Here is a 140586-nt window from a genome sequence, read left to right as displayed (position 1 = left end):
GTTCGCTTTTCCTGTTTGACGTTTTAGGTATTAATTTCCGAAGGCGGAAGACGGCGTTCGTAACAACCTCGCCCACGCCCACAGCCACCCCGTGAGTCCTATCGCCGAGAATGAAATCAAACTTCACTGCGTATACATCGCTCGGATGGTCAGTTATGAGGCGACGCGCCCCTGGCTTGTGTGGACTGGAATGGGAACTTTCTACCACACGGCTAGGAAGGTTGTACGAAATGGGAGGTTCCTTTTAAATGATTAGCTAAACATAGCAGGAAGGAAAGGACCAGACTCTCCAGAGGCTAATAGAGACATGAAGACCAGCACCGTCCCCTACGAGGGGGCTTGGGCCGAACGTCTCAGGGGCAGGACGTAAGGCCTGGAGCTATGGCCGCACCTGACCCCCTTGAAGGGCCCCTGAGGAAACACACCCACCTAAGGCATATCTGTCTCAGCCTGTGCCCCAGATGGAAAGCAATTCCCCTTGAGAATTTTGTCTTGTTGGGTCTGTCCCTTTCCCGGCCCTAAAATCCCCATAAGAGTGATCACAGGGCGACCCCGAGCCTTACAAACACGAATCTCTTACAAACACGTCCTCGGCCCAGGCACATACGTTTCCCACAGGCACGGCCCTGCCGAACATGAGCTCACAATCCAAAATTATGACACACGAGGAGACGGTCGACCGGCAGGCCTGATAAACAGAGAGATGAGATTCCTGAGACCCTCAGGCAACAAGATGATCAGATAACGGCTTTAAGTAAACACATTTCAAATGATGACAGGTGTAAAGCTAAGACCTGAACACGGGACACGTGCTGAACAACGCAAGGCAGATTTGGAAGGAATGAAGTCGAGCTCCTGGAAATGAAACACAGTGAGTGAAAGCAAAATGCCCATGGACGGCTCACTACGGAACAGACTTATCTTGAAGTCAGCTCCACTCTGCAGCTAGAAGGTTCGGCTCCCGCGTGGTAGTGGGCGGTGCAGAGAGCAGCGCAGGGGGAAGGGAGCTCGGAACGTGGGCGGGACGCTGAGGCTTAAAGGAGAAAGTTAGGGCACTTGCCTCAGAATGTTGCCGGCACTGTTTGGCTTCTGGCTTCTGCTTTGTTGTCTAGAAGCCTGATGCTGTGGGTTTAAGTCCCGCCCCGGGGAGCTGCGGGAGGGCCTCTGAGCGCCCTCCTGCTGTTCCAGGGCGTGGCGCCAGTGCTGTGCGTGCTATCCGGCCAGGGATGCTCTGCGCACCTGCCACCTCCACGTGACCGCCCTGTCCTGTAGCCTGGGGGCGTTTCCTCTCCGTCCCGGCCCTCCTGTCACAGGGATGCTGGAATGATTCTGACTTTCCCTTCCTGAAGAGTCTTCTCTCATCACATTTACAAATTTTTCAACTTCTGTCCTCTAAATGTGTGTGCACGCACACATTCCCGTCCTGCTTTCCATCTACTTAAAATGTCCTGTTTTGGGGGCACCTGGGTGACTCAGTCGGTTAAGCGTCCGACTTGGGCTCAGGTCATGATCTCGCGGTCCGTGAGTTCGGGCCCCGCCTCGGGCTCTGTGCTGACAGCTCGGAGCCTGGAGCCTGCTTCCGATTCTGTGTCTCCCTCTCTCTCTGCCCCTCCTCTACTCACACTTTGTCTCTCTCTCTCTCTCTCTCTCTCAAAAATAAACATTAAAAAAATGTTTTTAATTTTTTTTTAACGTTTATTTACTTTTGAGGCAGAGAGAGACCAGAGCATGAACAGCGGAGGGTCAGAGAGAGGGAGACACAGAATCGGAAACAGGCTCCAGGCTCTGAGCTGTCAGCCCAGAGCCCGACGCGGGGCTCGAACTCACGGACCGCGAGATCATGACCTGAGCCGAAGTCGATCGCTTAACCGACTGAGCCACTCAGGCGCCCCCTCAAAATTTTTTTAAATGTCCTGTTTTCTCTCTGAAATGCTTATAGATTTTACAAATTTCTCTTCTGATCCATGCTTTGTCTCCATTTTCTTCCCCCCTCAGCCCCCCCACCCCACCCCCGGCTTGGTTGGTGGCTTGGGGTGGTGTCTTTGTCTCCCCGCGAGGGGCATTCTTTGCGTCTAGTGGGTTCCCCGCTTATTTCCCAGACATGAGTTAGTAACCGATGTTTGGAGACCCTGTGTGCACAGGTGGGCCCATCCATCTGGGCGGCTCTGCGGGATGATGGGGGCGTGGCCTCTGCCCGCCTGGGCTGGAGGGCTCCTCCCCCCTGCAGGAGCTGGGTGCTGACAGAGGGGTGAAGGCTGGAGAGCCAGCTGGCCCGGTTCTCCCCTTCACGGAATCCACCTGATTTCCTCCACTGAGCCCCTTCCCCAGCCCCCCTCCAGATGTGCCAGAGTCGTTGGGTCAGGCGCATCCAGATTCAAGCCGGTCCCGTCCTTGCAGTGGGGCAGGGAGAGAGCCGGCAGCGGCGCAGGGCAGGGTGGGGAGAGGCCTGGTCTAACTGCTCCCCGAAAGGCGGCCAGCAGTCCCCACCTCTGCCCCGGGCGTCTCCTCGGCCTTCACCCCGAAAGTATTCCTGCCAGATCCAGGGGTCAAACAGTCACTCTGTCGGGTGGCTAGACATTTTCCGCATGCTTGTTCTCAGGCTCTGGGCTTCTCATCGCGGACGAGAAGGAAGAGTCCGCAGACCGCACAGCCGGCTGACGGACCCATGCCGTCTCCCGCGTGCTGTCCCCCAGGCCCAGGGCCGTCCACAGGTGACAACATCCAGACACAGGCTGGGATCCGCCTCACCAGCTGGACCAGGCAGGCCCCTCCGCGTCCGGCTGGAGGGAAATACAGCGTATCTTCCGCCATTTCCGTGAAAGGGTGTTTCCAAGCTCCCACCTTGGGATGCGTCCGTCGGTGCCCTCCCTCCCCCAGATCTGCTCCCCTCTCCCCCCTTCCCATCCACCCTGGAAAGACCAGCTCCAGCTGGCCCCTGTCTCCCCTCTCTGAGCTCGCAGAGCCAGGATGTGGGAGCCGCCTGTCCTCCACCCCGCTGGCATCATCCCACGTCACTCGCCTCTCCTTCCCCCCAACTAAAGCGTCACCACCCCGAAGGCGCGGACGGGGTCTCACACGGCCCTGCGCCCTCCCCAGGGACAGCCGTCACGAGGCAAGTCCCTCCCCATCTGGCTTCATCCCTGGGAGGCACAGGAGAGGCAGAGGCGGGGAAGGTTCTCTCCTGGGAAGCTGGTCGGCCTTCATCAAGGAGCAGGGCCTTCACTGTGTGTCGCCTCTTTCCCCCAGCTGCCCAGGGAGGACAGGAAGAAAAACGAGGTCCCGTGGCCGCAGCCCCGGAGGGGACAGCTGCCACCGCCGAGGTCTCCTTTCTGCCCACAGGCCACCTCCCCCCCAACCCCCAGCCCCTCCTGGTCCTCCCAGTGGGACGGCTGGGCCAGGCAGTGAGGGGGAAGGAAGACACCCGCAGGGAGACGGAGTTCTGTTTGGCTGTCACAGAGGGACGGAGGCTTGACGAACCCGCCCGGCTCCCTGGGGCAGCACCACTCACGCTTTGGGAGGAACCACGCACGACTATATTTCCTCTTTTAACTGAACATACCCCGGCGTGGAAACCGGTAAGCAAGAGCATCTCCTGTCCGGCGGCCGGCTTGCTTTTGTCTCTTCCTAGCGCATCACAGAGCCCGAGGAGGGGCTCGAACTCCCGAACCACGAGATCATGACCTGAGCCCAAGTCGCTCGACCGAATGAGCCCCCCAGGCGCCCCGAGGCAGACATTTTAAATGTAGAGTTTAGCACTTTCCGTTAACCGGGGAGACAACTTAGTCTTTGTTAGTCTCTTCGTCCCCATGGCCCGCAGCAGCTGCCTCCCTAGGAGGCTCCAGAATGTTCTTCCCCTCCTGTGCTCAGCAGAGTGGCTACCTGAGCCAGGGGACTGTTCCTGCAGGCCTTTCCCTCTTATCCGGTGGCTTCTTCCCTTCGATTAGGAGGGCGGCCTTGCGGGTCCCGCTGGGGTGAGGAGCACTGTCCCCAACCCGTCCCCTCAGCAGGGAGCCCGGCCGGTGCTGGGATGCTGGCTCTTTGCCTCCCCTTCCGGGCACTGGCACCTGGGGCCTGTCCCCCACCTCTGATGCATCTAGCAGGTGGCCCCCAGATTGTCTCTGTGACCCACCTGCTGCGGCTTCAAAGCCATCGGGCAGCGACTGCCTTATTGGGCTTCTAGCCAACACCTTTCCAGAACACTCAGTCCCCTTCTCCCAGGGTTCTGAGAGGGGCTCTCTGGATCGGGGAGCCTACTATCTGTTTCCCTGAGAAAAGGCAAAGGCACACACCCCACACGGCTCCAAATCACTCACAGCTGGCTGCGGGTGTTCTGTGGACGCTCCACAGAGGGCCCCCCGTGTGGGGACACCGGTGGCTGTCACCACCCAGCCTCTAGCCCACCTTTTCCAGTAGGAGCATCTCGACCTTCCTTTGGGAAACTACCAACCCCACGTTCGGGGATGAGATCAACCAGGCTGGGCCAGAACATCCTCTTCCCCTGCCTGCCATGATTGCTGTTGAGGGTGGACACAGCCAGGGAGCCGGGCCGCCATATTGCGAACGTCCTGAGATACCATGAACTGCAAGATGCCCCATTATCTTAAACACCTCCAAAGGAGAAAATATGCTGCCAGTTTCAATTGTACAACGCCATCAACTCTCACAGCTGTTAAAACGCAGGGGTGGTGGGGGAAGGGCGTCTAAGAATCTATGAATGATGCTTGGGGATTGGGAAAGGAAAACTATTGGGAGAAAAAGCTCTTCTACTGGGATCCTTGAGCCAAGACTGTTTAGGCTTGGAGATTTCGGGCCATTTTTGGCCCAGCGGTAAAGCCAACATCAAGGGGAGGTAACACTGTGAACGCCTGGGTCCAGCCATTCCTGACCCTGGGTTTTCATGAGGTAGTACGCTTTCTTTGCCCGTGTGGCCCACATCCGTGACTAGTACCGTTCCGTGGAACAGACTGCCCATCCGGTGCCTCTCTTCACGTAAGAGACAACAGTGCCGCTGTCCGCCTGATCTCAGATGTTAGAGCGCAGCCACAGGAGACGGGCCCGGAGGCCTCACACAGAGCGTCCAGTGCAGGGCCCGTATGGGGACGTTCTGAACTCCTGATTCCCATGATAATTGAGAATAAAGGAAGGGAGGGAGGGAGGGAGGGAGGAAGGAAGGGAGGAAGGAAAGAAGGAAGGAAGGAAGGGAGGGAGGGAGGGAGGGAGGAAGGAAGGGAGGGAAGGGAGGGAGGGAGGGAGGGAGGGAGGAGGGAGGGAGGGACGGAGGGAAGGGAGGAAGGGAGGAAGGGAGGGAGGGAGGGAGGAAGGAAGGGAGGGAAGGGAGGGAGGGAGGGAGGGAGGGAGGAGGGAGGAAGGAAAGAAGGAAGGAAGGGAGGGAGGGAGGGAGGGAGGGAAGGGAGGGAGGGAGGGAGGGAGGAGGGAGGAAGGAAAGAAGGAAGGAAGGAAGGGAGGGAGGGAGGGAGGGAGGGAGGGAGGAAGGGAGGGAAGGGAGGGAGGGAGGGAGGGAAGAGGGAGGGAGGGACAGAGGGAAGGGAGGAAGGGAGGAAGGGAGGGAGGGAGGGAGGGAGGAAGGAAGGGAGGAAGGAAAGAAGGAAGGAAGGAAGGGAGGGAGGGAGGGAGGGAGGGAGGGAGGAGGGAGGGAGGGAGGGAGGAAGGAAGGAAGGAAGGAAGGAAGGGGAGGAAGGAAGGAAGGAAGGGGAGGAAGGAAGGAAGGAAGGAGAGGAAGGAAGGAAGGAAGGAAGGGGAGGAAGGAAGGAAGGAAGGAAGGAAGGAAGGAAGGAAGGAAGGGGAGGAAGGAAGGAAGGAAGGAAGGAAGGGAGGAAGGAAAGAAGGAAGGAAGGGAGGGAGGGAGGGAGGGAGGAAGGAAGGGAGGGAGGGAGGGAGGGAGGGAGGGAAGGGAGGGGGGGAGGGAGGAGGGAGGGAGGGAGGAGGGAAGGAAGGAAGGAAGGAAGGGAGGGAGGAGGGAGGGAGGGAGGGGAGGAAGGAAGGAAGGAAGGAAGGGAGGGAGGAAGGGAGGGAGGGAGGGGAGGAAGGAAGGAAGGGAGGAAGGGAGGGGAGGAAAACTTGTCCAGGGTTAAGAGTCTATGTTTCCAAGAACACGGCCACCCAAGCGTAAGCTCGGGGCAAGGATCCTCTCTCCTCCGATGTCAACGTCTACAAAGCCCGCCCGCTCCCTTTCTGCTCCCTTTCTGCTGAGGTGTCAACAAGAAGCCTTAATAACACCGCCCGCCCCGCCCACGCTTTTGTGATCAGCAGCCAGTGAAATGCCTCTGGCAAACAGAGTCCTGGAGAACTGGATTCAGGTTCAGTGACCTGGATAAAGAGGGTGACTTGGCTAATCAGCGCTGGGGGTGGGGCAGTCAAGTGCCAAACCAGTTGTTTGCTAAGGAAGCCAGGTGTCCAACCCCTCTGTGGCTTCAGGCGTGTGTCGAGAAAGGAGATGTGCTGGCAACGAAGTCACAGTGCACCTGAGCCCAGGGGCCCGCGCCTCTCACTTGGCCGGGGGTGAGCGGGGACGGGCATAGGAAGGAACCCAGCACTCACACTCGGGTCCTCCGTGCCCGGCTCTGTGGAGTGTGAACCGTGGCAGATCTTAACGAGAGGCTGGGGCCGAGACCTTTGCTTGCCAGGTGGTCCCCAACCTGAATATCCTGGTCGATCACCAGAGTGTGTTTGGTGCCGTGTCCCCCCGCCCTGCCCCCTGGTTTTGACATCATCCCAGGCTGCGGTGAGCGGGACAGTCTGTGAACTTTAAGGTCAGTGCACGACGGTGCTGCTCTGTGCCTGCTCATGGCTTCTCTTCTCGAACCTACCGTCTCCCCCTCTCAGAGCTGCCGAAGAAAGGCTGGTATGCCTTTCTGATGCTGCTCAGGGCTGGGGCCCGGGAGGGACTAGCCCCAGGGCAACAGCAGGGCACTTGAACTATAAGACCCACCCCTTTGTTTCCTTCCGGGGAACGAAGGCGCAGCTTTTTCTTAAAGTAGAGGGTCTAAGAGAAAAGTTCATGGCGCCCTGAAACCCGAAGATGCTCCTAAATGAAACAGCATGGAATAGAGATCAGAGGGGAAGCGCGGGGGGGGGGGGGAATGCCCAAATTCTCGGAGACAGGAAGGAGGAAAAATGTAACGTTAAGCCAAGTAGCAGAGTCTTCAGAAAAAAACTTCCTTAAGTCTTGATTCCGGGCATAAAACTCTGTAAAAGGAATCCTCATTCTGTGGGGCTGGGGAACGTGGCCGGTGCACTAGGGGGCAAGAGAACCCTGGCCGGCTCAGCCCGTGTGAAGGGACAGAGGCTGAGGCAGCAGCCAGCGTGGCAGGAAGGGGTATCACACACGCGGGGGCTGAGCAAACGTGCACGTATGCTCAGGACCACGAGGACTAACCTCCTCACCATCAGAGGAAATAGACCCAAATATGGATAAGCTGGAAGAAACCCTGGGGTGTTAGATTGTAGTTGAAGGCACTGATGTGAAATTATGCTTCTCAATAAGATACATGGATCTGAGGAGGCCTGGGTGGCTCAGTTGGTTAGGTGTCCGACTTCGGCTCAAGTTATGATCTCCCGGTTTGTGGGTTCAAATCCCACATCAGGCTCGCTGCTGTCAGCACAGATCCCGCTTTAGATCCTGTGTCCCCCTCTCTCTACTCCTCCCCCGCTCATTCTCTCTCTCCCCGCCCCCCACAAAATAAATAAACTTGAAGGAAAAAAAAGACACACAGATCTCACACACTCTTTCCCAGATCTGTCTGCCAAGCCTGGAGGGAATGGCAGTCCTGGAACAATGAACGCATCCAACCCCTGGATCTTGGTATCCAAACTCTCGTGTCAGAAAGCGAGAGGGGCTCAAACAACGACCGGGATGCATCAAAGGGACACAACAGCTGGCACGGGGCACTCGAATTGGCCAAACTGGGGGTCGTTTGAACACGCAAATAAATGACAATAATGAAGTAGAACCCCCTGATTAAATGGGAATCCATGACTGCATACCGAAGCAAAAAATTAAGAAGGGAGAAGGGAAAGATCTGCTTTATACCCAGTATCCCTCCCATCTGTGGTATTTGCACCAAAAATACATCACTAAAAAAATCCTGAGAATTAAGACAAACCCATATTGAGGACTTTCTACAAAATAACTGTACTTCCCCCCAAAAGGAAAAACTATAAAAGAGAAGACTGAGGAACAGAGGACCGAAGACTCAACAGTCAGGATAATAAAATTGGGGGGAAGGGGGTGGTTCCTGAGCCAGAAAGAGGGAAGGAGGATTCGCTTGTTGCTCCCAGTGGTAGTTTTTTTCTGTAAAGAACATTTTTGAGACAGTCAACGAAATTTGGGGATTTGTGGATTAGATGGTAGTATTGTATCAATATTAATTTCCTAGTTTTGATTGGTACAATGTGGTTATATAGAAAGTCCTTATTTAGGGGGAATACATATTGAAGTATTTAGGGGTCATGGGACACACTGTCTGCAATGTATTCAGACAGATGGGTGGATGGAGAGGTATATGGACAGATGGATGGATGGACGGATGGAGGGAGGGAGGGGTGGGCAGGTGGGTGGCCAGGCAGATGGATGGATGGATGGATAGGTGGGTGGATGGATGGATGGATGGACAGAGGGAGGGAGGGAGGGATGGGCAGGTGGGTGGCCAGGCAGATGGATGGATGGATGGATGGATGGATGGATGGATGGATGGATGGATGGAAGGATGGATGGCTGAATGGCTGGCTGGCTGGATGGAAGGATGGATGGGTGGATAGATGGATGGATGGTGGGTGGGTGGATGGATGGATGATGGGTGGGTGGATGGTAAGTGGATGGATGGATGGATGGATGGATGGACGGATGGAGGGATGGGCAGGTGGGTGGCCAGGCAGATGGATAGATGGATGGATGGATGGATGGATGGATGGATGGATGGATGGAGGGGCAGGTGGGTGGCCAGGCAGATGGATGGATGGATAGATGGACGGAGGGAGGGAGGGAGGGATGGGCAGGTGGGTGGCCAGGCAGATGGATGGATGGATGGATAAAATGGGCAGGTGAATGCATGGGTATGTGGGCAGATGGATGAGAAAGAAAAGAGAATGATCAAGCTAATGAGGTAAATGTAGGTGAATGGGGACCCTGGGTAACAGGTACACCAGAGTGCTACGTATTATAACTTTCCTATAACTTGAAACGATGTCAAAATGTAAGTTTAACAAATAAAGATAAGAATTATAAACACTTAAAAACACATAAAAACACTGGCGTGAGGAACTTGTTCTACCAAGGTGAGATCATCTCTCTGCTGGTTCACACATGCAGAAGGGCCGAGCTAAGGAGGCAGGAAGCCTGGGGCCACCCTCCACTTCCTTTCTCCCCTCATGCCACAGGTTAATTCAGAGCACCCAGACTACCCTTCTAGAAGGGCATCTCCAACCACATGACTGCCTGAACTGAATTCTCTGGTTTTCCCAAATCAGATTGCTTGCACTCATTTATAAGAAAAAGTCGTCTCGCGGACTCCAAGAGTAGAAGAGGACTTCGTTTTATTGACATTGAACAGAACTGTCTTCCACACATTCTATACAACGGTAGCATATTGGAGGGAACGCAGGAGGCATATTAAAACATAGCCAGTTCTAAGCGGTACGGATATTTCCTGTCATAGAAAAGAAGTATCCTGCCCACAGATTCACATTAACATACACGGTACATTAACATCAATCTCGGTATCGCGCACCAGGCCACAGCACATGTCTGCACACAGGCTCACGCCCTGCGGCAAACCTAGTCCACAGTGTTCAGGGGGCACCACGGGGGGCACCACAGGGGACACGGGAGACACGGAAGGAACACGGCTAGGATCGCGTCTTTTACATCCAAGAGCGTGCCGCCTCGGGGGTGACATCGTAAGGCCAAGGCTCCCGCACAACGCAGGCGTTTGTCCGGCAGGTCAGAGAACTCCTAAGACCCCAGGACACTAGCATTCCGCACGGATAACCACCGCAGCACACATCAGAGTGGGAAAGAAACCCCCGGCTGAGCGGGGCTCGTCTAGCTAAATAACACTGACGTCCCGAACCGAAACGATGAAGTATGAACGTTGTCTTGACACAGTTCGCGCCAGGGTTCCAAACGCCTCTCGGGCAACAAGGAACGACGGCCAGTAGCACCGTCGGGGTGCGCGTGCGGCCCCCGCGACCGCTGAGCGGAGGGCAAACTCGGATGTGAAAGGGCCGGTCGGATTTGCTGTCCGTTCGCTTTTCAAAACCAACTCTTCACAAACCGGACGACCCGCCGACGCGGACTTTTTTAACAGGTTTAAAGCAACAGGCGATTCCGCGTTCGTCTATTGAAGGTAGCCTACGAGACAAGAATTCCACTAAAACTTCCGGAAACAGGCTCTTCCGCCTGCCGCTGGGTACGCAGATAAAAGGACACGGCGCCTCCCGCTCCCGCCTCCCCAGAAGCTGCGCTCCGAGCGGCCCCAGGTGGCTCGGCTGAGGCCGGGGTGAACTGCGCCCCACCCACGGCTTTGCCACCGACGGACCCACAGTAGGAGCAAGACACGCAACGAAATGATTCCGACCCGTCTCCCCCCCCCCCCCCCCCCCCCCCCCCCCGCGGAAGGCGGGGCCGCCGATCGGCGGACGACGGGTCGACAGCCAAGCGCATTCTCGCCAGCCGCCTCCGGAGGGAAACGCGGCCGAGCGGATGCCCCGGACGAATCAAGAGTCGGCGGTCGCCGGCCGCTCGCCGGCCGCCCGGTCGACGCCCCGCCGGGCCGCGGACGAGGCGCGCGGCGCCGGCCGGCCCGGCGTCACTCTGTCCCCGCGGCGGAACGCGACGGGCCAGGGACCCCGCACGGGGTCCCCAGGCTAGGTCTTGCTCCGCCGGAGCAGCGTGGCGTCGGGGACGGGGCCGCCCTGGAACTTGAGGCTCTGCAGGTTGACGTGGGCCCCGTGTCGAAGCAGCGTCTCCACCGTCTTGGCGTGCCGGCCCCGGGCGGCCAGGTGCAGCGCGCTGAGCCCCTGCGCGTCGGCCAGGTCGAGCGCGTCGGCACTGGCCAGCTCCTCCACCACCTCCGCGTGCCCGCCGGCGGCGGCCAGGTGCAGGGCCGTCTGGCCCCGGGGCCCCCGGGCCAGCACGTCGGCCTTCTCCTCCACCAGCAGCCTGACGGTCGCCAGGTGCCCGTTCCGCGACGCCAGGTGCAAGGCGGTGCAGCCCTCGGCGGTCACCGCCTCCTTGCTGGCGCCCCGGTGCAGCAGCAGCCTGGCGGTGCTCGTGTGCCCCGTCTCCGCGGCCACGTGCAGGGGCGTCTGCGAGAGCAGGTTGCAGACGTTGACGTCCGAGCGCAGGTCGATGAGCACGCGGGCCACGCGGTAGTGCCCCCGCTGGGCGGCCAGGTGCAGCGGCGTCCTCCCGTCCAGCGTCTGCGCGTCCACGCTCACGCCCGGCTGCTTGGCCAGCAGCCTGACGACGGGCAGGTGGCCCTGCCAGGCGGCGTAGTGCAGCGGCCCCCAGGCGTCCTTGCCCCGCAGCCCCACGTCGCCGCCCCGGCGGAGCAGGATCCGCACGATGCTCTCCTGGCCGTGCTGGCAGGCCACGTGCATGGGGGTGCGGCCCTCGCAGTCCGCCTCGTTCGCGGAGGCGCTCTTGTCCAGCAGCAGCCGCGTGCTGAACTCGTCCCCGTTCTGGGCCGCAAAGTGCAGGGCCGTCCAGCGGTCCTCGTCCGCGGCGTTGACGCTGATCTTGCGGGCCAGCAGGAGCTCCACGACGCCCCGCACCCTCTTCTCCACGGCCACGTGGAGGGGGGTGGAGCCCTTCCGGTTGGTCAGGTTGGGGTTGGCGTTATTGAGCAGCAGCCACTTGACGCACTCCTCCTGCCCGGCCTCCACGGCCACGTGCAGCAGGCTGGAGCCGCCGTCCACGACCAGGTCGACGTCCTGGGGCTGGAGGATCTTCATCAGCCTGCTGGTGTCCCCGTTCACGATGGCATCCACGAGCTTCTTCTTCTGGACGTCTGTCGTGCCGAGATCTGGGGGAGAGAGATACGAGGTTCGGGCTGCGGGCCGCTCGCTCCCAAGGCCTGGCGGGCGCCCTAACGCGGCCCGCGCCTCCCCAGCGGCCTCCGGGTCGCCGCGTGCCCGAAACCACTCAGGAGTCACCCCCGCCGTGTTATTAGATTTCTGGTGCAGGGGGAAGACCTCGGGCAGGCCAAGGGGCTCCCGTGAACTCGCAAAGTCATTCTAGCTGTCCCGTAGGGTCGTCATCGGATAAGGGCGCAGAACTCGGCCCGTCTGTGCTCAGAAAATGGCGGTGATGGCTAACGTTGCTTCGTTAAGAAAATAAAAATGGGGCGCCTGGGTGGCTCGGTCGTTTGAGCGTCCCCCTTTGGCTCAGGTCACGATCTCACGGTTCGTGAGTTCGAGCCCCGCATCGGGCTCTGTGCTGACAGCCGGGAGCCTGGAGCCTGCTTCGGATTCTGTCTCCCCCCGCCCATCCCTCCCCTGTTCGCGCGCTGTCTTTCTCGCTCTCAAAAGTAAAATAAACATTTAAAAAAAAAAGGAAACAGAATGAAAGGCACAGACCAGGGAGGCGTCCCAGTCCACTTGAGAGCTGACAGTTCCCACAGCAGGGACACCCTTCCAGGGCCACTGGCTGCTCCCCGCCCCAGCCTCCACATGCAGCCTCGGCTCTATTTAACGTAAAACTCCCACCACGGTGTCTGGCCTCCGATTTGCGTGAAAGAAGGCCCGCCCCTCCCTCACATGAAACATTCTCAAGGGGACTTGCACGGGAGGGTGGGGGTATAGGGTGGAATTCGAGAAGACACAAGCCACCCAGACGACATCTGTGTCTTTACGGGAACCGACCGCGCGTGAGCACGAAGATGCCATTTGAGAGCATCAGACCCAGAGAGAGTCGTATAGCATACTTCTCTCCCAGAGACGGGGTATTTCCTTCCTGTGCAACCCCATCACCCACCGCTTACCTCCAGTCAAGCCGCCCGGCTGGGCCTTGCCCACCCCTGTGTCTTCGTAAGGTGTTTTCTCAACCCCAAATGCCCTCTTTTGCCCCAAATATTCCACTCTGAAAATCCCAGGAGGCTCAGTGCATCCAGGAAAAGCACTTCCTTCCAGAAGGAGTTCCCTGATCTGCCAGGAAAAACAAACTGCCCCTCCTGCTGGGGTCCGTGTTCTTTCCACGACCCTGGGGCACTTGGCCCCCCTATACCATTGTCACCCTGAGCATGAAAACCCGTGTTTTCCTCATGGCGCTGCAGCACTCAGAGGGCAGGACAGGACATCTTAGCCTCCCCGGGGGCAGCAAGGGAGCTACAGTGTAGGGCCGGCCCCAGGACCCGGGGACTGGCATTTAGGGCAGGGGCACAGAAAAGGCCCCTTCCAAGAGGGAAACCCATCGAAATCAACATAAACAGATAAGGTCACCTAACTGAGAAGAACCCCACGCCAACAGGGAGAATACAGACGGGACCAAGGTGTCATAACGTCCAGGGACAACTCAGCCATCACAATGCATGGCTGAAACAAGCAGAGAGCTCACAGACAAGAAAGTAAAGGGGTATCAGAGAAAGGGGGTACGGGGCTGGCCTCTACACGGGAGAGGTCTGCAGGGCGTGGGGTTAGAATCATCTGGACTCCCTCGATACAGGTCAGGGTTCTCAGTCCGCAAACCTGACGCCAGCCCCTACACCTGGTGTCGGCACAGGTGAGAGCTGGCGGCCTGGCCCGTCCCCCTTACGCTTAAGTGATGCCCCCGGAGCCGCTCGGCCGGCCGCTCGGCCAGCACCCACCTCCAGATATGGGCCCGGTGAGCCAGCTGTGCCGCTGACTCCCCAGGCCGATTAGCTACGGGAGGCAGAAAGTAAAGAACTGGGTCTGGAAGCTGGATGCCTGCTTCTCCGAGCTGCTCGCGGGCTCCTACGGCCCCTTAGCCAGGCTCACGATTTCCCAGGATACGGCGTCCTCGCTTACCGCCCGTGGAAGGCTCCCGCTCGAAAGACAAGGACAGCGACCCTCTGGAGGAGAAGGCAGAGTCGACAGAGGACACCCCCGAGAGCCTCTTGCTGCTGCTGGCCGACTGCAGCCTGGATTCGGAGCAGCTGCGGCTGAGCTCCTCCGGGCCCGCGAGGGTCTGCGAGGTGCCCGAGTCCAGCTGGGACAGGAGCTCGGAGAGGCTGTAGTTGCTGTCGAAGGTCGGGGCGGAGGCCCGCTTGAGAGGCGAGCACACGGGCTTCTGCGAACCAGGCAGAGGGAGGTGGGTGAGACCCAGCCAGGAGGACGGAGGCGGGGACGGCGGAGGGCGAGGGGACGCTCGGTCCCCAGACAGCCACACAGGGCGCTCAGGCCGTCCCGCCACACGCAGACGCAGGGGAGCCCAGGGACACCGCGCCGGGCCCGCCAGGCAGAGAGGCACCGCTCTGGGGAGAGGCGGGGAGAGACGGCTCCATGAAAACAGGAAGCCCGGCGGCGTGGCCCCCAGCCTGTCACCGCAGTGGCGTACGCGCAGTGCCACCTGGACGACGGGTGGACCGTGACCGCGCTGGGAGAATGTGACGCCTGAATGCCGGCCGCGCCCACCTGGCAGGTCAGCACCAGCAAGCAGCGGAGGGAGGAGATGGGACCGGGGCTGGGGGTCCCTGCGCGCCTGCGCCCCTCCCTCCGCGCCGCCTGAGTCCGGCTGGGGGACCGCGTGGGGGCGGGTGCAGGGACGGGCCCAGCCACAGCGTCACCGGTGCGCCCCAATCCAACACGTACCAACGGGGCCTTTGCAAGGGTCTCCCTGACGGGCTTCCAGAAAGGTAGGTCTCTGGAGCGCGATTAAACCCGAGGGTGACTCACGACTCCTCGGGACTCACGCCCGCTTGTCCCCGGTCCCCCCTCTGCTTGGGAACTGCCATCCGCTCGGACTTGGTGGCTCCGTGCCCCGAGTCGCACCCGCGAACCGGGTGCCTTGCTCTCCCTTGTCGGTGGGCAGGCCGCCTCCCCCAGACACCTTTGCTCCCCCCCCTCACGCACACGCCCCTTGACGCTCAGACTGCGGGCACACCTCAAGCGTGGACTCATCTCCCGGCCTCACGCGGATGCCTGGGGTGAGTGGCCTCCCGCCACACGGCACGTTAGGAAGTTCGTCAGGCCTCCCTTTGCGAGTCCGCTACGGACACTGAGTTACCCGTAGCCTCGGGGTCTCTCATCACACCTCACGTGACCTATGTGGGTGCCCCCGGCGGTAACCGTTTACGAGCGGCGGTGACAAAGTGGCCAGGTTTCCAAGTCAGGGGCGCGGAGACAGCCAGACCACAGGAGCCCAGAACCCCCCGCCCCGCAACAGGGCCCACACGGCCCTTCTGTTCCCCTGGTTCAAAGAGCATCCGACCAGCAGCTCCTCGAGGTCGAATGCGGGCCCACACTGTTCGCTCTTAACCGCGGACAGGAGGTGGGGACAGGATGCGGCTGGGCGGGAAAGGAGCCTGGGGCCACCAGAGCCGGCCACGCGACCTGCCACCGGCTCCTGAACACAGGACCCTGTGGCTGCTCGCACAGGACAGGGCTCCGCCCGCCGGGTGAGCCGAGGGGCCCATCCAGGCAGCAGGGGAATGTGCAGAAAGGGAGGACTCGAGGGTGAAAACACGAGCCCCCCCCCCCAAATGACACCTCCGGGAAGGTCCCCATTACCGGGCTCTTGGGTTCTAGGGGCTGCTTCGCGTCTAGATCTTGAGCTGTCTCCTTCACATCACCATCGGGTTTCTCACACAGGTCCTCGGTTTCAGACGTAATTTCTTTTGGGGAGAAAACAGAAAAGGGCATGTCACTTGGACAATGACTTCCACATTCGCGGCTTACAAGTGCGACTCGGGCGGGGACAGAAGAGGCCGCACCCCAGGGGACCGGTCGGTGCTGCAGCTGCGCAGGCCGCCGGCTGGGCTGAGCTCCCAGGTTAACCCCATGGAACCTCCGCGGGGGCCACGCGGGGGGCCTACCGTTTGCGACCTGGCAGGGTCGTGCCAGGTGCCAAGGAGGAGTCACGGTGTCCCGGTTTCCCAAAGAAGCCCTCCCCAGGGGGAGTCCCGTCTGCAAGAGCCACCAGACCGTGTCCCCACACTGGCCAGGGTGGCCGGCACCCGGCAGGGGACACTCTATCGCTTCCCCCCACGTGCTTTCAACGCTACAATCACTTCTCATTTTATTGAAGTCACTTTGCTAACCCAAGGACGCACCCATTCAAGGCGGGGGCGGGGGCAAGACCCCAAAAGAAATGCAGAGAAAGCCGCAGGTGAGCGGTCTCCTCCGTCCCCTGCAGACGTAGCCCCGGTCCGAACCCGTAGCACCGAGCACGGCTCCACCGGGCTGCAGCTGGGGCGGCCGGCAGTGACCGCCCCACCCCGACCCCGCGTGCTGGGGGACCACAGGCGAGCGGCCAACCCGTCCAGGCGGGGCCCGCCCCGCTGCGCCTGTCTGCACGGCCTCCCCCACCCGGGCCTGCTCGTCGACCCCAGCTCCCGTGCCACGGCAGAGCGATCGCGCCGCGAGCCCCGGGGGCCCCCCGGACTCACCCTGGAAGCTGGGCCGCTCTCGCGGCTCCCCGTGCCAGCACCTCTGCATGAGGCGCACGAGGTTCCCACAGGCCCGCGGCCGGGCTCTGCACACGGGCGGCAGCTCGGGGCGGTGGCCCTTCACCACCTTCACCATGATGCGCAGGATGTTCTTCTCATCTGCAGAGGGAAGGCACCCGGTCAGGGCGGCTCCGCGGGGCTGGGGGCCGTGCTCCGCGCCTTCAGGAGGAAAGGAGCGTGGGGCCGGTGGCAGCCACTTCCCGCGCAAAGCCCACGGCTCCCTCTGGTCCTGATCCTTACGGAGCACGTCTGTTCTCCCGTTTCCAGGCCGCAGAGACTCCCTGCGAGGCACCCAACAGAGCCTGTGCGTTGTATCACAGGGCACATCTTTCTGGGCATCAAACTCCAAGGCGACCAGGGTTCAGAGGAGAAAGTATCAGACGAGACATGTTCCAAAGCGGCCCGCGCGCGCACCAAAGGGAGGCAACACTTAAAAATCACGAAGTCACGTGGGCCAGCCTCCAAGCGAACCCGTATCGCCCTGTGATGACGCAAGAGCCTTCCGAAATTCTGATCTCTACACCGAAACGCAGGCCCCGGGTGCCCCGTGCAGTGAGCCAGCCACAGCGATGGTGTCCCGCGACGCCTGCCCCCTCAGAGCACGCTCAGACCTGGGCTGTATAAACAGGGGGCCTCTCCTCCTGCAAGTCATAATGTGGGGCTCCCCCTGCCCTCTGCTCCGACCTTTATAAGCACAACAAACTCGTTCCTATCACCCAAACCTTGGTCACAGACCAAGGGGCCCAAGGTGACCTTCAGCGGGCCAGACTTTTCTCTCTGCTCAGCCCAAAACCACAACGTCCATCAAGCTGGACTCCGAGTTCCTTGTTCCCAGCAGCCCAGCCCCACCCCCTCCCCGCCCCAGACCCCACAGTTCCCAGCACGCCCACGGCCGGGAGCCCTGCAGGGGCACCACACGCATGTCAGCAGGCGTGGAAAATTGGCCCCAAGTCACCGGCGCCTGCCAGGCTCCTGGTGCGATGCCGTGTCCCGCCTTCCCGTTAAATCTTGTGCAACAGCTATTGTGGGTATCTACGCGCTATTTCCAGCACACTGGCTTCCAGATCCCTGGAGGCCCTCCGAATGATGGGAAAGCGACGCCCGCGGCGTTTTCTGCTGCCAAACAGATGGGAGAAGATCAAGAAACACCTTTTGCTTCTCTGCCTTGAACTCCCCACGTCCCAGGCAGTAAAACACGCGGGCCCTGGCTCCCGACGTTTGTATCCCGTACCCGCCTTGGGTGTCGTGTCTGTGGGACAGTCTGGGGTCAGAGCGGACACTGCCACACCAGCACGGATCTGGACCACGGCCTCCACGGAGGGGGAGGAGTCAGGGAGACAGATGGACAGACAACAGACACCAACCCGCACCGGCTCCCAGACCCGAGGCCCCCGCGTTGAGTCTGCTCTGCATTTTTGGATATTTTTGGTCAAACCACAAAACAGCGTGAATAACCCACGCGCCCGTGGAGGAAAATGACGAGGCTGAAGAAGCGCTCGATTTTTATAACAAGTCAAGGTATCGGCGCCGGGAGGACAGACCCCAGAACAGCGGCTGCCTGAAGGGAAAGAAATGTCACAGCCCTCGAGGGGAAGGGAGGTGACCCGGGTGTACACGTTTGTGCAAAATCCACTCAACTGTTCTGGAGACGGGCTGCACAGCGGTGTGAAGGTGCTTCCTGCCACTGAAGTGCACGCTTAAAACCGGGTAAGATGGTAAATTTTGTATGTATTTTACCATATGTTTATAAATCCAAAAACAGAATCAGCTGGAAATAAGCGCAGCTGGCAAATCCACAGAGAAAGCAAGCAGGTGGTTCTCGGGGGGGCAGGGGGGGGATGGGCTGGATGGGCACGGGGTTTCCCTTTGCGGGGATGAGAACGTTCTGGTGCTACAGGCAGAACAGCAGCTAACGTACTCGATGTCACCGTATTATACACTTTAAACGGATGAAAGGATGGATTTTATGTCACGTGCATTACATCACACACACACACACACGAATGAGCTGGCACCTAAATAAAGAAATCCCCTGAACAGACCCCTTCAGATTGCAGCCTTTGCTGAAATGTGAATTATGCCGCAAGACTGCTTGTCTGCATGCAGAGAGGCCGCGGGGCTCCAGGAGGACATGCTGGGCAGCACAGGGCAGTGTCCCCGCTGCCCCACAGGATGGCCCCACCAGCTTCGTGGCCCAGAGCAACCCCCGCACCACCCCTGTGGGAAGGCGGGCCGCAGGCACAGCTCAAACAGGACCACGGAGAGCGCCCTCCCGTGTCCCCGGACAGACAGAGGGATGCACTTTCCCCAAAGACAAGCCCACTCACCTGCGAACGGTTTCTTCTGCGTGAGCACACCCAGATCACAATGGCAAAGCTGCAAGGAAAATCGGCCGGTTAGTATCTGTGAGCAGGACCCTCAAACAAAGTCAAAAGCTCTCCCAACAGCAACTAGCTTGAGGAAGACCACTCCAGAGTCTTCAAAGGAAACAGAGAGAGAGAGAGAGAGAGAGAGAGAGAGAGAGAGAGAGACAGGGAGAGGGAGAGGGGGAGGGGGAAAGGAGAGGGGGAGGGGGAAAGGAGAGGGGGAGGGGGAAAGGAGAGGGGAGGGGAAAGGAGAGGGGGAGGGGGAAAGGAGGGGGGGGGAAGGAGAGGGGAGGGGGAAAGGAGAGGGGAGGGGGAAAGGAGAGGGGAGGGGGAAAGGAGAGGGGGAGGGGGAAAGGAGAGGGGGAGGGGGAAAGGAGAGGGGGAGGGGGGAAAGGAGAGGGGGAGGGGGAAAGGAGAGGGGGAGGGGGAAAGGACAGGGGGAGGGGGAAAGGACAGGGGGAGGGGGGAAAGGACAGGGGGAGGGGGGAAAGGACAGGGGGAAAGGAGAGGGGGGAGGGGGAGGGGGAGGACACTAAGATATTTTCCATGGATGCTTTACACAGGCGCCCATACTGTGGAGCGCATCATGATGGCGGCTCGGATGTGACACCACAGACACGACCACACCAGCTGGGCTTCCAGCTCAGACAGCACGGGCAGGACGGGGCGGAACGGGGCGGGTGGGGACAGGGGGTGGCAGGGGGGAGGGAGGGGAGGAAAAGGACCACTGCTCTGTTGCTGGAACATCAGCTCGTGGGGAGAAGGGCCTGTGTCTGCCTAAGTCACCCCCATCTCGTGGCAGGTGCAGGGCACCAAGACGCCGACTCCGGCCCCGGGGGGGGGGGGGGGCATGGCGAGCGGCCTGCTCACTGAGACTTCGCAGAAGGCTGTGGAGACAGTAGACGGAGAACACAGGGGGCGGTCCGGCTCACCGTCCTGGGCCCTTTTTTGGTTGTTGGAAAGTATATTTTCCCTCTCTATCTATGTCGTATATATAGCTACTCTGAATATACCCCAAAAAGCACAACCTAACCAATTTTTTTTTTTTTTAATTTAAAAAATTTTTTAAACAACAAAACCAGGAGTCCAAACCTGCAGCTGCCACCCTGCACGGAGCTGAGAGCGGCTGCTGACAGAGATGCGGGAATTCTCCTTTGAAAATGAACGCAAGTCTGCAAGTCCAAGAGCTGAAGCTCTCAACTCCAAAGTAAACACAGAACCTCGTTCTCCCCAAACTCTACAAGCCGTGACTAGCCCCCGACGTGCCATTCGCCAGCGGACGGACGGCTCAGAGCCCAGCTAGGCAGGCGCCCAATGGTCACCGTGAAACCAGTCTGCCAGGACTCCGGATGCCGATCATGTCAAGAAGGCACAGCTCAGGGCTCTGGGGCTTAGGGTCCCAGTCACCACGCGTGAGACAAGAGCCACAGTGAGGGGCTTAGGCACACGCTCCCTCCTCTCTTCTCCTCCGACTGGTCTGAGTGAGTAAGACCTTCGCAATTTGGAAAAGGAAGGCGCCAACGACTTGGGGATTATTCTCAAGCACATAAACCCCACCGACGCTGGTTTGCGAACAGCCCCCGATGTGTCTGCATTCCTCTGTCAAAGGTAAGTGACGTGAGAAGCATAAGCCACTCACTGGGCCAGAGGGAACTGGGTTCCAGGAGTGCAAATCCGCACACGTACAGACACACAGATCACTTCGAGCAGCAGGCTCCCCCAGCAGATGAGCTATAAAACCCGTTTCATAAAAACACCAGAGCGTTTACAGTGTGGGGGCTGGCCACAGAACTGTCTCTAGCTGGCACCAGCCGTGACATTCTCCACCCTTGGCTCAGCACTCGCAGGGGACAAGGGTCTCTTGTACACCTGGGGTACGTGGACCGACAAACTACACACCCCAAGCCCTTTCACGTGGTCTCAACCTCACGTCCGATGGCCTCTGGGAATCGAGGTGCAGAGCCCCCGCTTGGGCCCCCACGCACACCCGTCCCACCCTGTCCCACACCCATCCCACAGCCGTCGCACACCTGCCCCCACCTGCTGTACGCCTGTCACACACCTGTACACGTCGTGCTTGGTGTCGAAGAGCCGGCTCTTCTCCCGGATGCGCTCTGGAGGGAGGTAGGCGATGGTGCCGAACAGGCCGTCCATGCTGAGGTCATGGGAGTGGGACAGCCCGTTGCACTTGGCCAGCCCAAAATCGGAAATCTGTAACACAGCAGTCAGACGAGGCTCAGTGGGCTTCGCTGGGGCCTCGCCGAGGGAGGCAAGAGGCTCCATCCCCACCTCTGTGGGGACGTGTGGCACGGTCCCCCGATGCGGCCGTGCAGGCACAGTGGGGAATCCACACCCGAGAGCCACGTCCTGTGCTCCTCTGGGGAGGACAGGAAGGCACGGCCGGCTTGGGAGAAACAAGCCCCAGCTGTTAGAGGCTGGACGGACAGGGACCAGATTCCGCTCTAAGGAAGGGACTCGCTGGGAGACTGAACTCAGGCACGTTTAGCATCTTCGACAGCATCACATCTGCCCCTGGGGACGGCCCAAGTCGGCCTAGAGGGGAAAGCGACTCTCAGAGTTGTCAGGTTTTCAGGTAACACACGAAAAGCAAGGCCTGGCCCTAAGGCCATAGGCTGTGCAAGGGCCCTGCTGGGGAGGCGGGCAGGATGCAGTCTGTTCCTTGAAGGGAAATGTGCCTTCAGAAGCCCTTTAAAATTTGTTTTTGTTGTTGTTAATGTTTATTTGCTTTTGAGAGAGAGACAGAGCAGTAGCAGGGGAGGGGCAGAGAGAGAGGGAGACACAGAATCCGAACCGGGCTCCAAGCTCTGAGCTGTCAGCACAGAGCCTGACGTGGGGCTCGACCCCATGAACCGTGAGATCATGACCTGAGCCGAAGTCAGACGTTTACCCAACTGAGCCATCCAGGCACCCCGAAAAGAATGTTTTAACGTTTATTTATTTTTGAGAGAGAGCTAGACAGTGTGCGAGTGGGTGAGGGGCAGAGAGAGAGGGAGACACAGACTCTGAGCTGTCAGCACAGAGCCCGATGCGGGGCTCGAACCCACGAGCTGTGAGGTCATGACCTGAGCCGAATGCTTCCCCAGGCATCCCCAGATGCCCTTTAAAGCAAACAAAACGCACACCACGCAGCCTGGAGGGGGCATTCTGCCCTCTGCCTGGACCTGGAACAATTTGTGACCAATAGGTTCTCACTGGCTCCTTCACCAAATGCAAGGCCCCCAAATAAAAGGTGTGATACGGGGCGCCTGGGTGGCTCAGTTGGTTGGGTGTCCGACTTCGGCTCAGGTCATGGTCTCGCGGTTTATGAGTTTGAGCCCCGTGTCGGGCTCTGTGCTGACAGCTCGGAGCCTGGAGCCTGCTTCGATTCTGTGTCTCCCTCTCTCTCCGCCCCTCCCCGCTCATGCTCTGTCTCTGTCAAAAATAAACAAACATTAAAAAAAGATTAAAAAAAAAGTAAAAGGTGTGATACACCTGCGGGAGCCCACCCACCTGAGGGCACACCTGGACCACCGCTGTGCAGGCCCCACACCTCCACCCCCTTTTCTCCTTAGGGCAAAGGCGTCTGGAAAGCTCACGGGACCCCACAGTGAGGGCGACAACACCATTGCACACTCCCTGTGGGGCGCCAGCCTCCCCAGCTCCTGTGTAAGTCGAGCCCTTGGAAGCTGGCGGGAGCGAGGTGTGCGTGGGATTAGGTCACACTGACTGGCATAAAGGGACTCGGGATCCACGAGGAAAACTGCCCCTTTGTATCCCCCTTCGAGGCTTAGGAGTGAATCTGAAGCCTTCTGATGACCTCCAGAGCCCCTCTTCAAACGCACCCATGGAGTGATAGGAAACGGGGCTCGGTCAGGCTTCACTGCTGGGCTCACCGTGCCCTCGGGGTGAGCCCACAGCCCGGTGTCATCACTGAGCACAGGGAGAATTTACGAGTGGTGACCCGGTCCTTCAAGGGATCTCTGGCCCCGCCGGCAGGTAGCTGGTGGAGAAAAGCCTGCAGGACTGGGCCCAGCCCTCTGTTCCCATGACCAGGACGGAGTGGGGCCACGCGAGCAGAGCCAGCCGGGGCATTTCTGGGCGCCTGGCTGCTTGCTGTCATTGCCTGGCCTTCAAGAAACGCCCCCAGTCATCACCTCGCCTGCAGACCCACAAAGCAGCTCAGGGCCAACACAGGGCCACACGTGGCAATCTCGAACAAGTCGGTGAGAGCAAATGTTTCAGTTCAAACTCTCAGCTGCTTCGACCTTTTAATCTCAGAAACGGAGCCCGACTGGGGTGCAAGGGTCTCACCCCGTGCCCCCTACCCTGCTCACAGATTTCTGTTTGTTTCTGCTGTTTGCAGGGAGAGCCAGCCACTTCAAAATATCTGTGGTTCAAGAAAAGAAGCATAAATTCGACATAAAAACAATGGCATCAAAATGCACATCAGAAATCATAAGTCTCTGAGGGCCGCTGACCCTCCCCCCGCCCCGGGTTCTCCGCCCCCCCCCCCCCCACCCTCAGGGCCCTGGCAATCCCAGGGTACACAGAGTATACAGCAAACGGCCTACAAGTTGCTCATACATCTTCACATTCGGCACAGGTCTCAGGGCCGCTCGGAGCTCAGTGTTCACAGGCACCCACAGGTGTCACGGGGACATGGGCCCTTCTCCTTCCAGGCCCAGCTGGACGAGACCAAAGAAGGGCACGATCAGGGCTGTGCTGGCTACAGAGACAGGCCGTTCAGACCACAGGAGAACAGGGCCCTCAGGGTCCCTCTGGATGTGGTCTGGGCAAACTGGACCAGAAGTAGCCTGAGATTTTAAACTGAGCTATTTCGGCAGGCACCCAGCTGGCTCAGTCAGTGGAACATGCGATTCTTGATCTCAGGGTTGTGAGTTCAAGCCCCACATTGGGTATGGAGACTATTAAAAAATATATATATATGGGGCGCCCGGGTGGCTCAGTCGGTTGAGCATCATGGTCATGACCTTGCGGTCTGTGGGTTCAAGCCCCGTGTTGGGCTCTGTGCTGACGGCTCAGAGCCTGGAGCCTGCTTCGGATTCTGTGTCTCCCTCTCTCTCTGCCCTCCCCCGCTCATGTTCTGTCTCTCTCTCTCTCTCTCTCTGTCAAAAATAAATAAACATTTAAAAACATTTTTTTAAATACATCAACAATAAACTAAGCTATTTCATTTTCAACGTGAAATGGGTTCACTCCATTTGCATTTAGTTACTATTAACCTCAGTATTAATTTAACATTAAGTCTCTTTAACACACTTTGCAAGCAAAGTAGGCAGTTGCTGTGAAACCTTCAGCTCTAATCATCCTCTCCGTGTCTGGAGGGGCACAAGGGGACTGGCCAAGCTCACAACTTATGATCTCATCTCAAGATTCCAGATTAAAGTTTTATAAAGCGTGCAGAAAGCAGGCGGCCAATCACTGCAGAGCTCCCGGCCGACTGGAAAGCTCCAACAGCACCCTCCACGCTGTATTTCTGGGAATGAAGAAATGTGCTACGTAAATATGTCATCTGTTTGTCTGGGGCTGAGCCTGGCCCTTGCAGGGAGCTGCGGAAGGGGCCGGTCTGTGCAGAGGCCCAGAGCCCCGCCCGGAAGTGACAACGTCAGCCGTCAGCGTCAGCGAGGCGGGGCCTAAGCTTTCCATCAGCGCCCTCCTGGGTCGCCCCAGGCTCCTTAGGACCCACTCAGCTCTTCAAGGAATCTTCACCATTTACTAAAACCTTCGCAAGCAGCAGGGCTCCCGAGTCAGGGGTTCACAAGGAGAGGGAGAGAAGAGCGTTCAAGTGGAGGGAGCTCAGAGCCAAAGCAGAAGTGACCGACCAGGAAGGCAGGCCCCCAGCGTGTCACAGAGAGGACGGCACTCCTCTCCCCACTGAGCCAGTATCGAGCGCCTACTGTGGACCCGGCACCGGAGACGCTCCCTGGACGGAAGCCACCATCCACGGTGTGCAAAAAAATGACTCTACGGCCACGGAACACCAACCCCGACGGCCCCAACCCCCACCGAGCACGTCCACGGGCCAGGCACTGAGCCATCAGCACTCGGTCATCCTTGACCTCTCACGGCAACACAGAGGTGTGACCCCCACCCACCAGGTGACAGAGCTGGGGGCGGGGGCCGTGCCCACAAGGAGAGCCACTTGCTCCCCTAAGGGACACTCACATGCCCCAAGCATCCCACATGACCTGCTGAAGAGCGGAGGGGAGAGCGGAAAGCAGGCGGTGGAGATAAAAGCCAGCCAGGCCAAGCACCAGCCCGACCCTGCAGGCGTCTCAGGGACACAGCCACGCACACACCTGTCTGCGTGCCCCGCGCGCACCCAACAGCCGCCTGAGACAAGCACCTTCCCGGCAGCCTCCGTCACGACAGCATTTCAGAACCCCTACCCTGATCTAACTCGGCCTCCTGCTTCCCCTCCCCCTACACAACCTAGAATTTTCCATGACTCTTCTGCCTGTGCCCCCCTCCCCGACTCCTGATAGCAGCAAAGGCCGATGCTCTCTGAAGACCCGGTCTCTCCCAGTAACACCCCCCCCTCCCAGCCGGAGTTCTGGAAGGAACTCCTCCTCCAGCCCACAGGCTACCTGTGGGACACCTACTGCAGGACACCTATTCCGCCCTCGTGTGATGCCCACGGGCCGCAGGCTGGGTACCTCTCACATGCAGCAGCGGGCGGGGAGGGACAGCAGGACTCCAGAGACCGCTGAACCTGACCGTGGCCTCAGCTGGATGACCAGAGCCCGGGAGACCCTGGTTATGGTTTAACCCCTCTGGGCCTCAGCCTGGCAGGTGGCCAGGCCACCGTCCAGAGTATCTCCTGCCAGCGAGGTCCCTGGCACACGACAGAGGTCTGTCGCTGCTTCCTCTTTCTCGTGTATATTCGAGCCTGAGATCAAAAGCTTCATTCTTGGGGTGCCTGGGTGGCTCGGCAGTCAGGTAAGCATCCGTCCCTCGGTCTCAGCTCAGGTCATGATCTCACGGTTTGTGGGTTCGAGCCCACGTCAGGCTCTGTGCTGGCAAGTGCGGGGAGCCTGCTTGGGATTCTCTCTCCCTCCGTCTCTGCCCCTCCCCCACTTGCACTCTCTCTCAAAATAAATAAACTTTAAAAAGAAAAGAAAAGAAAAAAAAAAAAAAAGGCTTCATCCTTCGCTTGGTGCCCACAGGAGCACCCTCCTTGATAAACCCTGGAATGTCAGCGGGGGCAGAGGCTCCACACCGGAAGCCAGTGCACCAGCCAGAAAGAAACTTGGCTCTAGCAAAGACAGAACCCCCGTGGCACCCATTCGAACCAGGAGAGCTCGTCCCTCTGGCGGCGACAATCTCATTTTGGAGCGACTCCTAATCAAGGGACAGTCTGCAGTCACTGTCCAACGTGGACATGAGTCTCCCCATCGGCCTCAGGCTGGCCAGGTGCGCCGCAAAGGTGGGGTGCCTGTGCCCCCTGGTCCCACCTCTCCTTCCAGACAGAGCCCACGGGCATGGCTGGGCTGAACTCAGGTCCCTCCTACCCTCAGACCAGCAAGGGAGGGGCTCCTGCAAGCTCCCTGTGACCAGCCAGGAGAGTGTACAGGCGAGTCCCTTCCCGGTTCCCGCAGGGCCCAGGAAAGGGTTCAGGCCACCGCTCGCGGGTCCTTCTCACTAGCTCACAAGCCGGGCACAGGGAAGGGAGGCGGCAAGTGCATCCTGCGGGCCAGCGCACGACCCCGGGCCTCCTGAACCACGCAGGGAAGGCCCGTGACCTGCGTCCCCCCTGGTGGCAACGACAGAACCCGGGACAGAGGAGAGACAAAGAAATACAAACCGGACAGCGTTACTAGCTACAGGCCCAGGTGGCTGGTACCTGGTATTTAGTTCCACCGTCCCTCGTACTTCTCTGTGTTTTATAAACTTACCCAAAAAAGAGTAATAATGATAGCAGACCTCAGAGGCCTCACACGACGAGAAGAGGATGAGGCCCTCCGGAGCCTCGTTCCAGGGAGCGCCCCACGCCCCCCCACCGCCATCCCTGAGACCACAGATGGGGGTGCAGCGGTCTCCGCCCCCCCCCCCCCCCGGTCGGATCCCTAACCGGCCTTCACGAGACGTCCAGTGAGACCGGAAGCCACAAACCCACGAGCTCTTTTCTTCCAGAGTGCTCAGGATTTAGGCCCATGCTCCAGGATCCGCGGGGGGTGGGGGGTAACCGTGTGCGTAAGGGTCCATTTTCCAGCTACACGTTTCGTGGAGACTGGGGGTGCTGAGTCCTTACGTCCTCCCCCGGCCCCACTCAGAGCCTTCCCCCCCCTCCAGCCGCCTGGGGCCTGGAGCCGGGCGGGTCCTACCTTGACGTGGTAGTGGGCGTCCAGCAAGATGTTTGCGGGCTTGAGGTCCAGGTGGAGGAGAGGCGGGGACATGCAGTGCAGGAAGTTCATGCCCACGGCCGTCTCGTGGACGATACGGAAGCGCAGGTCCCACGGCAACGGCTCGGAGGCCAGCAGCTTCTCCAGCGAGCCGGTCTCCATGTACTCCATGACCAGGCCGGCGGGCTCCCGGCATATGCCGTACACGGGCAGGATGTAGCGGAACTTAGCCATCTCCATCTTCTTGGCTTCTTCCAGAAGCTCCACGCGCTCCCTGGAAGAGTTGGCAGACGTGAGACGTGGGAGGCGCTCGCCCAGGCCCCGACACGTGGCGCCAGGTCCGCGGGCCGAGCAGGTGACCCGGGTGCACGGGGCTCCCCGCGATGCCGCAGAACCACACTCGGGACGTCCCGGGGCCATCGGCCCGACGGCCACTCAAACGCTTCTGCGCATCGCAGGTCACCGTACGCGAGGAGGACGGACATCCCATCCCGATGAGCATCTGGGAACGCGCAGTCAGCACCCCGGGGCCACCGAGCCAGGGGGGCCGATGCTGCCACCCCTCCTCCCGGGCTGAGGGGACACACGATGCCATGTGACTGAAGCCGCAACAAAGTGTCCGTCCAAAGAACCCAACTCATCTAGTTCAACACGTAGCCGGCCCGGTGGGCCCTCCTTCGGGCCCCACACTGGTGCTTGTGGGGCATCAGCCGGTGGAGCCAGGTCTGCAGGCTGCGGCCCGAGAGCCCCCTTTATTCCAACCACGTTTTCAGTCGTGGTAAAGACACGTAAGTCACATTTTCACCATTCCCAAGGGTACAGTTCGCAGGCATCACGTGCACACACGCCCGACACCCAAGCCTCGTCCGTCGTCCCAGCAGACACCCTGTACCCTTTCCGCAGGAACCCCTTCCTCCCGGCCCCGCCCACCCCTCGTCCACTTCCTGTCTCCGTGAACCACTCCACGCACCTGACCTAAGCGGAATCACACAGGATCTGTCCTTCTGCGCCTGGCTTCCTTCGCTCAGTACCTCAGCGTAATGTGATCGTGGTTCAGCCGCGTTGTGGCAGGTGTCAAAACCTCACCCCTTTTCACGGCTGTATGACGCTCCATTGCACGAACACGTTTTACGTATCCAGTCGCCCGCTGATGGGCGCTTGGGCTGCCGTGAATAACGCCGTGTGTCTGTGTGCACAGGTGCACAAACACCCGCTCGCTTTCAGCATTCTGGGCTACACACACACCCAGGAACGGGGTGACTCGGGCCATGTGATAATCCGATGCCTAACCTTTTCAGAAACCACCAACCACCGCGCACAGCCTGCCTCCGGTTCTGTAAAGAACTTCCTGGAAGACGGTCTCACCCGTTCACGCCACGTGGGCTGTGGCCACTTTCTCGCTCAAGGCAGAGACCAGCAGTCTGCAGACCTCGACACGTTTACTCCCTGGCCCTCCATGGAAAGTGCACCAGCCCCGGGTCTAAGGTCACTTCCGGGTGCAGCCCACGGACTCAGATTAGAATCCCCGTATCCTGCTCTGTGTTAGCCTCATGGGGCAAAAGTCCCAGAGCGCATCCAGGAAAAGGGGCTGAATCGCATAAGGACAGGGCTCGGCCATGCACCATCTAGGTCGGCGGCTGTTAGAACTCGACACGGCAGAAAGCAACCCGAAAACTGGCTGAGCTGGGCTCCGTTCCCACGTGGACACCAGGTGCCCCGACGGGATCTCAGCCCCTCTGACTCCCCATCCCGGCCCCTGCATTTGGGAGCCTCATGTGAGCATATGGCCAGAAGCTGTACAGTGGGTGTCTCGGGGGGAGAACCCCTGAGGGTAGACCAGTGATTCTCGTGGAGGGACAGCTTTGCCCGCCGGGGACACCGAGCGCTGTCTGGGACATTTTGGGTGTCACAACTCGGGGCTATGGCCGGCATCCAGTGGGTAGAGGCCAGGGATGCTGCTTAACAACCCACAATGCATAAGGCAGCTCCCAAGACCAAGAATTACCCAGCTCCTATGCAAACAGTGCCAAGCCTAAGAACCCGGCATGTAGACAAAGCCAAGTGCATCTCGGCCAAATTTAAACTAAACCACTACAGTCTGGAATTGCCCACTATGTACTCTCAGCATTTATTTTAATTTTCGCCTGCTTCTGTGGTCAACTAATATTCAACAAGGGAGCCACGAACACCCAATAAGGAAAGGCTGGTCTTCCCGACAAATGGCGCCCGGAAAACTGGAGAAACACACGCAGGATGATGAACTTGGGACCCTAGTTCACAACACACACAAAAATTAACTCACAATGGATCAAAGTCTTAAAAATAAGACCTGATACCATAAAACTGGAAGAAAGCATTGGAAAAAGCTCATTAATACCCATCTTGGCAATGACCTTTTGGACACGACACCTAAAGCACAAACAGCAGAAGCAAAAATCAGCAAATGGAACTCCATCAAACCCAGAAGCTTCTGCACAGCAAGGGAAACAGGGAACAAAATGAAAAGGCAGCCTACAACATGGGAGAAAAATTTTGCAAACCACACACTGGATAAGACGTTAACATCCGAAATAGATAACAAATACGACTTAATTAAAGAAGAAAACATCGGATTTAAAAACGGGCAAAGAACGAAACAGACGTTTGTCCAAAGAGGACGTCACAATGGCCAACAGGCACGTGAGAAGATTCTGAATATCACTAACCATCAGGGAAACGTGAACCAAAACCACAAAGACGTATCAGCTCACACCTCAAGAAAGTTAAAGCAGAACTACGATACAATGCAGTAACTCTGCTTCTGGGGATATACCCAAAGGCAGTGAGAACAAGACTTCTGCAAGATCTCTGCAAGGCCATGTTTATCGCGACAGCCAAGCTGTGGAAACAACCCCAATCAATGCCCATCAACGGATGAATGGATTAAAAGGAAAAAAAACCCAACAAGGTGTGGCACATAGACATAACGGACTATTATTCAGCCATGAGAAAGGAGGATATCCACGGGGCACCTGGGTGGCTCAGTCGGTTGAGCGTCCAACTCTTGACTTCAGCGCAGGTCACGATCTCACGGTTCGGGAGATCGGGCCCTGCGTCGGGCTCTGCACTGTCAGTGTGGAGTCTACTTGGGGTTCTCTCTCTCTCCCTGCCCCTCTCCCATGCACTCTCGCCCTCTCTCAAAATAAATAAAACATTTAAAAAAAAAAAAAAAAAAGGAGGCTATCCTGCCATTTGCAACAACCAGATAGACCTTGAGCACATCATGCTAAGCAAGATACACCAGAGAACATACTGATATCACCTATATGTGGAATCTAGAAAAGAGAAGAAAGGGTGGTTACCAGGGGCAAGACGGTGGGCAGATAAGACTGATGGCGTTTAAAGGTAGAAACTTGTAACAAGGGCTAAATGGCCATAAACATACAGTTTATTCAACATACACAATAAGTATGTAATATGACAAATATGACTCCAGTGGCAACCATATCACAATACACACACACACACATCAAAGTAACACAGTATTCACCTTAAATTTACGCAATGTTACGCATCAAATGTATCCAATAAAAAAATATTTAACCTGAAAAAACAAAAAAGTTCATCTGTTTTCCCTGCAGAACAGGTGCCAGGTGCCAGGCGTGTGTTGGAGAACAAGCTTTCTAATAAACTCCTGAAGGAAAAGTCTAGAATCACATGCCAGACATGCCCTACTGCAGCCGGGAACCGAGCAGACCCAGCATCTGCGTACCACCAGTGCAGGCTGGGGTGGCCTCAGGGACTCCCCCTGAAATGCCGGTTCCGGCACAAGCAGCCCTGCCCGTAACCCACCAGAGGGGCTCTTCTGGAGCCTGGATGCACCCGCTCCTGACCTCCCCGCCCACACCTGCTCCCATTTGCTAGTCTGATGCAGAGTTCCAACACTGTACCCACCAAACAAATTCATTTCTTATTCCTTTGACCTCCTCTCTGAGACTGCATGCTGCCAGGCTTCCCATACGTGTGTGAAAACATTTGCCAGGGAGGAAGGCCCGCCGGCAAGGAGGAGCCGGGATTACAGGTCATCGGAGGCTGCAGCAACCCAAGCTCTGCCTGCGTTGAGCACCTGTGCCTAAGGTGGTCGTCCCAGCTCCAGGCGGAGAGAGAGAACGGGGCAGACACAGGGCACATTTTGGAGGAGAATCAATGAGACTTGACGACTGATGGGTATGGAGGAGAGAGCGGTAGCAAGGGCACCCCCCGCACCCCGATCTCTACCAGGAGTCACCGGGCAGGTCCTCCTCTCTGCGAGGGGAAGCATCCCGGAGAAGGGAGAGAAGTCGGTGTTGGGCACACTCGTGGAGGCAAAGAATCCCCACTGGCCTTCGGAACAAGTGGGCCACATTAGGACACACCAGGATTGAAGTATTAGACCACTATGACACAGAACTGAGTTCAGCACGGCTTGCTTGCTTAGCTCTCTGGTTAAACGGCCAATTAATGGAAAGCACAGCGTCCACAAGAGCGCAGTGCTGCGTGTGGGGGTCCCTGGGCCGGGCTGAGAGTGGCTCCGTCCCCTCTGGGTCCGGGCTCGGCTGGCTCTGGCCACACAGAGGCAGACCCCCCGCCCTGTGCCTGGTCTCCACGGGTGTCTAAACGCAGGAAAGGCTAGATGTCAGCAGCAGGCATCGTTAGAAAGCCCGTCATCTAAAGAGAGAGAAAACGGCATCCCTGGGCCCATCTCTTCCGTCCTCCTCCCGGAAGACCTGCTTATTACACTGAACCAGGACAGCTACCACTCCTAACATGACTTAGTACCAGGGGCTACCTCTCCTCCCTATTTTGCTAAGAATCACGGTTATAGGGGACGCCTGGGTGGCTCAGTCGGTTGAGCGTCCGACTTCGGCTCAGGTCATGATCTCAGTTTGTGGCTTCCAGCCCTGCGTCGGGCTCTGTGCTGACAGCTCGGAGCCTGGAGCCTGGAGCCTGCTTCGGATTCTGTGCCTCCTTCTCTCTCTGCCCCTCCCCGGCTCACACTCTGTCTCTCTCTCTCTCTCTCAAAAATAAAAACATACAAAAAAAAATTAAAATAAATGTGCTCATATTGGGGGGAAAAAAGAGTCAGTGTTTTAACTTGTCTGTTCCTGTTGCTTTTTTCTTTTAAACTGGCTGCCTGGCCACCCCTCCCTGACCCATGTGTGTCCTTGGGTGCCACTGTGCCCACATGGCACTGGCCTGCGTCCTGCCCTCCCCCCAACCCCGGGGATGAATAGAGACCCTCCCCCCCCACCTTGCAGCGTGAACCCGCGTGAGGCTGTCCTCCTGGCCTGCAGGTTTTGAAGAGCCGATCAACGGCTCAGGTATTTACAGGCTGGACAGTAACGAGGGTCATCTTCGGGCTGGAGACACCCTCCATCTGGGTGGAGATGAGCCTCCGCCCAAGCCTGACTGATAACAAAACGTATTCTGGGAACAAAGTCAATTACATCAAGGCCGAACTTCTCATTAAATGCAGGCTCTGAGCTACCCTGCAAATAAAGCGTTTTCTTCCATTTGCCCAAAGGGCATAATACATAAACCAGGGTGACTTCTGATTGTCGGGCTCATTAGCGCCTTAAGAGCCTCCTTAAGAGCCTCGCTGGCAGATCAGTCACTCTCGCTCCCCGCTCCCCACCCCCCCTCCGCCCAGGCAGCTGCCCCAGTTCAGCAAGTTCACTGCTCCCCCTGCCCCAGGCCCTTTCCACTGTACGAGGCCATGCACCTCAGTTTAAAAAAATCAAAAAGGGCCCCGCGGTGCTGGTTTGCTCCCAAATGCTGATCACAGCTTGAATGTTCGAAGAACCCTCTTTGGAAGAATGTCAAGCAGGACAACTGACCACACATGTAAGGGCCTCTCACCAAGGAAAACCAGGCAGTGTCCAAGGACAAATGTTTTTCCGACAACTCTATCAGAATGCCTTAGAGCAGAGAGGATCCCACCCATCACCACGCCTCCCTGGGGCAAGGAAGGGGGGGGGGGGGTCCCAGGACAGCCTCGGGGAGGTCTCAGGGGACAAGGAGACCCTTCACACAGGCCTGGGGAGCGGGGTTCCCCAGGGCCCCCCAAGCGCTAGCACTGGTTTTGTTGAGAAGGCTCTGCACCATTTTGCACCCCGTTCCCTCCCTGGTAATCCAAATCCAAGTGTCCCCAACCTCTTGGCTTTCCCTTAATTGCTCCAGGGACAATCCTCCCCCCCCCACACACACACACCTACGCCCCAGCAAGAGCCACAGGCTTAGGGAAGCTACACCCCAGCCCAGGTGGATAACCCGGGTGGCATCTGCAATTCAATGAGCCTGAAATAAGCCTTAGTAGGGAGCCCGGGTCAGGACTGAAACATGCCCCTCAAACCGCACCCCCCCCCCGACTGTTTTTCGTTTGTTTGTTTGTTTTGTTTTGTCAACAGCAATTATTTATTTTAAATATACTTTCCCTCCAAGCAGTGTTTCTGGCTCATGTTGGTGACAACACAGAAGAAACTACTGACCCAGTACTGTGAGCACTATCACCACTAGGGGACCTGAGGGTCCCGGTGCGGTTGGCGCCGGAGCCACGGAACTTCAGGCTCTGTCTCCGTCCGGGTCCACACCATCAAATCCCCAAATTCTTCGCCGTTAGGAGCAGAGTTCGAGGCCACCTGGATCCACAGACATCAGTCTTAGCGCAACCTAAACACTGTGACGTCCTCCCTGCAATTAGGCAAATTCGGCAGGACTGGTGTCACATTTCTCTTCTGTAATCCTTTCAAAACAGGCTCCTTTTCTTCACCATTTGGGGAAAGGTTATTAATTCCGTTTCCGGGCAGGAATGCACAAAGCACCCCCACCCCCAGGACCTCCGAGATGGAAAACCTCTGGACGTTCACAGGACTAAGCTGGGGTTCAATTTGTCCAATACTTTCTCAATAGCACTTAGATTAACCCAATTTTTTTTCCCTCATTTAGGACAGGTCTCAGCATGTCTTTCCCACCCCAGGGAGGGCATCGGGGTAGGGGAAAATATCAGAAATATCATCAGACAGACCGTTTCTAAAAGACAGTTTCTAAGAAGCCAGAGGCTCCCCCCTCCCCTCAGAAATTCCAAAGATGGGCCGATGGTGAAGGAGGGACGAGGCTTCCCTTTCCGGAAGCACTGACGGCGGAAAAGGGGAAAGTAGAAAGTAGGGGACGAAAGGGTGGCGGTCTCTGGACGTCAGGGGAGTAACACACCGTGGGAGGAGAGAAGGGGGGACCAGCCCCGAAGAGCTCCTAGAGGGAACCAGCTTTGGGGAAGGCAGCAGGAAACATGGTTTAATCCTCGGTTAGCGGATGCCTCCAGGCCAGGCCTACTCGAGCACCAAGCCGGGGATGCTCCCAGGGAGCCTCCGAGGGTTCCCACACTGCTATTTTTAAAACTGACAAGAAGCAGGCTTGTCAGATCATCAGCTCTGCCGTTGCAGACTGGGGGTTTGCTCGGGCTCGTCCGGACTAGCCAGTGCGGATGGCGCCTTCGCTGCGGGCCGGCGCCCAGGCCAGGCACTCTGTTATTCAGGGCTTCGTCTTAGCCCAAGGGAGGGGCGGGAGGCTGGAGGACGGGGGCCTCTGGGGTCACTTGTGCTCTCTACACCGTAACCTGCCCAGCCCTAGACCTCACCCTAGCGCTCACGATCCCCCCCATCAGGGTTAGCCAGGGAGGCCACGTGTCTCCCCCAAGCCACCAGCCATGCCCATAAGGAGTGGGAAACGCAGATCAGTAGGGTGTCACTTGTGAAATTCCAAGAAGGTCCCCTTGGAAGCTCCTATGGCAGGTGCTTCGGTGGCCCCTGCCTCCCCCCCCCCACCCCTTCCTCAAGGTGGCCCCTGATCTTCCCTGCACAGAACTCTGTGCTCACAGGCTTGAGGCAGCCTGCTGCTCCCAGGAGCCTGGGGCACCTGCTTGGGTGGGGTGGGGGGGGGGGGGGGGCGTGGATAAAGTCTGCGGCCAGGGCAGCAGTAGGGCTGGAGGCTTCACCCAGAACCCCAAGAAAACCCTGTTCCCCACTCCACTTCAGGGAACACATTGCGGGGTGGGGATGGGGGGCAGCACAACCACCATTTCAAAGTCTAGATGCGACTGTGCAAGGCACCCAGCCCCTCCTGCACGACACAACCCCACCCCCGAACCTGGAGCTGAATTCAGTCAATCATTAACTTCTGGCTTCACACACAAAGAGCAGGGGGTTAACCATCATCTCAAGCAGAGAAATCAGCCACTGCTGCAAATACAGAACCCCGGCCTGCCCTACCGGGCCGGCAAAGTGCGAGAGGTGACTCTCTTCCTGTTGGGCGATGCTGACCTCCACGGGGCCGCCCGCTAACATGCCACCACCTGCCTGGCTCGGGCAGGGCAGGAAAGGCTTCCAGTTAAAGGACAAAACACTTTTCAACCAGGCTATGCAATATCCTAAGTGATCCGCGTCAAGTAGAGAAACCCTACCTCCTCCTGGGCCACCCAAGAAAGAAGGGCCTGGTGGCTGGAAATAACAGATTCTGAGGGTGCCGGCTGGTGAGTCAGCCTGGGTGCATCCTTGGTTACTTTGTTTGCTCCTCCAAGAAACCCGTGTGAAAAACGTTGCTGGTGAATAAAACTCGCTTTGACCAGAAGACTCTGTCAGACCAAGGTCCCCAGAGCATAAAAATGTCGCTATGGCGAGGGTCTCGCCTTTCAGGATCTGACCGCTGGCTGGTATTCAACGCGGGTCGGATTTCATCAAAATAACCACAGCGCCCCTCCCTCCCGGCCTGAGAAGTTCCCAGGATCCACAGCATAGAGGGGGAGGGATGGCTTGCACAGCCCCCCACCTCTGTGATGTTTCTATGACACTTGTCACCACTCTACTGCCAGTTTCCAAGTAACACTGCGTTTGAGGCTCACGGCAAGAGGTCACCCAGAGCTCTCCTGCCCAATCTCCTAGGCCAGGATGAAAATACGAGGGCAGCGAATGCGCGGGGCCTAGTACCTCACGCTGCAGCAGAAAACACTGCAATCCGTTTACCTTAGTCCTGGGGACTCAAACAGCCCCGGGGAGGGGACGTCACCACCAGCGAGAAGCTGGGGTTTGGAGGCCCCATCGCTCAATCAGCCGAGGATTCAAACCCAGGCGCTGGAGACAGCAAAGGCTATGAGAGGTTTCACAGGAGCTGTTTTCCTTTGTGTGTTCGGTAGGGACTCCCTAAGGGGGATCTCCGCACGGAATACAAACCCAACTTCCACCTAGAAGGCACACTTTCACCACATAATTTAAGTGCGGTCCACTGAAGTTTACATATCAACTAAGTTTACCTATCAACTACTACAATGCAAACGTAAAAGGCGGCATTAAAACCAGAACTGCTTCTCAAGACCCTCTCCCCCCCCACCCCCCCTCCAACTCCACCCCCTTCCCCCCAAATTAAGCACAGACTACAATCCACCGGCCCTGTTTCACAGGGGTGGCTTCGCGTCCTTTCCAATCGTGGTTAACTGAGTCCCCGTGTTAGGCCGGGACAGGCAGGTTCTTGGACTGGGGCGCTGGGGTGCAGGAGGGCGCTATGGCTCGACCACAAAGCGGGTTAATGTAAAGCCCTCCCCCCACCCCCCACCAGGGGCTCGGCCTGGAAATCAAGTCGGCCAAAGCTAGAGCGCGAGGTCAGGGAGCGCTGGGCGCAACCCCCCGCCCCCCACCCCCGGGGCCGCCTGCCGGACCCCAAGGCCAAGCCCGAGTTCCGTGGCTGCGGAAGCCCGGCCAAGCCAAGCCCAGTGCTTCCGACCGAAATAATTACCGTCTTATACCAATTTGTGCTCCAGCGTAAATTACTAAGTAAGTCGAAGGGAGTCTAACTAACTCACAAAGCCCAGATCCCCACACGGCAATTTTTCTAAGCCGGGCGCAGACCGCAGCGCCCAGGCGGGTCGCGGGCGGGCCGGACGCGGGGCGCGGGTCCAAAGCCCGGAAAACCCGAGGCTTCACGCGAAGCTCGCTAGCACCGGGGTGGCCCCACCGGGCACCTCGCAACGTTTCGACCAAACGCGGCCCCTCGAAGCGGGAGCCGCAGCCGGGGACCCGGAGCAGCTAGCTCGCCGCCCCGGCCTCCGCGTCCCTCGGGCCGGGCAAGCGGCGCGGACACCGCTATCCCTCCGAGGGCTCCCGAGGCGACCCAGGTGGAGAGGAGCCCCCCCCGCCCACCCCGAAATCCAAGCGCCCGGACCCCCGCCCGCCGCGGCGCGCAGCAGCCAGGCCCGGCCGCGTCGCCCGCCCCAGCGCCCCCGCCCGGGCCGCTGACCTGTCGTCGACGTGCAGGCTGGGCGAGCACTTGATGGCGAGCCACGTCTTCCAGTGGACATGGCGCACCTTGTACACCTGCCCGAAGCCGCCCGAGCCGACCTTCTCCCAGCCGGCGAACTCGCCCGCGTCGAAGGTGCGCAGCAGCCCCAGGGCCCACGGGCTCCCGCTCTCGCCCTCCATCGCGCGCGTCTCGCCGCCGCCCCGCGCCGCCGCGGCCGCCCAGGTGCCCAGGTGTGCGCCCCGCCCCGCTGACGTCACTTCCGCCGCTCGCCGGCCCCGCCCCTCCCCGGGCGCCAGGTCCCTGCAGCCCCACCGAGGGACGCGTGGGGTCACTGCGTCCCCCGCCCCGGGCGGCGGCGCGCGCAGGTGCCGGCCTGGGTGCGTGCGTGTGTGCAGATCCCAGTAGGGTCCCGCGCAGGTGTGAGAGACAAGTCACGGCCGCGTTTCCCCCGGTGCTATCGCTTGGCAGAAGTTGGCCAAAAAAGGGGGAAAAAAAAGTACCGCAACGACCAGGATGTCGACTGTCGTGCGGCCCACCGATCTGATTCGGATTTCCCCGATTTTACTTGGCCTCGTTGGCGCGCGTTGAGTTCTGAACCATGGTGGTATCACCTGTGTAAGTTCGTGCATCTACTACTGCCGTCAAGATCTAGAACATTCCATCAGGAAATGACCCCCCCCCCCCGCCCCTCCTGAGCCCCTTCTGGTACCCGAAACCCCAAACCCTGGCCATCACTAATCTTTCCTCTGTTTCTAAAATTGCGTTATTTTCAAATACGTTGTGTTTGCACACAGGAATTGTAGAGGGTGGGATCTTTGGGAATTTCCCCCCCCCCCCCCCCCCCCCCCCACTAAGCATAATTCCCTGGAAATTAGCGGCTCGCTTTTTGACCCTGAAGTTTCCACTTTGGAAGTAACCCTTTTTTTAATCACCCCAACAGCAGATCTAAAGTGGAGTTTTAGGGGCACCTGGGTGGCTCAGCCGGTTGAGCGGCCCACTTCGGTTCAGGTTATGTTCTCCTGGTCCTGGAGTTCGAGCCCGGGGATGGGCTCTGAGCTCCGTTGACAGCTCAGAGCCTGAACCCTGCTTCAGATTTGGTGTCTCCCTCTCTCTCTGCCCCTCCCCCCGCTCACACTCTGTCTCTCTAACATAAATAAACGTTAAAAAAAATTTTTTTAAGTGGGGTTTTAAAGACAACGGGGTTCCTCCACCCTTTCCTGGAGAACAGTATCTTTTTTACACCTTGAACACACTGGAAAGGAAAGATGTTTTTCTACCTTTGGGAGGAAAAAAAAATTCCCAGCTTTGAATGAGCTCGGATCTCGGAAAGACATCTGAGTCAGAGGTCGAGAAATGTGATTGCAAGCGTCCACACCTAAAAACCACTCACTCCTGCACACGGTACCGTGAGCGAAGGTTTATTCTTGGCCCAGTGAGATGAATAATGGAGGCAGGATTGGGGGGGAGGTATTAAGCAGGGAGCGTTTTAATGACACTGTGTTTGTGTTACCCCCAAAGGAGGGGCCGGTCCTCGCTGGCGCCTGGAAGCGGCAGACTTACCCTCTGCAGGCTTTACCCTCCACTGGGCTTATGATCTTATTTTACAGCCAGTAATGGAGCCCTCCTGCTGTTTTGGAAACAGCCCACTGCCCCTCCCCCACGGGGTCTCTTTGAAGAATGCTCACACTTCCGGCCCACAGTGGGCCTCTTGGGAAAGAAGGCCAGGCAGCCGCGTCCTCTTCCACACCATCTTGAACTCCTGAGACCTTAGCAGCAAATGGCTACTGATTGTAACTAACTGATTGTAACTAACATGGACACTAACCTGTTTAGAAGCCTTGTGCCTTTAAGGATGTAAAGGTAACTTGAAAGTAAGCATAGTGGTTATTTTGGTGGAGAAAACCAACAAATCGGCTAGAAAATGAGTCACTTGTGTGTGCTGTTTCCGGGACTCGGCTGGAGGCATCTTTCTGCAGACTTTCTAACCTCCGGAATCTCACTGCCGGGGCTTCGTTCAGCAGCCTAAGTGACTAACAGCCCACACCAGTCTCGTAATAAAATACACTGTTTTCATTTATTTAATCATCTGGCGCTTCACTCGACAAATATTTATGGAGTGTCTGCTGCAGGCTCAGCTCTGGGCTCCTGGGCCCACAACCAGAGCTCACAGAGGCCTGGATAGCCAGTCCCCCACTGCCAACTGATGGGGACAAAGATCAAGGCCACGGTTGGGCAGCCTGCCCCTGGCGCCCCCTTGGGGTTTGCTGTGCTCTTCATGCAAGCCACTCAATGCACTCTGAAGGTCAATTTTTTAATCCGTAGAAGGAAAACAGAGTCCGTTGCAGGAACTGTGAGGAGAGCCCAGGTTCTAGACGCTGTGGGATTACAGGAGAGTAACTGTTCATGCTAATGGTCACCAGTCCTACGTGGGTAAGGTTGACATTTCTAAGTATAAAAATAATTTACAGTGTTGGGGTGCCTGGGTGGCTCAGTCAGTTGAGCGTCCGACTTCGGCTCAGGTCATGATGTCGCCGTCTGTGGGTTCAAGCCCCGCGTCAGGCTCTGTGCTGACAGCCTGGAACCTGGAGCCCGCTTCAGATTCTGTGTCTCCCTCTCTCACTGCCCCTCCCCCACTCACACTCCGTCTCTCTCTCCTTCAAAAATAAATAAATACTAAAAACAATTTTTTAAAATAACTTACAGTGTCAATAATTTAGTGATTATTTTACCATTGTTTATTGTATAAGGTGAGGGGATAAGCCTTTGTGGTTACTCTGTGGCCATCCAGGAAACCCTGAAGAGAGTGAGATACAGAAGATATCTTACCATTTTTGACAGAGAAACCTTGGTGTCCCATTGAGGTATGATGACACCGGAGTGCCTAACGAGAATAAAATAGTTACGGCGTTATTTTGTTGTGCAAATATTTAACATAGATGCATAGCAAATACAAGTGACAGGTGAAGAGGTTTAAAAGGGACACAAGAAATCAGTTTGTTGAAATGATTTCAATCACTGATAGGGCACAAAACCTAAAGATCCATCCTTTTTGAACTAGAGATGTTTTATCACCTGTAAGCTTTCAAAAAAATCGCTACTAACATATTTTATGTGTGAGATTGAGCATATACACATTGGAATTTAAAGCTTTTAATGTCAGCTTTAAACTATACTAGGCTATCGGAATAGTAAAGAAGACGAAATGTATATTAAATTGAATTTCCCATCTTAATGGGCTGTGGCAATTTTCTTAATAAACAGAGAAGCCTTACCCGTGATTATGTAAACACATTCTCTGAAATGATTGAACGCTACACTGTCAACCATTTATACCAATGAAAACCTTTGATCGAAGCATAAAGTTTCACTCTGACTACATTTTGGGTCAAAATGAAAGTGGACTGACTTAAAACTAGTTATGCAAGTTTGCATCTCAGACTTGGGAAGCGGCCGTCGTGAGGATTCGTGCGACCGCCGCGCTCCAGGAACTCCGCGCACACAGCGCCCCCCTCCCCCACCCTCCCCCGCGCAGGGCAGCGCCGGGCACCCCGAGGGGCGCGAGGCGGGAGCAGTCGGGAGAGGCGCGCCCCGAGGGCAAGACGCTCGGGGAAGTGGGGGAAGTGACAGCCGGCCTGTCCGGGAGCTCAGGGGCAGCGGGGCCGGCTGGGCAAGCCCGCGGGGACTCTGCCGCCCTTCCCCCGAGGAGGTGCCTCGTCCGCGTTCTCCTACCTCGGGTGCCCCGCCAGCGCAGCTCGCCCGACGGCACCCCCTAGTCCAGGGGCCCCGGGGTGGCCGGCTCGGCGGGGATGTCCCCTTCTGCGCGCGCAGCCCGCGCGTCCCGCCGCGGGGAGCCCACCGACCCTGCGGCCCGCGAGCAGGCAGGTGCAGGGCTCTCCTGCGGCAGGGTCCCGTGGGGACTTGGCCGGCCCTTGAACCCGGGGAGAGGGGTCCCTGCCTGAGGATGGCCGTGGGGCCCCAGGGACGCAGGGGGCACGGCGTGGACCAGGTGCCGGAGGAACAGTGCCGGGTGTCTGTCACCTGCGCTGTGGGTGCCTGCTCCGTGAGCTTGTCCCCCTCCGGGGGCCGGAGCAGCGCGCCGCCCGCACACGGCCCTCCCAGGCGGACGGAGCCGGCCAGGGGCCACCGAGCCCGGGCCCGGGATCGGGACGAACTCGGCTTGAGCCGCCCGCAGGGGCGGGGCCGCTGGCTCCTCCCCTTCCCCCTCCTCCCGCCTCCCCGCCGGTCCCTCCCCCTTCGCCGGGCTCCTCCCCTCTCCCCGCCCCCGCCCCGGGGGCTCCTCCGGGTCCAGCCCCTTCCGGCCCCGCAGGCTCCGCCCCAGGTAGGTGACTCTGCTCTCTCCCGAGGGCAGCTCCTGCAGCAACTCGCTGGGCTGTTTCTGAGACTTCCCTGCACGATTTGAATGTTATTTGCTAAAGAACATAACTTGTTCACCGTCGCCTTTCCGTGTCCCTTCGAGCCGAAGGGCGCCCGGAGCAAGAGTCCGCGGCCCGGATTGCCACGGCCCCCCTCCCAGGGTTTGGGAAGGGGGAGAGAAGGGGAGAGCGGCTGCCTTCCAACGTCTAGCTTTTATGGAGCACGTGTTTTCCTTTCTTTGACCTAAAGTGTAGGGACACACAAGGTGATGTCCGCTTCAGGTGTCCGACGCAGTGATTCACCGTCTCTGTCCGTCGTGCCGGGCTCACCAGGGCAGCCCCCAGCCGTCGCCGGGCACGCGGTTACAGTGCCATGAGCTGTCTTCCCCAGGCTGTGCCTTTCGGGGCCCTGACTTACTCATTCCATAACTGGAGGCCTGGGCTTCCCTCTCTGGTCACCATTTTGCCCATCCCCCCCCCCCCCCCGCCCCCCGCCCCTTCCTTCTGGCAACCCCCCAGCTGTTCTTGGTATTTAGGGGTCTCTTTTTCTGCTTTTTGTTTGCTCGTTTGTTCATTCGTTTTGTGTTTTTTTGGTCCCCCACGTAAGTAAGTCCTGTGGTATTTGTCCTTCTCCGTCCGACTTAATACTCTCTAGGTCCACCCGTGTCATTGCCAATGGCAAGCTTCCGTTCTTTTTCATGGCTGAGTAATATTTCATTGACCGCTTAGGTTGCCCCCACAGTTTGGCTATTGTAAATATTGTAAATAATGCTGCTGTAAACACAAGGGTGCATGTACCCCTCTGAATTAGTATTTTCGTATTCCTTGGGTAAATACCCAGGAATGGAATTATTGGATCGTACGATCATTGTACTTTTAATTTTTTGAAGGACCTCCATACTGTTTTCCAGAGTGGCTGCACCAGTCTGCATTCCCACCAATGGGTCGTGAGTGTTCCTTTTTCTCCACATCCTTGCCAACACCTGTTGTTTCTTGTGTTGTTGATTTTAGCCATTCTGACAGGTGTGAGGCGGTATCTATCACATTGTGGTTTTTGATTTGTATATCCCTGACGATGAGCGATGTTGAACATCTTTTCATGTGTCTGTTGGCCGTCTGGATGTCTTCTATGGAGAAATGTCTGTTCATGCCTTCTGCCCATGTTTTAATTGGATTATTTGGTTTTGGGGGTGTTGGGTTCTGTCAGTTCTTTATATATTTTGGATAGTATCCCTTTATCAGGTATGTCATTTGCACGTATCTTCTCCCATTCTGTAGGTTCCCTTTTCGTTTTGTTGATTGTCTCCTTTGTGGTGCAGAAGCTTTTACTTTGACGTAGTCGCAAGAGTTTATTTTTGCTTTTGTTTCCCTTGCCTCTGGAGACGTATCTAGAGAAAATGGGACTATGACCAATGTCTGAGACATTACTGCTCGTGCTCTCCTCTAGGATCTTGAGGGTTTCGAGGTTTTGTGATTCCATACACACTTCAGTATCTTGTAAATGTTACTATTTAGCAAACGTTTTCTTCTACACAAACCTCCCTTTCCAGAGTTGTCCTCTTTGACTCCAGCGACCCCACGCCTGCCCTCCCCAAGTGTAAGATCCGTGCCCTGGGGACACATCACGAGCTTATGCATGAAGACAGCATTAAGCACATGCTTCTGGAATCACCCATAATATCTCTCTACATCCCCTGGGCACCCTCGCCCTCACTCCCTGGCCTTTAAGTGTTGGGGCTTCTCAAAGCCCATCCCAGGCCTCTCCTCCCTCGCTGGACGCTCTCCTCTTTATCCCCAGGTGAGCGCCTCCAGGCCCACCGCCTCAGTGTTCATCTATTCGACAGACTCCGACATTTGTCCGTCCAGGCCAGACTTCTCCCTCTGTGCACGAGAGCCCCAAATTCAACATGGCACCCATATCTCTAAGGCACCTCCACACGTCTGGGATGAGCCTCCCAAATGGACACCCCCAAACTGGTTCTTTCCAGAGTGCCCCATCCCTGTGAAGAGACTGCCTTCTTTTCTGAAGGCCAGGAGCCAAAAGGTGTCTGCAGACCCTCACGTACCCTCTGTCCAACAAGATCCAGCCCATCATCAACTGCCCCACCCTACACGTGGACAAGAGGCCTGGCCTCCACGGCAAAGGGCCGAGGTCTGGCCCTCCCTGGGCCTGCCCTTCCGTCCACCCTCCTAGGCCAAACTAGATACCTGTGACCCCAGCCCAAATGTCCCCAAGACCACCCCCAAACTCTGCACGACTCCATCCTCTGGAGGGTGACCTCACCGCTGGTGTGAGCGCCCTGGTGTCCAAGGCCAGAGGAAGCTGTTTGCAGGGGACGGCAGTGGGCGGGGCTACGGCCCGGGTTGGGATGTCCCCACCGTGGGCCCTGGAGGCCTCTCTCTGTTTGCTGCGAAGCTGGGGGTGGACAGAGAGAGGGTCTGCGATCTGCCGGTTCAAATGTGGCCTTCTGAGTTGTGAGGGTGGATTTGTCAAAGCAGGACAGGACACATGTTACGTAACACTCTGTCTGCTGGCTTTCTAACTTTCAACAGTTTAGACACGGCACGCTGGCCTCGTTCGCGCCCTTCCCCGGCAGCAGCGCCATCGTGGTCTGATCACCAAAACGCCAGCTCTTCCTTCCTGAGCGTCTCCTGGCGGATCGCTGGCTCCCACGCCAGCCCCTGGCCCCGTCCTGGTCATTTCCTGCCGGGGTCATCGGCCGCCCTCTCCAGTCGTTCTTCAGCAGCGATGGTTTGAACGTGCAAACCATCCGAGGTCAGTGTTTGAGGATGGAAACGGGCCCAACGGGCCTCCCTCTCTAGCCTCGTCCCCCACCCCCCCTCCCTGTCTCTGCCGCCCTCGGTCGTCCAGCCGCCCCTCCACCCCCATTCCTCTGGCTCAGACTCCACCCGGCCTTTGCACAAGCTGTCCTGTTGGGAAAGTTCCGCCGATGCCTGGTTTCCTCCCGCTCAGCCCCCCTCTCTGTCTTGCCCCGAGTCCCAGAGTCACTCAGATTCCTCTGTTACAAGGTCCTGGGGTATGGAGCTGGGTACGTGGCCGTGTTTAGTAGGCACTGCTGATGAGGGCCTGGCTCCTCCATTCTGGACCGCAAGGGGGCGCCTCCGCTGCCCTCGCGTGACCGGCCTGCCCCCCCCCACCCCCCACCCCATCCAGGCTCGTCACTGACCCCCGCCCTTCTCTGTCCCGGCCGCACGGGCCTTTTTGTTCCTCCACCCACGACGTGACACACGCCTTCCTTCCTCAGAGCCTCTGCAGGAGCAGCTCCTCTCCTGGCAGGCCCCAGGGGGCCTCACCTGTGTTCACCTCTTTTGTTCTATGTCACGCCTCCCTGAGGCCTTCCCAGATGACCCGTCTAACACAGCACCGATCCAGCCCAACTCAGTGCCACCCCCCGGGAGCCACTCCGGAGGCTGGGGAGTTATTATCTCTCTTGCTGACGTGCATCGCAAAATGCGTGCTGGCCCGGGTACTCAGGTGAGTCCTGCGGGGTCACTGTGAGAGCGCCCCCTGGTGCCCGGGCCGGGCAGGACGTGCTCCTGGGCCCCAGGCTCTCCCAAGCTTCCTCTGCACACGGCACCCTCCTACCTCCTGATCCTTCTACGCTGGCCCCGGGACGGAGACACGCCCGGCACTTCCGTTTATTAAGTAGTTACGATCACACAATTTGAAAAGTATTTATGGGACGACAGTGCAGCGGTCCCTTGAAAAGTTAAGCATAGGGGCGCCTGGATGGCTCAGTCCGTGAAGCCTCCCACTCTTGATTTCAGCTCAGGTCAGGATCTCACGGTTTGTGAGATCGAGCCCCGCGTCGGGCTCTGCGCCTGTCGGTGCGGAGCCTGCTTGGGATGCTCTCTCTCTCCCTCTCTCTGCCCCTCCCCTGCTCATGCTCTCTCTCTCCCTCCCTCTCTCTCTCTCTCTCTCAAAATAAACAAGTACACATTTTTGTAAATTAAAAAGAACTGTTAAGCATAGAATTAGCACATGACCCAGCGATTTCACCTAAGTGTCTACCCAACAGAACTGAAAACAGGAATTCAAACGAAACTTTGTGCACAGTGTTCTGGCACCATTATTCACAAGAGCAAGAGGTTGTAACACCCCAAGTGTCCGTCGGTGGGCGAGCGAATAACAGAACGTGGTAAAGACGGGCAGTGGGAGGAAGGGGCCTTGGTCCTCACGCTCGCGGGCCTGGCCTGCAAGGCGTTTCATTTCCCAGGGCGAGCGCGGGCCTGGAGCTGGTGGCTGCCGATAGGGCTGTCTGCTCTGGGCGCAAAGATCGGGACCAGATCTCCCGTCAATCATGGTGATCTTAGCGGCAAAGCGGGGACTGGCCCCATCTCATCTACGGCCAGAGAGAGGCCCAGGGGGGTCCAGAAACACAGCCAAACGGTCCTTTCAAGCAGACGATGCCTACTTCAGGGAGTTTCCCCAAAGCAGAGCTGGCGTCCGAAAGCAGGTCAGCAGATCCCAACAACGGAGTGGGACCAGGAGGCAACCCGTAGTCTCCGGTTTGTTTTTACTGGACACGCGGGGCAGCTCTGCCCGGCTGGCCGGGTAGCTGGCGAGCCTCCCTCACCTGTGTGCTCACGGCCTTGGTGGGCAGGTGCCCACGGATGACGAGGAACCGGGCGGAACTGTAGGGCAGGGCCTGCACGTGGGGCCGGGGGGGCGGGGGGCTGCGGGAGGGATGGTCCAAGGCCGTGGACATCGCAGACTGGTAAGGCCTTGGTGAGCCAGGGCCTCCAGACTGCTTCCCGGGCCCAAGGGAGAGCAAGCTTCCAAAACAGCCGTGTCCGGCGGATGGCCAGAAACCGAGACTCTCCCGAAACCCCCAGGGGGGCTAGGGAGGAACTTAGGGGCTGGGGGCCTAGGGGACCCGGTGAGACTCACTGTTTGGGGCTGAGCTGTGTCCCCGCAAAGAAACACTGTCCTCCTAAAATCCAGTGCCTGTGGAGGTGACATTATTTTTATTTTTAACATTACTAATTTCTTGTTGTTTTAATATTTATTTATGTGTGTGTGTGTGAGAGAGAGAGCGAGCAAGCATGTGACACGAGCGGCGGGGGCGGGGGGGGGTGGACAGAAAGAGAGGGAGAGAGAGAATCCCAAGCAGGCTCTGCACCATCAGCGTAGAACCTGACTCGGGCCTCGAACTTACAAACTGTGAGATCTCGACCTGAGCTGAAATCAACAGTTGGAGGCTTAACCGACTGAGCCACCCAGGTGCCGCGAGGTGACGGCGTTTTTAAACGGTCTTTGCAGATGATCAAGTTAAAATGAGGTCATCAGGGGGAGCCCTGCTCCAATGTGGCTGGTGGCCTTATAAAAAGGGGAAATTTAGAGGCGCCCGGATGGACGATGTCAGCTAAGTGTCCAACTCTTTATTTCAGCTCAGGTCATGATCTCATGATCGGTGAGTTCAAGCCCCGCACTGTCACTGCAGAGCCTGCGTGGGACTCTCTCCTTCTCTCTCTGCCCCCCCCCACTCATGGGCACTCACACACTCTCTCGCGCGCTCCCGCTCTCTCCCTCTCCCTCTCGCTCTCCCTGCCTCAAATTAAATCAGCTTTAAAGAAAAAAGGCAGGGTGCTGTAGGTAGATGTGTACAAGGAAAATGACACAATGACAGAGGGAGAAGGTGGCCATGTGACTGGAGGACACGTCTACAAGCCGACAGCCGCTGGCAGGTGCCAGGGGCTGGAAGGGGCAGGGAAGGACACTCCCCTGGAGCCTTCACAGGGAGCCTGGCCCTGGGGACACTGGGTTTCAGACGTCTGGCCTCCAGACTGTGAGAGAGCACATTTCTGTTGGTTTATGCCCCCCACTTGCAGTATTTCAACACAGAAGCCACAGGAAGCTGATATCACCAGCTGGATTGATATCTCTGTCACAGTTCTGTGGATCCGTGTTCTGGCAAAAACAAGAGATACTCAATTTCTGGGTTCACCGCTGGGCTTACCGGCCGGCTGACTGTAGCTGGTCAAAACACTCATCTGAAGGGTCTGTAACAGCTAATTTTACAGATCAATTTGACCGGCCCACAGGGTGCCCAGATATTTGGTCAAACATTCTGGGTGTGTCGAAGTAAGACTAACATTTGAATCAGTGGACCAAGCAAAACAGATGACTGCCGCCACTAATGTGGGTGAGCCTCGTGCAATCAGTTGAAGGCCTGAGAGGAAGTAAGAGAATTCCTCCTGGCCGGGGGCCTTTGAACTGAAACAGCAGCTTGTCCTGGGTCTCCAGCTTACGGAACCACCTGCAGATCTCGGGGCTCGTGAACCTTCAAAATCACGTGAGCCACTTCCTTATAATAAATCTCTGTCTATATAAAACGGAACCTACTGCGGCACCTGGGTGGCTCAGTCAGTTAAGCGTCCGACTTCGGCTCAGGTCATGATCTCACGGTCCGTGAGTTCGAGCCCCACGTCAGACTCTGTGCTGACAGCTCAGCGCCTGGAGCTGCTTCGGATTCTGTGTCTCCCCCTCTGTCTCTGCCCCTTCATCGCTCGCATTCTGTCCCCTTCTCTCAAAAATCAAATAAATATTTTAAAAAACATTAAAACAGAACCTATGGGTTCTGTTTCTCTGAAGAACCCTGACTGATGCAGACCCGTAAGCTTTCCTATTTAACTTCAACCCTATTTCGTACAGCCAGGCCAGTCCTCTTTTTGGCAAAAATAGTAGACTCACATTTTTGCAGGCTGTTCTGTATTTTCTATTGTATTTTGTGTTTTTCAAAGCCATTTCTTTTTTTTTTTTTTTTTTTTTTTGTATGGGCTTATTTCTTTATTTTGAGAGTGAGAGAGAAAGCATGAGCAGGGGAGGGGCAGAGAGAGAGAGAGAGAGAGAGAGAGAGAGAGAGAATCCCAAACAGGCTTTGCACCTTCAGCACAGAGCGTGATGGGGGGCTCGAACCCCCCAAAACAGATCATAACCTGAGCCGAAATCAAGAGTCGGACGCTTCACCGACCGAGCCGCCCAGGCGCCTCTGAAACAGCCATTGCTGAGCCCCTACAGCGCAGCCCCGATGCTACAGTTCAAGGTCAGTGAAACGAGCAGTCGGGGCATGAGACCTCGCGTGTCTGGACAGGCCCTCTGACACGAAGAGGCAGGGAAGTCAGGTGCGCGCTTTCTGAAGCTCAAGTAAAAGGATCCTACAACAAGGCGTCTGAAGGTCGGCGGCCTCCGGGCCCTGCTCTGCCCGTGAGACGAGAGGTTGAGCTTTCCCACCGAAGGCCCAGGGGACTGCCCCACCCCCACGGTGACTCACGCCCACCCCGGGGCCGAGAGCCCCGCACCCGCCTCCTCCGCCAGCCGGGTCTCTCCTATCGCGGCCCCCGATCAGACCTCACCCGCCAAGACTCCTCTCCCCAAGACATCTATTTGGAAAGGAACGTGCCCCGGGTACTGTTTCTCACACACGCCCTGGGGTCCTTCCAAATTCTCAAGGGAGGGTTTCCACCAGGTGGCCGCCTGCCATCTGCGGACGGAGCGTGGGCACTGCAGCCGCGGCCCTGGCGTCAGGCTGGCCCCGCAGACGAGCCTCCCGACCAAACGGTGCTTCGCTCGCTCCGCAAATACGCGGGGTGCACCCCGGGGCGGGCCGGGCACGGCTGCCGGCCCCGAGGACCGTGGCCCGGCTCTGCCCTCCTGGGTCTCTCGGTGAAATCCAGGCACCCAGCCCGGCGGAAGCAGGCGGGGTGAGCTGCCGATGGCCTTCCGGCTCCCTCTGCCACCTCCCGGCGGCTCTTGCCTCAGTTTCTCCCCCTGTAGAATGAGGAAGGAGAAACTAAGGGTGCCCACTTCACAGAACTGTGGGTATCAAGAAACTCACGCGGGCCCAGAACGGCGTCTGCGTGTCCCGTGCCTGGCACGAGCCTTGGCTCTGACCGTCTTCCCCCTTTGATGGGCTTTCAGTGGTGCACTGAACCCACCTAATCTCCCATTAATCCCATGAAAGTGGACAAATACAATAATATCAAAGTATAGTCAACGAAAGAGCGAGTTGCAGCCGTTTCCACAACGAGACCCAATTCTGTTAAAACGCCATATAATTTGTATAAGCAAGAGCTGAGACGCAACCCTCATGGGGTTGCCACCAACGGGGCCAGGGCTGAATGGCCCCTTCGCTCTTCCGCTCGGAGAGGTACTGCGCGGTCATGAGAAGGGAAGAAGGGCACTGTCTGCACACGGCTCTGGAGTGACCGCAGAGATCTCTGTGAACGGAGCAAGACGGAGGAAAGCGTGAGATGGGCATTACTGTTTATCCAGGACCGGCCGGAAATGGAAGACCAGCCAGCTATCTAGCACCTGTCCATCTATGAGCTATTTGTCTATCAACTACAAATTAACTTTTAAAAAGCAAAACGACATGAGATATGTCAAAAACGTATCAAAGTATATCAAAAGTAATGTAAGGTGAACCCCGGGTATATCCATGCGGTGACCTGCCCCACTGCTCCCAGTGGATTGACAAGGTGGAGATTAGAAAGTTCTTCCAGGGGAAAAAAAAAAAAAAAACGTGATAAGGACAAAAGAACAACCTTGGACCTGTGGGCGTTATCACACCGGGACCGGTACGTGTGTTGAAGGAGGAAGCAAACGTGACGCCCCAATTCTGTCATCGCCTGTGTCACGGCGGATGGAGATCTTCGGTGTGAGAGGTTTGGGGGTAAGGAGCCCTGAATTTGCAAGGGAAATGTCAGCACAGAATAATAAGCAAAATTAATGAACACTGATTTCATCGGGGGGTGGGGGGAGTAGTTTCTCTGGACAGCACTGTTCTCTCCTCCTCAGCACCGCCTGCCAACGAATTTCAGGTAAGCGGGAAACTCCCGTGTCTACCAAAACGAGGTGAGCCGTGTTTATGGCAGTGAACCTTCCCAGAACAAAAGGGGAACGAGATTATCCAGAGTTCACTTCCCCCTTCTCCCCACCTGCTCAGGGACTCCTACCCGTCAGCAACGGTGAGACTTTCGTATTTTATTTTTCACTATTAATTTGAGAGGTCAGAGGAACACATTCACTCTTCTACAGTAATCTGTCACTTACAGGTCAGGAAACAACAGCGGGCCCAAGTTACACGTGCCGCGACGCAAAATGGGCTCCGCGGAAACCATGGTTGGCATGCCCTCCGGAACCGATTCCCGTTCTGACTCCTGATCCAAAGGTCTGGACGGCGCGGGTGGTAAAACCACACCCAGCCTGGCCGAGACGGGTCCCGAGACGTTCCCACCTGCCCTCTCACGTAAGCGTGCGGGGTTCTACAGCTGGAGGGGACTCGGATGAAAACGACTTTATGTGATCTTCAAATTACTTCCAAACCCAGCCCGGCTTTAGGACGACTGGTTTCCTGCGTGCTTTAAAGCTTTAGCAAATGGCGCGTTATTTAAATGCTCATTTTCAATTTGTTGAGAGAAAAGGCAACGCTGATTTTTCGAGAATGTGGCTCAAATGTAAAGCCTATCTAGTGGGAAGCAGGAAGAGATCGAAGGAACGGCTTTTGAATACATGAAAAAATGACTAACTTTTACAAAACTTTATCTGTAGACGGCTTCCCTCCTAAGGTCAGATGGACTTTTCTTTACCCCGTGCATATGCATGAGTGCATGTGTATACACGTGTATACGTGCACGTGTGTGCACCTGTATGCATGTGTGTGTGCAGGTGTGTGCATGTGTGCGCATGAGAGTGTGTGCATGTTGTGTAGGAGTGTGTGCGTGTGTGTGTGTGCACGTGTGTGTGTGCATATGAGTGTGTGCATGTGTGCACATGCACGCACCTGAGCCAGACTCTCCCCATCGGGTGCACAGACCCCCAGCCCAGAACACAGGCAGGAGAATCCCACACCGACCGCCCACCACACCTAAGCCCCGAATGGTCTACACGGCATCTGGGGGCGGCCTGGGGAGTGATTGCGGAACTCATGGGTCCGCTGGCTTACCCATCCCCAAAGAAGCTTCAGGACTGCCAGGGATTTGGGGAGCGCCTCCAGTGCGAGAGGAAGGAAAGGATCGGGGAAGTGGAAAATGGAAGACGCAGACAATGCGGAGGTGAGGCTGGGGGGGGGGGGGTTCCGAGTACAACAGACGTGTGACCTCAGAGGAGGGGCTGTCCCACCTGTGAGGTTAGAACAGAGCGGTGGGAAGACAGAGGACTCGAAAACCGGAAAGAACTTTTATTATTTTTAAGTTTATTTATTTATTTTGAGAGAGAGAGAGTGTGTGTGTGTGTGTGTGTGAGCCGGGGAGGGGCAGAGAGAGAGAGAGAGAGAGAAAGAGAGAGAGCATGCACGAGGAGTGCAGAAGCATGGGGGAGGGAGAGCGAGGGAATCCTAAGCAGGCTCTGCACTGCCAGCACAGAGCCCAACACGGGGCTCGAACTCGCAAACCGTGAGATCATGACCCGAGCTGAAACCAAGAGTGAGACACCCAGCCGAGTCCCCAGAAAGAACTTTCGGAAATTGACACGCGACAGTGAAAACTAAAAAACACGTTTAAAGCCAAGAGATTAGAATCCAGAGATGCAAGAGGCAAAGAGATAGGACATGGAAGGAAATGCAGAGATCCACAGAAGTCCAGGATCAACTAAGAGGAGCTGCCGGGGTGGGAAGTGGGGGGGGAACAGATGGGGGGCAGGAGAGGAGCTCCAGAAAGGCGGGGAGAGCAGATGGGGGGCAGGAGTTATCAGGGAAGAGCACTAGGCGTTTCCCGGCTGACGGTGGCAGGAGGGACCGAGCCCTCTGGGACCCGCGGTGTGCAGACCGTGTCCACAAAGGGAGAGTCGGTAAGAGGAAATGGAGAACACAAGGCAGCGCGGCGCCCCTCCCCCCCACGCCCTCACCTCCCACCCGCCCTGGGGCACCCACCTTCAAGCCCCCCCATGATGTGCTCTCATCCCCCCTGGGCAAACACGTAGCCGTGGCCCTCAACTGCAGGGGACATGGGTGTATGTGTCACCTAAAGACACTGACGAACAGTCACGGGAGCACAGCCGTCCTGATCTCCCACTGAGGCTGGCACACATGTGGTCATACGCACACGTTTATACACACACACACACACACACACACACCATAAATGCATGCCCACATGTACATACATATACACACGTGCATGTATATATAAAATAATTGCCTTTAAAGAAATTAATAAGACTATTTTCAGAGCGGTTTTAGATTTGGGGTTTTATGTTTTAGAAAAATCACACAGAAAGCACAGAATTCCCATGCACCCTCTCTCCCTGCGTCCGTAAGCCTACGCCACCCAGTTTCCTTTCTTACTGGCCTCTTGCATTAGTGTGATACTTTGCTATGACTTATCAAGCAATGTCAGCAAATGATTATTGAATTACTAATTTTAGTTAACATCTGAATTAGCTAACTATTTTAACTATGCACGTGACTTTCAAAAGGCTCTCATTTTCCATACTTTTAGAACAATGTTTGAAAAACTTTCACTTTCTGCGGAGAGATTTTTTTTTTTTTTCCTGCAACGAAGCAGAATTTCCCTGCAACTTCCGTGCAGGCAAGTGTGGGAAAGGGCAGAGGCGTGCATGGGAGAGGGAGCCCTGGTAAACACCGCCAGGGCGGACGCCTGGGAGCTGGGCGGGGAGGTGGCCCGGGAGCTAGCACGCAGCCCCGAGGGAGAGGCCCAGGACACGAGCCCCGTCCTCAGGCCCCCCTCGGAGATTCTTGGGACTCTGTTGCATAAAACACCACCTATGCGCCTTCCTGCAAGACAGGAAGAAGATTCTTACTACAGTTAAGTACGTGACACGTCCCGGGTGGACATTTTTCATCCTCGCCGCTGGTGTTTCCTGCTTTCCAGTTACCCTGTCCTCTGACCTGCCCTTGATCACAGAAACCACAACTGCAGGGCCATTCATCTCAGAGCCACACAGACCACGTGGCACGGTGGGCAACGTGCTCGGATGACTGAGGAAAAAGAGATCCGTAGAACCACGAAAACAGCCCGGTTCTTATAATCCAAGATTTCGACTCCTGGATTTGCAGGCAACCCCCGTGAAATGTGTATTACTCATTAAAGAGTGTACTTCAGCGTCGAAGGTTTCTAGAGTAACGGCTACTGTCTTGAACAAACGTAGATACATACCGTTTCCGGTTGACTCCAGCAACTTGCAGGCTACTTCTGGCAAATTTGAAGGCAGTCGTCGTAAATATTTTCACCTATAGTCCAAAGGGGCTTGTCTTTCCGGGATCGTCTCTTCAGCAGCACGCAGGGGTGAGTGCAGTGGCCCCTCGGGCATGGGTTCCTGCCGCGGGGGAGTAAGGGAAGCAGAATTGGAGGGGCTCTCTGGGCGGGTCATGGCCAAAGGGAGAACGGACACCCACACAGCAGACGGGCACAAAAAATTGCAAACGGCCACTGGGCAGACGTAGGAATTGAAAGAGAGAAAGAGTACTGTGTCAGCCATACATTTTTTTTTTTAAGTTTATTTACTTATTTTGAGAGAGACAGAGAGAGGGAGAGAAGAGAGAGGCATATAGAGAAGGAGAGAGAATCCCACGCAGGCTCCGTGCCATCAGTGGGGAGCCCGACACGGGGCCGGAACCCACGAACCGTGAGGTCATGACCTGAGCCAAAATCAAGAGTCGGACACTCAACCGACTGAGCCACCCGGGCGCCCCAACCATACATTTTTCAACGCCACACTATTCAACGTCAAATCACGGGTCACGTGCCAAGGATGAAAAGCACCACAAAGCCCCCCGTTACAGGGAAATTCAGGACCTCTCCAGAGTGGACCTACTCTCATCGGATAGTGACGGGTCTTACTGTACCGAAGTCTAAAAATCTCCACAAAGTCATCCGTGCTTCTAGGAAAAGTACAAAGAACCCTGTCTTACTTGCGTTCGGTCCCGGGTCCTCGGAATTCCTTCGCCGGCAAAATCTTTGCTGCAAGACTCACGTAGAGATGCTCTAAAATTGATCCTGAACTCACCACTAAAGTATAATTTAATAAAAGATTTTAGAAGGATATAATTCATATTTTTCCCCCCAAAATCTACATGAGACAGAAGTGTCAGTGAGGCCCATTTTCTAGCACAGATAGAAATAATTTAAGTAACGTTTCAGGGGCTCCTGGCTGGCTCAATTGGGGGGCAGTTCGACTCTTGATCTCGGGGTCATGCGTTTTAGCCCCTGCTGTGTGTGGAGATTAGTTAAATAAGTAAATAAACTCTAAAAAATAATAATAATAATAATAACTAAGCCAACAAACTTAAACTAGCATAAAAAAATAAATTACAATACAAAATTACAATTAAAAATTTGCTTGAATATAAAATTGCAATTAAAGGGCGCCTGGGTGGCTCAGTCACCCAGGTTGAGCGTCCGACTCTTGATTTCTGCTCAGGTCATGGTCCCAGCCCCGCGTCGGGCTCCATGCTGAGCATATGCTGAGCATAGAGCCTGCTTAAGATTCTCTCTCTCCCTCTGCCCCTCTCCCCCACTCACACACTCTCTCTCTCTCTCTCTCTAAAACAATAACAGAAAAAACTGCAATAAGAAATCAGCAAATCTAAATATTTCAGAAGACATTTCTACCTATACTCTAATTTACTCATGCTTAACACTCATTTGCAAAAGACAAACTAAATGTGTATTTAAAAATCTATTCTAGGGGCGCCTGGGGGCTCAGTCGGTTAAGCATCTGACTTCGGCTCAGGTCATGATCTCGCAGTTCGTGAGTTCAAGCCCCGCATCGGGCTCTGTGCTGACACCTCAGAGCCTGGAGCCTGCTTCGGATTCTGTCTCCCTCTCTCTCTCTGCCCCTCCCCCACTCACACTCCGTCTTTTTCTCAAAAATAAATAAACATTTAAAGCAAAATTTTTTTAAATCTATTCTAAAATGCTAACCGAGGGACACCTGGCTGGCTCAGTCCATACAGCATGGGACGCTTGATCTCTGGGTCATGAGTTCAAGCCCCACATTGGACCTAAAGATTACATAAATGAAATGAAATGAAATGAAATGAAATGAAATGAAATGAAATGAAATAAAATGAAATAAATAAAATAAAATGAAATGAAATAAAATAAAATGAAATAAAATAAAATGAAATAAAATAAAATAAAATTTGAAAAAAAATGCTAACCAAATATCTTGGAACTTGAGTTGAATTTGTGAATGTGTGTGTGTGTGCTTTGAGAGAATGTGTGAAAGAAAATATTTTATTTCCACTGACATGTCCCATGAGAAAAGCTTCTGTGAAAAGGACCTCGAATTTGAAAAGCATCACGAGACCAACAGCAGATTTTATTATGGGTCACGTGAGCCCAGCCATCCACTGCCTGGTCTTAAAACGTGCTGACGTGCATGCTTCCCATTCGCAGGTGGAGCCATCAGGGACCTTCTGGCCCATTCTAATTCATCAGAGATGCTCAGGACCTAAGCAAATAAGGCAGGGGTCTCCAGGTCCCCCACGTCAGTGCAAAATTAGGGAGGTTCTAAGAGGAAGGAAGCTAAATTCTTCCTTAGCTGCTCTATCTGGACAGCCCAGGGTCGCCCTGGTTCCTTGCACGGTTTGAGGCTATCCCAAAGTTGTCAAGCCGAAAAAAAAGCCCGTGTCACCCCAAGTTGTCAGGTGTGAAGAAAAATACCTTTGAAGGCACTTTAGATTTTTGGTAAACGGCTCTCGTTAACCTTACATCCAGGAACAGTTCTGCAGTAACATGAAGATATCAAGGAACCTCTAAGCGAGGACGAAGCTATTCGTTGGATGGGTATCCAAAACGAGATGCATTTGACTGCTGGACAAAATAAAAACGAAGCAAAAAAGACTGGTTGCTTTAAATGAATGCAGACGATAACTATAATAAAATATGCCGTTCTCTTTGAAACATTCTAAGCCTTTCTAAGACCTCCAATTTCTGAGCTTCTGTTCTGTCAACCCCCATCTTACCAGTAATCATGCACTTTCTAGGCCTTTCTTAAGAAGACTTCAAATCGAAATATAATTAACGTGAAAAAACTCCTACCAAACCCTCACGCAGTGTTTCCCCAGTGGCAGCTGCGGGGGGGGGGGGGGGGTAGGGGGGGGGCGGGGGGAGCCGGGCTGTGAGCGTGAATGTGGCCCGTGAGGGCAAGGGCACCAGCCCCCCTCCCCAGCCCTTCCGACACTGGTGCTCGCCCTGTAGTCTGACACTTCCCTGTAGAACAATGACTCGTGATGCTGATGTCACGGTCTTGCCAGCTCAGCTCTGGAAGAAGTTACCCAAGGCCCCACTGCACAGCCACGATTAATTAGGAACGACTGCCAATGTGCCCAGAACAGCTGTGCGTCCTGTATACACAGTCACCCCCTGCCTTCAGATTCAAAAGGAAGTACCAATTTAAAGCATAGCACTGTGGTTCAGAAACCTTCAAAACCGCATACTTTGAACGTCCTAATTAAATCCGGACCACGGGAAAAAATATATATATATTTTGCAGGGGTATTTCATTGGTCAACTAGAAAAAAAAAAAGCAATTGACTTACGGTGTTCTGGAAACTATTGTTTCTCGAGATCAAAAACTTAACCATTTTGGAGAACATACCTGGACAAGAAGGACAAGCCAGAACGTTTTCCTGAGGGTGTGTTCCCCACCCTGCGGGCATGTGTTGTGGATAATAAAAAGGGCTCCTTCAACTGGGTGATGATATCCTGGCTGTGATTAAGGTACCATTACTCTTTGTAAGGCGTTCTAAAAAGTGAAAGATTATGTGCTTAAGCAACATTTACAGCCTTTGTCTAGTGGAGCCTTCCATGTACATCATACGCCAAGGTCAAAGGGAAGACAAGTCTAAAGCGTCTGAGCAATAGAGCGCGACATAAGCTACAGAAGCCGGAGAGCTTCATTTCCCATCCGGTCCCGATGGGACAGTAATGAACTTGAATATCTTTCCAAGCTTGCTACCTGAAGTTTGTGAAACACACTCAGATTCGATGTAACCACGATGCTTTGGACGCTGCATTGGCCAAACGTTTAAATATCCCTGGAAAACTGATCGCCAAAGAAACGCAAAGTGGTTTGGAGTAACGTGCCGGCATAGAAAATAAAACCGCAGAAATGCACAGTGAGGAACCGTTTCTTTGCAAGAGCGAGAGACGGCGTTCAGGCTGCATACAAACGAGCTTATTCTTCGTGTATGTTAAAAAATAGAACCTATGATGAGCAACGGGTAGTTTCCCCTCAGCTTTGCCATTACATCTGGTATTAAGGCGTGGGCAAGGACTCGTCTGAGCGATGTTCTTTGTACGGATGCTTCAGGGGACGTCCTGCACCAAACTCGTGCCCCCACAGCGGTTCACGCACGTCCAGTCTCCCTTTGTCAGATCGCAGGGAGCTGGTGCAGACTCATTCTTATTTTGTCACTCCCGGGAAAGTGAGGATTTTAAAAACACCACCTCGGGGATGACCCGTGAGCTTTATTGTCAAAGACAGGACAACAGTCAATAAATTCTAGAGACTCTCTGTGCACTTGTCACGTTTAACGTAAGTGAAACGATTCAGAGTCTCTAAGTCACCGGACTTTCCACAACACGCCCAGCCCTTAATTAGAGCAAGACCCTTAATTAGAATAAGCAGAATAACCATTTAGAGTCTACAGTCAACATTTGGAACCACTGAAGGTTCGGAGGAGAGTCAGAGCGGAGAACACATTTGGAGAAAATGCATCAGGACGAGGGCTGGTTAAGGAGTCAGTTGGTGGGTTTACAAAGTGGGAGGTTAGGAGCCACGGGCTATAATCAGCTCCCCTTGACCTTGAGCACGGACAGAACAAGAAGAAACACCTCGAAGTACCCGGCGTGAGGATGCTTTGGGACGGGAGCACTCACACGATGGTGCGACATTGTGAAATCTTCTTCCCCTTGCTTCATTAATAAAATAAATCACGTCCCGGGTAGTTTAGCCACATTTCTGTTCTCGGTTTCAAATAATGGTGCCAGATTGCAGCTAAGGGCTGTAAAACCTGAGCTGGTCCCAAGGTGAAGAAAAAGACGCCCAGCTCAGCCCTGAGTCACTGGAGCTGTCCACCAAATAGAAGTTCTCACAGCAATTTACTTTGTAAACTAGAGGTGGGGGCAAGCCCTAGAGAGTCAGAAGTCTGGCTGTGGCTGGCGAGGAATCAGTTGAAATATTTAGGCTTTGACTTCACTCGGAGGCAGGGGTGACGTGGGAGGTTAATTATAGCCACAGTGAGCCAGCTCGCTTATGGGAGCCATGTATGACCAACAGAAGCCAGGAAAGTCATTTAATTTTTTTGTTGTAGCCTTTTAAATTAAAAGAGGGGGAAAAAAATCGGTCTCTAGTTAAAAAAAAAAAAAAAAGTCTCTAGTATTAGGTGTCCTATGCAGATGCTGGTTATTTCCGGAACGTTCTGATCAATCCCGGTGGGATACTCCTAATCAGGAGCCGAAGAACGTCAGCCTCGTGGGGGCTGTCTACAAAAACATTGTTCTTTTAAAAGGAATTATCTGGCGCAAGTAGGGGGCTAGCAGCTTCTCAAAATACAAGGTCTCCGAAAGTACTGACATCGTTCTAAATACGAGGGAAGAAACCCAGTGCCGCAAATCGGACATTACAGACACATTAAGAAAACGTTCTAATGATGTTTTACTGGCAAGGAGGTATATTTTGGTTGAGAAACCCCACATCATCTCATGAGATGGCCGCCATCTCAGAACGTCATGGGAGGGGGAGGGGGGAATTAACTGAGCTAATAATGTTAATAGAGTCCCTGCTCAGGGGCGCCTGGGTGGTTCAGTCGGTTAAGTGTCCCACTTCAACTCAGGTCACGATCTCGCGGTCGGTGAGTTCGAGCCCCACATCAGGCTCTGGGCTGATGGCTCAGAGCCTGGAGCCCGCTTCGGATTCTGTGTCTCCCTCTCTCTCTGCCCCTCCCCCATTCATGCCCTGTCTCTCTCTGTCTCAAAAATAAATAAATGTTAAAAAAAATTAAAAAAAAAAAAAAAAAAAAACAGAGTCCCTGCCCAAACAGGAGTCAGTACAATAGGCTGTTACTTTTCTTGTCCTAAACTGATATGCTGGATGTTTAAATACAATTCATTTCATATTTTTACTGATACTTACAAGATGTACATAAAACCTAAAAACCTAGTGACACACATTTCACCTCTCTGTTTGTAAAGGAGTAGAAAAATCAGCACCCAGCCTTCCAAAGAGACAAGAGAAAGACACCAAGAGACTAAGAACATGAGGTATGGGTATTTTTTTTCACTGTGGTATTTATTGGAAACTTCTATTATTCTTTCATTTTCCCCATCAAGAGTCTCCAATAGCCCATTCCAGGGAGGATACTAGAAAGCTATAGAGCAGTGATTGGGGTGTGGGAGGCAGTCCAGAGAATATAATGTTTTGAAACCAAATAGGGTACGGTAATGTTTCTCCAGTTGGTATATTTGAACACTGATATGTACCTCAGGGTTTTCAGAAATGTACTGCAACTTGAGGTGCCTCGGTGGCTCGTTGGTTAAGTGTCCAATTTCAGCTCAGGTCGTGATCTCGCGGTTCATGAGTTCAAGTCCCGCCTCAGGCTCTGTGCTGACAGCTCGAGGCCTGGAGCCTGCTTTGGATTCTGTCTCCATCTCTCTGCCCCTCCCTGCTCATGCTCTGTCTCTCTCTTTCTCTGTCAAATATAAAATAAAACCCAAAAAATTATTTAAAAAATGTACTGCGACTTTAGGCATCAGGCTTACTTGATTGTGTCACATAAATTTCTTTTCCGTTTGCATTTCCGTTAAGTGGTCATTTAACATAATGAAGATTTCTTGTCCACTGGTGTCTTCCTGCTGCCTGAAGGGCTTCCTTTAGGATTGCTGTCGTGCCGTGGTGCCTAATTCTTTCAGCCTCTCTGTGTTTGAAAAAGTCTTTCTTCAGCCACCTTTTTTTAGGAAGATATTTTTGCTGGGTATAGAATTTATGTTGACTGTTTCCTTCAATACTTCAAGGATGCGTCTTCCCAGCTTCTGGCTGGCACCATGTGGATGAGTTGTCTGTCAACATTGTCTTTGTTCCCCTGTATACCATGTGTCTTTTTCCTCTGGATGCTCTTAGCTCCTTTTCCTTGCCACTGTTTTTAAGCAATCTGGTTATCATATGCCTTGATGTGGTTTTCTTCATAGTCTTGTGCTTGGGATTCATTGAATTTCTTGAATATGTAGGTTTATCGTTTTCCTCCAAGCTGGAAGAATTAGGATCATGATTTCTTCAGATATCTTTTCAGTCTCTCCTCTTCCCCCTCTGAGGACTCTTCAAGGACTCGAATACCACATACATAAGGCTGCTTGAAGTTGTCCCACAGCTCACTGATGCTTTGTTCAGTTTTTCCCCTCAGGTGCCTTTTCTGCACATTTCATTTTGGATAGATTTTATTGCTGTAAATTCACTGATGCTTTCTTCTGCCGAATCTGACCTTCTGTTAATACTATCCAATGTATTTTTCATGTCATCACTGAAGCTTCACCTGTAGGAGTTCAATTAGATCTGATTTAAAAAACACACCTTCCATGGGGTGCCTGGGTGGCTCAGTCGGTTGAGCATCTGACTCTTGATTTCGGCTCAGGTCAGGATCCCAACATTGTGGGATCCAGCCCCATGTGCGATCCCAATCCTGCTTGGATTCTCTCTCTCCCTCAACCCCTCTCCCCCTGCTCCTGCTCTAAAATAAATTTTAAAAATGAAAAAAAAAAACCCACCCCAAACCCCACATCTTCTGTGCCTCTAACACAATCAGTTCTCCCTCTGGCTTTTTGAACATATGGAAAACAGTTAAATTCACTCTTTTAATGCCCCTGTCTAGTAATTCTATCATTTCTGAGCTGGGTTTTATTAGTTAACTTTGCTTCTCATTGCGGGTCATGTTTTCCTGATTCGTCAAGGCCTGGTAACTTTTGATCAGCTGCCCTCATGAATGTTACACTGCTGGTGGCTGGATATTTTTGTGTTCCTATAAAATAGGCTTCAGCTTTGTTCTGGGAGCCAGTCAAGGATCTTGGAAACAGTTGATCCTTTCATGTTTTATTTTTAAGCTTTGTTAGATGGGACCAGGGCTGAGCTTAGGGCTGACCTCCCATGACATTGACACACAATGTTTCTGAGAATTCCGCGCCACGTTCCCCAAATAATGAGGTTTCTCGTTCTACGCGGTGGTAGATGCTGTGCTGTCAGTGCTCAGCTAAAGATGCACAAGGGAGGCTCTGCTGGTCTCTGGAGGTTTCTCTCTGTACAGCTCCCGGACCCACAGGTCCACCTCATCAATTCAGAGACAGCTGTCCTCTGCCTGGGCTCCAGGCTGCACACGGGAGTCTTGCAACAGCAAGACTTGCCTTGCTGGGTTTTGGTCCCTCGTGACCACTGTCCTTCACTCTGGTGCCATGGCTTCAGTACCCTTGTGTCATGTGCTTCCTTGACTTTCTTATTTCCATATTGGAGGGTAAACCCATCCCTAGCCCCCCTTGGCCAGAAGCAGGAGTGTCAGATCAGAGAACGGCGGGTGTGACACTCTCCAGGGTTCTTCTTTCCCTTTGCCATGACAACCAGCGACACAGGGGATTGGGGGGGGGGGCGGGGTGTCCTCTGGTGCCAGAGGAAGGAGCCTGCAGGACCCACACAGCTTTAGCAGCAAGGAGATTCGCTGTTTTAGCCGCTAAGACTTTAGGTTTGTTACTACAGCAGAAAACAGCCCATTCTGACCAAATGGGGTTTCCTAAGTGTTACATGAGACAGAGTCTCATCATCTATGAGAACATCGTACTTGAAGAGAACATACAGAAGCGCTCGGTCCACAGCAAAGAGACCACACAAACCACACGTTAGACGACACTGGCCAGGGACAACTGTGACGCCACGGCTGTGATTAATCTTGATTGTGCACCAGGCTTCACTGTGCTGGGTGCACTCAGGGGAAATGGACAGAATGATGACGAAAACAGCACAGCCCCTCCTTCTGGAGCTCACCGAATAGCGACAAAGAAAGCATGCAGCTTGCAGCCGAAAGCATGCAGCTTGCTACCAGCGTGGGGAATGCTAGCTTCTGGAGGATGCGGGAAGGCTTCTTTGAGGAAGTGACATATGAGCCACGATCTGAAGCACACGCAGGCATGAACCAGGTGCAGAGAACCCCCGGAGGGGAGAGGCTGGACCGAGGCAGGACAGGCCCCTGCAGGCCTCGAGCCACAGAAAGGATCGGGTTGGGGGCGCCAGGGTGTCTCAGTCAGTTAGGCGTCTGACTCCGGCTCAGGTCATGATCTCACAGTTCGTAGGTTCGAGCCCCACAACGGGCTCTGTGCTGACAGCTCGGAGGCTGGAGCCCGCTTCGGATTGTGTCTCCTTCTCTCTCTGCCTCTCCCCTGCTCATGCTCTGTCTCTCTCTCTCTCAAAAATAAACATTAAAAAACATTAGGGGTGCCTGGGTGGCTCAGTTAAGTGTCGGACTTTGGCTCAGGTCATGATCTTGCGGTTCGTGGGTTCAAGCCCCACGTCAGGCTCTGTGCTCTGTGCGGATAGTTCAGAGCCCAGGGCCTGCTTTGGATTCGGTGTCTCTGCCCCTCTCCCACTTGCGCTCTTTCTCAGAAATAAACATTAAAAATAATTAAAAAAAAAAAAAAAGGATCAGATTGTGTCCAGACAGCACTTAGAACCGCTGGAGGACTCTGGACTTGGTGCACGGATGGCACAACGGAAAAGCACCCTTACAAGGGCCATTGAGGTGGCGCGGAGAACGGACTCCCGGGAATGGGGGTGGGGTGGAGGGGCTGGGCGGCCCCTAGGGGGTTGTCAGCTGGAGAGCTGGAGTGGGGAACAGTTTCAGATATGGCGAATCCTGACAGGTCCCTAACCGCTCAGATGTAAACGTGGGACGCAGGGACACGTCCAGGTTGGCTCTGGCTGATTAGACGGACAGGGCTGTCAGCTGTGAGTGGGCACGGTGGGAGAGGGCCAGCTTTGGGGCTGGGGGGTCACAAGCCCCACGGGTTGGACGAGCTGGGACATCCAGGTGGATAAGCTGGGGCGCTTTGTTTCAGCGAAGGATGCAGCCAGCACCCGCCCCCCGCACCTCCCACCCCTGCCAGCATCGTGTGGGATAAGCAAAGAGTCAGCCTCGCTGATCTAGACAGTTCCCCCCCTTCCCCCACTATGCTGCGGCTCCATTTTGTGGCTCACACTCAGGAGAGGAGGGGAGCTGGGGGCTTCCGGCCAAGCTCTGGACTGTCACGCAAGTCGGGAGGTACCAGCCCTCGGGAGGGGAGCACCCCATCGTGCAACAGGCAGTATTCGGCAGGCTCCTCCTCGCTCTTCCCCGGCTAGCGTGCTGGGCTGGGCTCCCTGTAAAGACACACACACGCTGGGTCTATGTCCCACCGACGGGACCCCTTCCCCCGTGGGGCTCCCTCCTCACGGAAGGAGAAACCCCGTCAATGGGGAAGGAGCAGGCTGCTTGGTTCGAAGGCAGCAGGATGTGGACCTCCGTGCTCTGGCGGGGGTTGTCTGCAAACGTCACCTGCCCGCACCTGGGGACCGTGGGGAGCAGGGCTGGTCCCGGCTCTTCGTCCGAGCCACTTCTGGATTATTCTGCCCACGGCACCACCGCACATACAAGCATTCATCCCTGTCATTCCAGAACCAGGATCCCTTTGGTGTCGGTGCCCTCGAGTCCCCCCTTTCTGTGGGAATTTGTTTTCAGGGCGCGAGGAGGGACTATTCACAGATGGATGCTTGGTTTCCAGCACATCATGTGGCCGTCAGCAGAGCAAATCGCTTCTCAGTGTCCCTACGCCACAAAGCAGCACAGGAGCAGTGATGAGCCAGATGTGTCTGCACAGCAACGAACCCGCCTCCACTGAAGTGCGCTGAAAGGCTGCCTTTGTGTGAAAGAGAACCGTGTCGGTCCGGCCCCTACAGGAAGGTCAAATGAACCAACTCTATTCACTGGCAGAATTAGCTGCTACCAGAAACCACCTAAAAGTGGACAACAGTATCTAAGACAGGCTCTCGTAGTTCAATCCCTAAGGACTGGATGGGACTTACGGTGTTTTATAACTTTAAAATGACGATCCTAACAGACGGGAACATATAATTTAACGTTTGACCAATGAAATAAGGGACCGTTCCGGGCCACCTGTCCAAAGAAATGCCTTAAGTTTTCCCCTCTCTGGCTACTTCTCTTTTTCACATCCATTTTCTCCCGATCTAAGCTTTGCCAAAGATACGACACACACCTTCTTTGCTGTTTTTCAGATCCCCGTGAAAGCTTCTGATACACCTCAGTGTCTCCGACAATGTGTCAAATGGCCTAGACATCAAGTGGGTTTTGGGCTGGACAGGAATCAAGACGCGGTCGACGGCAGGAACTACAACTATTCTCCAAAGACGCCGTGGGAGGGGGGCCGCCCGGAACGGGTGGTCGGAGAGCAGGGCCAGCGATTGAAAAACACAGGTCACCGCACCTTTTATTTGTTATTATACAAACCGAGGGGACACGACAATTACTCGACTCCTCAAAATAGTCTTCGTGCCTTTCAAAACCCAACGGGAAGTCACGGAGGCCACCTGGCGCTGAGAAGCCTCGAGCTTCGCGCATTCGGATGATGCCGTGGCTGGAAAGGACGCGTAAGGTCTGTGACCCTCCCTCCCGCACCCGGGATTCTCCGAGGCGGTTTCCTGTCGGACCGAGTGACGTGGCACCTGGCGCAGGGGGCACGTCCACGGAAGTGCCGTTCCGGGGGCCCAGACTCTTCCTCGCCACAGAGCACGCGATTCACGGGAAGCGGCGGCGGCCTGGGATCCAGCTCTGCGAGAGTCGCACCGTGAACGTGGCACAGGACCCCGCACCCTTACAAATCCACGGGTCCAAGGTAAGTTCTCGCGACTGCTTAATCTAGGACACCCAGCACGGACTCACGGAGCCGGGCGGCCACAACGGCCTGATCCAATGTCCTCCCATGGGCACAGCTGCGCACCTGGCGTCAGTTAAAACATGAAATACTTCCCGTCAGTAAACAGTGATGCACGCGCAGAACAATCTATGGTCGGGGACTCTTTTGGTTGAGTGGTTTTTTTGTTTTGTTTTGTTTTTCTGCTCCCCAGCTCTTGCGAACGCAAATTCACAGCAACTGTTTTAAGACAACACGAACCTATCTGGCCTCAGGTAGTGACCCTCGTAAGACTAAAGGCAAGAAAGACGAAGCATGTCTACAGGAAGCTCAGGAGTGGTGATTTTTATCTGGAGTTCTAACCGATTATCACACAGGGGATCGTCCCACATCTGTGTGTGTAAATGAACAACAAGCGGGCACCGGGGCCACGCGGCCTACACCGGGATCTTGAGGAGCATCCGATGCGTCCTTACTCGAGGCACAAAAACGTCTTTGAAAAAAATAAAACTGTGATTTAAAAGGCCTTTATTTCATAGGGAAGCGGAACAGGAGATAAAGGCTAAAAGAGGTTTCATCCTGTTTGTATTTTCACTTGGTCAAAAAAAAAAAACAAACTGTGATTTTTTTTTTTTTTAAATACATTAGGAACCTCGGTACTCTTGATGACCCCATGGGGCCCGGACCGCTTACATTTGGAGGATGAGGACAGGATTTGAGAAAATATATCACTCCTAGCCCAAGTTCGTTTGATGGAATTATTGTGTATAAAGCAGTTAATTATATACATAAATAACATAAAAATAATTATCATAAATTAAAGGGTCAAATAATCTCCCACTATTAATTCAACTGCAGGCAGGAGACGGGAGTGTGACTGAGCGGTGTCCACGGTGCGGACTCTGGGACGCTCTCACGTGCCGCGTGGGTGACGGGAGGTCCTTAGTTCTGAAGACGGGTATTGCACGATACGAATTCGAGCCCCGTCCTCAAGATCTCATGACTCGGAATCAAGGGAAATGCTGAGGACACTGCATTTTGCAGAAGGAGTGGCCCTTGGCCTCCCTGGCGGCCCGAGACGCCTCCCGCCTCACGGGTCCACTACTGACGTGTCACTCTTTCTTCAAGGTGGTCTCCCAAATAACACGGGATGCGTGACAAAGAGCGATCAAGGCCGCAGCAAGGCAGACGTATCATTTCATTTTGGACAGCATTAAGAAGTCTCAGGAGGCTAAACCTGCGCCTCTGGTTCCCCGGCTGAGCAGCGGGCACGCGTGAGCCTGGCCCACCACCTCCGACACACCGGGGACGCGGCGTGTGACAGCGTGTGCGCCGGGGACGCGGGGATGGCGCTTACTCGGCACGTGCGAGCACGAAGGCCATTAATGCTCCTACTGACGAACGGACCGCCTCTGCTTTCACGACCGCCCGGCAGCAAACGGCCGTATCTGTGTGCTTCAGAAAAACCTACACTTTTCCATTGTAAAGAGCCAAAGCTCCTTCAATATTTTCATCGGAAGTTGGTCTTGAAGCAGATTAACCTTTGGACTGAAGTTGCCACAGAAAGAAAACGTGACTTTCCTCCCTGCTCTTCGGTGGCTCTGGCTGAGCCTCGGCCGTAATAAATATATCTGGATGGCGGCGGATCCCGACACGGCTCTGCGGGAGCCACCAGAGGGGACGGCACGGGGCCGACTCGTCCCACACAGTGGGGTGTCCCCTGTGTTCGGGCACCGGCGCAGAACTGGACGTGGACCGACACTCCTACAGTGCAAACGACTTTAGCGTGTCAAAGTCAAGAACAACGTGGCCACGACGGCGTCCCGGATACGTGATATGTGCTTGAGATAAAGTGAAAATTAAAAAAAACGAAAACTGAGACTAAAAGTGAATCCACGCGTTATGTTACAAAGAGGCCTTTCGGGCCCGAGTCAGTGACCTCCGGGGACCCCTCACCCATCGTAAGGCCAGAGGGGGGTCGTCCGCAGCCACGGAACACCTCCTCACGGGTCTTCGGCCCCAAGTGGCGTGCATCGAATGGGACTCAACTCAGATCTCCAAGAAGAAGACAAACGTTACTTTAACTTCCTTCTGCTCATTCGCCAGAAACAGCCGGAAGGGAGGCGAAAATGGCGTTTCCTTGCAGCCGGTGGCCCCGTGGGAACCCGTTCTCTGTGCTGACGCAGCGAGTGAGGCCCGAAAGGACACCAGCGGGCCACTCTGCTCCTCGTAACGTATCACTCACCTCTCGGCCCCTGCTCGCCTCGCTGGCCCGGACCCCGTGTCCACCAACCAAGTTCTGTTAGGGGAGGCGGGTGACACGCGGCCTTGCCGGGCACAGGCTGAGCCGCTCACACATGCTGCCACCTGCCAGGAGTCACCCCCCAGGCAGGCTATCAGATGGCAGTGCTAGCCGGGGGGGCGGGGGGTGGGGAGGGGTCTGGAGACAATTCCGCAAAGCTCAGTCAACCTTACTTACACCTCAAGGACGATGTTTTTCTCTCGGTTTGGTATCCAGCAGACAAATCTCAAAAATAAGCAAGAACACCTGTGGGCAGGGCTCCTCGTGAGTTCTCGGCGCTTTGACTCAGTAGCTGTACATGTGCTGCTGGGGCTCGGCCGGCACCTGGGGCTGGGGCGCGGGCGGCTGGGGCGCGGGCGGCTGGGGCGCGGGCAGGACGTCCGTCTGGGGCACCGCCCGCCACGTGAGCGGGTGCTGGTCGCTGAGCTGGTTCCCCAGGGGCGTGATGGAGTTGACCAGGGTAGTCAGGTTGATGAAGTGCGCCACGGACTGCGGGTTCGAAGCTTCCGGCTGCGGGTGGATCTGGATGTCGTTCTGGCGGTTGTGCAACATGGCAGAGCCGCTCACGGTGTCGAAGGTCACGGTCAGGATCGAGTTGTCCAGCTGTAGCTGGCGCTCCGGGGTGGTCAGGTGCCCGACAGCCACGGGCTGGAGGTTGGTGAACTGAGTCCCGGCTGCAGTGGTGATGGGGGTCACGGTGATGTTGGTCAAGCCCACGGAGCTCGATGGAGTGGTCACGTTTGGGTCCCCCAGCGTCACTACCACCTGCAAGAGTCACACACGACACAAAGGCGTCAGTAGCGTCTGCAAAACGGACGACCACCCAACTTTATGTTGTGCTTTAGGCGGGAGCCATCTTAGCACGTGGGGTGACCCCACATCCGGCCCAGACGAAGAGGAAACACCGGGCAGTGGAAGATTAAACCGAGTTAATCTTGTCCCAGAAAAAGGATTCTAGTGACAAAGGGCAGTAAGACACAGACACAGACACAAACGGCGTCCCAGGCTGGAGAAGGTCGGGGCGAAGTGGTAACGAAAAAGACAGACGTGCGCCCTCCCATTCTCTCCAGCCCTGCGCCTGGCTGCTGGTTAACGGAAATGCCAACCCCGAAGCACCGTACAGATGTGCGGCCCAGGAGCGCACCAGTTCAAGAGAAAGGACAGGAATGAGCTGCCAAAGAAACTCAAGAAACGTGTGCGACTGCGATTAGTGTCCAAGACCGAGGACCAGCACACGTTGATGACAGATTTGGGAGCCTTCGAACCAAAGTACTGATGTTGAGCAAACTGGAGACGCCCACGAACAGCAGCACACAGGCCGGCCCCAAGCATCCCTCCCGGGGCTGGGGGGTCCTTGCATCCCTCCCTCGGGGCTGGGGGGTCCCTGCATCCCTCCCTCGGGGGCGGGGGGTCCCTGCATCCCTCCCGGGGCCGGGGGGGTCCCTGCATCCCTCCCGGGGCGGGGGGGGGGTCCCTGCATCCCTCCCGGGGCCGGGGGGGGGGGGGGGTCCCTGCATCCCTCCCGGGGCCGGGGGGGGGGGTCCCTGCATCCCTCCCGGGGCCGGGGGGGGGGTCCCTGCATCCCTCCCGGGGCCGGGGGGGGGGGGTCCCTGCATCTCTCCCGGGGCCGGGGGGGGTCCCTGCATCCCTCCCGGGGCCGGGGGTCCCTGCATCCCTCCCGGGGCGGGGGGTCCCTGCATCCCTCCCCCAGGGCTAGGGGTCCCTGCATCCCTCCTGGGGCAGGGGGGGGTCCCTGCATCCCTCCTGGGGCGGGAGGTCGGCCCACTTCCTTGACGAAGGAACACACGGAGGCCACTTCTAACCTCCCAGAAACAACCCGATCCCCAACCAGGCGGGGCCGGCTGTCCCTCGCGCGCTCTACAGTCACACCACTGTTCACGACGACAGGTGCGACGTCTAGCTCTAAGCTGGGACACGCGCAGCTGGCACGAGCTCCCGGGATTAACGCTACGTGGGCCGCGGGCCGCCAAGGGGCCGCCCCCGAGTCAGGCGTGTGTGCAGGAACACGTGCGGCACGCGGCGGAAAGGGGGCCACCTGCTGGATGCTCTGCACCGCAGAGTCGGTCTCGTCACCCACGCCGGACAGCACGGGCTCCTTCTCCGAGTACTCGCTGAAGGTGGCCTCCTCGGGCACCGGGGCGCCTGCCGCCTCCGCCTCCGGCTTCTGCTTCCTCTTGTGGGCCCTCCTGGCAGCTTTCGCGTGCTTGCCCTCGGCCAGCTCCTCCTGCTCCAGACTCAGCTCGGGCTGCGGGGACAGAAGGCTCATCAACGTCAGGGTCACTGGGGCGTGTCCCCACACTGGCCACGGGGGTCCCAGCACCGTCCCGGCCACCTCCCTAGGCCACCACGCTGCTGCAGGGAACAGTGACCGCGGTGTGTCTGCTCCTTTGCGCCTCCAGGGGTTGGGGCGTGTTCCTGCCGGGTTCACTTTGTTTTCAGTGAAGAAAATCACACAGAAGTCGTACTTCTAAGAGCCGCGTCTCGCGCTGGCACGCGGACAAGCGTTTCGGCCTGGTGAGCTCAGCCCGAGGCTGCAATGCCTCTCGTGTCCACGCTTCCACCCCCAGGCTGAAGCGAATGCACGAGACAAACGATCCTGGATCGTCAGCATGGCTCTGACCCCAAGAACTTTACGGTCACCTCCTCTGGGGACAGCAATGGTGGCCAGCCATAATGGCGACCCCACAGAGGTGCCCTGCGCACTTCTCTGGGCCCGTCCAGGGCGCACTGCCACACTGTGACCGACCTCCTGAACCCGGCTGATGCCACGACTGAGCTCAGCATCGCAGAGGCCACTGGGCAGCGGTGGCCGGCAAGGCTCTCCAGACTAGTCCCCGACCACGCCTCCTGGGCCCCTGATGCCATCCCAGGTGACAGGATCCCACCCAGTGACAGACCCAGAGGAAGCCTGCCAGGGCCAGGCCATCGTGGGGCTGCCCTCACAGGGGCTGGACGCGGGTCGTGGGCCCCTGGTGCACCCTAGGCCTTCCTGTGCTCACTCACGATGGCCCAGCACCTGAGCACCGTGCTCAAAGCGCCGTTTCCAGTACAGGGATGTGAACGTGATTTTAAAGGAATCAAGAGCATGGCATATTCCCTTTACAAGAAAAAACCATTTTTATGAAGACATTGGCTAAAAGTTCATTTAATAAAGTTATTTTGGTTACCACAATCTAATTACGCTAAGCTCTTATGGAAACCCTGATAGTTAATTTTATGCGTCACGGAGGCTGGGCTAGGGCGCCTGGGTGTTTGGTTGCCCAGCAAAGATGCTGTGAAGGTGTTTTTTAGAGGAGCTTGACATTAAATCAGTGGACTCCCAGTAAAGCAGATGACCCCCTATGGTACGTGTGGGCCTCACCCAATCAGTCGAAGGCCTTAAGAGGAAAACCTGAGGTCCCTGGGGAAGAGGGACCTGCGCCTCGAGGCAGCCGTCAGACTCCAGCTGCAGCGTGAACTCTTCCCTGGGTCTCAGCCCACCCACCCGCCCTGCAGATTTAGGACTTACCAGCTTCCATGATCACATAAGCCAATTCCTTAAAATAAACCTAACTTTGTCTCTACACCCACACCCCCTACCGCTTCTCCAGGGAGCTTGAAGATTACTGTCTATTCCCTAAAATGAGATACCTCAGTATTGAAAACGACGGAAGTTCTGGAAACGTTACAGAAACTAGGAGACGTTCCAAAAGGCCTTGGGAGAGAGAACCTACTAGAAAACGAGAGATGCGGGTGAAAGGAAGGGACTCGGGGGCCTGCCCAAAGGCCCCTCGCAGCACCCGTCTGGGCCCCTCCGCCCCACCCTGCGGGCCTGCTCGTGCGCACCTGGACAATGCCAATGGAGGAGGCATCGATGGTGGTGGTCTCCGGGAGGTGGTCCAGATCATCGATCCTGACGGCCAGGACCTGCGAGCGAGCACGGGTGGTGAGCCAGGGGACGTCGCGCCGGCAGCCGATTCGGTCATTCTGACCCAGCCCAGCTCGGCGCCGTCTGGCCCCGGCCCTTCCTTCCCTCACCCCCGTCTCCCCGCGTTTCAAGTTTCTGTGATGCTCTTACACACCGGGGCGGGGCGGGGGGGAGGGGAGAGGGGTGCACCTGTCTCTTTTCTGCCTTTTTTTTTTTTTTTTTGCCTCACACCATATGCCTCCCGTGGATGAATTTTCTGTGACTCCTCTGTTAGCTCATACGATAAGCGGGGCAGGATCGGATACAAACAGCAAACCTGTCCCATGAAGAATCACCAAAAATGAAACAGTTCCACTTTAAACGCTACTTTTCAACTGGACACAGGTTTGGGAACTTGCTCGCGTCAATTCGGTGGTGAGGTGACCCCCCGCCCCCGCCTTCCCTCCATGAGTCACACTGCGGGCCCTCACGCTGCCACGCGCTCCCCTGGGGGCCACCAGCCCTCCCATGGCTCAGGGGTGTCCTGCCCCTGATTCTCACCCACAAGCCAGTTCACGTGCTGCTGTGCTGATTAAGGGAACTAAATCCTAAGTGGGACAGTGCAGCGTTGAGTGCAGAGAGAAGGGGCCCCCAGGAAGGCACGGTACAGGTGAGCCCCAAGAAAAGGGAACGCGCGTGGAAAGCCTACGTGGGATCGGGGGGAAAACCGTAAGTCTGTCTGCGAGGGTTCTTCGCCCGGACAGCTTTGCAAGCGCCTTTACGCTTTTGCCCAACTGAAGCAGGCGGGGAATCGTGGACTAGACGCGGTAGGTGCGGCTTCCGTCTCCGTCACCAGCCGCCTCCCTGCTGACACACACACTCTCGTACAGCCTGGTGTCGGCGGCAGCACGAACAGCCACAGCAGAGCTCGCCCAGGCGTCCCCAGGACCCCGCCACGTTCTCCGCCGGCTGGGGTCACCTCCTCCGCGTGCTGTGCTTCCTGCGGCGGCTTTACCCCTCGTCCACCTCCTGCTCTTCCCTCGGTCTCCCGCCCTAGACGGCCAAGTCCAGGAGGGGGAGACACATCCTGCCCGGCTGGCTGCCCGGGGCTCACCAGCAGCGGCTCACGCGTGTGTGAACGACACAGAACGAAACACAGGAATGGCCCACGGAGACCAGGACGAAGCCTCGGGGAACAGAAGAGGTGGGAACAGAAGGGCCACCACGGCACTCTCGCTGCCCTTGGACGGTCGGTCTCCCCTTCCGGGACGCTCGTTTTGCCCAGGGCGGGTGTGTTCAGGCAGGCTACGCAGAACACTGCCCCCCTCTGAGAAGCAGGCACAAGAAGGCGACCTTGCACAGCGATCAGTTAAGTAGGAAGCGATCTTTGGCCCCGGCAAAAGGGCTCACTGGACAAAAGCGCTCACCGAGCACCCCCATTAACCAAGGCCTCTCTCTGCACCCAGCGACCCATGTCACCTACCCGGTCCGTGAAAACCGACCTGCACGCTCTTCGTGAACGCCCACAACTACAGACGCTCCCGCAACAGAGAACTTGCACAGGCTCCAGACTCATCGCGTGCCGGTGGGGAGGGCGCAGCGCCCACCCCGCGCCCCGAGACCTGGACGTCACTGTGGCCGACAGGGGTCGGCCGAGGGGACGCTAACACTCGGGCTCCCGCAACCCGGCTGCTCTGCAAGGTGAAAACCCTGGCTGGCTGCTCGCGGAAGAGGGAATTAAGAGGAGCTCAGCTGGGGGAGTCCCAACTACACAGGCTCAGCTCAGAACGGCTCCGGGCACCGGGGGGGGGGGGGGGGGGGGGGTCCTGAACTGGCCACGGGGGGGCGAAGCAGGGCTCCAGAAGGAAAAGAAACACCTACTGTCCCCACATTATGGCAGACGGTGCTTTTATGATGGCAAAAGTCATCCCTGTTCGTTAAAAGAAATTCTTACAGATGGAGAAAATATGAAAACAAGAAATTACCCATAACTTCACCACCAGGAGACCACGGTGCAACACGGTCTTCTCTTCTTTCTGTGCTGACCACTTATTTTATTTTTTTTAATTTATTTTATTTGAGAGAAAGAGAGTGAGAGAGAGCACGGTCGGGGAGGGGCAGAGAGAGGGAGAGAGAATCCCAAGCAGGCTCTGTGCCGTCAGCGTGGAGCCCGATGAGGGGCTTGATCCCATGAAGAGTGAGATCATGACCTGATTGAAACCAAGAGTCAGACGCTTAACCGACTGAGCCACCCAGGCGCCCTGATCAACCTATTTTGCACAGGTGAGCACCGTGTACACACACATAGCACGTAGGACACGCGGGACGCATAGCGCGTATACGCATACATCATGCACCCGCTTCAGCCTTCTTCTTTACGACGGCCGTTTACAACTGTATCTAGAATTCTCTGTGAAACGTGTTCACAGAGCCAAGCACATTGCTACACTGTCACGAGTTTAACCACATTTCTCCTGCTGGAAACCGAGAGGTCCAAGCCATCATTTACAAAGCACTGGGACAATACCGTCCTGCCGTGTCCCAGGAGGACATCCAATGGCCAGAGTGCTGGACGCGTGCCAGCCAGCACGGTCATTTTTAATCTAAAATTCTCCTGCTAATCCAACACACGGCGGATAGCAGCTTCCGCTAACATTTGCATTTCCGGGATTTGGCGGGGTTGAATGCTTCTTTCTGGGTTTGAACCTTGTAGATTTCCTTTCCGCGCGTATGCTCGTTCTTATGGCTTCTCGTTGAATGGCTATCAGCTTTAATATCAACGACTTACACCTGCTAGTGACAGGAATCTCTTGCACGTATTTCCAGTCTGCCCTCTGCTTACCCTTTTGGACCACGGAAGTTCTAAGTGGTACGCTGTTCAGACAGTCAAATCTACAGATGTTTTTGCTTGCGACTTTTCCCGCTGATTTTACACTTGGAAAGTCTTCCCCCGGAGTGATCTGATGTCTGTTTCCCTGCATTTCTTTTCTAGTTTTGTTTTTCAGTTAATTCTCAACAAGATGCTAGCAAATTGAATCCAATAGTACATTAAAAGAATTATTCACCATGACCAAGTGGGATTTACTCCTGGGCTGTAGGGGTGGTTCGATATTTGCAAATCAGCCAACATGACAGGCCACGGTTGATAAAACCATATGATCCGAAAGAACTGTATGATCCTCTCAATAGATGCAGAGAAAGCAGTTGACAAAATACAGCAGCCTTTCTTGATAAAAACCCTCAAGAAAGTAGTGATAGATGAAATATACCTCAACATCATAAAGGCCATATAGAAAAGACCCACAGCTAATACCCTTAATGGGGAAAAATTGAGAGTCTTTCCCCTACGATCAGGAATGAGACAAGGATGTCTGCTTTCACCATTAACTATTTAACATGGTACTGGAAGTCCCAGCCTCAGCGATCAGACCACAAAAAGAAATAAAAGGCGTCCAAATCGGCAATGAAGAAATCGAACTCTCACTACTTGCACACAACATAATACTCTATGGAGAAAACCCAAAAGACTCTACCAAAAAATTGCTAGAACACATAAATTCAGCAAAGCAGCAGCATATAAAATCAATGCACAGAAATCCGTTGCATTTCAATACACCAATAACAAAGCAGCAGAAAAAGAAATCAAGGAATCGATCCCACTTACGGTTGTACCAAAAACAATAAGATACCTAGGAATAAAGCAAACCAAAGAGATAAAAGATCTCTACTCTGAAAACTGTAGAAAGCTTATGAAAGAAATTGAAGAAGACACAAAAAAATGGAAAAAGGTTCCACGCTCCTGGACAGGAAGAGCAAATATTGTTAAAATGTCGATACTATCCAAAGCAATCTCTACATTTAATGCAATCCCTATCAAAATACCACCACAGTTTTTCCACAGGGCTAGAACAAACAGTCCTAAAATTTGTATGGAACCACAAAAGACCCTGAATAGCCAAAGCAATCCTGAAAAAGAAAACCAAGGCTGGGGGCATCACAATTCTGGACTTCAAGCTGTAATCATCGAGACAGTATGGTACTGGCACAAAAACAGACATGTAGATCAATGCAACAGAATAGAGAACCCAGAAATGAACCCACCACTATATGGCCAACTAATTTTGGACAAAGCAGAAAAGAATATCGAATGGAAAAAAGACAGGCTCTTCAGCAAAAGGTGTTGGGAGAACTGGACAGCGACATGCAGAACAATGAACCTGGACCACTTTCTTACACCAGACACAAAAATAAACTCAAAATGGATGAAAGACCTAAATGTGAGACAGGAAACCATCAAAATCCTAGAGGAGAAAACAGGTAGCAACCTCGTTGACCTCGGCCAGAGCAACTTCTTATTAGACATGTCCCTGGAGGCAAGGGAAACAAAAGCAAAAATGAACTACTGGGACCTCATCAAGACGAAAAGCTTTTGCACAAAGAAGGAAACAGTCAACGCAACTAAAAGGCAACCAACAGAACGGGAGAGGATATTTGCTAACGATGTTACCCGTTAAAGGGTTAGTATCCAAAATCTATGAAGAACTTCTCAAACTCAACACCCAAAAAACAAAAGACCCAGTTAAGAAATGGACAGAAGACGCTTTTCCAAAGACGTCCAGACGGCCAACAGACACATGAAAAGATGCTCAACATCACCAATCATCAGGGAAATACAAATCAAAAACCCCCATGAGATACCACCTCACACCCACCAGAATGGCTAAAATTAACAACTCAGGAAACAACAGGTTTTGGGAGGGTGCGGAGAAAGGGGAACCTTCGTGCACTGTTGGTGGGAATGCAAACTGGTGCAGTCACTGTGGAAAACACCATGGAGGTTCCTCAAAAAGTTAAAAATAGAACTTCCCTATGGCCCAGTAATTCCACCATAGGTATTTACGCAAAGGGTACGAAAATACAGATTTGAGGGTGCACGTGCACCCCAATGTTTACAGCAGCACTGTCAACAGTAGCCAAACTATGGAAAGAAACGCAACGTCCACCAACTGATGAATGGATAAAAAAGATGTGGTACGTATAAACAACGTCATATAACTCAGCCATCAAAAGGGATGAAAACTTGCCATTTGCCACGACGTGGATGGAGTCAGAATGTATTATGCTAAGCGAAAGACGTCAGAGAAAGACACAGACTGTATGATTTCACTCATATGTGGAATTTAACAAAACAGATGACCATACGGGAAGAGGAGGGGGAAACAGAGAGGGAAACACCTCTAAGACAGTATGATAGAGAACCGCCCCCGGCTCACCTCTGGGTGCTTGCGCCGCATGTGTCTGCTCATGGACGCCCTGGTGGACACCTTGGTCCCGCACAGCTGGCAGCTCTGTGCCTCCACCTTGTCGTGGGTCAGCTGCACGTGCTTCTGCAGCATGTACTCGGTGACGTACTTCTTGTCGCACACGGAACACGTCCACTGCTTGCCCACTTCTCGCGCACGCGGGGAGGAGACAAGGTCGTGAGTGGGGTCGTGCCACGGCCCCCAGGGCGGGCGAGGGGGGTGCCTCGCGCCCTGCACGCGCTGCGGGGGTCACCTGCCGGGTGAGGCAGGGGACGGGCAGGCCAGCGGCCTCTCCGTCGCGGCGCAGGGCGGTGCGATGCTGCTCCCACATCTGAGAGTCCGAGAGTGGGTGCGTGGGAGCGCTGGAGGGCTGATTTTCAAGGGGCAGGGGCCGCCTGTGGAGGCAGCACACGGAATCGTCTGCACACGCCGGCCCCCGCCGCGTGCAGCCCGCCGCCCCGCTTACCCGTGTGGATGAGCTTGTGGGTCTCCATCGTGTTCCTCTCGCTGAAGGTCTTTCCGCACAGCTCGCACATGAAATCTTTGATCCCTGCGGAAGAGGGTGCGCTAACGTCAGGGGCTCGGGGGGGGGGGGGGGGGGGGGCGCGCTCAACTCCACTCCTCGCCCGAGGGTCCCCGTGGGTGCCCAGGACGCGGGGGGGGGGGGGGGGGTAGGGAAACTGCAGGAGACCCCAGAGCAAATGCTGACCCCACGGAAAAGCCGGGGCAGCTCAGCGAGCGCCTCCCTCCGCGGGGGGTGGCGTCGCCGCCCGACCGGGACCCGCGGGACCGCCGTCCACCCCCAACGGGCGGAGCCCACGCGGTCGGCCGTGCTGGGCATCAGCTCCCGGTGAGGGAGGCCGGACACCGCACCGCAGAAGCTTCCCGGGGCCCCACCCCGGCCGCCCCCCGCCCCGGGAGCTCAGTCTGCGGGGATCGGCCTGGCGAGCACGGGTAGAGCCCTCAGACCGCGGCACCCCTGACACAGACAACAAGGTGGACCCTCAGCACGTCTCCTAAACGGGGTCTTCGCCGGAAACGGAAACAAGGAACGCGATTTTAGAGACCCAGTCGCTCGGTCCCGGGAGTCTGTGCCGAGTCCCTGCGTGTGCGGGGCCCCGAGCTCGCGGAGGGGCAGGCAGGCACAGAGGCAACTATGTCCTGGTGGCCAATGTGCCTGCGGAGCGAGACGGAACCCGAGGAGGCGCGTGGCCCAGTCCTGGCCAGTGACACAGCTCCCCAGAAAAGGCGCGGAGAGTCTCCGATGGGCTCCCCGGGGAAACGAGGGCACCCGTAATCAGCCAGGGACGCAGGGCCAGTGGCCAGGTGGTGGCCTGGACCGCTGTGGGGGCAGTGAGCGAGGGGGGCGCGCGGGTGGGTGGGGCCGGACAGTGCGGGCCTCAAAACCCAGGTGAGGGAGGACAGGGGCACAGGGAGAGGTTTCCCTGGAAGTTTCATGCACAGACACACCTGGTCACCAGGGGGACCTCTGAGCTCCCACGTCCCCTGGTTCTCACACACACGTTTATCCACACGTAACGTCTTGTAAGAAAGGAACTCATGCCTGTTGCTACAGAGGCCGTTTCTTCCCCGGTCGTATCACAGACCTCTACGTAAATTAACATCGCTTTTAACGGGCGCCCTGTCCTCCGTGGACGCACAGACACAGAGACGCTCCGGGGCCTCCCGCCCCAGACGAAACCGTGGCCAGCGGGCCCTTGTCCGATCACGTCTCAGGCCCACGCCCGGGCAGGGAAACGGCCGGCACGCGAGGCAAGAACACTAGGGATCGGCAGGTGGCGCCGAGACCCGGTGGCGAGGCGTGCAGGGACCCGGGCTCCCGTGTGTTGGGGACAGGGACGCGCCGGCCGGGCACCTGGAGGAGGGGACGGCCTCTGACACCTGAGGCCGCCGGCCCACGGCTCCGAGGACGGCACTCGCAGAACCGGGAAGCCGGGCCCGCCGGGAGGCGCAGGTCGGGGGCTACCACGCGTCCCAGCGGGCGCACCCGAGCGCAGGCGCTCCGCGGACTCACCCGTGTGCCGCTTGTAGTGCTTGAGCATGTTGACCTTCTGCGCGAACTTGCGGTGGCACTCCTTGCACTCGTACTCCTTGATGCCCTTGTGCAGCTTCATGTGGTGGCGCAGCGCGTGCTTGGTCTTCATGCCTGCCGGCGGGGGAGGGGGCAGGCAGGGGGCACACTCACACTCAGCCAGCCCGCCTCTCCCGCCTCCAGAGCTGCCCTGCACCTGCCCTGCGTTCCCCAGGACCCTGCGCTGCCACAGCGCCCGCACCCGGGGCCCTCCACCACTGTGCCCGCACCCGGGACCCTCCACCACTGTGCCCGCACCCGGGACCCTCCACCACTGTGCCCGCACCCGGGGCCCTCCACCACTGTGCCCGCACCCGGGACCCTCCACCACTGTGCCCGCACCCGGGACCCTCCACCACTGTGCCCGCACCCGGGACCCTTCCCTTCCCTGCCATAGCGCCCGTGCTGGGGACCCTCCACCACTGTGCCCACACCCGGGACCTTCCCCTGCTGCACTGCCTGGGACCCTCCACCACTGTGCCCGCACCCGGGACCCTTCCCTGCCGTAGCGCCCCTGCTGGGGACCCTCCACCACTGTGCCCGCACCCCTGCCGTGCCCCGCACATGGGACTCTCCATTACAGCATTTGCACCACACCCTGGACCTTCCACTGTGCCTGGGACCTGGGCCCTCCACTGCAGCGCCCACGCCTGGGACCCTTCACAGTGCCTGTACCCCACCCTGGGCCAAGACACCCGTCCCAGTGCCCACACCACACCCCATAGCTAGACCCCCCCCCCCCAATGCCCATGCCCAACCTGCAATAGTTTCCACTCCTCCCTGTGCCCAGAGCCCCTCACAGTGCTTGTGCCCTACCCAGTGCCAAGATCCCTCCCCGCCCCTGCCCCGCCACGGTGCCTACACCACACCCTAGAGCTTCCACACTGCCTGGGATCTGGGTCCTCGGGCAGGCACAGGTCTTGGTGAGCGTGCAACAAGAGAAGAGGTCGGGACTTGGGGGGTGAATCTTCCCAAAGGACCCCCTCCACCAGTGCAGATGGGCAGTTATGCCCTCAGAGGTCCAGACACGTCTGGACACCTCATGTGATCAGGGGCCTGCCCGCACCTGAGGGCCGGTGCTCAAAGCAACCACCGTGACCCAACGGAGTCACCCGCTGAGAGCCGTGCAAGCCCGCCACAGAGTTCCTGTTGGTCCTGAGGGCGCTAATGTTAACGAGGTTGGAATTCAGTTTGCTGGACATTCGATCTGTGCGGTATACGCACGGACTGTCAGTCTACCTTTCATTAAGTGTAACGAAGTCAATCTTGGCTAAAGGAGGGGAGATAAAGTACAACCTAACTTGGGCGTCGAAAAGGGACGACCCTGGTAGAGGGTGTGAGTGAGTGGGGGGGGGGTCCTGGAACAGGGTGTGAACCAGCAGCAGGTGGGGGTCCTAGTACACGGTGTGAATCAGTGGGGGGGGGGGGGTTCCTGGCACAGGGTGTGAATCAGTGGAGGGGGGCCTGGTACAGGGTGTGATCAGTGGGGGGGGGTTCCGGCACAGGGTGTGCATGAGAAGTGGGGGTCTTGGTTCAGTGGACAGTCTGAACGGCAAAGGCCGGGGCCACAGAAGCTGTGGGCAAAAACCACTGCAGAGCAGGTGGGTGGGGGCTCACAAGCGCAAGGCCGATGCGTCCAGTCCGGCTGGCTGCAGACCTAACCGGTCAAGGGGCCCTGGACAGGCCACGGCTGTCACCGCCACACAGAACAGGACGTGGGGGGACTACGGGGTGGGGCAGAGTCCGACCACCGCTGGTTCTGCCCTCGGTAACGGTAGTGAAACAACGGCCGCGTCTGGCCACGGTCCCCGCCGGGTTACCCGGGAAACCCCGTCCCGGCGAATGGGGAGGGGAGGCTCAGCCAGCTCTGGCTGCTACTGGACCCCAGGCCCGGCTGAACCCAGGCCTCCACAAACCCTACGCGTGCACGAACCCAGCCTGGCCGGGCTGGGCCTGCACAAACACGGGCCTGCCTCCACGCCAGACCTGCACGAACCCGGGCCCGGCTGAGCTGTGAGAAGCCACGAGAACCGGCCTGTCTGAGCCAGCAGAGGGAGCAGGAGTCTCCCAAGCGCCGGTCCGCCAGAAAAGGCTTCTAAGGCTACAGGAAGCGCAAACGTGTGAGCCTAGCTCTGACTTCAGAAGAGCGTTTTTCCCTTAATAAGCGGGTTTTAGTTTCTCAATCGAAACCATCACACGCGCTCATAGTGAAAAGCTCCAGGAGACAAGAGGTTAGCCCCGAGGACGCGGCCCAGCAGCCCTGCCGGGTCACCCCCGCCCCCGGGACACCGCTGAAACCATTCTGGCCAAGCGGAACACACCCTCCGCCGTGCGGTCACTTCTGTCAGCGCCATGTGAACCCGCCCCACACAGCGTGGACAGTGCAAACCCACCATCACGTTGCTTTCAGCCGTGAACACGACTCACAGCCCGTTAACATGCCTGCCACGCCAGCACCTGCCACGGAACCAGCTCCACTGCAGGCGCCAGACTGAGCAGTGAGCCAAGCCACATCCCAGCCACACAGGGAGAGGGCCACGTGGGAAGGGACGAAGAAAAGCAGGATAAAGCGGGGACGGGGTGGGGGGGGAGAGGGGACAGAAGGGACCCAGATGCCGGCTCATCACGTGGGATGTCGGGGGATCCTCTCAGAGGAGGCGGCTGAAAAAGTGATCTGGAGGAAGTGGGGGAGGGGCCAAGAGCTGCACGGGGGAACAGCATTCCCGGTGGAGGGAACAGTGAGTGCAAAAGCCCTGAGGCCAATGTAAACAGTCCCTCAGCATCTCAAGCTGTTCTCGGTCACAACAGTGCTGCAGCAGAAGCTCGTCTTTATGCTGCAAACACCCCACACCTGCACCTCCCTCCTCCCCCCATCCCCCCCCCACCACAGCTAAAATGAACAGATCCTAAGTCACAAAGTAACTGCGTGTCATAGGCACAGAAGGAGAGTCACGACAAAGCTCTCCCCCCTGCCCCCTGCCACCATTCCGACCTCCCACCGCGGCCTCGCGAAAGTACTCAGAATTCAAGAAGAAATCACAAAACTAAACATTAAACACACTTCTAATATGAGTATGTATGACACACGGCAAGATGTGGCTCTGACCTCACTGCCCTCCCTGGGCACCTGTCCCTCCCCGCCAGGCCCTCCAGGGGACCCAGGCGTGGCTTCTCCCTGCCCCCCGGAGGGAACCACTCTAGCAGCTACACCTCCGACCCTCCCCGTCTCTCTCCTGCTCCACACTGTCCCCTCCAGCCAGGGGACAGGTGGCAGCAAGTGGGGGAAGGGCTGAGAGAGCTACAGCATCACTGAGACGGGCACAGAAACTTCTAGAATGTTCCTACAAAACAGAGACAGAGGTTCTCTTGAAGAGTGTAATGGGTCCGAGGCAGAAGCAACAACTTTACCTCGTGTGCCAGTTTGTGTTACCGTCAGAAAAGTAAAATTAGGTGCCTGCCTTGCTTTTCCAACAAAGGAGGCTGCGTGCTGCCCTTGCACAAGGTGACTCTGGAGGACAAACAAGAACTTGTCACCTCCAGGGAGACAGATGGGGGGGAGGGCGCAGGCAGGAGAAGGGGAAATGATCACGTTCTGTTTTCCCTGCAGTTCATTCTTCCTAAGCTTTTACACGTAATCTTATTTCAAGTGTGCTAACGGGTTATCCGGTGAGGGGAATTACGAGACATCTGTGTTTTCTTCGTAGTTTTCTGTTTAACTTAAAAAACAAGTAAAGGAGGGGCACGCGGGTGGGTCAGCCAGTTATATGACTGGCTTCTGATTTGGGCTCAGATCATGATTTCACAGTTTGTGGGTTCCAGCCCCTACATCGGGCTCTGTGCTGACAGCCAGCGTCCTCCTGGGGCGCTCTCCCCTCCCTCTTTCGCTGCCCCTTCCCTGCTCATGCTCGCTCGCTTTAATAAATAATGAATAAATAAGAACCCAATAAAGGAAAAAAAAAACCTTTATAGAATACAAAATGTTTAAAAGAGCTAAAGGCAAAGCCAAGAGCCCTGATGTGCCCGGGTCTGAACGGGGCCGAGCTGACGCTGTCCGCTGCAGACAGCGCCTTCACGCGGCCCCAGAGGCTCTTGTGTTTTGCAACAGAAAAGGGTTAAAAATTTGCCATGTCCTGGGATGACCTCCCCCCCCCCCCAATTTTACTTACAGATGGAACATCTTTTGCTAATAGGTTTATTATTCCAGTAATTTCACCCGAAAGCCGGAGACCCAGGCTCACTGGTCACAGCCAACTCGTCCCACATGGAAGGTTCGGCTCAGCCGCAGGGAGGGGCCGCGCACTTGGCCGCACGTGAGGAGTGCACGGCGGATCTTCCGGTGTCTCAGCCCCTGGCTGCTCGCTCACCCCTCTTTTCAGGTGGCTCACTTGTGCCTCGAGTCCATCGCGGACGCCCTGCGCTGCCTGTGTCCCGGCGCCCTCACCCCGCCCGGCCCGGCGACGCCGCGCCCCCCGCCCCCAGCGCCCGCGTACCTTTCCCGCACTCGGCGCACAGGTACTCGCGGATGTTGTCGTGCACGCGCATGTGCTCCTTCAGCATGTCCTTCCGCGCGAAGGACTTCCCGCACTGCTCGCAGGCGTGGCTCTTCACCCCTGCACGACAAGCGCACCAGCGCTTCAGCACCCGTGGACCCGCCCAGCCGCGTCCCCCGCCACGAAGGCGGCGACGGAGAAGCGCGGCGCGACACAGCTCACGGCCTCCATGGAACCTCCGCTCCGGCTCCTCGGCCGCGAGAGGGACCCCAGGAGCCGCCGGGGCCACAGGGCAGGGGGCTGCGCTGGGGACGGAAGCGGTGGCCAGGATGCAGGGACAGGAGAGGCCAGAGAGAGAGCGCGGAGGTGGGGGGGGGGGGGGGGCGGTGAGACTGCCAGAGCAGGGAGCGTGGGGACAGGCCCTCCAAGCGGGACGCCACGACACCCCGGGTCCGTCCCGGTCCCGTGGCAGCGCGCTACCTGTGTGGATGAGCTTGTGCCGCTCCAAGTTCCCGATGCTGTTGAAGATGCGCCCGCAGATCTCGCACGGGTGGATGTACCTGCGAGGAGACGCGAGCCTCAGGGCGGGCGGCAACAGCAGAGCGCTTGCCCCGAGCCCCTTCCTCACGCAGGGGTCGCAGAAAAGAGGCTACGTGGAGGCCGCCGGACACGAACACTGCAGCCTCCAATACGGGCTGAACCGTGCGCCCCTCAAAATCCACAGGCTGGAGTCCTGACTCCGGGCCTTCAAAAGGTGACAGCATTTGGAAACAGGGTCTTCACAGAGGAGTGAAACATCAGGTCACCAGGGTGGCCCCACTCGAGTATGACTGATGTCCTCGCGGGAAGGAGGAACTGGGACACAGACGCGCACGGGGGAGGACCACGTGAGCACACGGCCAGGGCAGCGGATAGGAGCCGAGCTGGGAAGCCCTGGCCTCCAGGGGAAGCAGCCCTGCCGACCCCTGAACTCAGACCTCCCGGCTCCAGGCCTAACATCCCACGTTCCCACCGTGCAGGCTGCCCAGCCGCCCCATTACCGCAGCCCAAGCTGGCTACGACGGCCTCCACACGGGGCGGCCGCTGGCTCGCCCCCGCACACGGCACTGACCACGGCTACGGCATCCAGGGAACCTAATCACAGTGGGGAAACGGGGTTGCCGGCGGTTCCGGAGGCAGGCCGAGAACGACACTATCAGTCTGTGGTGCGGTCGACTTGCGCTGCGGGGCCAGGAGGGTGAGGGAGGCGGGACCCCCCACGTGCGGGATAAAGGAGGTGAGCGTGCTTCCCTCAAGACCCGGCCACAGGGCTCCCGGGGGGGACAGACCCACCCGCCGAGCACCTGCCTCCCCGCGGGGAACGCGCCCCCTCTGGCATCGTGCCAGGCCCTGGAAGCCCAGCCCCAGGAGCCCTCACTTCTGCACGTTGGGGTCCGGCAGGTTCTCCCGGTGGATGACCATGTGGGCGTGGTAGGTGGCCTTCAGGGCGAAGCGGCGGTTACAGATGCTGCAGCCGTAACCCTTCTCCTTGTGCACCTCCATGATGTGCTTCAGGTACTCCTTCCCGCGGCCGAAGGTGAGCTGCCGACAGGCGCACCGTTCACGCCCGCGCACGGCCTCCTGCCCTCCAGCTAACGATGGCACCGCTGGGCGCCGAGGCCCCGGTGACGGCCCGCCGCCCGGGCCGGACAGAGGGGACTCCCAAGGGCAGGGCCGGCGCCAGGAAACTGCAGAGCGGGGGGGAGCGGGGGAGGCGGGCGCCAGCTGCTCCCGGCTGCAGACCGGCCTGCCCCTGCACCCTCTCCTGCTCCCCACCCGCCCCACCTCCCGGACAGCCGCATGGCCGGGTGCCTGACGCAGGTGCAGCCGCACGGGAACCCATACTAGGTAGGGAGCGAACTGCGTCTCCGCGGAGCAGCGAAGCCTAACGCGGGGACCACCGCGCACGCCGCGAGCGGATCACCACCCGCTGCACGGCCTCCGGAGATGGGTTCCCCACCCCAACCCGGGCCCCCGCGCGGCCACACGCACGCCAGCCACGAGACGGCTCTGAAACGGGGGTCCGCGTGAAGAGGGGGAGCCACGCCCACCGTCCCCGGGCGGCCCCGCCCCCTCTCTATCGGACGAGCCTCCTTCCCGCCAGCCTGGGCGCCAAGGCCCGTGGCGAGTACCTGGCACCGCTTGCAGCTGTACTTGTGAGGCTCGGAGTCCGCGCTGGCGTCCGAATTGTCATCGTTCTCCTCCGAGGAGATGCCGATCTTGCCGATAAACTCCTCCCTCTGGTGGTCGTCCATCAGCGCAATGTCCTGGAAAACGCAGTCGCGAGGTCCGGCTTCCCGCGCGGGCACAGAAGCGCTGACGGGTCCCTCGCCCCCCAGCAGGGCCGGGCCGGCCCACGTGGAGAAGGCAGTGGGTCCCACCCGGGGCTGCCTGCCGTGTCCCCTGTGGCTCCCTCGGGCCCGCGCACACCCCCGCTCAGTGCGCAGCGAGCTGGCGGCCAGGCGTGGGGTGCCTGCGCGGGGCTCGGCTCCCCGTCTTAGCTGCTCGCCCCCACGGCGGCGGCGGACCTGGGCTCCATGCTCCCGGGCGCGGCCCATTTCCTGCCAGAGGCCGCCAGGGGCTCACGGCACCACTGGCCAGCTTTCGTTTTTCAGCAAAACTTAGGATTCTGGGAAGGGTGGACAGGTTTCCTTTGGAAAGTTCGCTATCGCGTCTAGGAGGTTTTCACGGGGGCCTAGGCTCTATTTCTTACGCAAGTTCAATTCCCGCTTTTCCATTAACACACACACAGCAACACCGTCTGAAGGAGCTGTGGGAGGAGAAGCACCTGACCAGAGCTGCGCAGCCACAGGCGGGCACCGGGGCCGGGCCAGTCACCTGCGCTGGGCCTGACTGAATCCTCAGGAAGCCATGTTTTCATGGCAGGAGAGAAGCGGACGCTGAGGAGGCGGCAGACTAGCATCCCAGGTCCCAGTGAAGCCTAAGTGCCCCTCACCCCTCCGACTAAAGCTCCCGGACGCTCTTGGGTCCGTCCTCCCACCCCAGCTCAGTCCACGTGGCCCAGCACCTGCCCTGGGGAGCCCCTCACACTCATGCTCGCCCCCCGCCTTTGACTCACACCTTCTCAGCGAAACCCCAACCCGTGCCCGAGGCCGGGACTGCCAGGAAACAGGTCCCGCGCTGCAGGCAGGCGGACAGACGGCTCCGAGGGCCCGGCGAGGGCTCACCGTCCTCACCGGACCCGAGCACCACCTACCATTTCCTCATTTGCCGCCTGGGTCGGCACTTCTGCCCTTAAAGACGACCCCATTCTTGCTGCCCCCCCCCGACCCCCTCCCTGGGAAACACCTAGAACGGAGGGACTGCTTGTGAGCCCTGCCCCGTCCTCGCTGCCCCCCCACCCCCTCCCGGGGAAACACCTAGAACGGAGGGACCGCTTGTCAGCCCTGCCCCGTCCTCGCTGCCCCCCCACCCCCTCCCGGGGAAACACCTAGAACGGAGGGACCGCTTGTGAGCCCTGTCCCGTCCTCGCTGACCCCCCACCCCCTCCCTGGGAAACACCTAGAACGGAGGGACCGCTTGTGAGCCCTGCCCCGTCCTCGCTGACCCCCCACCCCCTCCCTGGGAAACACCTGGAACGGAGGGACTGCTTGTGAGCCCTGCCCCGTCCTCGCTGCCCCCCCACCCCCTCCCTGGGAAACACCTAGAACGGAGGGACCGCTTGTGAGCCCTGTCCCGTCCTCGCTGACCCCCCACCCCCTCCCGGGGAAACACCTAGAACGGAGGGACCACTTGTGAGCCCTGTCCCGTCCTCGCTGCCCCCCCACCCCCTCCCTGGGAAACACCTAGAACGGAGGGACCGCTTGTGAGCCCTGTCCCGTCCTCGCTGCCCCCCCACCCCCTCCCTGGGAAACACCTAGAACGGAGGGACCGCTTGTGAGCCCTGCGGACGGGGCTCTGGATGGACGCAGCAGAGGGTCACAGAAGCCCAGCTGAAGAGAGGCAGTGGGGCCAAGCTGACCACGAGGGCCCGCCATGCGTCCACGTGAGCCACCCGGGAGAGGGCGGTGCTGGCACCTTGAAGTGGACGTGGATGTGGTCCCTGAGCACGTCCACGCGGAAGAACTTGCGGCCGCAGATCTCGCACGTGTACTTCTTGTCGCCGTGGGTCAGCAGGTGCTTGTTCATGTTGCTTCTGCAGGAGAACACCTGCGGGCAGAGGAGCGGGGCCTGACCAGCCGCACCAGGTACGAGGATGCCGTACGTGTCCCCGGTACCCTTCCCACGAGCGGACAGGAGCGAACGGTCGTCTAAGTACGAGCCCACATTACCACGGAGACCTAACCGTCCTCTGGTCTCCACTACCAGCGGGATTCTGCTCAACTTCACTCGCTCACTTAACTACATCACTAGGATGGGGCCCGGGAAGAAGCCAGTAAACACAGAAAGAGCCGCAATTTTCTGAAACGTGGCATCAGAGAAGAATTCCATCCTCTGTGCACCGGGTGTCAGCACAAGTCACGTCCACTGCCCACGTCCACGGCTGTTTCCAGCTGTGATGGGGGTGGAGACACAGGCACTGCCCTCTCCTCGGCCGCTGGGGCCGGGCTGGGATGCGGGGGCCCCGCGGCCTCCGTCACGGAGCTCAGGGGACAAACCAGCAGCAGAAGCCACCTGCGGGGCCCCGCTGGCCTGAGAGTCTCCGTCTGGATGGCCAGTCCTGGGGGGCCACGTAAACCCAGAGCGTAGGTGTCCTGAGCCCGTCTGACCCCACCCACTCCAGGAGGAGAACACGAGAGGTGAGTGAAGGGAAGCGATTCACAAGGAACAGGAGGCTACTATTTTCATGGTGACACGGGGCCAGCCACCCCGTGACCACACCCAGGGTGCTGGGTGGGAAGCTGACTCAACAGGAGGGGAAGACAGGCTCCTGGGGAGGGGCAGGGGCAGCGGGTCAAGGCAGACAGGGGTGAAAACAAGAAGTCGTCGGAAGCAGCAAAGAAGCCAGTGTTAGAAATATCTGAGCCTCACCTTGCCACACACGGGGCATCCCGAGGGCTCCTTCTTGTAGCGGACCAGGTTCTCGCCGCCGGCGTCCAGGTCCTCCCTCTTCACCCGCCGCACTCCTGCAATGCCCGCCCACCCAAGCAGGAGAGTGAGTACACACGGCGCGTGCGTGCCGGGCACCTGCCACTAGGCCAGTGTGGCCGCCTGGGCGGTGGGGGCAGGGTCGGCGGCACCAGCGAGCGCGTGAGGGACGCCCAGCACAGGACGCGGCCGCGCTAACCACGTCTCCTCCCGGCTCCAGGGAAGGAACGGCTGCGTGTGCCCATGGGAACCAGGGACGCGGTTCGTGCATCTGAAGCGTCTGGAAACACAAGGGCAGCGTGGGTTTGGAGTTCTACAGTGTGGAAGGGCGAGCTGGTGCTGACACCAAAGAAAGGGCTTTCCCTCCATTCAAAGGCTCAAGGCAGAGGTCGCATCCTTAGGCGTGACATTTTTTCTTAAAAAGACACCAATATTCATCCTTGCAAGTTAAATCGGTTGATCAGGGAGAGAACGCCTAATGACGATAAGCCCCTTGGGGTTTTAAGACGTAACTGTTCATAACTGGGATCGCCACAGCTTTTTAGAAGTTTGCACGAAACAGGTAATCTTTGAGTAAAAGACAGAAGTTCGCTCTCATCGTTTCTTTCTACACAGCTGACCCCTTCTGGAACCTTCCCGCATCCCATGGTGTGAGTGCAGAGGTGGACTTAAGAACACCCAGCAAGCTGGACATGAGTACGTCATTCTCCAGAAGGCTCCCAGTGGCATAAAACGCATCAGATCTGAAGCAGTGGTCTGGACGACGAGCCAACGAAAAAGGAAAAGCCACGAATGTGTTAGTTCGTTCCTGCGGAAAACGATCTGACTGGTGCGTCAGTTGTAAAATGCGGTAGAATCAAGCCCGGGCACCTGTCTGTCAGGGAACGCTGAGGGCGGCGTTGACGGTGACGGGCTTTACCGGGAGGGTCTGCCTCAGCCACCCACCAGCCTACAGGGTCGGGCAGGAAGCCTATCCCTGCTGCACAGGTGAGGAAACTGAGGCCCAGTGGCTTGCCCAGGGCCATCCACTCACTAAGTGGGCACCAGATTTGGCTGGAGAGGCCCAAGGGCACCACCCACGGGTCCCAGAGGGAAAAGATCTCCTGAAGCCACAGGAACGACAGCCAGGTCAAAAAGTGGAGGGCGAAAATTATACAGAATGTGCCTCGTCTTATTTCGAAGAGGCGTAATGACGGGAGTACGCACGTCTTTGTGCGGAACAGTTCCAGTTCCATGCGACTCCGCTTTCTTTTTCGGCAAGCCTGTACCGCATCCGCAATTCTTTTCAGACTTTCTTATAAAGGTGCTCTGGTCAGTGTCACTTACTGAGGGCTGGTCAGCAAGAGACAAGGGGCTTCTAGAGGAAAAGCCAGGATTATCGCAACTAGAAAGCCAATTTAAAGAGGGTCTGTCTGGGGCGCCTGGGTGGCTCAGTCGGTTGAGCGTCGGACTTCGGCTCAGATCGTGATCTTACAGTTTGTGAGTTCGAGTCCCGAGTCGGGCTCTGTGTTGACAGCTCAGAGCCCAGAGCCTGCCTCGGATTCTGTGTCTCCCTCTCTCTCTGACCCTCCCCCGTTCATGCTGTCTCTCTGTCTCAAAAACAAATAAACATTAAAAAAAAAAAAATTAAAGAGGGTCTGCCTGAGCCGGCTCTGACACCAAGTCTGGGCGTCACCCGCAGCCCGGGTGCGTCCCTGCGACTGCTGTCTGTGCCTTCCCACTCGGGGATCCTGTCTGTGCGGCTCGGAGCCTGCCCTGTGGGGCCACCCCACTCCTCACTTCCATCGTCTCTCACTCCCCGTCTCACCCCGGAACCGACCCCCCCCGCCATCCGTCTTCCTCTTGTACCTGGCTTCCCGTGAGCCCACCACATAGGAGCAGTCCCCCCGGCTCCCCTGCTACAAACGGCCTGGGCCATCTGGGGCCCGCAGGGAGGATGAGGAATGAGGGAGAAACTACTATGGCCCCAGCCAGCAGCATCTGCCCAGAACGTTTTGCTCCGTGCACAAGACTGGAAACACGCCCCATACGCAATTTCATATGCTGTTTTTCCCTTACTCTCTGTCATACTGAAAGCAGTAAATGCTTTATTAGGTGCAGAGTATTCAATCCTATAAAGAATCAGTTTTTTGGGGCGCCTGGGTGGCTCAGTCCGTTAAGCATCCGACTTCGGCTCAGGTCATGATCTCACGGTCCGTGAGTTCGAGCCCTGCGTCGGGCTCTGTGCTGACAGCTCGGAGCCTGGAGCCTGCTTCCGATTCTGTGTCTCTCTCTCTCTCTGTGCCCCTCCCCTGCTCATGCTCTGTCTCTCTCTCTCAAAAATAAGTAATTAAAAACAAAAAAACCCAGTTCTTTTTTTTTTAGACTCCTTCCCCACCGCAGAACATTTAGGATGTTTCCAAGAGTTCCCACGGACACACAGCACTGTTAAGGCCCCGAGGTACCTCTCTGTGCCTGGGGATGAGGACTCGACGGTGGGCGGGGCCAAACCGAGCAGGGGAGGCGCCCGCCCCACCCCGTCCCAGGAGCTCACACGCAGGGCAGGCAGGCTCACCTTCCAGGTGCCTCCGCTGGTGGTCGAGCATGACGTCCTTGCGGTAGAACATTTTGTTGCAGACCTCACAAGCAAACTTCTTGTCCCCATGCTTCTTCTTGTGCTTGGAGAGGTTACTGTTGGTGGAGAAGAATCTGAAACACATCTCACATTGGAACGTCTTGTCATCTGTCCAGAGAGCAAGCAGACACACGGCAACTTTTAGGTAAATGACACCGACTGCAGGATCGGCATCCCGGCCGTGAGAATGGCAAGGAGGCCCCGGTGACAGGCAGAGGCGCACGAGGGCCACACGGCCACGAAAAGCCATCGTCTGCGCTGCGGGAGCCCAGGGCTGAACCAGCTGCTCCTCGCCGGGGAAGACAGACACCAGCTCCTCTCTGTCACCGCCACCACACCCACAGGCCCCCTCCCCTCCCCAACCACCTGCCTCCGGTCATCCGGGTGTGATTCTGCAGTAGAGAGGGCTGAACCGCCACTGGCTTGGCCCTCACCCTCCACCCACCCCGACTGCAGCCCCAACCCCCAACCTGCATCCTTCCCGCCCCAAGGCTGAGCCCCCACCTGCTCCTCTGCAGCCCGCCTGTCACCTGCCCTTCTCTGCCACCTTCCCACCCCCCCACACACAAATGCCCGATTTCCGCCACCGCTCGCAGTCCTGTCTTGTTCTAGATGCCTCTTTAGCAGGCACACCCCCCCCCCACTCCCCACCCCACCCCCACACCACTTCTGGGCTGGGACTAAGCAGCACAGCTGAGCCTCCCTCCCAGGCGGGTGGCCCGAGTCCCGGGGTCTGAGAGCCGCAGAAGGCGCAGCACTGTCCCCGGGGGTCAGCTTTCTCTGTCACGAGTGCCACCCGGTGCCTGCACTCCTAACTGTTCTTGACGGCTCAGCTGACCGGGACCAGGCTGCCACAGTGCAGGTGGCTTTTCCTGCCGGGGCACACACAGGTCACCAGTGCAGGAGTCCAGACGGGCGCCTGGTCCCAACGGCCACTTTCTGCCACCAAGTCTGCATTTATGTTTCAACAAAATGCAGCAACTAAGAGCAAATGCCTGCTACTTGGGACGTGGTGCACCGGGACATGGGATGGTGGGTTTCTGGGACAGCTGTGCTGCAGGGGGTGGGGCGCTTGGACGTGAACCCACACTGTTCTCTAGGTCCACACATCCATAAGCTTCTCCCCATTCGTAGAACTCCTTGGTTTAACGGTCTATGGGAGACACATTCTCCTAACTTGAAGGATGGAGAAGAGTAGACGGTATGCAAATGACCTATGACACAAATGAGCTAGTCTCCAAGTTGTTCTTGGTTTTCTTTCTTAATATTTTTTTAATGTTTATTTTTGAGAGAGACAGAGCGAGCGAGCAAGAAGGGGAGGGGCAGAGAGAGAGGGAGACACAGAATCCGAAGCAGGCTCCAGGCCCCCGACGCAGGGCTCGAACCCACGGACCGCAAGATCATGACCCGAGCCGAAGTGGGACGCCTAACCGACTGAGCCACCCGGGTGCCCTGTTATTCTTTGGTTTCCATCGGAAACTTCTAACTTTGGAGATTAGAGAGAAGATGCACCTTAATTCACTGCTGCGGTTAGTTCTATATAATGAAAAGAAAGAAACGCCTGGTTTAACAGGCCCTTTATTTGACATGTACCGATAGCTGTTCTGACTCCTTTTATTACTTTGTTTCATTGGTCAGATAAAAAGAGGCCAACTTGTCCCCCTGTCTTGAGGCTACCCCACCAGACACCGGAGGGCATGGGGACATTGCTCCGCACTCCTGCAGAGCCGCAGGTGGCCACATGGGGCGCCATCCTGACTCTGGCCACGAACGCAGCTTAGGCTCCTGACAGGCACTGCATCCGTCAAAAAAGCTGGGGGGGGGGGGGGTGCCCCAGATTTGAGGGCACTCCTGGGGTGCACAGCTCAGAATGCATGTGTGCCTGGAAGCTTCCGGGGCCACCACTTCATGCCGTGGACGGTGCGGAGCAGGTGGAGCTCAGAAAAAACGAGACTCGCGTGCCCTCGGAAAAGCCCTGTCACAGGAGCAGGTGGCCACACGGGGCGCCGTGGACAAACAAGCCAGGGCTCCAGCCCGAGCACAGGACGGGACCCAGCAGATGCCTGGGAGCAGGAGCTGCCCCGTGGGACAGGCGGTGGAGGTTTACCTAAAGCTGCTTAAAGGGTCTGAGACGGGACGTGAGAACCAGCCCACAGGTACAAGGGGTGCACGGAGGGGCCAACAGGAAAGGGGTTCGGAACCAAAGGCCAAGGTAGCAGGTGTCTGAGCCGCCTGCTGCTGGGCCCCCCTTCTCGGCTGTGCTGGGACTCGCCCGTCACCCCCCTTCTCGGCTGTGCTGGGACGCCCCGCTGTCTGTCACCCCCGCTGTCACCCACCCAGTGCTCTGTCTACTCCCTTCTGGTGGGAGCCTGAGCTCAGCCAGGGCCTGAGACGCGCGCCCAGGCCCGCAGAGGCCCCCCCCCCGGCTCGAGGCCTGGGCAAGCGTGCGACACACACGAGTGAGTGAGTGAGTCCTGCGCTTTCAGGACCCGCGGACAGAACGGGCTCGGAGCAGAACCGGTCAATGCACGGTGGCACCACGGTCCCGGAGGCCGGCAGGCTCGGCGGGTAACGGAGGGTGTGGCCAGCAGAGGGAGGGCCTTCCAGCCAGTGAGATGGAGCCCCCGTCCTGACGCTGTTGCGCCCCCCCCCCCCCCACGCCTCCAGGAATGTCTCACGCGGTCCGGGAGCACCCCGCGCCTCTCGGCCCACCGCCCACCTTTCTCGGGACAGCCTGGGGGTGGGGGAGGGGGCAGGCACAGCCTCTCCCGGAGGCCAAGAGGCCGTTTCCACCCGCGGCTCCTTCAGAATCAGTAACGACCGCTTCGAGGGGACGCGAACGGAGGGAGGGGGCGCGAACGGAGGGAGGGGCCGCAAGTGCCCCGGCTGGTTCCGGAGCGCCCGGCTTCCGTCCAGCCGGTGGGAAGCGCCGCGAGGGGGCGCCCGCTCACCTGTCCTGCAGTTGTGGAACTCGAGGGCGCTCTCGATGCGGAACGTCTTCTCGCAGGTGCCGCAGCGGTACCGGTACTCACTGTCCACCTGGCGACAGGGGCGCGCTGTTGAGGGGCAGGGGCAGGGGGCAGCTCCACCTAAGGACGCAACCCCGACCTGCCTCTCGCGACGTCCCGGTGGGTAAGGTCTCCGTCCCCGCCCTGGTCTACTTTGCCATCCTGTCTCTGTCGTAAGCCTGCTCTACGTCACCGTCCTGCTCTATGTCACCCTCCTGGTCCCCGTTCCTGTCCTGGTCTATGTCACTGCCCCGGTCTACGTCACCGTCCTGCTCTACGTCCCTGCCCACTCCTCTCCTACAAGATTTAGGAACACGAGCAAGCTCTTACTCTCACCATCCAACTGCCCTGGAAGAATCCCCGTTCGGGTACCGCAGGGCAAACGCCAGCCCAGGGGCCCCTCCCCGCTCCTCCTCCCCCCCCCCCCCCCCACCCCGCTGCCCCTCCTCCCCCTCCCCGGGGACCCCGTCTTCCTTCGCAGCAGCCCGTCCTGCCCATCGCCCGCTGCACCTCCACAACCAGCACGAGAGCCCGGGCCCCACGCACCTCGTTCCTGCTGTGCTTGTAGGAGACGTGCTGCTTCAGACTCTCCTTGCGGCTGAACAACTTGGCACATTCCTCACACTTAAACAGCTTGTCACCTAGGAGCCAACCGACGAAACGCTACTTCACGACTCCGGGCATTACCAGGGCTGCACCCGCCCGCCCCTCCCCCCCCCCCCACACCGGGTCCACGGCCACCTCTCCCCCGGCGGGCGTCACGCGGGGACTCACCGTGCGAGCGCACGTGCCTGCTGAGGTTGCTGCTGTTCTGGAAGATCTTGCTGCAGACGCTGCACTGGTAGACCCGCCTGTGCTCCCCCAGCTGCCTGACGAGCTTCCTGCGGATGCCGTGCCGGCTCGACAGAATGAGACTCCTCTTGAGGGTGATGGTGGTGCTCTGATGGTGCGGGAACCTGCCAGGTCAGACAGACACCTGGTGAGACAGGGGGCACACTGCGTCGTTGGGGAAGAAGCACGAGCTCACAGCCATCTCGGGAAGGGCTCTTCCAAACCTTCCCAGCTCGCAGTGAGGAAGGAGGGAAGGCACTCGGGCACCGCCCCGGCGTCAGGGGAATCTGGACGGGAGACACAGCTTGATCGTCCAGCACGGCCATGCTCCTGACTGCATTTTCACTCTGGCCACCAGGAAGCTCTCAGATTATGCCCCGGGAAGATCCCTGTTCTCTCGCTTGGCCTGGCCTCTGCTCTGTTTTGTACTTTCTCTGACCCTGATTTTTAAAAATTTCTTCTCCCTCTTAAACGTCTTTCTGACGGCAAGCCACAGAAGTCCTCTGGGCAGTCAGACAGGGAGGTTAACGAACAGGTGACCCCCTTTCCGACAGCACACCGGCCCCGGTCTGCACGGGATCCGGGATCAAACGAGGCCAGGCACATCGTCAGAACGTTAAGAGGCACTCCAAAAAAGCCCGAAAAGAAATCAGCATCAGCTTATTCCACGTCAGAGCAAAGATTTATCCAGGAATGACAACTAGAATACAAAATATTTTCCTCGTTCACAAAAAGAAAAGAAGAGAAAAGAAGAAAAGAAAAGAAAAGAAAAGAAAAGAAAAGAAAAGAAAAGAAAAGAAAAAAGAAAAAAAGAAAAGAAAAGAAACAACAAGGTGTTAAATGTACAGAAACTTCTGTGACAGCAGCACTGTTCCCAACAGCCGAAGGTGGGAGGAGCCCAGGTGCCCACTGATGGAGGAATCTGTCTACGGGATGGGATGCCAGCCTCGAGATGGAAGGACAATCTGACACCTGCTGGCTGAGCCTCGAGCACGGCATGCGGAGTGCCACGGGCCCGTCACAAAAGGGCCGGCATCGCATGCCAGCGCCCAGGCCGGGACCTCACACAAGGTACGTCCGTCTTCACGGAGACAGGGACGGGAGGGGGTGCCGGGGTGGGGGGAGAGGGACATGGGGAGTTAGCGTTCCATGAGGACAGAGTTTCAGTCCCGGAGGATGGAAAGTTCCAGAGACGGACGCGGCTGGAGGCTGCACAGAGCGCAGGTGCACTTAATGGCAGCGAACTGTGCACCCAGGAGAGGTTCAGATGGTCAACCGTCCGTGATGTACAGCTCACCACACACACACACACACAACCGCTTTTAACTGTCTTCACAGCGGACGTGGCATCACGCTCCCGAGTTCTGGAAGGATCCTGCCGCTCCCCAAGGACACCCGCTTCTTTCCCCCAGGAGGGGCGCCTCCCCGCCCGGGGGCACCTCCCGTCCACACGGCCGCCCCGGGAGCCTCAGCAGGACTCACTTTGGCACTGAAGCGGCGTCACCGGTGGCGGTGGCCAGCTTCCCCAGAACCAGCTCCATGATCCGCTCGTCCGGTGCCGCCGTCGCTGGCTCATCCGGAGGGACCTCGGTGACGATCTCCGCCACTTGCTCTGCGTGAAGGGGACGCGACAGCCGTGTCATCGCCGGGGCGGGGGGACGGGACATGGCCAAACCAGGAAAACGCACCCGAGCGGACCGCAGCCAGGCCCACGTCGTAGACACGCGTCGCGAGACGCACGCAGGAGGAAGGAAGGAAAGAAGACTAGCAACGTGGCGGAATCCACGTAGCTACCGGTTTCCAAAGAGCAAAATGTTACTCTCAGCTCGAAACTGAAGTTATAATTTGTGATCTTTTCTAAAAGCAGAGCGGTTAGGCCGCGATCTCAGTCCCTTTCACACCAACCCCAAACAAAACATCGTGATACGTAACGGGATCTTTCAACTTACTTAGTCCTAACGGAGATTTGGAAACCTTGACTTTTAAAACCAGACCGGCCACCCTGAGTATGTTCAAAAGCGGACCATCGTGTTCTATGAGGGCCAAAGGCCAAATGATTACAGTAACAGGTGTCCTGGCCCGAACCTCCGGACAATGAACGACGGGAAGGTAACACAGTGGCTTCTGCCACTTTACCTGCTACACGTCTTCCTAATGCAACTAATAATGAGGGAAAGAACCACTTAGAGCTCTCAGCTCCCCTCTCGTCTTCTCCACCTGTTTAGGGAGAGACAGACACACTGCGCAGGGGAAGCTGAAGCCGCCTGCCCATCTCTCAGTTCCGACCAGAACACGGACCGAGAGCTGGCTGCAGAAGACAGTGAGCCCATATTGGGTGAAGGCTGCTCTCTGAATTCTTTTTCATTCTGGCTCTCAGGAAAGAAAACCAGGGCTCTACCAGACAGCAAAGGAAAGCTCTCAGCGGTCAGCACGAAGGCAGTGAGGGGACCCAGCCCCAGCGTCACAGCTCGTCCTTACGTGTGACACCCCCCAGGGGTCTGCTGGCACCAGGCCGTGCTGGCAGAGGTCATGAGAGGACCGAGGGGGCACAGGCCCTGCGCACCCCAGAGAGTGGGTCAGAGTCCCTCCAAACTCAACCGGGGATACCATCACAGAGAATGGGAGCAGGCCACAGGCCCAGGCGACAGGGGAGTGGACGGCCGGGCTTTCACACAGTGAACCCACGCCAGAAACCCAGCATGGGTGCGTCTCACTCCACACGTCGCATGTAAGACGCTGGGCACAGAAAGAGGGATTCACGTGAAATCCCACGACGGACAAGGCTAAGTCACGCAGACAAGGAAGAAAGTCTGGGAGATGGTAAGGTTCTCTGTCCTGATGGGGCACTCATGACACAAGCGGGCCCCTTGTCAACATTCACAACCTGCACACTTTGCAGTGGTAACCATGCTTATACAGGAATTGTGCTCTAAAAGAACTGATTTAGAGGGAAAGGGAAAGGCCAGGTTCCCCTCCGTATGGCCTGTCTATCCTGAGTTTTCCTATCTGCTGGTTCCCCCTCTCAGGACCACCCCCACCTGATGGCTCCCCCTCCCAGGGCCACAGCGACCTGCTGGCTCCCCCTCCCAGGGCCACCGCCACCTGCTAGCTCCCCCTCCCAGGGCCACCCCCCCCCCGCTGGCTCCCCCTCCCAGGGCCACCCCCGCCTGCTGGCTCCCCCTCCCAGGGCCACCCCCGCCTGCTGGCTCCCCCTCCCAGGGCCACCCCCGCCTGCTGGCTCCCCCTCCCAGGGCCACCCCCGCCTGCTAGCTCCCCCTCCTAGGGCCACCCCCGCCTGCTGGCTCCCCCTCCCAGGGCCACCCCCGCCTGCTGGCTCCCCTTCCTAGGCCCAGCCCTCACCTGCTGGCTCCTTGCCTTCTATAATGTCTAGTGGCTGCTCAGGTTTTGATGCTTTGGGTTTTCTCCCTCTTCGAGGCTTTTTCTTCTGCTCTTTGGTGGCACTGACACTCTTGGGCACTGCAGGAGGCTCCCCCCGGGGCACGTCTGCTTCCTTCTCGGGAGCGGCTTCGTGCTGGCCGGCCGGGGGAAGGCTTTTGGCTTGTTCCAGGTGACCCAGGAGATGCTCTGCGGGAGAGGGGAGCACATGCACACGGACGCTGAGGCAGCCGGCAGCGTGCCCACTTCCCCCTCCCAACCCCCCGTTCTGTCTGTCTGTTTTTAACTTCATTTGCTGACCGTGTGTCCTCTTATAGGCAAATTAACTATTTCCACTGCTCTTGCAAATAAAAGCATTTTCACTGCGCCAAACAGGACTACTATTTAAAAAGCAAATTAGGTGGTAAAAAGAGGGCCAGTTCAGCACGCGCCCACGCACACAGCTTTATGAACACACAGGCATGCGAACACACGCCCGTGCAAGCAAGTGCTGTGCAAGGGTGCACCGACATGGTAACGTGGCTGCCTCTGGACGGTGACATTCCAGGCAGACCTGTTCCCTTTCCTCTTTACACCCACTCACGTTCTTTAACTTATATGGTGAATTCGTAATACAATTACTTAAAAACGCGACCTCTGAAGGGAAATGATTCCGCGCGTGACAAACTGAATGGTCTTTAAACACCCTTTTGCTCTCCTCTCAACTGAGGAAAGCCCCCCGAGGCCTCCCAAGAAGAGAGAACGACGAAACCACAGGGAACAGGCAGGCAGGGGTGGCCACGGAGCTCAAGAACAGACAGGGTCTAACCACGGAGGTAAGCACGGCTCAGGCCGGCCGGACGGCGGGGCAGCAGCAGGGCCGGGGAGGGGCGGCCCGCCAGGCACAAGGGGACGGACGGTCCAGGGGCCGAGGGTGCCTGGGCCCAAGGCTGGGCCAGGGGCGACTCCCCCCGCTGTGATCTCAACGGGCTCAGCACGGGCCTTCGGCGCAAAGCGGTCGTCACTTCCCTGTGCCGTATTTAGGGCCACTTGTGCCGGGGGAGTGCCCCCAAGGAGCTGGGCCGTGGGAGGGAAAGAAAATTAACAAGCAAACACAGCTAAAGTAACGTGACGCGTGCTACAGGAAGGGCCTGGCACCTGGGCCACACGGCGGAACTAGGCGGCCATGAGCCCACCTGGCTGGGGACACTTGGAAAGCCTGGATGACACAGAGGCCCCAAGTGACCCCGGGCGCGCAGCGGGGAGGTCGAGGCTACATGTCACGGCAGGTGCGGAGGAGGCCCCGCGAGGAGGGCCTGGGGGGCTGACGCGTGTGGCTCTGGGGACGCGGCTGGGGTCCACGCGGCCGCTCACATCCGGCCGGCCGCGCGTCGCCACCTGTCCACAGGGACGGCGTGGACGTGCCAGCACAGTGGTCGCCCACCCCGGGCCGCGCGCGCCGGGCTTACCGTTCAGGAGCTGCAGCTCCGGGAAGGTGGTAGAACACACCTTGCACGCCCACTGGCTGGGCTCCCGCTCCACCGTGGCGCCGCCTCCGGGGCTGCCTGCAGCTTCGAGAGAGCAGGGGCAAGGGTGACCCACAGCAGCTCGCGCCCCCAGGGCCCAGGGCCGCAGGGGACGGGCCCGTCCGCACACCCCCCTCCACCACGGCTCGGCGCGTTCGGCGTTCCAGCTGCCATTCCCGGAGCCCTGCGTGCGTGGACGCCTTCGGTCCCCACGGGTGTGCCCATTTCACGGGGGAGGAAACCGAGCACAGAGAGGGGGGGGCCGGAGCGGCCCGACGAGGGATCCGTCACGGGTCACAGACGCGGGACCTCCTCCGAGAAGCCAGACCGGTGGGAGCACACGCATCCCTTACAAGACCGAGGGAAAAAAAAAAAAAACGCAGCCTGCAGATTAAACGGAACTCCTCAACCTCTTTCTGGCTCCCACGAGAGACGGCAGAGCCCGAAACAGGCCGTCGCTGTGGCCCCGGCCCGTGTGGCCGCACCTCCCGCTGGAGGTCGGCCAACACAACTTTCTGTGATGACACCAGGGCTCTGAAAACGCGGCGTGTCTGGGGTGCCAGCCGTGTGTGGCTGCTGCCCCCGTGGATTCGAGTGTTTAGTTTTGTTTACTGTGCACTAGAATTTCAACGGCTGCTACCCAGGGCAGGTGGCCACTGAGCAGCCCCCGTGGTCCCTCTTCCTCACACGCCAAACAAATCTGGGGACGGTTCACGCCACAGGGGAGGCCCTGCCTGTGAAGAGGGGAACTGTGGCCTCCTTTTAAAAACATTACTGACGCTCCCGTGGGACCTCAAAGAAGGGGATGCTCTAAGCGAGCCTCCGTTCGTGGTGCCATCGGGCAGCCTCCAGGGCTGGTCTGGGGCCACGAGCCCTCGCCACCAGCGCCACTCGGCCACTGCACCGCACGACCTATCGCGTCACCCCAAGGGCCACGCGTGCAGCAAACTCCTGGGTTCTTGGGAAAAATCACCCAGAGCTGCCATTGCACGTGCATTCGGCCCCAGGACAACCCACGCCTCTCTCCGTAGCAAAAACGTGCAACAAGCTTGCAAAGAAGAACGAAAGCGAAAGACCGCAGCAGGCCACTGCTACAACCGCTGGTGTGTATTCTGCGCGTCCTCCTAAAGTAACAAGGAGGGAAAATGTTATGCTGAAACGGCCCGAGCTCCCCAGGGCGGACCCTGGGGCAGCAGGGTGGGGATGGGCCAGCCAGCCCCCTCTGTTCTCCCTCCTGCCTGTGAGTCCCCCGAGTGAAGACGGGCAGGACGAGACCGCGAATGAACGGGCGCCAGAGCTGAATTCCCGCTCCTTGCTCACCCTCCCAAACACACGCGGCTCTTCGGAGGCGAAGGAGACGGGTATGTGGTGGCTTCGGGAAGGGACGCCGAGGGGTCAGCTGGAAGGGCACCCGGAGTCGAGGCCCTTTCTTCTGGCCCCAGTGAGCCGCCATCCCCAGTGGGACGGTCCCCACCCCCGTGATGGGGATTAAAATGAACCTGACACGAGAACATGCCTGGCTGATAGTCAACAGGACTAACTAGGAGAACGAGTCACGGCCGCTGTCCCCTCGTCTGGGGAAGAACTCGATTTCCAAAAACTCTCCCTAAAAGATCACAATTTTTAAGAACAAAAATCAGCCAACAATCAGAAGGCAGCTCTTGATTGCCCATCACTTAAATATCCAACAAAAAAGAAACATCGAGGCGACAGCGACACCTCACGGCCACAAATACCACGAATATGCCACAGACGAGCGATAGAGAAAACGCTTGAGAGGGGCTGGGCGGGGGGCGCCTGGGGCCTCGGCCCGTTAGGTGTCCCACTCTCGATCTCGGCTCAGGTCATGCTCTCTCGGTTCATGGGTTCAAGCCCTGCGTCCAGCTCTGTGCTGGGCATAGAGCTTGCGTGGGATTCTCTCTCTCTCTCTCTCTCTCTCTCTCTCTCTCTCTCTCTGTCTCTCGGTCCCTCCCCTGCACTCTCTCTTTCTGTCTCTCTCTCGGTCCCTCTCCTGCACTCTCTCTCTCTCAAAATAAATAAACATTTTTTTAAAAAGACAAGGGGTGTCTGGGTGGCTCAGTCAGTTAGGCGTCTGACTTTGGCTCAGGTCATGATCTCCTGGTTCGTGAGTTCGAGCCCGTGTCAGGCTCACTGCTGTCAGCGCAGAGCCTGCTTCGGATCCTCTCTCTCCCTCTTTCTGCCCCTCTCCCGCTCTCTCTCTCTCTCAAAATAAACATTAAAAAGAGAAGACGGGGGCTCCTGGGTGGCTCAGTTTGTTGAGCGTCCAGCTTCAGCTCAGGTCCTGATCTCATTCGCGGTTCATGAGTTCAATGCCCGCGTTGGGGACTCTGCCACAAGCCTGTGGGCGCGGAGCCCACTTTGGATCCTCCATCCCCCCCTCTGCCCCTCCCCTACTTGCGTCCTCCCCAAAATGAACAAACATTTAAAAGGAGAAGAAGAAGAAGGCCTGATGAGTTACAAGCCCACAGGGAAACGAAAGCAAGCGACAGAACGCCACGCACAGCAGGACCTCGCCTGCGTGAGAACGCAGGGCCTTTCTGAGGAGCAGAAGACACGGACGGGGCAGGGGCAGGGGCAGGGGCCGGGGCTCCAGCGCAGAGCCGCAGGGGCGATAAGGATGCTCTCTATCTCAACGGTGGCACGGCTTACACAACTGCATGCCTCTGTCGAAACTCTGAGCTGCACACCGAAAACTGCTGTTTGAATGTAGGTAAACCATACGTGAGCCGTGCTCATTTTTCTCACGTACCGTAAGATGCCAGCAAAAATGCCAGGGTCATTAAAATGGGGACTTGAAAGTTCCCCAAATGCGATTAAGTGTGTTTATACTCGACCTTGCTCATTACAAGAGCAGTTTTGAAAAATCTGCTGACAACATCCGGTGACGAGAGCCGACCTGAGCCCCTCGAGCCCACCCATTTACACCCACATGCTTCCCGGGCCTCCGTCAACGGTCCCCAGGCCCAGTTGGTGCACAGAAAAGAAATCAACCGTACTGCGAGCTCAAGAAAAAATGAGAAAAGGGGCCGCCTGGGTGGCTCAGTCAGTGGAGCGTCCGACTTCGGCTCAGGTCATGATCTCAGGGTTCGTGAGTTCGAGCCCCACGTCGGGCTCTGTGCTGACAGCTCGGAGCCTGGAGCCTGCTGTGGATTCTGTGCCTCCCTCTCTCTCTGCCCCTCCCCTGCTCATGCTCTGTCTCTCTCTGTCTCAAAAATAAATAAACATTAAAAGAAAAGAAAAGAAAAGAAAAAATGAGAAAAGAAAATTTACTACCAGGAAGAAAAAATAGTAAAAGTTGGTTTGTTTGTTTTTTTATTTATTTATTTATTTATTTATTTATTTATTTATTTATTTTGGGGGGGACAGAGAGAGACAGACAGAGCATGAACGGGGGAGGGGCAGAGAGAGGGAGACACAGAATCGGAAACAGGCTCCAGGCTCTGAGCCATCAGCCCAGAGCCTGACGCGGGGCTCGAACTCACGGACCGCGAGATCGTGACCTGGCTGAAGTCGGACGCTTAACCGACTGCGCCACCCAGGCGCCCGGTTTGTTTGTTTTTTAAAAAGAGTGTGTCTGCTCCTCTGACTTTGCTGTGTTTGGACCACAGCTGTGCCGTCTACAAAATTGGCTGATTTCTACAACAGATACATTTTGAAGCAAATCTGAAAGAGATAGAATGAAACTGGTGAGTTTTAGCAGTTCTGATGCTCACGGAGAAAGATTCTGAATAACTTCTGGGCAGACAGCTCCTCGTGCCCTGGCCCCCAGCACGATTCTTCTAGAACACACCATGGTCCCTCAGGCCCATTCACCTTGCGTGGCCCCACTGCCACTGGCCCCAAGGTACAGTGATGGCCACAAAAGGCCCCTTCCCTCCCCTGCACTGCAGCGGTCTCAAGGGTGTGCAGACCAGAAGCCTCTGTGGTGGGAGGAGAGGTTAAGCCCTCTCCCTACCTGTCGGACCTGGCCAATCAGAATCACGCAGAGGCCCAGCTTCCTGTACGTTCCAGGCCCCTCTCCACAGGTCTCGGCACCCACACTAGAGTCTAAGAATCGGGCAGTGGTGGGGTCCCAACATATGGCTTCAACCAGGTGAGGCGTCCAGAACTCGCACCCGAGACCACCCGGGGCCCCAGGCACTCAAGGCGGGCAGCGCCGGAGTAGGGTTCTAGAGGCTCCGTTGTGCCAGGAGGGGTTCCTGGGGAAGGGGCTGGTGGGAGGCCCCAGTGGTGGCGCTGTCACCGACCGACCACAGGCACCACGCACAACAGCAGACGTTACGCGTCCTCTGGGGAGCTCCCGGCACTGCCTGAGCGAAGTCGTCGTCCAACAGGTGTAAGAAATAAGGACGCCAACTAACCAACCCCTTAACAGCGGTCAAGAACTTTCAGGACATTTCTAGGAAATACCTGCTTGTCATTGCTCCCAAAACGAAGACTGAAAAACCATCAAAGGTATTTCTGGAATTTCCGAGTGCCTGAGTTGGTTATCTGCTTGCCCGAATCAAATACTCCTTTAGGGGGACCGTGCCCGCCAGCTGATGCTGACATGGTTACAGTCGTGTCCCGGGCTCTCAGAAGGAACGCACGGAGGACGACCACAGTCAACTCAGGATTCCCCAGGGAGGGCGGCCGGGACAAAACGAGGAGGGAGCTGTCTGGTTGGGCTCATTTCATTCAACTGCACCTTCGCAATGTCAGCTCCAGACGAGAGGCTTCTCCCGCGGGGAAAAGCAAACGGCCCTGCAACTCCGGCAGGAGGGCAGCCACCTTGCTCTGACTTTGACCTGAAGAGTCGTGAGGGGTGAGACATCAGGCAGGACAGGACTGACAAGGTCAGCCTCTGGTAAAACAAACCCCGATGTGCGGGCTTGGCTGGCCCAGGGGCACAAGGCCGTAAGGAAACCTGAACACGAGAAAACCAGACCGGGAAGACCCCGGCCACCTTGCACAGCGCCGATGGGCCCGGCCACGCCGTGCCCGGAAGCGAAGCCCAGCCCGGCCGGGCACCTCAGTCCTCCCTGGGGCCAGGCCAGGCACCCGGTTCCAGCAAATCCTAGCGGACGGCTTAGGAGCAGCTGGGTGAAAAGCTGTGGGTGTCTCCAAGTTCCTCCTGCCCCCTTCACTATCGACATAACACCCCGTAAATATCTCTGTGAAGGCAGCAAGCCTTTTACTGCCAACGGAGCCAGAGTGCAGGCCATCTGGCCGAGTGGCCCCCACAGACTTTCCCCGAGGACATCCTCAGTGGCTCCCACTCCACCACCCCCAGCCCGTGGTGGGTGGAAGGGTGGCCCTCCGAAATTCACATGCTCCTGCAGGCTTTGGATAGGGTCTCTGCAGGTGCAACTAAGGGCAGATGAGGTCACCCTGGAGCAGGGCAGACCCTAAGTCCAGCGACCGGTGTCCCTCTAAGAGAGAACACAGAGACACGGGGGAGAGAGGTCCACGTGAGGACACAGGCAGGGACCAGGGTGATGCATCGACGAGCCGAGGAACGCCAAGGGCCGCTAGCAGCACCAGAAGCCGGGAGAAGCCTCTAGAAGGATCCAGTCTTGCCAACACCTGCTCCTGGACTTCAGGCTCCAGGGCTGAGAGGCGACCCATTTCTGCTGCTTATGGTCTGCGGTGCCTGGTGTGGGCAGTTGCCCGGACTCGTCTCCTCACAGGCTGCTGGCACAGGGACGACCAGAAGGGCTCCACCGGGGCGGGGGGCGGGGGGGGGAGAACCTCAACCACACGGCACAGACCAGAACCTCACATATGTGAAGACCCTCACTCTACAGAGCTGCTTCGTGTCACGACGGGCTCGTGATCAGGAAACCATTTTGTCAGAATCCTGTGCTGTGGGGGGTCAGAAGCAAAGAGGGTTGTTTCTCCCCCCCAGCAAGTAACCGTGGCAACAACAGGTGCGTCCGCCCTTGGCGGCTCAGGTGAGGCTATGATCCGCTGAGCTCATAGGCCAAACGTGCCTCACTGGCGGTGACCTCGTGTGGTCTCAGGCTGCACCGCGAGGACTCACTACTGGGCAGGACGGACGGAAGTTCCACGGGCCGCCGGATTTGGGCAAATCACACACACGACCTTCGCTAGGTCCTTCCTGGAACACGCGGGCGTGCACTCGCACACGGACACACGCACGTGAGCACACACCCCAAGGAGGAGGCCGCCGCGAGGAGGCCGGCACGGGCCCCGGAGCCAGATCCGGGTCTGAATCCTGACTCCACCTTCCACAGTGCGGCTCAAGGCAGGTTCCCTAACCTCTCTGTGCTCCGTTCCGCTGCCCCAAACAGAGACAGTCGCCCCAGCTAGCAGGACGGCGGGGATGATCTCCGCCCGTCGTGCCCTAGCGCCCAGATCTCCCAGGGAGAACGTTCCACCCGCCGGTGTCCGGCTGAGGGGTGGGCCCAGACATGTGACAAGCAGAACAGGAGCCCGAACCACGTGGGGTCAAGAGCAGCCCCCTCTGTTCCCCACGCCCAGCCCGCACGGCTCCCCCTCGACCACAAGGCGCCTGTGGGCAGCCAGGGGCCCGGGTCCCGACAGCGAGGCCTGGCGGGAGGCGGACGCGGGACGGGGGGGGGGGGGGGGGGGGGGCATGTACCGTGGGCGCCGGAGCAGGCCTGCTTCAGCATGGGCTTGTCCATCTTCTTGGCGTAAAAGGCCGCGTACCACACGCGCAGCTCAGCGCCGGGGGGGATGTCCCTGGAGGTGGTGAAGTAGACGTCGTCGCCGTGCTGGTAGGCGGTCAGGTTCTGGTGCTCGGGCCCCGCCGCCGGCCGCACCAGCATCATCCAGTTACAGTCGTCCTCGCTGGACGTGTCGAAGCACACGGGGTGCCCGTCCTTCTGGAACACCTGAGGGTGGGCACGGCCGCCAAGGGGCCGGGAAAGGAACTGGTTATCCGGCCGTCTGCACGTCAGCGTGTGCGGGTGCGTGTGTGTGCGTGTGCGTGTGTGTGTGTGCGTGTGGGGTGGCGGGAGTGTGCTGGGCAGCCAATCCCGAAGTGCTGCACCGGAGGCCAGATCGGGCTCCGCACACAACCTGCTTCTGGGAGTCACCGGGGGCCTGAGAGCCACGCACGGCCAGATGGGAACTGGGCCACGCCGGGCCTACTCAAGGTCCAGGAGCAGCGGCTGGACACCCAAGTTCTAATCGGTTTCCAAGGGGCCATAACGACAGAGGAGTTGTATTCCCGGTCCAGGTGGCATCGGGATGATGGAGCTCTCGTCCTTGACCGAATATCATCCGGGCACCTGAGATCTACCCCTGGCCCAGACATCACTGGGACACCTGAGCACTCCACCTGCTCTGGGTGACACGTAGGCCCTACACCTGGTCCCGGGGTCATCCAGACACCGGAAATCTGCGTGTGGCCCAGTGGGAAAGGGGAACGCGTACGTCCTGGGTGGGCACCAGGACACCTGAGTTCCTCCCTGCCTCTGTTACAAGCGTGTCCGGTAACGTCAGTCAGTCCTATAAGCTGCACCCGCACCTGTAACAGCACAGATACTGGTGGATGGGAACAGGGGGAGAGACTCAAACGTTCCGAGGCTCCAAGTAACCACACGAGGAGAAAAGGGTCTTGCTTGCATCTTTTCTGACGCAACCACTGCCTCCTTGCTGTAGGAACCTCTGTCTCCCTCTCCTGGGCTTTTCCTGTGGGCGCTCCCCACTGCTAACGGGGTGAAGGCCCCCTCCGAGGACGGAGCCCTCGGAAGCAGAGGGGGCCACCAGGTGCCTGGAACCCCTGGCTGGTGTGGGGTGCGCTCTCGGGGAGCCTCCACCCGCCCCACACCCCCGGCCGCACCCGTGCTCGATGCTGATGCGGCAGTGGAAACAACTAGATGTCAGACAGACCTCGACAACCGAGTCACTGAAAGAAGCCAAAGCAAGCACAGAGGACTTTTCCAAAGGGGCCTCAGCCCGACCACATGCCCACAGCGACTGTGTGCGTCCACGAGCCCCGGGTCCGGAGAAGGACACAGTCAGTGGTCTCCGGGGCTTGTCCTCAGGCTTCTCACGTAACTACCTCGTTTTCTTTCCTTTTGTTTGCAAACAAATCTAACAGCTTTCTGTGCTCTCCATTCTGCTGCAATCTGCCCAGTCAGCTCAACTTTTCCAAGAACTGCCTAGAACCTGAGGCCATCTGTCTCCTGTGTGTCCTGAGACCCACGTCGCTGTGACAGGCCTCCAGCAGGAGTCTGCCGCTGTGGGCAATCGCGAAGGACCGGCACCCTGGTCCTCACTGTTGGTGCCACAGATGCTTCTGGAGGCACATGCTAGGGGCGGGGACAGAACAAGGGTCCCGTGGCCTCGTGACCTTCCACCTGTCTTCCTTCAAGAGGTCGAAGTCCTCCCTGCGACTTGCAGCCAGTCTGTTTTTTCCCAATTTCACATAAAAGCTGCCTTTTCTCAGTCTGATGGGCTTTTTAGAGCTGCCAAACTTCGCTCCAGTGTCTTATCGCTGCCTGAACAGAACCCCCTCCCTTCGAAAGCGCTGTGCAAAGTGCCACTCGAGGTGTGCGGGTGTGGACGTGCCTGGGCTGCCCAGGCCCTGCCAGGGACCTCCCGACGGCCGCGAGGCAGCCCAGGTCGTGAGGGAAGGAAGGGCAGTGTTCGGGCTCTACTCTCGCACACATTTCAAATGACGCTCTCTTCGACGTTTGGCAAGGTTGGAAATTACAAAAGGCTAGCTTAACTCTGATGTTTTTAGAATGTAAAAACAAACTAAAATAGGGGCGCCTGGGTGGCTCAGCTGGTTAAGTGTCCGCCTTCAGCTCAGGTGACGATCTATCTCACGGTTCATGGGTTTGAGCCCCGAGTTGGGCTCTGTGCTGACGGTGGCGTGGAGCCTGCTGGGCCTTCTCCCTCCCTCTCTCCCCGCCCCTTCTCCCCTTCAAAAACAAACCTTTGAAAATGAAACAAACTAACGTGAAAAGAGAAAACGGTGTCTTGGAAGTAAGCGGGACGATGATCTTTAAAGCTGTCTGAAGACACTTCTCGATCCCTGAACTCGCGGATCCCCCGACGCGGCCGGCAGATGCCCGCCCGCTCCCAGCCCCCGCCAGCCCCGGCCTTACCTTCAGCGGAAAAGCAGATTCCTTCTCCCACTTGGCAACCCTCCTCGACTCAAATGGACCAAACTGCGTTCGCTTGACGAGCTGAGTTACGGCAAACACTCCCTCAGCCCCGTCCTCTAGTCGCCGGATCTCCAGGTTGGAGGGAAGGGATGATCTGGAAATGGAACAGGAGGCCCTCAGTCCCGGAGCGCTGCCGGCTGAGGACAGCCACTCGCACCGGGGACAGGCGGTCAAGAGGGCCCAAAGCTCGCTCTCGCTGGAATACCATCCTCGAGGCTGATAAAGAGCCTACCATGGACAGAGGCGGGGAAGGCCGCCCGACTCTAAAAGCCTAAGCCATTGGAGAGCAACCCCAGAGCCCTGGCAAGACCCACCCAGAGCACACACGGGGCGGGGGTGGGGGGTGGGGCGTTCACTAAGGGATGTGTTTGAAATCCCCACCCGAGAGACAAGCCACTACGACTACGGCGCCAGTTGGGCTGTGATGGGCCAACGGAGATGAAGGGCACCAGCTCTCACTGCCCCCCCCCCCCACAGCCCGGCGGCGGGGCGGGGGAGCTCCATGCTGAGACACCACGAGAAAAGGAAAAGTGCCACGGCATTCCAAGGACCAGAAAAGCGTTTCCATTAGGTTGAACGGGCCAGTGGCACTGAGGATGTTTTCGCCTAAACTGAGGGTGTCAAGAATGGGGTGCGGGAAGAGGAAGGCCTGTGGGCTGGGACCCCAGCACAAGCCAAGGCCTGGGTAAGCCCGACTCACATCCCGGAGCGGGTCAGACACCAGGGCGCTTGGAGAGCAGCCCCCTCGCAGGACCACGCAGAAGGCCGGGCTGCAGGGCAGGAGGCCCCCACAGAGGGCACCCACTGTGGGACTGGTAGTTGCTGCCAGAGTTCCACGGGCAACAGGCAACCAGTGCAAGTTTTCGGGGAGAGCCGGCAGGGTCCCCACTTCAGGCAGAACTAGTCCTCTGTTTTGAGAAGCTAAGTCACAGTGAGAAAAAGTAAATAAAGATGCCAGGAAAACCAGTTGGGAAGCTTCTAGAAACAGCAGCGAGGTAACAATGGCACCTCCGCGTGCCAGGCACCGTACCTACAATCCCGACCACACGTCTGCAGCGGGTACTGCTACTCTGTCCACTCTGCAGATGAGGCCACCGAGGTACGGAAAAGAGAAGGCCTTGTCCCAGCTCAACCAGCTGCAGACCCGGGCTGTGAACGGGCGGTCCCTCAGAGCCCTTGCTCCGGCCCCCCCGGGCGACACGGCCCCCACGCGGAAACGTGGAACAGCAGAGCCACTGGGCCTCCTCCCTCCACCTGCCAGCGTTCTTCCAGAAGCGCTGAGGGCTTCGCCTTGTTACCTGCCCTCACCGCCCGGGCCCCACCGCAGCCCACCCTGCCCACGGTGGGCATCGGCAGATGGCAGACCGAGATTCGGGCCGCGGGGAAACCTGCAGCCTCGGCCCGCGGGCTCTTCCTCGGCCACCACGCCGTGTCTCGGCCAGCTTGGCCCCTGGGAGCACGGAACTAGAACAAGACATTCACTCGGAAGCCTTCGAAACATGCCTGGGCGGGTGAACAGGTGGAGGGGCGCGGTGAGTGGTGCCGGGGCCGGGGGGCCGGGAAGCTCCAGGCCCTCTCCGGGGGCCTCACCCTGCACATCTCTTCATCTGGCTGTTCACTCATCCCACTTATCACATCCTGTAATAACCCGGAAACGGTAAGGGTTTCCCAGAGTTCTGTGCGCCACGCTAACGATGTAGAAGCCTCCGAGGAGGAGGCCGCTGGAGCCTCCAGTCTGCAGCGTGGTTGTCACAAGGACAGAGGAGAGCCCGGGGCTCGCGGCTGGCGTCTGGAGTGGGGGGTGGGGCGGCCCTGTGGGGCTGAGCCCTGAGCCTGTGGGGCCCCCTGCTGTCTCCTCCCAGCAGGTGTCAGAGCTGAACCCCCCTGGTGTCCGAGAACTGCCTGGTCCTGTGCGGGGACCCCCACGCAGGACTTGGGTCCGGGAACCCTCCAAGAGCTCTCCTTTCTGCAGATGCAGAGACGGCGGCGTTCAGACAACCCTGACAGGAAGCGCTGTAAAAACAGCCCGAGGTAGCACTCACCTTGCCCTGCTTAACACAAAGGAGTCTTTGACCATGACCACGGGGCCCAGCTCAGGACATTCGGAGTCGTGGTACTGGCTACAGTCCTCACACCCTGCAACAGACACTGAGTGTCAGGGGGACAGGGAGCCGACAGGGGACACCTGGGGGACATCGCAGGCCCCCTGCCCGAGGGGGGCGACTTACAGCCCCCCCTCCCCCGGCAGTGTGAACACGGTGCAAACTCAGGATGTGGCCCCCAAGGAAAAGGCCTTGCTCTGTGGCACATTTCAAAGTGTGCGGTCACCTCTCTGGTGACAAAGAACAACATCTACCAAGGAGTGAGAATAAGTGAAAATTCACCAACGCAACCTGCTTACTAGAAACCTCACGTGTCACGAATCCCTGGCTTCCTTTTCTGAATCAAGTGCCGCCCCCCGCAAAGTGCCCTTGGCCCAAAGTTCTGAGAAAGATGATCCTTTTAAAACCACACACCCCTGCGGGGGCACTTCCCACGCAATCAACTGTGTTCCGTAAAGCGAGCAAAGTCATGTCCACTCAAACAGCGGCAGCTTTTCTGTATTGTGGAAACAAAACGTGGACGTGGCTTTGCCCAGACGGCCAGTGCGACGCCCCACTGCACCCACGGACAGGCCACGGACTACTTACAGATGAACATGATCTCCTCACTCCCGTCTTCGGCCATTTCTGACACCTGTCGGGGAAACAAAGGCCAGGCTGTTAACGATGAGCTTTTTTGCCAAAGCAAGTTTTGAAGACCAACCCTGTCGAAGGTTCCTCAAACTTGTGCGCGGACCTTATGTTGGGCTTTAAAGGCACCAAGCAGCGAGATCCCCTCTACTGTAATGAGGCTGGGGGCTTTGAGAGGTTTCCTCCCCTAAAATAATGTTTTTTAATAAAAGCGATTGATTGTAATGGCCTCTAGATTAGGAAGTCTTTCTGAACTCGGACTTTCCATCTTTTTTATACTAGCCACGGGTTTCCATTTGTAAAGTACAAGGGTCACCATTTTTAAGAGCTGGTTTCACATTGTCACCTCCATTTCTCTTTCCTCCTTCACTGGACTGTGAATTCCTCAAGGGCAGTTAAGTCTAGGACAACCTCTGTCTTCCTTCAGCCGCTAATGGGTGCCTGACAGCCAGGCACACCCACGAGCAACACACAGCACAGAGGACGAGAACGTTCCAGACCTCCAGCAGACCAGTCACTTCTTCGGTCTCCTGTCGGGCGTGTGAGGTCAGGCAGCAGAGGCGAGGCCCCCCACTTATTTGAGGGATGATCTGGACACGTTAATTCTAGGGCCCAGATCCTCTGACCTACAAAATGGAAATAAAAATGTTCCCCACATGGAAAGACCTGCACTCTGGAAACCACAAACCATGGATGAGAGAAACTGGAGAGGTCACAAATGGGAAGACCTTCCTCACGAGCCACAACAACAAGCACTGTCGAACCGTCTACACAGCCCGAAGCAGTCGGGAACGTGCGAATTGCACATTCAATGCAATCCTATCAAAATATCACCAGCATTTTTCACCGAGCTAGAGCAAACAATCGTGAACTGTTTAGGGAACCACAATTCCCCCCGCCCCCCAAACAGCCAGAGCAACCTTGAAAAAGGAAAAGTAAGCTGCAGGTACCATAATCCCAGATTTCAAGACATACTACGGAGCTGTGGTGATCAGAACCGTATAGCGATGGCACAAAAGGAGACATGCACAGATCGACGGACCGGAAGAGAAGGCCCACAAATAAACCCACAATTATAGGGTCAACTAATCTTCAACAAAGCAGGAGAGAATATCCAATGGGAAAGAGACAGTCTCTTCAACAAAGGGTGCTGGGCAATCTGGACAGCAACATGCAGAAGAATGAAACTGGACGACCTTCCCACACCACACACAAAAATGAACTCAAAATGGATGAGAGACCTGAAGCCATAAACATCTAGAAAAGAGCACAGGCCGTATTGTCTCTGACACTGGCCACAGCAACACTTTTCTACATGTGCCTCCTGAGGCAAGGGAAACAAAAGCAAAAAGAAACCCCTGGGACTACATCAAAATAAAAAGCTTCTACAACGGCAAAGGAAACAGGCAACAAAACTAAAGGGCAACCTACAGAACGGGAGAAGATACCCAGTAACAGGTTAGTGTCCAAAATATATAAAGAACTGACATAACTCAACACTCAAAAAACCAAATAATCCAGTTAAAAAATGCACAGAATATATAAACAGATGTCTCCAAAGAAGACGTCCAGATGGCCAACAGACCCATAAAAAGATGCTCAAAATCACTCATCAGGGAAATGCAAATCAAAACCACAGTGGGCTGTCGCCTCACACCTGTCAGAAGGGCTAAAGTAAAAAACGCAGGAAACAACAAGCGTCGGTGAGGATGTGGAGAAAAAGGAACCCTCGTGCACTGCTGGCGGGAATGCAAACTGGTCTCCAGGAGAGTCTGGAAGTGCCTCAAAAAATTAAAAACAGAATTACCATATGATCCAGTAATTCCACTACTGGGTATTTATCCAAAGAATATGAAAATACTAACTTGAAGGGATACGCATCCCTATGTTAACTGCGGTATTATTTATAATAATCAAGGCACAGAAGAAACCCAAATGTCCATCGGCTGATGTGGTGTTTATGTATACATGCATATATATTTATATGCATATACATACATACGTATATAGATATATACATATGCAATGGAATATTAGCCATAAAAAGAATGAAATCTTGCTATTTGCAATGACACGGGTGGACCTAGAGAGTATATATAACGTTAAGTGAAACAAGTCAGAGAAAAACAAATGCCGTTTGATTTCACGCGTACATGGAATTTAAGAAACAAAACGAACAAAGAACAAAAGACAAACCAAAGCACAGATTCCTAATGACAGAGGACAAACTGATGGTCACCGGGGGGGGGGGGGGGGGGGGGGGGGGGGGGCGGGGGTAGAGACAAACGGGATGGGGATTGAGGGGACGCTTAGATGCCTAGCACTGAGTAACGGATCGAACTGTGGGATCACTATACTCTACGGCTGAAACTGATACAACACGTTAACTATACTAGAATGAAAATAAAAATTCTTTTTTCAATGTTTCAATCAGAGTTCAAGGAAAACATCTCTGTTTTAAAAACTGTTTATGGGGGAGGGGAAGGGGGGAAAAGGGAGGGAGGCAAACCATAAGAGACTCTTAAAAACTGAGAATAAACTGAGGGTTGATGGGGGGTGGGAGGGAGGGGAGGGTGGGTGATGGGCAGGGAGGAGGGCACCTGCTGGGATGAGCACTGGGTGTTGTATGGAAACCGATTTGACAATAAATTTCGTATTTATTTATTTTTTTTTAATAAATTTCATATTAAAAAAATGCTTATTTATTTATTTTGAGGGGGGCGGGCAGGGAAAGAGGGAGAGAGAGGATCCCAAGCAGGCTCTGCGCCATCAGCAGAGAGCCTGACGTGGGGCTTGGACCCACGAACCGTGCGATCGTGACCTGAGCCGACATCAGGAGTCGGATGCTCAAACGACTGAGCCAGCCAGACGCCCCTAAAATAAATGTGTTCTAAAAGAAATGCACACCTCGTGCAGTTTTGGGGGGAGCAAAAAGTACGATACCCCCAGCACGCACCACACACACAAATTCCTCTCCTCTCCCGCTTCCTCCAGCCCCCGTTAAGCCAACCCAGCACACCCTTCCTGTGCCCCCACCTCTTGTGCGGGCCCCTCTGTGCTGTCAGGTTCCCTCTTGGGAAAGCGTGCCTCCCGAATGCCCATTTCACGTGGCCTCTGCCCCATTTCTATCCCCAGCAGCTTGAAGAATGAAAATGCAACGTCCACATGGGAACTCACATTCGCCAAACACACGTTTACTTGAGCTGAGACGAGAATTTCAAACTTCACTGTGGAAGAGTGAGTCAGCGACGAGGAAACAAGGCAGGGGCATGGGATTTCCAACTTGCCTTTAAAGGGCCAAGGATCAATACCCAGGGCGTTTATTTTTTCCAAATCTGTATTTTCTCCTCCTGGGAGCACCCACTTAAGGGAAAAAAAGGTGTCTCCCATGGCCCTGGCAAGTGTAACTCAGGGCTTCCTGGCTGACGGGTACCGTGGGTGTGGTCGGGGGCCGATCTGGAACGGGGGCAGCAGCTGGTCACCGAGCAGAAGGGGAAGAGGGACGAAGAGGCAGAAGAAACGCGTGGAAATCTGCCTTAACGAGTTCCTGGAGCGCCCCTAGGAGCCTCACAGCCCGTCTGCCTGCAGGCTCTGTCACAACCCGCGAAGGTCCCGCAAAGGCAAGGGCAGGCTCTGAAGAAGCTGCTGGAAGCTGCAGGATCGCGGCAGGCAGAACACGGGGTCCCCACAGAACGTGTCAGAATCGGGGCGCCCAGACCAGGGTGCCTCCCTCGGGCTAGGTCCACCGAGCCCGGGGGGCTGCCTGTCCCCTGGCGGCGCCCCCCTCTGTTCTGCTCCCCTCAAAGGAGGCGAAGCAGACTGTCTCCTGTCCGGAGTGTCCCCAAAGAAGTGGCCCCTCCAAGCATACCTGCTGGGAGAGAAACCCAGCCGACTCGGCTTTAGCAACGGCCGCAGGGAGAAAATGAGAGCGGGCAGGAACAACGGGAGGCTTTAGCCTTTGATTACACTGGGTCTTCGTACACCCAAATGTTCGAGGCCCTGGAAAGAACATCCTTGATGAGTAGCATCTGATCCCTGAAACACAGCCTCTAAAATGGTTCCTTAAAGCCAAGAGAATGGGTCACGGCCACCCTGGACAGCAAGTCAGGCCTGAAGCAAGGGGGCACCTTGCAGCCTGCGCTCTCTTCCCGAAACCCCCTTAGCGCTCGGAGCGTTCCTTTGTACCTTGTCCCAGCCAAGCCCAATCTCCGGACGTCCACGGCATGTGAGAAACCCCAGACCGAGGATTTGTAGATAGTGTTTCAGGGAAAATGACCAAAGACGCTGAGTGTGAGATCTGGCCACTGTAACCAATCCTGGGAAAACTGACCTCACGTCACTGATTCTCCAAGTGTGGTCCCCTGGACCGGCAAACCGCAGCACTGGCAGCAGCTGGGAATTTCTGAGAAATGCAAATTCTCGGGGCCCATCCCCAGACCTGCTGAAGCAGACCGTCGGGGATGGGTCCTCGCACGTCGTGTAGACGAACCTCCAGGTTATTCTGACGCACCTCAAGTCTGAGCGCCTCAAATCTTTCTAGCGCATACACGACCCCTACTGCATGAACCGACGGACCACGGCTGCGGTCACCGGGAGACCACAGTAATAGCAGCAGGAAACCAAATTTATCACGAACGTCAGTTGGGCTCAGACCAGGATTACCTGCATGTAAGGGGGGGCGGGGGTAGGTGATCTCGGACCAATGTTCTCTGTGGTAACTGGAGTTCACAGGCGGGCCCCAGTGATGCCAGCTGTTAAAAGCAGCCTTGAATGCAGAGAAAGAGGATCTCTTTTGCATTGTTGGTGGGAACGCAAGCTGGTGCAGCCACTCTGGGAAACAGTACGGAGGTGCCTCAAAAAACTAAAAATAGAACCACCCTACGACCCAGTAATTGCACTACTAGGCATTTATCCCCAGGATACAGGTGTGCTGTTTCGAAGGGACACAGGCACCCCCATGTTTACAGCAGCACTATCGACAACAGCCAAAGTATGGAAGGAGCCCAAATGTCTACCGATGGATAAACGGATAAAGAAGATGTGGTATATATATACATATATACAATGGTGTATTACTCAGCAATCAAAAAGAAGGAAATCTTGCCATTTGCAACTATGTGGATGGAACTGGAGGGTATTATGCTAAATGAAATTAGTCAAAAAAAAAGACAAATATCATAGGACTTCACTCATATGAGGACTTTAAGAGACAAAACAGATGAACATAAGGGAAGGGAAGCAAAAACAATATAAAAACAGGGAGGGGGACAAAACAGAAGAGACTCTTAAATATGGAGAACAAACAGAGGGTTACTGGAGGGGGTGTGAGGGGGGGATGGGCTAGATGGGGGAGGGGCATTAAGGAATCCACTCCACGGGGCGCCTGGGTGGCTCAGTCGGTTGAGTGTCCGACTTCGGCTCAGGTCGTGATCTCGCGGTCCGTGAGTTCGAGTCCCGCGTCAGGCTCTGTGCTGACAGCTCGGAGCCTGGAGCCTGTTTCAGATTCTGTGTCTCCCTCTCTCTCTGACCCTCCCCGGTCCATGCTCTGTCTCTGTCTCAAAAATAAGTAAACGTTAAAAAAAATTAAAAAAAAAAAAAAAAAAAAAAAAGGGAATCTACTCCTGAAATCATTGTTGCACTAGATGCTGGATAATGTGAATGTAAACTTAAAAAAATAAAAAATTAAAAAAAAAATCTAAAAAGAAAAAAGAAAGCAGCCTTGAGGAAGAAGACTCAAGTTCGGACCCGGCATACCCCCGTCTCAAGCTGAATCCTAAGCTACAGTAAAGAGAATGCTGGTACTGGGGAAGGGACAGACCCACAAGTCAACGGAAATCGAGAAACACACCCGCACAAATGTGTTCAACTGGTTTTTGACGAACCCGTAAAAGCAATTCACGAAGGAAGGACAGCCTTCCCAGCAAGCGCGCGTGGCGGTGGGGGAGGCAATGAACTTCACTGTCACACCTTACACAAGAATTAAGTCATAATGGGTCCCAGACTGAACGCATAGAGTTGTAAATGTTTTAGAAAAACATGGGAGGAAATCGTTGAGATCTAGGGTAGGCAGTTTTTAGACTTGTCACCAAAAGAGTAGTCTATAAAAAGAGAACTAATTGGACTGTATCAAAATTTGAAGTTCTGCTCTAGAAAAGACAGTGTGAAGAGGGTAACAAGACCAGCTAAAGACTGAGCGGCGGCGTCACAAACCCCACGTCCCTACCCGGGACGCGCAAAGTCCTCTCAAAACCCAACGGTAAGATGCGAGCCATCCAATCAGTAAATGGGCAAAAGACAGGAAAAGACACTTGACCGAAGAACATGTATAAACCACAAACGAGCACAGGAAGAGATGCCCAACCCCGTGCCAGGGACACGCGGGGCAACACGTCACCAAGAGGGGCGGAAATGCTGCGGGATGAGGGAAGCCTGGGCGCCCTGTGCGGCTGGCGGGGGCGGGGAGAGCCTTCCGCCCGTGACCCAGCCCGTGGGCACTTGTCCCAGAGAAATGAAGATTCCCCGCCCCCCCGCCCCGCCACAAACCCTGCACACGACCGTTCACAGTAGCTTTATTCCTCACAGCGCAGACTGGAAGTGACCCCCTGGCCCTCAGCAGGGGACCGATCTGTCCACCCACACCCTACACCCATCTGCACCGAAAAGGACTCGGGTATGGACATGCACAACAGGTGCTGGAGGGCTCTCCAGAATGGCGCTAGGGGGGACACGCCAATCCCAAAAGGTCACATGCTGCGTGACCTCGTTTATTTAACCTCCCTGAGGTGACGAAATACACAGATGGGAACCAGAGTGGTGGCTGGTGGGGGGAGGGACGGCGGGGGGGGGGGGAGGGGGCTGGAAGGGGACGGCAGGGGGACCCTGTGGGGATGGAGGGCCGGTACCCACGCGGTGACACCGGCACCACCCTGGATGTGACCCCGCACTGAGTTCCACAAGGGGTCACCACTGGGGATCTGGGTAAAGGGCAGACTTTCTCACGACTGCATGGGAACCTACAATTATCACAAAAGTTCAATTAAAAAGTGATAGGAAGGGAGGGGCGCCTGGGTGGCTCAGTGGGTTGAGCATCCAGCTCTTGATTTTAGCTCAGGTCACGATCCCAAGGACGTGGGATCGAGCCCCGAGTCGGGCTCCGCGCTGAGCCCGGAGCCTGCCTAAGAGTCTCTCTCTTCCCCTCTGCCCCTCCCCTCACTTGATTGGCTGCCTGGGACACGGCCAAACACAGTCCTCTCTTGCCCTCCCTGAGCTGCTCTGCCCTGGGGATTCTTCCTCCAGAGCACCCACGTCTTGGCTCTCCAGGGGCCCAGCCCCCACCCCTTCTCACCTCCCCCCTGGCAAGACCCCTCCCCAGGCAGCCGCACCCACTTCCGGGGCCCACGTGAATACCACGTGCGTGTGGGTAACTCCTGGGAGACCCGCGTGGATTTCCAGCTGCCCCCCCGACATCTTCACATGGAGGCCACAAGCAGCCGAACGTGCCGGAAACGAGCCCGGCACCATTCCTGGCTTCCGTGCCCAACGTGGCCCTCCTGTACCTCCCGAATCTCAGAACATGGTTGTCGGACACCTGGTCTCACCATCCCCCACCCCCCCCCGTGGTCCCCCTGCCCCAGGGCCAATGGTTCAGGAACCCTACCTGCAGCCTCCACCCCCTCCCTTGGCCATGTCCTACCTTCTCCCTCGTGGAGGGCGCAAGGGCCTCCGGAAGGCCCTTCCTGCTCCTTCCTGGCCAGCAAAACCATTGTCCACACTGCAGAGGGGGACTCTAGAACTTGAACCCGGTCATGTAACTTGCCAGCCTGAAAGCTGATGGCTTCCCACCACCCCCGGGACAAAACCCAAGGCCAGCAGCCTCCTCTGCCCACCTCGCCCTCGTTGACTCTCTCGGGCCACGGTGGCCTCCATTTAGTTCCCAGAAACACCAAGCTGCTTGCTGCCTCCAGGCCTCCCGCATGCTGTTCCCTGTGCCTGGGGACAGCTTAGCTTAATGGGCACGTCTTCGGGGAGGGTTTTCCTGGTCCACCTGTCCAGATTCGGGCCTTGTGACACTTTCTAAAAAGCACCCTGCAATTTTCCTTCACCACACTTTTGACCACTGAGATCACCTGGGTTATTTATCTGCTGGCAAGAGCCACCAGCTTCACTCAGCCCCACACAGGCCCGGCACGGGGTGGGATGACGACCGCTACCAGAATCGGCCACTTCTCTGGGGCGTCCCCGCGCCCCCCCGCCCCCAGCTGTGGACCCAGGTCCCCTCCTGGGGCGTGGCCTGCCTCTTCGTTTGCGTCCTCTGAGCCACCCGCCCAGCACAGGTCCTGCCCTTCCAAGATGGAGCCGGGGCTCCCCTTCCAGACACCTTCCTCCCCGTCAACCACTCTCCCGAAATCCCGAAATGAAGTTGGCCCTTCCTACGAAGCCATCACGTGAAGCTGCCACAAATCAGGGACGATGTCTGGGTATCTTTTTTAAACTTGATTTACCCGCTCCCTTTTCTTATGTACCACGTACACCATTTGCCTCGAGACCGGTAGAGCCTCGAGAGCTTCTGGCTGGGTTCCTCGGTGCCTCTCGGTAGTTAAGAGTTGTCTGGAAAGGGTCAAATGCTTCGTTTGTAAGACTTGTGCCAGGAAGCTCGGAAGTCTGGGGAGAGCAGCAATGAGAGGTGGAAGAGATTCCCCACCTTCCAATCAAAAGTGACTCTAAGTGCTCGCCTCACTTGCTCAGTATTGACAGAGCACCTGCTCCGACGACGCCCCCCTCGGCCAGGACTCCGGGCCCGCCCGCTCCGTCTTGCCCCCACGCAGCCCAGGCCCAGAGAGGTCCTCCTCTGGGGGAGGCCCCCAGGGCTGGCCTGTCTCTGCTCTCACAGGGCTCCCGCCCTCCCTCCCTCGGACTCTGAGCCGATTGAAGGGTTTCCAGCTTCTAAGGGGTGCCTGGGGGGCTCAGTCGGCTGAGCGTCCGACTTCGGCTCAGGTCACGATCTCACAGTTCGTGGGTTCGAGCCCCGCGTCTGGCTCTGTGCTGACAGCTGGGATCTTGGAGCCTGCTTCTAATTCTGTGTCTCCCTCTCTCTCTGCTCCTCCCCTGATCTCTCTCTCTCTGTCTCTCTCTCAAAAATAAATAAACATTAAAAAAAAATTTTTTTTAATGATGGGTTTCCAGCTTCTTGAAAGACAGTTTAAACATAATCTGTGATGGTGTAGAAATCTTGCAAACTGATAATGCTGTCACAGGACACGGCAGCTTCTGAGGCAAGTGGCTAGAGCCTGTGAGGACATTTCATCAGCTCAAACAAGGCGATGTCCCTCTCTTGCCCAGGTACTCCAGGGCACCCCCGATGTAAAGGCCTGCTCTATCTGGGGCTAGTGGAACAGGTATGAGCCCTCTCCCCCTCCGCAAAATATACAGGACAGGGGCACCCCGGAGCCTGCTGGAAGGAAGCCTGGAAGGGCCGGTGTGCAGGATCCAGATTTGGCTAAACATACACATCCTCACCCTTCACTTCCGGAGACACTGCTCGGCCCCCCGGGGAAACCCTACACGCTGGCTTCTCACTACCAACGGGGGAAGGTCTGAACGGCGTGCACCGGCTTGCCCCGTGGTTTCCAGGCGGGTCTACCCCACCGTTCTGTACAGAACTTGTTTGGGTGACTTGTGCTCCTCTGCCCAGAGCCGCACACACACAATCGTGGGGGGCCCGGTTGGCTTGTGCTCCGAATCTGGCCTCGGGATCAGAACTGGCCCGTCTGTTCCTGACGCCAAGAGGGATTGCCTCACCTCCTTGAGCCGGACCAGGCTGGGCCCCTGGAATGCAGCCGGGAAGGAAGAGAAATCTGCAGGCGCCAAGGCTCCTAAAACTGAGATAAGATAAGAAAGAGAAACAAAAAAACCCAGCTCGCTCAGGACTGCACTTAGGCGAACTTAAGGACTAAGCATAGATCAGGCACAGGCAGCATCTATGGCCCTGGAGGGAACACATGGTTGGAAGCCTCGCCTGAGGGGAGGGGGCTCTGCCCAGGACCCTCGGTGGGGACCCCAGCCCACGGCGGGGCTTCCCCAGCCCGGAGGCTGGATGTCGTGAGCACCTGATCTGAGGTATGAACCCTTCTCTGCTCTTCTCTGTACTTCTCCCCTCTTGTCGCTACAGCTGTTTAATTCCGCACTTTCCTTTCCCTTCTAATTACTAAAGTTTTCCTCCGCAGAACCAAAGTGCCGCGATCGTGAGCTACTGTCATTCAGGGCACCCGCCAGGGCCCATCCCAAGGCCACAAATGTGTACGGGGTCCACGCACAGTGGCAGGACAGCACCTAACCAGCCACGTTTCTCTGACGACGGTCGCGGCTCGGCCACCGCGCCCCAGCCGGGCTGCGGCCCCCGGTGGGAAGGGGACCGGTTCCACGGTTGCCAACGCGCATCACCCAGGACTCTGGGATGCGGAGAAGACGTCCCCCCGCCACCCTCAGCTCGGGTCCCGAGCTGGCACAGACCACACGATTCAGGTTTCCTCCGGGAAACAGGTCCGTGCGGAGGGTCCCGCAGGTGGGGAAGAAAAGGGAGCAGAGCTTCTGCGTAACCTCAGGACACGTGAGCGGGCTCTCTTTAAAAAGACTCCTTAAGATACGCGTTTCACTCTTCTGGGTCCCTCATACAGGGGGGCTCGCACGGTATTTGTCCTTTTGTGTCTGGCTCACGTCACTCGGCATGAGGTCAAGGCTCCCCCCCAACCCAGCAGGTGTCAGGTGTCCCCTTTGGGGCTGAACGCCCTTCCCTGCACGCGCAGGCTGCATTTTGCTCGCCCGTTCATCCGCCCGCGGACACGTGGTGTGGTCCCACCCCTCGGCCCCCGCGGAAGACGCTGCCGTGAATGTGGGCACGCCAGCACCTCCTCGAGGCCCTGCTTTCCATTCTTTTGGGCGCAGACCCGGAGGGGGAGCTGCTGGATGGCAGGGGAAGTCTGCTCGATGCCCCGAGGGGCCGCCAGCCGGAGGCTCCCAGAGCGGAACGGTGCCCGAGGCTGCTGACTGCTCTACACCCTCCCAGCACCCGCTCTGCTAGTCAGAGTCGCCATCCCCGCGGACACGAGGCGGAGAAAGATGACCTTTCACTGTGCCCTGCAGAAGCACTGATGTAGGAAAAGCAACCGGCGGTGAAGCGTCGCAAGATGAAAACATCACAATGTGCAAATGCATGCAGCTAAAAATAACTCAAAGGAAGAGAGGTGTTTTCAGGGAGGTTGTTGACGTAAGCGTGCGATGGAGATGCCCTCTGGTTTGCTGGCTTGGCTGGGCCCTCCCTGTGACTCCTGGGACCATTCAGACGACAGGGAGACGGGTACGGGAGCCAGGGGACGGCGTCCTGGGAGCCCCTTATGGTCGGGGACAACTTGACGGCGTCATTTCAGTGTCCAGGGCAGCGCCCCCCGGGGGGAAAGAGTGAGCCGCACACAGTACCCTGGGAGCTGTTTGTGTTACGTTTTGAAATTCAATTCTAGAAACACAGGAAATTTCAAAAAGAACACAGAGGGACCCCGATTACCCTTGACCCCGCTTTCCCCAACGGCCGTATCTTACGTCACCGCGGATGACATCAGAACTCTCACGTGACCACAGCACGTTATCAACCCCAGGAAGGGTTTTGCGTGCGCGAGAAGCTCGATTCGTCACAGGGGCACATCCGTGCCACCCCCCTCACAATCAAGACGCGGGAGGGGAGGCCCGTTCCGTCAGACAGAAGACTTCGCAGGCGCGTACCCCGCCCCCCCCAGTCACACCCCCTCTGCCCCGGCATCCCTCACCCCTGCCAGGCGCGAATCCGTTCTCCACCTCTGTAATGCTGTCATTTGAAGGGCTTAGTACAGATGGGAGTCCTACGTGATGCGACCGCTGGCGACTGGCCTTTGTCTTCACTCAGCGAAGTGCCCTCCAGGTCCATTCGGGCTGTCACGCGGATCAAGGGCATCCCTTTTTCACTGCTGCGTAATTCTCCGCGGGTGTGTGACACAGCTGGCTCAACCGCCCACCCACCGGGTTCCCCCCCACTCGGGGCTGTTACAGATCAGGCCGCTTTGAAGAATGGTGCGCAGGTTTTCTGTGGACTCGAGCCGTCGCTTCTCCAGGATGAATGCCCCGGAGAGCAATGAGTCAGACTGGGTCGCCTACGGAGTGGATGCGTTGTCTGGTAAGAAGCTGCCACGGGGGCCCCGTTTCTCCGCACCCTCACCCGCGCGTGGGGCCGTCACACGTTCACTTTAGCCGCTCTCAGCGCCGTAAGCTGGCATCTCACCACGGTTTCAATCTGCACGTCCCCGCTGGCTAACGAGAGCGACGGGTGCCGTCCGTAAAGCCTCAGTAAGGCGTCCCCTCACATCCGCCGCCCATTTTCTCGGACCCTCTGGCTTGGCTGGTTGGTCTGTTTCTATTGTTGTGTTCCGAAGCTTCCCGGACGTCCGGATCCCGTCAGACGCGCGGCTCGCGGCCCGTTCTCCCTCCCGACAGACTGCTTTTCGCCCTCCCAACGGGGCGTCTGCAGAATGAAGGTTTTCAAGTGGGCCAAGGGCCACTTACGAACTCTGCCTTCTACGGATTATGCTTTGGGGTCACGCTGGACACCCGTGTGCCAAGCCCCCGGCCCCCAGATGTCCTCCTAGGTTCTTAGGAAAGTCTCACAGCTTCACACGTTAAAGTGCATTACGCAACTTGAGTTAGTTTTTGCATCAGATGTGAGGTCAGGGTTCATTCTGCCTTCAGACGAGCATCTGAGTCAGCACCACGGAGCTGCTCCGCACCTGTGCCCCAAACCGGCGGCCCTACGTGCGTGGGTCTGCGTCTAGGTTCTCTCTGCTGTCCCCACCGCCCTCTGCGTCCGTCCCTCGGCCACCACCGCACTCGGTGGACCGCGGTCGTTACCACAGTCTGGAGCAAGCCTTGCAACAGGGGAGGGCGTTTCCTCTCACGCAACTGTTCTTGAAAATTATTTAAGCCGTTCCCATTTCCTTTACTTTCTCTATACATTCTACAACAATATCGCTTCTCGGCCTTTTGGCTAAGATCAAGCGTAGTATACATTCTACAACAACCTTGCCTTCATCTACACGAAATCTCGCTGGGATTCACACGTGTGATTGTGGTAACGTTGTAGTTCACAGAACCTACCCAAAACATTACCGTTTCAATATGTAATTAATATAAGAAAAATGAATGAATTTTTTTCACGCTAAGTCTTAGAAAGCCCGTGTGTGACTCACGTATGTATCCTACCTGCATTTGGACCAGCCGTGTCAAGTGCTCAGCCCTGGTCGAGAGGCCCAGGGGATTTTAAGCAAGAAGGACATCTTCCCACTGGGCACATGACCCGTGAAAATATTAAAAGCAAGAAGGGAAAAGTCACGAACAGGAAAAAGCGGACAAGTAATTGCTAGACAAACACATGCTGCGGAACGGTCCCGAAAGACGGTCTGGGGCGGGGGGTGGGGGTGGGCAGGGGAGTAGTAGGCGGGTAGAGAGGAACTTCGTGGTTAATAAATCTGTGAGACATTGCAGAGTCCCATTCTGGAGTCCTGATACACAACGGCACATTAAAGGCCCTGAGAAGTCCTGCAATAAGAATTTGCTGGAATGTGTTTACGCCGCAGCCTCTGAACTTATTTGGGCAAGAACACTTCTACACACACTGTTTCGCACGCTAGAGAACCTCAGAGAGCTCAGACCGGGTGCGTCAGTACGAGGGAAGGGCCTGGTCCTGCCGTGGGGCACAGGCACCAGGGACTAGGCTGTGAGTCTGGCTCTGTCCTGCACTGGATGTTAGACACTTCGTGTTAGTTATCTCCCCTCTCTGGGTCTCGGTTTCCTCATTTGCACAAGGAGTCCCCTTCTGGCCTGTACAGGTACGATCCGAAAATTCTAGCTCATCATTAGAATCCCATAAAACAGTGGCTTTCTGGCACTTTCCACAGCACAGTCCTCCCCCCCCCCCCCCCCCCCGCCCCAGCCCCAACTATGCTTTTGCTCTGTATATACGTTCCAGAAGCAAGCCTTCAAGTGCCAGAGAGAAGCAGGAGGATGCAGCAATCACGCCTCACTGCTTAGTCCACGCTCGGGAACTTGGCACGGACAATTCTGGAAACTGGTTATAACCTCCGGTTCTCTCCCATCTTCTTCCCCACCATCCGTGACCCTTTGCTCGGTGATTTCCCCAGGCCCTAGGAGCTTTCATTTCTGCACCTTCCCTGAGTCTCCCTCCCCCGCACTCCCACCAGCCGCACTGCCTCACCTCCTCTCTGCCTCCTCCGGTGCCTCCCCCCTCCCCCCTGCCTGTGCTCCCTCTGCCCCAGCATCGCGTCTACAGCCCCAGGCTGTCGCTGTTAATGCCCACGCCCTCTTGCCCTGCCTCGGTGAGCACACCATGGGGACCCAGGATGAGTGTGACAGACCACCACCCGGCCGGGCCCGGGGCTCATCGCCATCCGGGAAACATCTCATCGCTCACAGACTGACTTCCAGGAGCCACTCGATCTGCCCCGCTGGCTCCCCCTCCGGCATCTGCAGGCCGACAGTGGTTCGCGAGAGCAGACGCGGGGAGTCCAGCGCCCCTGTCTGACGTCTTGAAAAGGGACGGACACAGAACACGGGCCTCTGCTGCGGCCACGGGTGACCAGGTCAGTGGGCTCCCAACTTCAGGAGGGGAGCAGCTCCCCGACCGGTACGTGCTTCCAGACGTGGGCCACGGGCCGTGGGGGCAGGAGGGCACGCGAGCGGCGTGGCACAGACCCACAGCGTGAGAACCCACCCGGCCCGGTTCCAGCCACCTCCCAGGGCGGAGTGGAAGGATCTGTCCCGCCTGCCCCTCTCTCCTTCCCTCATCTGAAGTAACTTTCCCCCCACGAGAGGGAGCAGCTACACACACACACACACACACACACACACACACACACACACACTGTGTGTGGAAGCCAGAAGGCAGCCCCTGCCCGTCCCTGCGTCCCGTCGCTAGGTCACTCCTTCCACGGGGGGCCACACTGTCCTGGGGTTTCCTTGGGGTGCACGGGAGGGACGTCTTTTGTGGAGATGTGCCCTCTTTGCAGATGTCTCTACTCGCGTCTCAGACAACAGACGACGGTTTGCCGGGACCCGGCCGTGTTCACTCCACGCAGGGAAGGTAGGACTCCACCGTCCCTCCGCGTCCAACGTCACGGCTGGGACGGCTGACACCTTCTTGGCCGGGCTACCTCTGCACGTGACTCGCTGCCCCCAGAAGCTTTCAGAATTTCTGTCTTACGCCACCGACCTTCGCAGGGGCCCTGGCGCCCTCGCGCTCGGGCCCTCCAGCCTCCGGATTTTCTTCTGTCACTTCTTTGATAACTTCTTCTGTTTTCTCCTCCTGAGCCCGAGTTTCATCGAAGCCAACATCGACACTTCCGATGCTCACGTGTGGTTTTTAAGAGGATTTCTGAGCAAAGAGGGAAGACAGACGTCTGCACTCTGCCCCCCTAAAAATGGGAACCGAGGTAATATCGACTTTCCCATGCGGATCAGAGCTTCGACGGACAGCCCTCACACGGAGACATGGGAGGGTGAGGCCTGCTTCTTAATCGTGGGCCTCGCGGGACACTTTCGAACTGGGCCCCTTGGGAGCGCTGGTGATGAAAAGAACCTCGTGCATCCTCAGGGGAAGGAGGGGAGCTCCGTGGAGAGCAAAGCGGCACAGAACAAAGTCCCGGGAAGCCCGGCGTGCCGGGGAAAGGGGGCCCCGGGGGACGTGTGGACATGGAGAACACAGAATCCACGGACAGGACGGCCGCGGCCTGGTCAGAACGAGGGTTGTGTCAACCTCTGCGCTAACATCGTGCCAACGTTTTGCACCTGGTTTTGGCCACGATCGAAGGCAAACTTACTGTAACTAACGAGCACATGTATTCTTAAGCCACCGAAGCCAAAGGCCTTCGCTTACGCAACACCCGGACCACTCCTCCTCTAAGACAGAGTCTGTCCTGCAGGCACGGTCTCCCCTCCCCACAGACGAGCGGGAAGGGACAGTCCTGCCACATCACCCCGAGCGTTATCCCCGCACGAATCATGATGTAAGGACGGCCGACTCACAGAGGGTTTGCCTCCAGCGACATCAAGGGCATCAATGCCGGTGCCCTGAACCTGCACGACATCCGTGCTCGCGGCCGTAACTGGGGACACGGGTCATGCTGCGGGTCGAGAACAGGCCAGACGGAGCCAGGAAGACGTGGCACAAATGAGGCAGAGATCGGCATCATCCCAGAGAGACCCAAGTCTCAGCCTTACGCAAGCTCGTGGAAATCTGACCCTGCAGGCCCAGGAAGGCGCAGGGGAGGGTCCACAGCGGGGTTCCTTTGGGCTTTATCAGGGTGAGGGGCCCCAGCAGGGCCCCCGCCGTGACCCCAGCCGCCCCCACTGTGCTTCTGCAGGGCTGCTCCACGGCCAGCTGCCGGCCTCGGCGACCCCTTCTCGTTGCCCGTTCTGGAAACTCTTCCTCCGTCTGTCAAACTCCCACCCGATCTTTCAGGCCTCCCCTAACGGCCCCTCCTCCCCGACCCTGTCCGGCCCCACACAGGCACGCCGCACCCACTTTTCCCTGGGAGGCCCCAGGCCACCCCCACCTTCCTCACTGCACACCTCTCTCTGTGGCAGTTTACAGCCCTGCAACGTTCCCGCCAGCCTCCATCTGAGCTCACCCTCAAACGCAAATGTTTTCCTTAATGTCCCCTCCCCCGTGACCTCGAAGGCCCCACTTCTCTTTCTACTGCAAAGCTCCCGGGAAGGACTCTGTCGGCTTCCTCAACTACCGTTCCCTCTTGAACGGGAGGATTCGCTCCCAGGGCTCCACCAAAGCCCTCCCACCAGCCCTGTCCTCGCCTTCCAGCTTGCTGAGCCCAGCCCTCCATCAACGAGGCACCAGCCGTCACACCCTCCCTCTGGAACCTACTTCGCGTCTCTCGGGGCGCCTTCCCAAGTCCCTTTCCCTTCCCGTCCCCTGTCCAAAGCCGCCTCCGTAGGGTGACCCGGGCTGCCCCCTGGTCCCCTCTCCCTCTGGACCCAGCCCCTGCCCCCACGTCGCCTCCCGGGCCCGTGTCCCCGGTCCGTTCCTCGGCCCCGACCCCACCGACCGCTTTGCTGACAACCCGGCACTTAAGCTCACACTGCTCGTCCCTAGTTTTAACAGCCGCAAGGACAGGATTTCCAGCATTTTATAAATATTGGCTTCTTGAAATAAAACCGTTAGGTCGCTCCTCTAAGCACGTCTGCTGGAATCGAAGCGCGACAGCGTGATCTCCACGGCCATCCGTGTACCACGCACGCGAACCAGCTCTCCCTCAACTGTCACCGTCCACGGCCCTTTTGCGTCTGTGACCGCCGCTCCCCTCGCTGCGAGCGGGACGGGACGGCCACGGTTACGGACTCGCGCTCGGCAGGACTCCACGGGGCCACCTGCGGGTGTGCACGTGAACTCAGGCACGCAGGTCCAACCAGGCCAGCTCTTCTAGGCCCGCAGGCTGTGATGGCGTCTTCCGGGTCGGGCCGGGGCTGCGCGAACTGGAGCCCCGCCGACGCCGACGAAATGACAGCACGTGTTCCGGCGAACAGCCATCTGGCAAAGAAGCCACGTCCGATGAGGCGCACAGGCCTTTTCCCCAGTGGGCTGGCCCGCCACGGACAAGTGTGCAGATCCGTTCCCACTCCAGTTCTCTAAGTGTGAGTGCGGGAGCCCCGTTCCACAGGCGTGTGGCCGGGAAGGGAGAGCTCTGTTAGAGCAGCGCCTCCCACGGCCACCATCCTGCCACCGTGAGTGCCACGGGCTCCGTCCGCGTAAGGACGCCTTCCACGTGCTGCAAGCCTGAGGTCTCTGACCCCCAGCGAGGCCACTCCCCCGACACCCCCCCCCCCATCTGTAGGGATCTCTCCCGGGCTGCGAGGGGTAGGACCCCTCTCCAGGATGCCGGTGCGTCAGGAAGGTGAGGACCCGGCCCCTCCCCCGGCCCCCAGACTGGGGCGGTCTCTCCCGCCCCAGACGGAGAGGGGCAGTTGGAAGACGCCGCTGTCTACTCCTCCTCCCGGGGCCCCCACACACCGGTCACCTGCACCTCGGTAATCGGCACCTCCTGTCACCTGCCACGCATTTCCCAACCAAACCTGCAGCGGGGCCTCCTGGCTCTAGAAATATACTTTGTCCTACTTCCTCATTTCCCTCCCGCCTCCACCCTGTTTGTAATGGAATCCTGTCAGGCCCGGATTCCCCACGTGGCCGCCACAGACACAGATCTTGTCCCACCCCTGCTGAAGCCCTCTGTGGCATCCGTCTGGCACTCGGGATAAACTGAGCGGCGGACAGCCCGGGCTCCCCCCCCCCCCCCCCCGCCACACCGCCTCTCCCCCCTGGGCACACGCAGCTGGCTCCACACCGGGCCCTTTACGCGTGCCACTCATCTGCCCCCGACACGCTCACCCCGACCTCCACGAGCACCTCACGGCACTGATCTCAGCCCCAACGCCCCCTGCTCAGACTGCCTGAGCATGCCCCCCCCCCCCACCACAGCCTCCCCCTGCTTCCTCTCCCCTACACCCTCCAACCCCAACCGCTGCCCACCTCACTGAGTGTTACTATTCGTTGTCAACACCTTCCTCTGCCCTCCACAGCGTGGGGCGCGAGAGGCAGGGCCTTCTGGCTTGTCCAACACAACAGGCCCTGGCTGAATAAATCTGTGTCGAACGAACAGCCGGGGAGATGAGGACACATCATGAGCTGTTTCAGGGGAGCCGGGCACGGATCACCCACACCGCACAAACGTGAACAGCACACCGCCAAGTGCACCTGAGTCACTGCTTAACAAACTTAACCTCTGAGACCACGTGTATCAGAAACATTCCTTCCATCTCCCTTAAACGTTTGCAAAACGGGAGGCGCGTTCCTGTCCTGGCTCTCTCCCCAGAGAACGATAGCAAAAGAATGGTGATTAGAAGGGTATCTGAAGCAAACTGAGTTCTTTCTCAACTATAATTACTCCCAGAAAAGGGATCAGCCTTGCAATTGGGGTTGACTGATTGATTGATTGGCCTTCTGGTTAAAAACATAACAATAACGGTCCCTTCTGCTTCCAAAAGAGAATGTAACATTATATTCTTTGTTGGCAACTTTTTTGCCAACGTAGGAATCAAAGAAATCAACAGGGGAAAAAAAAACTCTGTACAAAGGAAGGACTTCGCCGTTTTTCCCTTTCAAAACCCAAACTTCGCAGCTCTATTTCTGAGCCGTTCACCGTAAGGCAGTGATGTCAAGGAAATCGGAAGCCGTGTGGAGCCGTGAAAATATGGAAAACGTGCAGGTCTGAAACAAAATATCTGGTGTGCTGTGTCGGGGAGGGGCGCCTCCCTCCTCACAACACTGCCTACCTCTCCACACTCTCTGGGAGAGTTCTTGCTGTTCCCTGTTAGGGTTCATCACAAAACCAGGGGCTCCCTTACTTTTCATCCTCAAAAATACCTTCGGGAACCAAGCTGAGTTCTCCAAATTTACCTGGTGAATCTGGAGTTTAGGGAAGTGGCTTAAGCAAACGTGGTGTTGTGTTGGTGGCTTTAATCACGTAGACGGGTCCATGTGTCACTGATGTCACACTCCTACCATTTTAACGTGCCCTTGGGGACGGTGGGGGCAATTTCTGAGCATTTGGGGGAGAAACCCCATCCCCTACGCGAAGAGCTTAATAAAGGTAAGCCCGTTACCCTATCAGGCCGGTGGATTTTCCACAGCGAGTTCACTCCTGTCTTCTCTAACCTGACCCTCGCCGCGCACACCTGTCCCTCGCGCGAGAGGCCACATGGCCAGCGCCTCCACCTGTCCGCGCTGGGCCGAGCCGGGCCGGGCCTCACCTGTGCGGCCGGCGAGCCCCTCCCGGGGTCGGCCACCCACCCCGTGTCACCTGCCCAGGGACTTCACTCCCTTCCCTCGGCCACCCAAGGGCTTACGGAAACGGGGAGAGGGGGGAGAGGGGGGAGCGGGGTGCCCTCGGGGGGGGGGGGGGCCCAGGGAACCCCATCGCCCGGACTCCGGGGTCTGCGCTCCTAACCTCCGGGGCGGGGGTCCGGGACCCTCCCCGAGCGCCCCCCGGGGGGCCGGGCGCCAGGACGGGGGGGCCGGGGTGGGGGGATGGGGGCGGTGACATCACGCCGGGCCGTCGGCGGCGAGGGCGCCCGGGGGCGGGGACCGCGGGCCGGGGCCGGGGGCGGAGGAGCCCCCGCGCCGCACCCACGGGCGAGCGCGGCCCCGCGCCCCGCACCCCGCACCCCGCGCCGGCCGGGCCGTGGGCGGCGGGCGGCGGGCTGCGGGCCCGGAGCGCGCGGGCCGCGGGGCGGCGGGGCGGGCGGGCGGGCGGCGCGCAGGGCGATCCCGGAGCGGCTCCGGGAAATCCAGCCGGGTTTTGACTCCGATCGCCCACGGAGCCCGCAGCCGGCGAATGTAACAAAGAACAAGCGGCATGGCGGCTGGACCGGGGCGGGCGGCGGGCGGGCGGGGCCGGGGCGGCGGGCCGGGCGCGGGGCGCGGGGCGCGGGGCGCGGGCCGGGCCGGGCCGGGGCGGCGCGCGGGGGCGGCGGCGGGCGCGGGGCCCCGGGCTTTACCTGCCTGTGGAATGTGCAGAGCGGGCTCGGATCCGGACTCCGGGTTGCGATCCGCTCCGGAAACTGCGCAGCACCGGAAGCCGGGGGGCGGCGGCGGGGCATTGTGGGAGTTGTAGTTCGCGCGGGCGCCGGCGGCGCGGACGGGGGGCCGACGGAGAGCGGGCGGCGTGCACGGGCGGCGGCGGGGCGCGGGCGGCGCGGACCCGGGGCAGCGAGCAGGTCGCGGGCGGTGTGGACGGGGAGTGGGAAAGCGGGCCGCGCGAACCGGGGTTGTGGACCCGGGAGCGGACGGCGGGGGCTGGGCAGCAGGTCGTAAGCTGTGTGGACCGGGAGTGGGAGAGCGGATGATGTGGATTGGAGAGCAGCGAGGCGTGGATGGTGATGCGGGGGGCAAGGGCGGCGTGGACGGAGAGCGGCAGGGAGCAGGCAGTGTAGACCGGGCTTGGGAAAGTGGGTGGTGTGGCTCCCGGAGCGGGCGATGTGGATCGGGTAGTGGGAAAGCGGGCGGTGAAGACAGGAGAGTGGCGAGGCGCCAGTGGTTGATAGAGGAAAAGGGCGGCGTGGACGGAGAGCGGCAGGGGGCAGGCGGCTTAAACCCGGAGTGGGAGAGTGGGTGGCGTGGCGCCGGGAGCGGACGGTGTGGATGGCGAGGCGGAGGGCAGGGGCGGCGTGGATCCGGACCGGCCTGGGAGAAGCGGGGCTGGCTCTGCTGCCCCTTCCCGGGAGGCGTGGCTGGTGTGACTCTGGCAGCGACGCATGACCATTGCAAATATGGATTCCACCCCTGTGCTGCACAAACCCACAGCCCACAGCTCCCGGGGCCCCTGTAAGTCTCTTCTGGTGGCTGCTGGAGCCATAATTTCTTTTGGGGGCGGGGAGACTTGGAAGAAAGGGTCGAATTTTTCTTTAAAACCTGTCTGAGATTTGCTGCCAGGTGGTAGTGCTGAAAGGAGCCAATAGTGTGCCCCAGTCCTCCTGGTCCACTCAGGGAACCCGCCCCGGAGCGCTTACAATGCCCCAACAAGCTGGGGAAGTACCAGGAGGCAGCATCTGGACCCCGCAGGGTGGGCTCTTGAAATACACACCTTGACCCGTGTGATGCTGGAAGGTTTGGGAATACCACCACCCTGGCCAGGGCAACTGAGGCCAGACTGCTCCCTGACTCTCCCCACCCTGGGGGCTCGGTGGCCTGCTGACTGACCTCCATCAAAAGTGCATGCGGGCGGGCGGGCGGGCACCTGGGTAGATCAGTCGGTTAAGCCTCCGACTCTTGATTTTGGCTCAGGTCATGCCCCCCAGGGTGGTGAGATCCAGCCACGCGTTGAGCTCTGTGCTGGGCTTGGAGTCTGCTTAAGATTCTCTCTCTCGCTCTCCTTTTGTCCCTCTCCCCCACTCGCCGGCTCGCTTGCTCTCTCTCTCAAAACAAAACCCCAAAACGTGTGGCCACAGAATGTTAGAAGGGACTAGAGGAGTCTTTTAGTCTCCGGAGCAGAGCAGTAACACTGTCTTCTTCATTTCTGCCTGGCAGAAAGTTCCACTGATAAACTGCAAGAAGGGACAAGCAGATGGAAAAAGAATTTGAAATGGACATCAGACAGGACTCATTTGCCTCCTACACGGGAAGCTCCTAGGAATCAACAGGAAAAAGGTAAAGAACCCAATAGAAAAACGGACAGTTCCCAGTAGAGGAAATACAATGGCTCGGGGCGCCTGGGCGGCCCAGTGGTTAAGCCTCCAATGTCAGCTCAGGTCGTGATCTCTCGGTTGTGGGTTCCAGCCCTGCGTCGGGCGCTGTGCCGAAAATTCGGAGCCTGGAGCCTGCTTCAGATTCTGTGTATGTGTGTGTGTTTCTCTCTCAAAAACAAACAAACATTAAAAAAGTTTAAAAAAAGCAAGCAAGCAGGCATAGTGGCTCTTAAGCTTAAGCAAAGCTCTTCAACTGTACTGCTACAGGAGAAAAAGCAAAGTGGCAGCACAATCATTTTCACCTGTTACATTAGCAGATTGGGCTTTTTTTAAAGCTTAATAGCATCATTTTGAAGAGAGTGTATAAAATGAGCTGTCTCATCCTTTCCTGGTGGGAGAATAATTTGGTATAACCCCCATGGGGGCCCTTGGTTAATATGGAAATTCTAAATGCATAGAGCCTACGGCACGGCAGTCCCACGAGCAGAAATGTGTTCTCAGCTAGACTCACTTGTGTGAATGGGTATGTGTGCAAGCTTGGTGATAAGTGAGGGCCCATCGAAACGGCGTGGCAGGAGGGTAGAAGGCTGAGCGGCTGCCCAGGGAGCAAGCTGAGTGTGGCCCGGGTGCCCCGAGCTTCTGTCTCCGCCCCTCCCTGACAATCTGCAGTGGCTTCCTGATGGCTTGTACTGTGGGGCTGAACCTCAGCCTGCGACGCCTTTCTTGATCATCACCTCCACACCCTTCCCCTGCTCACACCCGCCCCAGCTGTGGATCCCAACCTCCCTCCAGCCCTCTGTTCCTCAGTCACATCTTCAGGGTCTTTTGTACGTATTCCCTCTACCTTGGAATGCTCTCTGGGGGCTTTCCGCCACCATCTACCTCTTCAGCATTCGGGTCTCTGTTCAGTCCCCGAGAGCCGTAGACTGACCCCTGCAGCCTGCAGCTAACGCATACCCCGCGCCTACCCCTGCCCCTCTAGTGACCTCACGGTTCTCGAATGCCCACGTGGCTGGCCGCCGAGGCCTCTGCACATCAAACACGGGTAGGACAGCAGAGCGGAAACCTGTACAAGCGGAAGACCTGACCCCGTCTAAAGCCATTTCTCATGTTGGTTTGTGCAGCACAGGGGTGGAATCGATATTTGCTATGGTCATCGCATCTTCAAAAGAATTCCCAACGGGTTCAGTATATTCCTTCCGTGAAAGTTGGAAGGAATAAAGCTGCCTTTTAAGGCAGATTTATATCCAAGTTTTTTTTAGTGTTTATTTATTTGGGGGGGGGGGAGGGGCAGAGAAAGGGGAGCAGAACGCAGAATCCGAAGCAGGCTCCAGGCTCTGAGCTGTCAGCACAAGAGCCCGACGCGGGGCTCGAACCCAGGAACCGCGAGATCCTGACCTGAGCTGAAGTCCGACGCTTAACTGAGCCGCCCAGGCGCCCCTATATACAGAATTTTAAAGTTTTTTTTTTTTTAAAGAAACTTAAAAAAAAAAACATTGTTTCTGAAAGTGTCAAATTTTATTATTTTTTAAAACGTCTATTTATTTTGAGAGAGAGTGAGTGAGTGAGCAGGGAAAGGGGGAGGGAGAAGATCCCAAGCAGGCTCCGTGCCACCAGCTCAGAGCCTGACATGTGGCTCGAACTCCCAAAACCATGAGATCACAACCTGAGCCAAAATCAAGAGTCGGACACTTAACCAACTGAGCCGCCCAGGCACCCCTCAAATTTTACCCTGAAGAACAAAACAATGCGGAAGCCTTGCCTAAAAAAAAAAAAAAGAAAAGAAAAACCACGTGTAGAAGATGTTCCCTGGGCAGCTTGTGGCCTCTGACTCTGGATAGTGGTATCGCATCAGCGTCCTGTTTCCCAAGCACGACAGCTATTGGGTGTGTGATGTAGAGATGCCGTCCTTCTTGGAAAATGCACTCTGAAGACGTCAGGGTGGGACACGACGTCTCCAGCAATCGATCAGTTGATCGCTAGATGATAGGCAGGCAGAGCGAGTTTAGCAAAGTCGCTGAATCTAGTTGAAGGCTATGTGGGTTATTCTGTAGGTGTGAAATTTTACAAAATAAGTCGGGGGAATTAAAAATAAGTAAGCAATAGAGCTTCCGTTACCCTGAGTGGATTTTCCTAGGGCATAATCACCATGCCCTGTCGTCACTCCTCCCCCCCTCCCCCCCCCCCCCCCCCCGCCTCCACCCCTGCCCCGAGACGATGGTCTCAGCCCAGACACTGGCTGCCTCCCACGTGGACTAACTAACATGGCTCATCAGCCCTGGTTTTTTGTTAGTTGACTCCCTTCATCCTGGACTTCATACGACTAAATATCCCAAGTCACTTCTCTATACTACCTGTAGCTTTTCAGTCTGGCTAAGTGTTGCTCTCCAGATAAAGACAGCAATCTAATCAGCAAGTGACTTAATTCTCACTGTGTGCAAAGCATGGGATGTCACTTGATAGTTTTCTCGCCCATCGCAGGGAGCTGAAAGTTCAGAAAAAGCCGACATCAGGCCGTAAGTCCTTGGTCTCTGCTTTTGACGCAAGGTAGCAGGGACTCACCAGCCAGACAGCCTGGGCTCACATTCTGTTTTCTGCCACTTACCCACTGTGGAATCTTGGGCAAGTTACTTAACCTGTCTGTGCCTCGGTTTCCTAATCTGTAAAGCTGAGGTAGGTCATAACTCACGGGGTTGTCTCAAAGAGTGTTAAGAGTCACTAACCAGCTCTGGCACATAGTAAGTGCTCAGTCAATACACTTACCACCGTTGTGATTCCGAGTCTCTGTCCCGCGTCCGCGTAAAATACCACGCAGCCCAAGGCACCCCAGCATCCAACTTGATAAACGCTGATATCAGCGGTTGAATGCTTGGCACACGCAGGACACAGCGGGACGGTTCGCAGCGTGGAGGGGTGGTGCGGAGCCGGGGTGGGCTGCGCTCTGCGCGTGGAAGTTGGTGCCTCTGGGGCGCCGTGGGACGGGGGTCTGGTCTGGCAGCGTTCTCTTCAGCGCGGGCACCGTGCAAGGCCATCCATCCTGGTATCCGGGCTTCTGTGGTGAGCAGCTTGCCTTTTCTTTTTTTATGCACCATTTGCCGATGCGTATGTCGGGCACTCGGTACTGGTAGGCGACCAAGGTCACAACGGCATGGTTTTGTCATAGCCGTGCCCTCCTTGGCAGGCTCTGTCCCCTGACCCTGCGCCCGGATGAGGGGGGCAGGATGGGCGTAAGCAAACCTGCCAGATGTGCTTATATGGGGCTGGCTGCTGACCCTGGTCCTTGCTCCCTAGGTGCGCTGTCCTGAGCCCTGGGGATACGCCCAGGAGCCCGCGTAGGAGGCCGTGATCTGGGGTCAAGTGACAAGCACGTGGAAGAGGTGCCCCGTGCTCTGCGTCATCCTTGGTGGCCGAAGCTGCTTCGCGGAGCAGGTGGGGTTTGTGTTCGGTTAGGTCATTAGAGCAGGGAGGGGTGCGTGCTGGGGACGAGGGGTGCACATTCACAGCCCGCAGGTGGTTGACGTGGATTAATGTGGGCAGTGTGGCGGGATCGGTAAGAATACAGCGTGTGCCTCAAGGTGACCTGGTAAATCAGGGCAAGGCTGGCCTTCCAGCGAGCACATCTGGTCCAGCGTCAGCACAGAAAGGGCCGTGGTCTCAGACCCCCGGACGCCTTCATCCCTAACAAGACACGTGGCCACCACCTTGCCACGAGCAGAGCTGAGAATCCGAATCCGAGCCCCGGGACGGCTGGGGCTCTGCACAGGTAGACTGTCCCCCTCGACGGCAGAGGTATCAATCATCTGGGCCCCCACTCCGTACCCAGGAGGGCCACCCTGAGAAAAGGTCGGGGTCTGTGCACCAGTTTCCCAAATGCCACAGCACCCGGGCACAGCGGGGAAGCAGCCCAGATGCCTGCAGGGTTCGTGTGGGATCCGTCCATCTGTCTGTGCCCGGCTCCGGCCCCCGCTGCCCCGCCCCACCCGTTAACCACCACGGGCCCCAAGCCAGTGTGACACCATCCGTACTCTGAGCCCCACGCAGGAGCCTGCCCCACACTCTCCCGGATGGGCCTCCGCTGGGGCAGCGAGGACCACAGGAGCCGAGGGATGTATGCAAGACTGCGCCCAGAAGGCTGCGGGGCGTCCTGCAGGGTCACCTCATGCCAGCTTCCGCCCCTGGAGGACCCAGGCTGAGCCGACCCTGACGGGTAGCACCCACAACTGGCCAAGAACAAAGCAAGGGGCGGCAGCAACAAGCGAAGGGCCCACGACTTCTTTCACGCAGCCGACCGCGACGGGCATGGGCACAGACGGCCGAGCACCCGACGGAACGTGACCCGGGGCGCAGCAAACAGAACTCGGTGTTAGGGTTCCGTGTGCACGTTTATTTCTCTCAAAGACCGTTCGTGATCCAGCCACATCTTCCGTGGTTTGGTGCAGGACAGTGACATGGTTTGTTTTTTTTTTTTAATTTTTTTTTTTAACGTTTATTTATTTTTGAGACAGAGAGAGACAGAGCATGAACGGGGGAGGGTCAGAGAGAGGGAGACACAGAATCTGAAACAGGCTCCGAGCTGTCAGCACAGAGCCTGACACGGGGCTCGAACTCACGGACCACGAGATCGTGACCTGAGCTGAAGTCGGCGCTCAACCGACCGGGCCACCCAGGCGCCCCAGTGACGTGTTTTTAAAGTGCTACCGTGGAATACGATCGCCGTCGGGCAGATCCATCACCACGCTCGATCATGAAGCCAGACCCGGCCACGTGCCTGGAAAACCGTGCATTTTCTTCTTTTAAAAGAAAAATCTAGCTTTGATGGGACACTGGGGTGAAACACCACAAGCCTAAATCACAAACGGTACGTTCCCGACCGGCTGGGAGCGGGGTGGACTGGGCAGGGGGGCGCATTCCGGACGCCCCCTCACGCATCCAACGGGAGTGCTGAAGAAAGGGACCCGGAGGGAACCTGAGTTTGCTCTGCAGGAAGTGGCAGTGTGAGTGTGCCCGTGCCACACGCTTTGGTAATCACGCCTGAGCAGGTTTGGGACAGTGGAGACGGGGGCCTGGCTTCCGGGTCTACGCCAGCGCGGGACCCGTGTCCCACCCGGCAGAAACGTCCTGACTTGCAGCGACCGCCGGCTTGTGCCGCGAGGCTTCGAGACCGTGACATGCGAGACTATTACGTGGAAACCGCCCCCCCCACCCCCCAGCTGGTGGCAGCGACAGAAATCAATCTGTCCCTTTCTGCTCCAGAAGAGAATGTGCCAGGCCTCTCCGGCAAAACCCATCAGAAATCTAGACGGGCAGCGACTGGCCAGGTAGCCACCAGCAGGAATCAAGGGCTGGGCTCCAACTTGAACTGGAGGGTGGGTTTACGTAAAGGGCTCTGTCCAAACCTCCTTCTTCACAGCCGGTTTTCAGCCGGGACAATGAGATCGCTGCTTCTGTTCTCGCTGCGCTAATCACACGCGCACACACGCGCGCGAGGCTTCCCTGCGTGCCTCTGCAGAGGTCACGGGCACAGTCCCGAACCGGGCAGTGCCACCGGCGTGCCAGAACCAACGTGAGCACCCCGTTCCTGACGTACAGGTGCCCCACTCAGACCTTAGCGTCCAGAAGAAACCGCCTTGGACACGCCAGTCTGCAAAATAGCCCGGAGGCCAACAAAAAAGTCCTCTAGCCGCTAACGCACAAGGGAAGGGAGGAAGGCTTTACAAACTCGTATGTGTAGTACTCAGTGCGTGACCTTAATCGGTGTTTAAGTTCACAGTGTTCGCATTCGCATGAATCCCTACGCGGGAAAGCGCAGGCCTGGATAAGCAGCCACGGGAGAAGCGT

The 140586-nt window shown here is 57.3% G+C and overlaps 2 protein-coding genes and 2 long non-coding RNA genes across 8 annotated transcripts; 2 read left to right on the top strand and 2 right to left on the bottom strand.

Annotated features, from left to right (window-relative positions):
* The first annotated feature begins 673 nt into the window (after nucleotides 1-673).
* Nucleotides 674-7956, top strand: LOC122230072. 3 transcript variants are annotated; one of them, XR_006207271.1, is made up of 4 exons: nucleotides 674-952; nucleotides 2600-2711; nucleotides 3340-3575; nucleotides 7755-7956. It is a non-coding gene; the product is annotated as an uncharacterized LOC122230072 (long non-coding RNA). The 3 variants fall into 3 exon arrangements; XR_006207269.1 differs by lacking the exon at nucleotides 7755-7956 and adding an exon at nucleotides 4411-4779; XR_006207270.1 differs by lacking the exon at nucleotides 7755-7956 and adding an exon at nucleotides 4411-4779 and having other exon boundaries at nucleotides 3247-3575.
* Nucleotides 7957-10815: 2859 nt separating this feature from the next.
* Nucleotides 10816-37887, bottom strand: RIPK4 (receptor interacting serine/threonine kinase 4). Its single transcript, XM_042955282.1, is given in 9 exon segments — nucleotides 10816-12044; nucleotides 14005-14266; nucleotides 15706-15809; nucleotides 16584-16742; nucleotides 18971-19000; nucleotides 19003-19019; nucleotides 21072-21220; nucleotides 27355-27646; nucleotides 37672-37887. Coding segments are annotated over 9 exon segments (2355 nt in total). The 5' UTR covers nucleotides 37854-37887; the 3' UTR covers nucleotides 10816-10884.
* A 29538-nt stretch (nucleotides 37888-67425) lies between these two features.
* On the bottom strand, nucleotides 67426-133111 carry PRDM15 (PR/SET domain 15). 3 transcript variants are annotated; one of them, XM_042954507.1, is made up of 24 exons: nucleotides 133063-133111; nucleotides 112363-112408; nucleotides 111715-111808; nucleotides 109613-109766; nucleotides 107134-107386; nucleotides 100452-100553; nucleotides 98968-99192; nucleotides 97090-97219; nucleotides 95551-95732; nucleotides 95323-95417; nucleotides 94720-94807; nucleotides 91709-91876; nucleotides 89098-89192; nucleotides 88144-88275; nucleotides 86238-86372; nucleotides 85484-85647; nucleotides 84547-84626; nucleotides 84067-84186; nucleotides 79520-79651; nucleotides 77951-78034; nucleotides 77455-77630; nucleotides 72121-72201; nucleotides 70331-70540; nucleotides 67426-69039 (listed from the first exon to the last, which is right to left on the bottom strand). In XM_042954507.1, exons 2-24 carry the CDS (start codon nucleotides 112397-112399, stop codon nucleotides 68560-68562), a joined length of 3417 nt encoding a protein of 1138 aa, XP_042810441.1. In that variant the 5' UTR covers nucleotides 112400-112408; nucleotides 133063-133111; the 3' UTR covers nucleotides 67426-68559. The 3 variants fall into 3 exon arrangements, with proteins under 3 accessions (XP_042810441.1, XP_042810442.1, XP_042810443.1); XM_042954508.1 differs by lacking the exon at nucleotides 133063-133111 and adding an exon at nucleotides 122203-122429; XM_042954509.1 differs by lacking the exon at nucleotides 100452-100553.
* Nucleotides 133112-133284: 173 nt separating this feature from the next.
* On the top strand, nucleotides 133285-139197 carry LOC122229423. Its single transcript, XR_006206987.1, has 3 exons — nucleotides 133285-133888; nucleotides 134591-134710; nucleotides 138040-139197. It is a non-coding gene; the product is annotated as an uncharacterized LOC122229423 (long non-coding RNA).
* Nucleotides 139198-140586: the final 1389 nt, after the last annotated feature.

This window comes from Panthera leo, chromosome C2 (genome assembly GCF_018350215.1).
Source record: "Panthera leo isolate Ple1 chromosome C2, P.leo_Ple1_pat1.1, whole genome shotgun sequence".
NCBI classification, from domain to species: Eukaryota; Metazoa; Chordata; class Mammalia; order Carnivora; family Felidae; genus Panthera; species Panthera leo.
This window is presented reverse-complemented; position numbering and strand designations above follow the sequence as displayed.

Excerpts from the sequence above, each read along its gene's own strand:
- PRDM15 (XM_042954507.1), bottom strand. The coding sequence starts at position 112,399 with ATGGCCGAAGACGGGAGTGAGGAGATCATGTTCATCT. Across the intron at positions 111,809-112,362 it reads TGAGGAGATCATGTTCATCT|GGTGTGAGGACTGTAGCCAG; the intron begins GTAAGTAGTCCG and ends TGTCTGTTGCAG. Across the intron at positions 85,648-86,237 it reads ACAGCTGCAAGCGGTGCCAG|CTCACCTTCGGCCGCGGGAA; the intron begins GTACTCGCCACG and ends GCCTGTCGGCAG.